The sequence below is a fragment of the Cygnus atratus genome, chromosome 5 (assembly GCF_013377495.2).
Source record: "Cygnus atratus isolate AKBS03 ecotype Queensland, Australia chromosome 5, CAtr_DNAZoo_HiC_assembly, whole genome shotgun sequence".
In the NCBI taxonomy this organism is placed as follows: Eukaryota; Metazoa; Chordata; class Aves; order Anseriformes; family Anatidae; genus Cygnus; species Cygnus atratus.
This window is the reverse complement of record NC_066366.1, coordinates 13,568,602-13,712,780: the sequence shown is the minus strand read 5'-3', so window position 1 is coordinate 13,712,780 and position 144,179 is coordinate 13,568,602. Positions and strand designations below refer to the sequence as shown.

General features: G+C 41.1%; 2 protein-coding genes across 2 annotated transcripts; both read left to right on the top strand.

Moving 5' to 3' along the window:
* Positions 1 to 58,062: 58,062 nt before the first annotated feature.
* API5 (apoptosis inhibitor 5) lies at positions 58,063 to 73,964 on the top strand. The gene is made up of 14 exons (XM_035552150.1): positions 58,063 to 58,278; positions 61,728 to 61,889; positions 62,460 to 62,553; positions 63,537 to 63,602; positions 63,933 to 64,084; positions 65,400 to 65,606; positions 66,145 to 66,249; positions 66,893 to 66,982; positions 67,585 to 67,766; positions 67,974 to 68,067; positions 69,472 to 69,528; positions 70,475 to 70,551; positions 70,945 to 71,081; positions 71,839 to 73,964. The coding sequence occupies exons 1-14, from the start codon at positions 58,210 to 58,212 to the stop codon at positions 71,916 to 71,918; spliced, it is 1,572 nt and encodes a 523-aa protein (XP_035408043.1). The 5' UTR covers positions 58,063 to 58,209; the 3' UTR covers positions 71,919 to 73,964.
* An 866-nt stretch (positions 73,965 to 74,830) lies between these two features.
* TTC17 (tetratricopeptide repeat domain 17) lies at positions 74,831 to 134,058 on the top strand. The gene is made up of 25 exons (XM_035552148.2): positions 74,831 to 75,020; positions 89,751 to 89,840; positions 91,599 to 91,768; positions 92,788 to 92,899; positions 94,026 to 94,157; positions 94,833 to 94,942; positions 95,266 to 95,410; positions 95,731 to 95,870; positions 96,118 to 96,278; positions 96,604 to 96,716; positions 98,235 to 98,375; positions 98,769 to 98,884; positions 100,000 to 100,174; positions 100,714 to 100,791; positions 102,936 to 103,160; positions 105,366 to 105,552; positions 120,389 to 120,556; positions 121,189 to 121,439; positions 122,065 to 122,230; positions 124,677 to 124,797; positions 125,103 to 125,262; positions 125,734 to 125,817; positions 127,616 to 127,735; positions 129,726 to 129,869; positions 132,504 to 134,058. The coding sequence occupies exons 1-25, from the start codon at positions 74,862 to 74,864 to the stop codon at positions 132,633 to 132,635; spliced, it is 3,600 nt and encodes a 1,199-aa protein (XP_035408041.1). The 5' UTR covers positions 74,831 to 74,861; the 3' UTR covers positions 132,636 to 134,058.
* The last annotated feature ends 10,121 nt before the right edge of the window (positions 134,059 to 144,179 follow it).

The following is a 144,179-nucleotide window of genomic DNA, read 5'->3' as shown; positions in this document are numbered from 1 at the left end:
AGCTTCTGCCAATGCTCTTCACTGTTGTATCTTCATTCTAATGGTAGCACTGGCATTGCAGAATAGGTTGCTATGTGCTCCAAGTGACGTACACTGTAGAGCCTTCCCAGCCTTTGTGTGTGAGTTTTCCTGCAAAGAAACAAGAACCCTCAGCATGCTGGGGTGTACCCGTGTCCCTTCTAGGGACCAGATCAGGGCTATGCTGCAGAGGGCATCACAGTAGAGGTAAAATCTTCCTATCACACCAGGTATCGTAGCACCTCCTGGTACCTCTGTATCTCCTGCGGCCCCACTACAGCTCTTACAACGCATCTGTCCACAAGCTTGCTCTCCATTTTTTGCCCCAGTTCTCTCACCACATATTCAGTTCTGTAAATGCACACCTAAGTGAGCTGTGGGGATACGTGTGTTGCTCTGATCATGTTTTCAGCTTCACTTCTGTGAAGATTTGAACAGCTGAATTCCATTTGCTTTGTTAAGAGCCTATATTTTTGCAAATATAGGCAAATTTGCATGAATGAAAATTTGTGAAAAGCTGCAATGTATAAAATTTTATTGTTCTGTATGACCCACAGAAAATAGAAACCATATCATACAACTCAGGCAACCAGACAGGCAGTGAAAACTGTGAACTGTCTGTAGTGATTGCTCTAAGGAATAATTGTTCTGAACAACCTAAGCAGATCACCAACTGAATTATGTCCATTAAGACAAGTACTCCTCAGAAAGAACAGCTGGAAAAAAACAAAAGCCAATCAGTGAAGAAAAAGCATCTGGCTATCTAGAGTTTTTAAAACAAGAAGAGAAGAAAGAATAAAACTAGCATCCCACTTTTCCACTTCTTTCCTAGGCAGGCTGATCTGCCCTGACTTGTACACTTTGGCAGTCAAACCCTATTCAAAATGTAGCTAATGGACTCCATCCCTTGAGTCCTGCTGCCGTGCTTCTTGAGACTTGCTGCTGTGGGCTGCACTTATGCAATACATGCAGATAAACCAGCATTATTATTATTACTATCATCATCATCATTATTATTATCATCATCATTATCATTATCATTCCTGTTAACAGCAATATCATTATTATTCAACAAGCTACTATGTCCTTCTGTTGCCATAGCCTTTAGGAGCTGCAGCCATAGAGCCCCAGTATACTAGCTTTATCCAGTCAAGCAAAGCCCATAGTGATAATCTCTTTAGCTTGTGGCTGTGCCCAGCTCTGCAGGAGTGGGATGTAAGTAGATGTCTGTCTTCCACACTTGGTTCTCTGGAGAAACAATATTTTTGTATTTGACCTAACAGTCAGGGGGACTCTAAATATTGGTGAATGGATCCAAGATCATTTCCACATAAAAATCTCACTATAAATCCTTCACAGTGACGAACAGACCAGTATTTTAAAATGTCCACTCTAGCTGCAACCCTTAATAAATTACAGAACATCTGAACTACCCAGAGCTGTTGCTTCCAACCTGCACACTGGCAGCATAAAGTGTTTTATCGCCAGATAAATGCTTCTGTGGTTGTATTTATGTGAAGAGACCATGGCACTCTCTGAGAAGTAAATCACCCATGTCTATCCCACTCCCTTCTACTTTTACTTTGAGATAAGAAAAGATATCCAGGGCACCAATCACGGTGTCAACCCCTGTCAAACTCAGTGTTTGGGGTTGCCCAGCACCAAAATTAAACAAAGTTGTATTATATGGGAAAACTATGAAAACAAAGCCTTTTTCCAGATGTCCTTCATTACATGCCATCAGTTGTAGTCTAGGCCCAAGCATGAATCTTTCCCAGGGATCTAAGACTTCACTGTGAAACAGGGGAGACAGTTCCCATTAGTCTTCTTAGGGCTGTGTTTCCCATACCTCTTGGTGGGGATATCACCGCTGATGATTATCCATTAAATAGAGACTGGACCTATAGCAGATGAGCCTAGGAATCCATCAATGAAACTGCATATGTTCAATTTCTTTGTGATAACAGTCAAGTTAACTGGATACAAGCATATTGTGCGAGACTACATTGAAAGCCTTGCAAAAGCTCAAGTAAATGACATCCACAGCTCTCCCTTCATCCATAAATCAAGTTATTTCATGATAAAAGGCAATCAGGTTGTTCTGGTATGATTTGCCCTTGGTAAATTGATGCCAACTGATTCCAGGCACCTTCATCTCCTTCATGAGCCCAGAAATGTGTTTCAAGAGACTTATTCCATGATTTTCCCAGGGACTGAAAATCTGAAAATTCAAAATTGGAGATATCCTTTCACTTTCCAGCAATTTTTCCATGAGACTGCATATGCCTAGACTCCCAGGGGTTTTTTTGTTTGTTTCTTTGTTGTTTTTGGTTGGTTGGTTGGTTGGTTGGTTGGTTTTTGCTCTCCTAAGAAATACTTAAACATTCCTTAGTTTGATTATTTTGGAACAAGGATAAATTATGTCTGCAATTAATCTCATAAGCAGTAAATCATTCTGAATGCATGGATACAGCAGAGGAAGCAGCATACTAATTAAGACGTGACTAAATATTTTACATTTGGATTTTTATTCCACATGGACAAAAGTGAAACTGAAGAGCCTACTGTAAAGTAAACTGAGTGCTCAAGAAATTTTCCCATATCATATATTGCTATGCTGTTCTGTTATTAGTACAAGGCTGCATATAGACAACACATGGCAAAGATCTATAGTCAAAGGAGTTCAGAGTATCAGTCAGTAGAGGTAGAAAATTATTCTTCTCATCCTGAATCCTGTCACAAGGTGGTATAGTAACCATAACGGGTATGGGAAGAAACACACTCAGAACATGAGTCTTCTTCAGAACAGGAAAATTAAAGGAATTGGCAACCTCAAGGCCAAGAACTATCACTGCATGGCACCCTGATCTTCCTGAGCCTCTCTTTCCTCCAATGTATCATCAGCCCTACACTTGATTACTTCATGTTTTAAGCCATAATAAATGTTTTGTGTGTTTGTACCCTTAAATAAAAGCAACGTAGAAATGCAGTACTACTAACAGCCAGCAAAGACTGATTTCAGTATGAATTGAAAATACAGCCACAATACCAAGAAAAACCTGAAAGAAAGTAGAGAGGTAAACAGACAGTCATCTACCTAGGCAGCCTGGCCAATCTTCATTTGCAAGTCACATATTTAGCAGGCATGTATTTGACTCCACTTTGTAGGACATGCACTGGCAACAAAATCATTTTCTTTATTAAATGACTGAGAATGTATGTTTCTCTACAAAATGATTCAATGACACAAACCATCAACTTAGAGAATATGTGACCAGGATACCTAACACCTTACTCTTCCATCTTTATAATAATTTTAAAGCTCTCTCCTGCAGCTCTTAATAAAGTAAGAAAAGGGCCATATGGCTTTCCCCTAATTTCTTTAGCATTTCTCAGTGGATGCTTATGAAGATTAGGAATAGACAACTGGGAGGCAACTGGCATATTTGTAACATGCCACATACACTAGGGAGCTTTTCTACTAGAGAGAGAAATAGATGGGGTAAGCAGAAGCAAGGCCTTTATTTCTCATTTTCTGTGTTTAGAGCATTAGGCAAGTAGTCAGGTACCAACCTGATATGTATTACACAAAAACACCTTGGCAGCAGTAAGTATTTAGAAGAGTCAACTAGCAATAAAGTGCAGAGGTGAAATCACCTACTCATTTACTCATTAAAGTCTACCGCTGAGAAAATGTTTTATTTCTTTATTTTCAGTGGTCCTGCTGGATATATTGAAATATCGATGCTTTAGCTTTTATGATGTCTTTCATCCCAAAAGATCTTCAAAGGCATATCCATCTGCACAAATACCTTCCCCTTTTCTTTGTATGAGGTTCTGCAACCATTAAATATGTACCAATAATGTGATTGCTCAAGGCAGAAAGTGGTAGCCTGTGGTAATCACTACCAGAGTTTGATTAGGCAGTTTCATTTTTCTTCAGACGTTGAGACATTTTTTTTCCACAGTCTTCAAAAGTAACTTTTGACTGTTGCATTATAAGCAAAATAATCTCTCAAGCTCCTTCCTCTGACTTTAACAAATTTGAAATAGGTCCTAGATGGATAGTAAACATGAATTTAAGTCTTTTTACTGATGTAGATTTCTTTAACCCTGTCATACACCTGATCAGACAAAAAGACTTCATGTTCAGTATTTATGAACATTGGCTCCTCTTGTAGGAGAACCCAGTTTCTGTCTGGACCTCAGTTCAGGAACCTCAATGACTCTCTCCAGCCTGGTGGATCAGATAGCTCAGAGTGTCCAACTGATAGCTAATGGACATCTCCAGCACCTGTGAGATGAGTCAGCTGGGCGGCTCATAGCATATTATTTATCCATTTGATACCTATGTGACCAAGCTCTATATTACTGTTTGAGATGTAGTGCCTTTTCCTAGTAATCAAGCATTTTACCTATATAATATCTTCTGATTGTATGTATGTAAGTGTTGTATTTGTCTACATACATAGTATCATACTGATAACCTTCCTGTACATCTTTAGTCGTTTAAAGACTTTTAAACATTTGCATACTAATACACAGAGATACCAAAACCAAGTAGGAAGGATTTAACAGTATTCCTAAAATGTATTCCACACTGAATTTGTTAAACCTAAATTCTGATAATCAGAACATTTACTGGCATTATGTAAATAGTATAATGGTTATTCATTGGCATACAAATTAGGACACCATTTGCATTTCAGTTCTACTTTTCTGCACTTCTAACACAGATATGCATCATTTTGCTGATTTTGCAAACTGAAACTGTTAGTTATATTTTATTCTTGGTAATCTTGAAGGAGTAAAACAGTTTGTGAGGAAGCTAGCACATAGATCGTCAATAATATCACTGCACAAAAAAAAGTAGAGTTCTTCTGGTTAGTAGCATGCAGACAAGTACCAGACTATCAGATCTAAGATTTAGTTTTAAAGTAGAGCATTTTTTGCATTTGTCAGATGAGCAGATTTAATTTGGAAATACAGAAAGGCAATAAATACACAACTCCAACGTGACATTTTATGACATTTTTCATGAATGTATGCAGAAAAGGAATATTTTTCAACCACCCGAGTGCATCATAATATTTCAGCTTTTATTGAGTTACAGACAAATGGCAGATATTTTACAGTTTAGAAAGCTATTAAACATCCTAAGCATCCCCAGTGATGTTTTCTTCATCCAATTTAAGCAGAGTTCCTACGTTCAGAATGTTACCCATAGGTTCTAAGTTTCAATTCCCAAATGATAAGCACAGCAGAGCAAGAAATACCAAATGTTACACTCTGAGCCTGCATGTCATCAGTTTTCACCCAAGGCACCCGAAAGCCTATCTTTTCTGTTCAGATCACAAAATTAGTGAGTATGAGGAAAAGAAGAAAGTTTCTAAGAGAAGCCAGAAGTCTTCACAATAGGGTCCCCAAAACATGGGTGATTGTGTTAGGAACATAATCATCCTTTTAAAGGTTATCAAGTAATTACATCTCTAATTTTGTTTGAATGTAGATTAGTTCACTCTGCTGAGATCCAAGAGAAAAGAGAGATCCCTGGAGTTCTGTAAGAACTGTTGGATGAATTTTAATTGCAAAAGATCATGTGGAGATGCTTCTTCCAATAGAATAAATAAAATAAAGAAAAATTACTAGGAATTTGCATGCTCGTTTTGAAGGATATCAAATCTTACTGAAAAGAGAGTCACTTTGCTCGGTATAAATGCAATTATTATTTATTTTTTTTTTTGGCTAAGCAGGTTATGTTGGGTGCATGGAAAGCCAAAAAGATCAGTCTCAATTATCTTAATAAATAAGATGGCATTACTGGAGAGAAAGAAAGAGATTAATTTCATGAGCAGTAAACCCAAATGTGCATGCTTCATAAAGTGATAATCCAGATTAGGCTGTCCCACCTTTAGGATGATTGTAATCCATAATTACCAGCTGCCTCAGTATTTCAATGAATTATATCAAATACTTCATCACAAATATATCTGTCTCTAACAGTGACATAACAATCGACTATGAAAACTAAAAAGAAAATATATATATATGTGTATATATATATATTTCTGTTAGATAGTTATTCTCCAGTGTATTTTTAAGGATGTTTCCAGAACCAATGAAGATTGTAAGGAGAGAAAACTAGTCAACACATATTCATTTTTATTTTCATTTAAATTCTCTTGGTTTTAGCTCTTAGATGAATCTGAGGAATTCCCCAATGGAAAAATTAGAAACTTTGGCTTCTTTAAGACCTTAGCTATTTTATTAATATCTCTGTCATTTGCAGACAGCTGTATTGCAAATAATCAGATCTCCAAGTGTGGTACAGGTTGGGCACCAAAAGAATTTCCAAACCCTTGTACAGAATGTTAGGTATTCTGATTTGTTGGGGAAATTTTGGACAATCTTTGTGTATTGATTTGTTTAGTTAGCTGCTTTTTCCATGTGTTAAAGAGTTAAATATTTGACACTGCAAAATTAACCTATTCAGCCTCCTAGGGCAATGATCACACAAAGCTATTCTTATCCTGGATAGGGAAAGAATGACAGCTAGGTCTCTTCTATGATACAGAAGAAAGTGGTTTCCCTCTGCAGTGGCAAGTACCTTCCTCCACCCCATTTAAAAAAAAAAAAGGGGGGGGGGGGGCAGAGGAGGGGGGCTGGCTAGGATTTCCCGTGCATGAGAATGTGCAAAAAAGGTGTCACTATTTCTAAAACATTTCAAGTAGTTTTTCAGACATTCAAGCAACAAAAAAGATGCTCAATCTGTTAATAATCTCATTCTAATTAGATACTCGATTGCAACACTGGAATTGCACAAAACATGTATAAATGAAACAGCAATTAACCTTTAGTTCTGAGCTTCTTTTCCTTCCAACCAACATGGGTCAGTTACCATAGAGATTATACCTACGTGATCTGCAGATGTGACTCAAACACGGCTGGAGTTTCCATCTCAGCCGCAACTCAGTATGGCACCAGGATAATTAAAAACCTGCTAAAAAAGAAATGAAAGTTCATCTGAAACACTAAGAAAAAAAAGCCAATTAAAAGGAGAATGGTTGTGGGGGGACAAATACTTTGAAACTCCAGGAAAAAAAAGACTCCTTTCATCAAGACAAGATGTCCTGGCCAAACCCGGAGAATCTCCTCTGGAGGCCAATGTGCTGAGAATGTTTGGTGCCTCTTGTGGTTCAGAGCCCAGCCCAAAGCGAGACCTCCTGAACTCAAAGTCATACGGTTCAGCACTTTACAGCTGAACCATATACTAATACCATACACTTGTACCACACAGCAATTGATTCCAGCTGCCTCTGCCTATAGCTCTCTGTGACTGTCCAGAAGTGCACTGAGACACTAGAATAACTGTTCTAATCAATGTCTTATAAAGAACATATTAAAATTAGTTGGCAGGAGAGTCATCCTTTCCTGGTGAGTCTTCTTCAAGAGCTTTTTTCACCAGTTTCCAGAAGAGTCTGAAAAAGAGCTAAAACATTGTGGGAGCGTACTGTAAAGAATCAAAGAGAAAGAAGGCTTCAGAGTTTTGATAAACCGCCTACTTTTAGCGGGGTTACATTTTGGTTGTCCTTCCAGAATTATCTATATACAAGCATTCATATGATACACTTGGCAGAGATCAGCTATGAATTTGTACACCACCTTCTAAATGTAATAGCTGTTTGCACAATTTCTTTTAGGCATCATCTGAGAAGCTTTGTTAAAAGTTCTTTTTACAATACATTCAAAATGAACTTTGGCTGCACAATGTTCACCTTTATGGCATGAATATTTCATTGAGATAAGTAACCCAGGCTTCAGGGAGAGTGAATAGTGCGCAGAGCACTTGGAAAACACATGGCCTTTTCCTTTGTCATCTACCTTGACTTCAGCAAGGCTTTTGATACTGTCTCCCATGACATCCTGCTAGCAAAGCTGAGAAAGTGTGGGATAGAGGAGTGGACAGTAAGGTGGGTTGAGAACTGGATGAATGGCCGAGCTCAGAGGGTGTTGATCGGCAGCGGAGAGTCCAGCTGGAGACCTGTGACTAGCGGTGTTCCCCAGGGGTCGGTGCTGGGTCCGGTCTTGTTCAACATCTTCATCGACGACCTTGACGAGGGAATAGTGTCTGCCCTCAGCAAGTACATCGATAACACAAAGCTGGGAGGAGTGGCTGACATGCCAGAAGGCTGTGCTGCCATTCAGCGAGACCTGGACTGGCTCGAGAGATGGGCAGGAAGAAACCAAATGAGGTTTTATAAGAGCAAGTGTAGAGTCCTGCACCTGGGAAGGAACAATCGGACGTATCAGTACAGGCTGGGGGACGACCTGCTGGAGAGGAGCTCTGAGGAGAAGGACCTGGGGGTCCTGGTGGACAACAGGTTGACCATGAGCCAGCAGTGTGCCCTGGTGGCCAAGAGGGCCAATGGGACCCTGGCATGCATTAAAAGGAACATGGCCAGCAGGTCAAAGGAGGTGATCCTTCCCCTCTACTCTGCCCTGGTCAGGCCTCACCTGGAGTACTGTGTGCAGTTCTGTGCTCCCTGTTACAAAAAGACAGGGATCTCCTGGAAAGACTCCAGCGGAGGGCCACAAAGGTGATACGGGGCCTGGAGCATCTTCCCTATGAGGAAAGGCTGAGAGACCTGGGTGTGTTCAGCATTGAGAAAAGAAGACTGAGAGGGGATCTCATCAACGTGTATAAATACCTGAGGTGTGGGAGACAGAGGGATTTGGCCAACCTCTTTTCAGTGGTTTGTGGGGACAGGACAAGGGGTAATGGCCACAAGATGGAGCACAGGAAGTTCCGCACCAACATGGGGAAGAACTTCTTCCCGGTGAGGGTGACAGAGCACTGGAACAGGCTGCCCAGGGAGGTTGTGGAGTCTCCTTCTCTGGAGATATTCAAGGCCCATCTGGACGCCTACCTGGGCAGCCTGCTCTAAGGAATCTGCTTTGGCAGGGGGGTTGGACCCAATGATCTTTCAAGGTCCCTTCCAACTCCTACAATTCTGTGATTCTGTGATTCTGTGTTTGTAAAATAAAGGCATCTACATACATGAAAGGAAAAGTAGTGTCTGTGTCCCACAGGCCAGTCCACATTGTGCATTGTCACATTTTTAATGAAATGATCATCATAAAATTCATAGAATCATAGAACACTTGTAGCGTCATGTAGCATCACTTATCACAAAAAAGTTTTACAGACTGAAGAACATCCAGAGAATTAAACAAATCATGCCAATAGTAACAGAAACAATTCAACTGAATATTTATAGAGATATATAGAAGAGCCGTACAAGTGGATAATGCTGCTCCGTATGTACAAGGTGCCTTTTAAGTGACAATTGCCCCTTTTTATGGACTGGGAAGCTAAGGCAAGGATGCCTTGTTCCTTTCACTCCAAAGTAACTCAGTCAGCAATACAATCCACAGATACAGCCAGTGCTTCTAAACAATGTATTATGTCACCTTGAAGTTAAAGCAGAAGTAAGGAAAAAAATAGAGCTGAAGAGATAAAAGCATACAAAAAAAGCAGAGGATTTTCAACTGAAATGGGAACAAAGATACAGAATCAGCTAGGCAGAGAGACACAAAGCAGAATCTTGGAGAAAAAGCCTATTGTATTTGGCTTACTTGGGGAGAAGATGAGATAGCCATGTACAAAAAACCCTGAAGTCCAGAAATGTTAATTGGTGTCTTGAGGAATGGGAGTCAGTGGGGCATCTGTGAAACAACCTTTAGCTACTCAGGTAATTTGGTTTGAACCAGTAGTTACAGCCACCTGCAAAGCAACATGGAAAGGACTGATTTCATGGATTCCATACGTCCTTCCTGGATTTTATTTCTGAGATTATGCTGATACAAAATCTTATGACTTAACAGTATGTGGGCAATGTAAATCACTCTTTCGTTGTAAGTCCCATGCATTATTAATGGTATCATCCCTAAGAAACTAAATGTCTTCATTCTCCTGGGCAAAGTATGTAGAAATTAATAAGGAAAATAAGGTAGCATTTCTATAGCAGAAGAACACAGTTCTTCTTCTCTTTGAAATGAGGCCAGGAAGTAATCCCAGATGTAGCTGTAGTACTTAACATGGGAGGCTGAATATCACTTATGCGGTATGTTTGCATGCGAGAGAAACAGAAAGTGCCATTGCCTCCGCTTGTGGATGAAATCCTATTCAGAATATTTCAATGATATGGATAGGGAGGGTAAACCTGCCACCTAGGATTGCTTAATGAACACTGTAATGAGCAGCACCAATTAACTAATTGTTAACCTGCAAGGAGACAGTGCAGAAGCAGCCAGCCTGCCTGCTGTTGTCCCAAATGCTGCTTCAGAGCTGGGGACTCTTATGGCATATGAGGACTCCTTCACTACATGGTTTGAAACTGATGGCTTGGCATTTTTCCTAATATAGCTATCTTTAATGGAGTAGCCATCTACTTCTTTACAGAATCCCCTAGCATCAGAAGAAGCATTGCCTTGAAAAATTTCCAACATAACAATTGGAAAGATAAAAAGAAATAGAGAAAGGAAGAGAGAAAGAAAGGAAAAGAGGAAGAGAGGGGAGAGACGGAGAGAGAGACAGAGACAGAAAATGAATCCCCAAGGGTCGAAGCTTTAGAAGAACAGGAAATTTTAGAAAGGCTGATCCAGGTGGAGGTTCAGAGAAACCCTGTATCCTAAAAGTGATGACGGCTTTTAGGAACAGAATGAAAGCCAGATCCAGACTATGACACCAACTGATATGAAATTAAAATCCTGCCCTAGGTGCACAACCCATGAAATCCATGAAAGAGCCTGCAGTGTCTGACTCTCCTGGTAACAGAAGAACCTCAGGACGGTGCTGAGCACCCACTGCAATGAGCCCAGCCTGCTTCTGCAGGCTGCAGACCTCCTGCAGCCCCCTTCAGTCCTGGGGAGTCTTCCAGGCCTTCTGATTTCGGTTGCTTCTTAGACCCATGTCCAAACATTATAAATGCATTGTAAACGTAAATGCTTGTCAGCATTCTTGTAACAGATGGGTTTACTTTAACTACAGCTAAGCACAAGCAAATTTCACAGAAGCAATTGCCATAATATGTAGTAATCTGGACCTTTGCCATCAAGAAATTAAAGGAAATAGTGTTTTAAGACAAAATCTCCGGGGCTTGCACTTTATTTCCTTCAGATTTTTAGCAAAATGCACATTTATTTCCGAATGAATAAACCATTAAATGCTGGTTGAAATAAGGAAATACAATAATACTTGCTAGAATTGGATACTTTCTCATTTTCCTGCAGTCCGTAAGCATTTCTTTCTTAAATTTTACTCAGGCACACCCAAGCCAATCAATGAACGGAACTGGGCTCCTCCACAGCTTGGCTTTTTAGTCACGAGCCACCCTTACTGCTCTACTAATCTCTTTACAGCAGCTTCTGGTGCCCCGGGCCCCACATCCCTCCCAGAGTGCTGTCAGTTTTAGCAGTCTGGATGGCTGTGTCTGAAAGTGTTATATTTGTTTATATGCCAAAAGTCCTTCAGCACTTCCATGAGGGATCCCAGTGGTTTTGGATTCCCTGCATTTATGTCGCACACAAAAATTCAACTTCTCTCCAAAAACACTTACAAGCAGGAAGGCGTATAACATTGAGAAGCAAAGAGAATTTAAAATGCAATTTAAAATGTTAATTACGTTCTCTCAACCAGCCTATTTAGCTTATTTCTAACTTACTAATGTTACGCAATGGGGTGGACTAACATTAAGTCTGAATTTGGCAGACAGTCAGTGGTACAGAGGACTAAAATCAACACCCCAGAATGTTCAATACATTCTGATAGGCTGAATCTAGTTCTAATGACATGGCAGGGATGTTTGCTGTCTGCAGAATTCAGTGTAGCATAAAGAAACCTGGGCTGGCTTTAAAACCATCTACCTTAGGTACCACAAATAGCCCAGCTATGGCAACACTGGTCTTCATTTAAGCTAGTTTGCACTTTACCTAGGCAATCCTTGCTCCAGTAGGAATTACCTTTCTGATGCAGCAAACTTACAGAGGGGAAAAAAGAAAAAGAAAAAGAAAAAAAAAAGAAAGAAGGAAAAAAAAAAAGAAGAAAAAAATAAAAAAGAACTTTACAGGAAGGAGGATATTGGGCCAGGGAGAGCTAGATAAAAATGTCTGTTGGAGACCCCTCACTAGGCAGGGTTTTGCCTCTAAAGAAACAGAGGAAAAGGCTGCTGGTAGGGAGTGACCTGCAACTGGAGGAGCCACCTCCCAGATCAATAATGGGACATGGCTATTTGCCAGTCCCAGCAATTTGCAGCCTATACTGCTGCCTGTCTTTTGGTTCCTGATCCACCTCCAGCACCTCTTTAAGACCGTTTCGTGTTCCTTGTGCAATGCTACAGCCTGACCAGGGTGTAGTCTGACCCTAGGTCTGACTTGGGCCTCTGGCACATTCAGCAGCAGACATTTCTGTTGTTATTGCCAACGAGCCTTGCTGAACATACATATGCTGTTTGCACTGATTCATTAAAAGAAGCTGACACTAACCAATTCCCTTGCTGGCAGTTACATTGGAGCTTTCTACTTCTGAGTGCCACGCAGCCTGAACAACCGTTCTCCTTTAGCAGATGCTCTTCTAGGCACCCTGGCAGGCTGCTGTACCTATGCCCTGATAAACTGCAAATGTGAGTCTCCATGGATTTCAAAAATATTAGCACCTTTGATTAGCATCAAATTTTGTCAAAGTATTGTGTAGTAGATGCCTTTGTTTGGCTTGTTCTTAGGGGTAAGATGACATCAATGAGTTTTGCAGAGTTTAGAATTCTGTTATCTACCCGTCAGCATCTCTGTGGATCCTATATTAGCAATCTCTATTAGGGAATGCACGTATGATACTATCTGATTTTTAGCCCACAACAACAATAAAACTAAAATCCAGACCACCTAGCTGCATGCCAAGAGCACATCATTACTTATCTTCTCTATTTTTCAGTGTAAGACTGAGATTCTTTCATTGCCTGAAGTATTTTCTGCAGCTTATCTAGCTTCAAATGTGCTTTGAAATACAAACCTATGGTTTCATAATAATAACTCTTTCACATCTTCTGATCACTTTTGGGAAATTAAACCTGAAAAGCATTGATATATTTGAATGACAACTTTGGGTCTTGTGACATGCAACTTAATTCTTAGCTGGGGCTTCAGGAGGTTTGAATGGCACAGGAAAGACAAAGGAGCTGCTCCATGTTGCAAAATGCCCTTGGAAAATAAGATAATAGGAAATGGCATAACACACTTATCCAAGGGTAAATCATCTGATAAGAAAGAGGTTATAGGAAGGAGAAGCAACAAAGTTTAATACAAAAGGTTGTAAAGGGATAGGAAAATTTTAAAGTCCTTATCCTTTTCACTCTGAGCATCTCAGAGCAATAAATCACAAGGTATCTTAGACAATGGAGATTATTATTCCTCATTCATATTCAGGAAAGGCAAGCTGATATATTTTATTTGTCCAGGACTGCACAACCACTGACAAAGGTAGAAGAGGAACCCAGCAAAGAGGAATCTGTGAGGGAGCTAGGTGCAAAATTCCTTGACTCCAAATGGAGTGTCATACACTGGGTCTCTTTCCATTTATGCCAAAATCTCTTCTGTTTCTTGAAAACATTAACTGCTTGTTGATAAGAAACAACAAGTAAACTTGAAATGATTGAAGTGAGATTCAGAGGAATATCTCATGGACTACATATAATTAGTGTGGGAATCTTCTGAAAATATTTACAAATATTCTAAGTTCAAGTTGCCAGAGCTCAGATAATAGATGATGAGTGTTGGTTAAATAAAATGGATATGTAAGCGCTGAAGAAGTTCACATGTCTAGCCATTTAACTTCCATTCAGGGCTTGAATGCAAAAAAAGACTTGCATTTTCAAATGGAAAAATGAACGGCAACTACCCGCCTCATTAAGTTTTCCTCATTCTTCCTTTGGGCTTCCCAGTACACTAGATTACTCAAAGTTAAGCTTACAGTGCAGCATAGTCGAACAGTCTGTATTTTCAGCTTCTTCCCTGGGAACTGTCAAGGTCAATCTACTAAGCAGTTCATTTTTCTCAGATATCCACAAGGGTTGATTACCCCAAGGGCATCACTAATTAATATTCAGGGTTGAAACAGAAAAGAGTTAAGCTTGGTGCTAATTAAAGCTGGAGACTTTCAACCCTAGAAACCCACAATGAAGTCAGTTTTAGTATTAGAATATATATTGCACTGGCAGTTTCTTTTTGGTTTTACCATTTTAGAAATTTCTTCTGGAATCAATTGTGCCAGACTTCTCCTCTGTCCAACTTCATGGTCTGAGATATATTTAGTTAAATTTTAAAATCTCAGCTACTGTTTTCAAAGATCATCAGACACCTTACACATCTTTTAGTTAATGGAAGTTGGAGTGACACTTGTGAACAACCAGCAAACTCCACATTTTAAAGCTTCCTCAAACCCCATATTCTGTTTCCCCTTGGAGCTTCCTCCTTCACAAGAGATCTTAGTGGGTATGAATGAGTTTGGAGGATCAGAGAAATTTTCTTTGGCTTCACCCAAACAAAGCTGCTTATGATATCCATAAATACAAAGTTCTCTGAAGAGCTCTTCTAAACTGTGTAAAATCAGTGGGAAGACTGTCACCTATTTAAATGGACTTCAGATCACACCTTACAAAGGCATGCAAAATGGAAGTTTTATATGTCCCTAATATATATTCATATTTTCATTTATCTTTACCTTGTGGAGTTCCTGTCATTCGTCATTTACCCCCAGATACATAGAATAATTATTCTCGATACACTTCAGGAACTATCAATAGCCTATTAACTTGTCATTTCCAGATCTACACAAAGGGCGCTGCATCACCCTCTGTGTCACTGACATTTGATGTCCTGCTATTTGCTTTTCTTGATGGGGCCAGGGTCTCTGTGGGACAAAGGATCGGAAGTAATGTGCTGCACCCATTAAAATTAATTGCATGCAAACATTAGAAACCAGCCACCCATTTCAGTCATGAAATATGGATAAGGATTTGCTGAAAGCCATTTATATTAAATTACTTTTATGATAATATTTAACTTTTTGGTATTAAATATTTAGTGCCCTTTTACTTCCCCACTGTGATGAACCTTCAAGCTCCTGTATTTTTGGCAGAACTGCAGAAAGTGGCTCACTAGTAACTTCAACTCTTGTCTTTGCACCTACAAGGTGAGTCATAAGAGCAAGGATAGACAGATGAGCCAGAACCAAGAGTGCCTGCATGATGCAGCACTGGCCAACCAGTTCACAGAAGGATAGTGCATCCATTCATTGCATTCACTGCATCCTTCCTCAGAAAATCTCAAAGGACATTGATAACTTTTATTGAGTTATCCCCCACACCCTACATAAAAGGTAGCTAATATCTCTCATTCCTGTCATAATAGGCCTTTGTCACCAAACGACCCTTTTCCTGGCAGTGAGTCAGTGATGCAAAGTCCCAGCATCCAGTTCTGCCCCTTAGATCCACTCTCGGCCCGGAGGCAGGACCACAGTCTCAGACTGCACTTGTGTGTCTGTAGCATTACATCCATACACACTCCCAACCTAGGGGTCTTGTCAAGAGACAATGTGCTCTTGCTCACAGAGACAATGTGCCATCCTTTGGGGCATCAGAGAAATAGGAGGCCAAATGCAAAACATCAAACGTCAAAGACTAGCTCCAGACTCACCTCTGTGTTAAAGCTGAGAAAAAGTCAAGAAAAAGTTGTTACAGCAACAGTACCATTCAGCTCATCTGGAAGCTCTTACTGCAGTACAGTCAGGATCAAGCTCCTGCTTGTATAAAAAAAAACTTTTCCCTCATTGCTTTTTTTCATTATGTTTGACAGTAATTCAAAGGAAAAAATCCATCAAAAGCAATTCTGCACCTCAACTCCACTCCTCTTCCCAATTTAAGCAAACTTGGTGTTGACTTGAACTTCCTGGTTAGTTCACATGGGACCTCTCTGTGTACCAGCTGCCTATGTTAATATGATGATCAAAACCAATAGCTCAGATTATGTTTCACTAACAGCAAAAGAGATGCTTCAGCTGCTCATAAGAGAAAGACTAGTGGGGGATCAGCATTCATGGTGTTGAAATATTGGCCTCTGAACAGCCTGGAGCAATCATATGATACACAGAAAAGCACCCAGCTGCTGGTTGTGAGCAGAATCTCAAGTGAAAGACCATGCAAACAAAACCCAGCTTATCACTGGTGGTATCAAAGATTACAGAAGGAACATTCACTGTGCTACCCAAAGCTGTTCGGTCCTGCGGATGGAGAGGAATTAACCACAGGAATAATAAAGCTGACAGTACTTGCCCTATTGCTAAAGAAGTATATTCGACTGGGTGGCTGGAAAGCTGGCCAGAGCAATTTAAACATGCCTGTGGAAATATATTTCATATCATCCATAGATATCCATGCTTTAGTTCACATTTAATTTTACTTAAATTAGAAATTACTGTACAGTGTTGAAGTACCAAATTAATATTTATAGGTGTTTACTTAGCATTAACAGCAAGCTACTGTGTTGAGTATATGTCTTGTGAATATAACACAGGGCTGCAAAATTAGAGGTGAAATCAGCCTCAGCCTGGGGAAAGCCAGCTCAGATTGGGGTCCATCTATTTTGTGTCTCTGAGTCCTCAAGTAAAGACAGAATAACTCCCATCACATTGCACATTCAGGCAGCAACCTTCTCTTCAGTCTCAAAGAGAAACCACCTCCATTGCTTCAGTCAGAATAATTAGTTCCTCCTCCCTCCACTCGCTAAAATGAACTGTTTCCTTCATCTTCTCCACAAAAATACGAAAAGCTGGGTACAGCACTAAGGAGCACTGCAGTACCTTTTGGGAAGTATCCAGCATGTTTATGCATTTGCTCAAGTGCTTCAGGGAGAGTTTAGACAACACAAAAAGATCCATCACTGTCAGCAATAATCAGAGGAACAGCTCTGATTCTCCTTCCTGAGTCCAACCAAGGTTTATGGATGAAAACAGGTGGTTGAAGTTGAATTCAAGCAAGTTAGGCCAACAGATGGCACTGTGCATGGATTACGCTGTTATGGTGCAGGCACCTTAGGCTACTGATATAAAAGCCCATTTGGTCAAAGCTGTGCATAGAAAAAGAGAACTCCTCAGTCTCAGATGCCAAACTCTCACAGTGCTTCTTAGGAAAATCCAGCTAGTAAAGAAAGCCACAGTACATTACCTCAGCTACAGGGGTTATGGCAAATACACCTACCAGACTTCAGCTGTGTATTCTAGCGTCCCAGAGGACATGGAATTAAGTTCTTGTTCTCAGTCTCTATCCTCAACATGTTCAATGGCTTGAGGCCAAAATAAGCTAGAAGCTAGGCATCCAGAAAATGAGAAATACACATGCTGTGTTTGAAAAAAAAAATCGTTTAAATGATTTGCCAACTTCATAATAGAAATATCCTGTGAAGAATTTTTCACAATAGATGAAGAAATGGAGGAACAAGCATAGATTCTACTTCTATGTCAGTCAGCTGCCAATTCGTAAGAATTTTCTTTTCGTCCTGACACTCCTTGTCTTATTGCCTGCACCTTGGTTAACATCTCCGACATATAACAGAGGCACCTTACATGAAATGATTTTGTGCCCTGTGTAAGCCTGACTCAGCCTGCAAGCAGGGCCCATGCTGTGCTGTGAATGAGATTCCATGAGAAAAGGTTTGCCACTGAGTCATCAAAGAGTATGTCCTAAAACATAAGAGGACAGACAAGATTTCAAGGGCAAGTTTGGTTACATCTACTTTTCTTGCTGGGGCTAAGGCCCATTACCCAAGCCATCCTACTTACGTTGCCAGCTGCTTTAAGGATCAAGAATGAAAAGGTGAATGAACACAATACAACACAGAAATCAGCTTGTTTGGACTTGAGTGTCACCTAGGCACCTGATCTAATATAAAAACATAACCTTTCTCAATATGGCATTTCCTGTTTTTTTTTGGCTAGTTGAACTGACAGGCTGTTCTTCCTGTTTTGTGTAAAGTCTCAAGCTTTCCTCCAAAAATCTGTTACCCAAGAGTGTCAGATGACAAGCAAGTTATTCTGTGGAGGCAAGGCCTTCATGAGAATGACAACCCACCAAGCCTGCCAACCTGCTCCTAAGGACCTTGACCCAATCCATAAAATCATTACATTTTTCTCCTGCTTGAAGAAACATCCTACAGATACTGAAGCATCCCACAGATATCTCTTCAAGCATCACTGTATGCAGGATAGAGAGCAAACAAAACCCTGTTTGAATTGTTTAAATTCATTTTAAATCTTTAACTTTTAATATTTAAAACTCTGCCTGCTGCTGGCGGCTAGAATCAAAGGTTTCTGATCCTCTTGTCCTCCATTATCTGTGTTTTCCTTTGTATCTTCTCTGGGGTCAGTGCATTCATTGAGGAGAGAACAGAAAGTTGCCTAGGGGCTCAGGGGTCTCCAAATTCTTATCACAGAAATAGGAGGTAATAATTATGCCTCAGCACCCACTGGGGCAACTGAGTCCAGAGGATTTTATCCATGGGGGAAAAAGGCAGTATTTTGCCTGGCAGTGTAAAGTGTTTTGTCTCACAGCAACAGCAGGTTAGAAATACTTAGGAGAGAGGCTGTTTGTACAAAATCAGAGTATACTGTTAGCATCATCTTTCCATCCAGTGTCACGAGCCCGGCTGTTGAGCTGCCTTTCAGCCTGCTGCTAGTAAGGTTCAGCAGTCCTTGTGCACGGAGCCTCCCTCAGAACCTTCCACGTTGTGGCCAGCTGCTCTGATCGCACTCTGCCAGATCCTAGCGCCTTCCGACCTCTGCTGCTGCGTATCGCTTCCTCACTGGATGAGTGCAACGGTGCTGTGATTCCCCAGCCCTAGACAACTAACATCCAACGTCAGGCTGAGAACAAATGTTCCAGCGTATGCCTAGCGCTTGCAAAAGCATAACCTTTGCTTGTAAGGCAGCAAATAACTTTGGCTGTATGTGGCATGTCTTGGCAGAGTAAACACCAGTCATTGGAGGCTAGTGACATTTTGCCTGCCACTTCGTACAGATGCTCACTTGTTACAAGTACATGTTGCACTTGTCTCCTGCTTTGTAGTAATCGGTCCTTTGCTTGGATTTCAGTGAAATGGTCTGAAAATGGACAAAGGTTCATGGCGTGGGAGCAGCAGCTTAAGAAATGGGTTTGATGTCTGCCCAAACAGCTATTAGAAGCAAAAGAAATACCAGTCCAGAGCTGGCAGAATGTTTTGAGTGCTCTGAGTGCATATGACCGCATGATGGAAATGACAATCAGATGATGCTGTGATCATCTTTTCTTGTTGGAAAACGTTTAAATGCACAGTCATTCTCTAGGAGAAAAAAACTATTCTGGAACAAAAAGATTTTGTTTGAGGGCTAATGGGGGTACTGAACAAGACAAAATTTATTTAAAAAAAATCATTCATAACCATTGCTTTTATTAGAAATTTCTAGGGGAAAATGCAATATATCTGGAAGGCACTGAGAGCACACACATGAGTTTAAACCTCTATTTGGAGAATAAAACAAGCATTTAAAAAGTTTCATACCTGGTATAACTCCATGTTTCCATGAAGTCCAAGCCCTACATCATTTTGGTTATGGCAGCCTGTAGAACTGGCATAAGTGAGAGGGGAAAAAAAATCTCAGAATAAAATTATATTTTCTGATCAGCCTATGAAAATTTCAGATCATAATGTCCCAAATACTATTACTATTATTTATTTTTCTAGAACAACTCAGTGTTTGACCTGATTACCGAGAAAGATCACTTTCTGAGAGAGTCTGTGGTGGTTTCACACTGCTCAGCAGCTGAACTCCAGCACATCAGTCTCTCACTCCCCCTCCTCAAAGTAGGAGGGGGAGAAAATATGATGGAAAAGGGTGCAAGGGTTGAGGTAAGGACAGGGAGATTGCTCACCAATTGTTATCACGGGCAAAACAGACTCAGTGTAGGGAGATTAATATGATTTATTGCCTATCACTAGCAGACTAGAGAAATGAGAAACTAAAAGCAATCCAAAAACACCTTCCCTCTGCTGTGCTCTGCTCACAGAGGCCATCCTGCAGCACCTCTGCTACCAAACCATTGCCACATAGACCCTACAGAGTTGCATCAAAACAGGGTCTTGCAAAACTATTTTAGTGCTCCTGTTGACTCTGACAAGGAGTTCCTGGAACTGCTGCCATTTCCACTGAGCTCCTCCAGTTGTCACTGTGGAGCCCTCTCCAGCATATAGCAAAGGAACAGATGCCCACTAGTATCCTTCATCTGTCTGAGGGAAGAGCTATGCTGCTATAGACACAGCTGTGGACGGAGTATACAGCAGGGATGGGCATGTTCTGATTTGATTTAATGCTGAATTTTGCTGGGCAGAAAAATATCTCGGTATAAAAATGTCTCTGGCAGAACCTCACCCTGCAGTATCAATCCTCCCTTCCATCCCCCACTTCTCTAACAGCTGTGGTGCTCTCTCCAGTGTTACTGTGATGCCAAAACACTCACTCATGTCACAGAGATTTTAGAGAAGCAAGTGTGCATGTTTGTGTGCACGTGTGTGTAACAATTCTTGGAATATTTCACCCCTTGTCAGTGGAAAGGCACCGGGAAGGGGAGGATGCGGAACATCTTCTAGAACTGATGAATTAGTCACCTTGAAAGAAAAAAAGTACCTGCCAGAAATTCTCTTCTTGAACACTCCACAGCCCTCTCCTTCCCAACCCATGTCAGCAAAATGTGCTTAATGGATTGTACTGAACCTTTACATAATAGCAGCTGCTCATTTTACAGATTTAATAAATTAAAGGCCAGATTCAATGTGCTATGGATCTGCTAACAACAGACACGAATTGCTCTAAAAGCACATACTAGATCTGGGCTATTCCGTGATCTTCTTTTTACCAGGCTACAGGCCAAGAACTTGAGTTAAATGGCTACCCACAGTGGTAATGAAATGCGATGTTGTCAAAATCAATCAGGAATGTCCAACACTTTGGGAGCCAAGCTCAGTCATATAGGTTCTATTGTTCCAAGGGATAGCCAAGTTTAGAAAAAAATGTTTGTTTTTATTCAACAAAGGACTTGCGGTTGTACTACTGCCATTTATATTGGCAATATTGCCATATTATATTATTGCCAGGTTGTATTATTGTCATTTTTTTGGGGGAAAAAAAATAAATTCTGAGAATTGCCCTAGTCTCTCCAGTTATCCACTCTTGAGCTGTGTTCTTAGCCATATAAGTGAAGGTGAGCTATTAGTGGTCTGGGTCCAAGCAAGCACTCAATCACATCCCTAACTTTGGTGCTATAACTAGTCCCATTGGAATCAATTGCACAGCTCGAATGTTTTAAGGTAGACGCACGTATAAGTACTTTCCTGCCTACATCCTCCAAATGAAGAGCTGACATTTATAAAGAGAAGACAAGCTGAATAAAAGCAGAAAACGATCCATGCCAGACAGAAATGGAGACCACCAAATGTAATTGCAAAGTGTTTCCTATTGAGGAAGAAAGTAGAGAGACACCAAAGGGATGCAAGGTGAAGCTCTAGATGTACATATTGGATGTCATACATGAAGTACAGTATTGAGAAACAATGCAACAGAAGGACAGTTTTCCCCAAATGCTTGGCCACAACACTACCACTGAGGATATTAATAGAATTAGACTAATAGGAATATGAAGGTCCCCTTTGAAAACATAACCACTCACATACACACATTTAATTATTTTGTGTTTAGCAGAAAGGAGAGATTTGTGTGTGAAATTAGCAAAGAGAAGAACTACTGCAAAATAAACAAATAGCATGGGAAAGTGCTAACTGCACAGTCAATGCAGCAAAGATCCTGTGTTCTGCCTGTGACTCAAGGAATGAAATAGAAAAGTTAAGAGCTCACACCATGAGCTCCCAGCAGCATGACTGTTTATGTGCAACAAAAGGACTAAGTAAATACAAGGAAATGGGAAGAAAAAAGTTCCATCAGCAATTTTTAACCATATGTTTTCTAAAGAAACGACCTCTCATGGAACTTTAGCTCCACTTACTGGCTGTAAATTAAATTCCTCATATATATACACTCAATGGACACCTCTCAGTTTTTACTGCCTTCAGTCTGCCCTCCCTCACTATCCACCTGAGCTATCCAGACTCTTAAAATGAGCTACAGAGGGTGCATGCCTCATGTCACAGAGCAATGAAGACACTGCTGTGCTTACCTGGCTAGATGCCTCCTCGGCATCACAACTGGATTTTCAGAATGAATTACCTGAATCCTCCTCAGTCTTCCCACGGAGCACCTTTGTAATGTGTCAGCACAGACGTTTAGGAAGAACCAGGAGAGAGAAGAAAAATCCCTTGTGAACTAGGGAGAAAAGCACATGCTGTCAGTGGTCCATGTAAGGGCATTGCATTATCCACATTAAGCCTCAACAACAAATGACAAAAGTGTCTTTACACAGCCACCTTTACAAGCAATATAAGGTAGACTCAGAAAACCTTGTGACAACTGTCTGCCACAAAAACACACCCTCATGATGCCTGTAACATCAGGCCATCCTCAAGAATACTTAGTCAACCTCCTGCATTGTGTTCTGGGCATGCATGTAGCTTTACAGTTGCCAACTTTCATAAACTTTTTCTGAGCTTCAGTAGGGAGAACAAGACCTGGGATTGCCGTGTAGATTCCTAGCCATGCCCCAATTCCCGTGGGAGAAATGTAGTGTGAATTGACCACCCGCTCTTTTTGCTCACACTCACATGCTTCCCCCAAGCACCTGACGCCTGTCGCGATTGGGAGGGCAGTGGCAGTACGAGGAGTGGGTAAAGCAGGAGAAAAAAGCACTGCTATGCAGGTGATAGAAAACAGCACTGCTATGAACAACACTGCATCTGCAGGGAGTCAAGGCTACCTCTTGACCTGCTCAATTTAGGTGAAAAACATCACAGCACAACTACACTAGCAAAGCGGTCATCTTTAGGTCAGAGTTAACCGAACCCAACATAACCTTATTTATGCTCATTTTTTCTAGCCTAGAAAAACCCAATGGCATAATGCAAAGTAATATGTGTTAGGAGGGACTACAAAGGTTACCTCTTCATTTAATCATACATTTCAGTTATTGCTCAATTAACATACCTCATGCATTTTCATCCCTCTATTACAGCTTCTGAATCTTTAGACCTGGAGGTGTCTGGCTCTGTGCCAGGCATTTGCTGTTATCTGCTCAGATAGGTAAATCATTTCTTTAGTGCAGACTGTCAGCATGTATCCTTTCAAAGCACAGGATAATTTCGGTGGTCTTTTACAAGGAAGCATGCCAGATATGTGATACCGTGAGAGTACCCTTGCTTCTCCTCAGCACCCTACCTGCACTAGGGTTGGGAGTATGCCAGGCTGCGTGCAGGTTCAGGACCCAAGATGACAGTGCAAAATCCTCACCTTTTTTAGGAGGAGATTTTAGGTCTCCTGCTCCTCAGGAGCCTTGGTCTCTATATGCTAGGTGGTATCTAACTTCTCTGCCATATCCATGAATAAGGCACTTCAGAAGTTTGGGAAGAATGATCGGGAATTTCACAAACAGACCGTCTGTAATAGATCAAATTATCTCTGAGCACAGGTTGAAAGGTGTTACTCGTTTATACAGTTTCTTGTCATCGTGACTGCATTGCACCACACATTAGAGCACACACATGAAAAGAGCTCCCCAGGTGGGACAGTCCAGCACAGTTCCAGAGAGAATTAGCTACAACTCACCCTGAGCTTCTTGCTAAGCTGGTCATGCTGCTGTCAGGACAAAAGCCAGTATCTCCAGACAGGGCTCTTGCCCTATATATAAGTACCAGCCTGCTCAGTGGTTACACAGAGACCACAGCTCATGCTCCAAGACAGTGTAGATGAGACTTATGTTGCTTATGTTCTCAGTGAAAAGCATTTGTAATCATGTCAAGTGAGTCAGTTTTTGTCCAAAGTGAAGTCTGGCAGCATAGACTGTATTTAGTGCATCTCTTTTGCCTCTCCTGGTGAGGCTCATCAGTCACTTCACATTCAAGCTTTCCTGGGTCATAGACAGTACAGCTACTGCCCTAGCTGCTTGTCACTGGAAGTGGCTGAATCTTAAAAGTGGTGTTACAGAAAGGATGAACTGGGTTCAGAACAGGAATTCTACCATATATCATCTGTCTGTCCATCCTTTGGGACATGACCTTCCAAGTCTATAGGGAAGAAATTGCCTATTAAATAACAGGTGCACACTGATACAAAACTACTCTGCACAAGCAGCTACTGTGTTCAGACTTACAAGGCTGTTTGACTCAGTTGCTAAAGTTGAGATGTTGCTGTTCTGGGGAGTGGAAGATTAAGTTAATTCTCTTATAGCTCCATATGCAAAGCTCAAGGCCTACATCTTACTTCATTTTCTGAGGTGGGGCACAGAGGTTTTATGCTAGCTGTCTCCACATGGAGGAATTCTCCTCAACATAAGCCAGAAAAAAAAAAAGAAAAAGAAAGAAAGAAAGAAAGAAAGAAAGAAAGAAAGAAAGAAAAAAAAATCACAAAAGCCCCTCTAATAGAAATGCATTGGCATAAAGGAAAAGGAGAAAAAAAACTTTGAAGAAAGCTTTGCTTGCCCAGAAATATTTAGCCATTTAATATAAACCCTCAGGAAGGAAATGTGCAATAATCTACAATATTATCACTGAACTGCTGTGTTATCTAAAGTATACATTAAAAAGTCACCCTGCTGCGAGACAAAAAATCATTAACTTCCTGATCTTTAGAGCAGCCAAGTCCTTCAAGGGATACTTAATATCAAAGTATAGCACATCTCACTTCTTTCAGCCAAAATAGCTCTGTAAAAAGTATAAAAGAAAAACAGGCCTTACTTCCATTAAGCATGATAGCTGAAGACTACAACAGACATTTTTGATCTTCCCATACCTCTGAAATGAAATAATTAAAGAGAAAGAGAACGACTTCATTAAGAAATCGTCCACCATTTTTTCCAAGTGTTTGGAATATCAGTTTTCAGTTTTTCTTTCTTTTCCTTTTCTTTTGTTCTGTTTTGTTTTGTTTTGTTTCTTCCTTCTCTGAACTCATCTTCTCCTCACCACCGCCTTTACCAGTTGGTCCCCCACCCCAGCACCATGGGCAGAACCCATGCTTTACCCACCAGACACACACACTTCTCCTGCAAAACAAGGTGCTGCACAGAAATAGAAGGGAGGAAATAGAAGTTACCAAGAATTTGAGGTCACCATTCCATGAAGGTTACTCAGAAATTGCACAATTTACGAAATGATAGTGGTTTTGTACTCATTTTTGTTAGTAATGTGGAAAAGATAGTGGGAAGTGGAAAAAAAGAACCAGAATGGGGAAAGTAGAAGTTTGGGCCTGTAACCTCACTATCCCTTTTTAGAAAGACCTTTTAAAACTCTAGATATGTAGATAATTTGGTTTCTAAGAAATAAAATGCCATTATAGGGTGCTGTTGTTCACTGGCTCGTTTTAAGCACTAGATTATCTGTAAATGTCCTCTTGTGTTTAAAGGAGCTTAACTCGTGCAACATTTAGACACCAGAGAGGTCTATAAATCAAAAGCACTTGACATAATCCCCTAGCAGGCATGTCAGATAGTCCAAATTACAAACTGACTGAAACCTTAGATTAAATTTGCAAAATTACCACTGTTTTCACTGAGTACCCCTCTCCAGCATGATATTAAGAGTAAACCAGCCATGCAGTTTGACTTAAGGGAGCACTGTAAAGGTAGATTAAAAGGAGGGCTCAGGAAGCTCAGAAGCTGGCATAAAGGACGAATCGACCCTCTTTGTATCCCACCTGGCAATGCAGTTTGCAGCAGTCATGTTACAGCCATGCCACAGCACCAGGAGTGGTGCTAGCTAAACGTGAAGGCTCTTATTTTCCTGAATTCCTGGTCATGCTTGTGGCTACTGTGTAGCTCTCACTCCTGCATACTGAAATCTGACAGCCAAAAAAAAAAAAAAAAAAAAAAGACTATAGATGAATTTCACTTTTCTGTCTGCTTAAGTCTCAGCTAATTCTTCAGCCGTGTCACATGGGACTTGAGTGGTACATAAACCTTCCAGTGGCTCTCTGCAAAAGAACAAATTCACTCTTTGGTACTGTACAGTTTACAGTGGCTGATTTTGCCATTCATCTGAGTAATAGAAGACATTTCGAAGTTTCTTTTTTAAATGCAGCTGAAGTGGGTTTGGCTGCCACGTGAAACAGGATTCACACAGGAGAAGAACTATGTACCCCACTAAATGTCACATTATTCTGGCCCACGAGGGAGGTCACAATAACTTAACAAAAAATAACAGGAAAACAGTGGGTTAGGACCAAGACAGAGCATGAAGGGAAAATCAGGGTAGAATGAGTAGAAGAAAAAAGTACAACAGAGCTCTCTGAAGTCCGCTGCCGTTTAACATGACATGCTCAAACCAATCAATTGAACATAATGCTGCAATGCTAATGAAGAGTCAACAGAAGCACGTTGGCCATTCCTCTATCTGCGGCTACGGCAGTAAATCAAGCTTCAACATTATGTATTTCTTTCTTTTTTGTTCTGCCCCAGCCAAAGCCCAGGCAGGGACAAGATGTTCCTGCAAACCTGCAGGGGGCAAAGAAGTAGATGGGGACAGGCCTGTTCCTCTGCAGTCCTGATACACTCGTGCGCCACACCATCTCCCGTGCTTTGCCTTTTGCTGTTAAAATTCCTGCAGGCAAGGGAGAGAGGATTGCTTGTAACACTAGCACAGCATGAGAGTTGTGACTTTTGTTTTTATTTCTAGTCCAGCTCCCTGAATCATAGAATATGTGTTAATTCTCAAAGCAAGAACATATTCCGCAACTGCTTCAAGTCATGCTTTTGAAAACTGAATCTTCTATTTCTTCCATCAGCTCACTTGTTCAGTCTCTCTTTAGATTTTTAAAATATTCTCATTACTGTTCATATCAAGGCAACAGACTCACTGGCAACATAAAATGAAAGATTGACAGAGTGACTTGCACAGAGTGTGCATTTCATATGTTCCACCATGCTTGGGCTGGTCTGACTGCATTCTCCCTGAACTAAGAGCTGGATTTCTTGCTTTTGTCAGCCCTTTTTCAGTGCAAGGTTATACAAAGTTGTACACACCACCCCATTGGAGCAGTTCTCATGAGGAAAGCCCATCCTGAATACCATGGCATGCTTTCTGCAGCAATTACCCAGCTGGTGCTGTTTCCAAATCTCTGCAGATTTTTGATGACACTAACAGCACGGTAAATCAAGCAGAATTACCTTAGTTTCTGATGCATTAGAAATACGGTAGTTTTGCAGCCTAAGCTCACTCTTTTTGTACACTTTGAATCAGCTTCTTCATTTCATTCTGGGATATGGAACAGAAGGGAGAATACCAGATGATTTGCCAAATGGAGAGGAATTAAACTGTGCCAAGTGCTATCTGGAGTTTACTCACAGACACATACGCCCATATCACAAATTGTCTTGCTGCAATATTTTTCCACTAAACCTGAAAGTGGTGCAAGAGGCATTATTGTGCATTTCTTCATGGATTACAATATTCCTATGCACTCAAATGCCTTTGCTTTTGTAATATGTGCCCTGCTGTTTTTGAAATGTGTTTGGTGTGTCAGAATCTGGCTAGTATCTGTCAGTAGTGAAAGTGTTAACGCCTCAGATACAATAAAGCTTCATCAAAAATAGCACCCCCACCAACTGAGGCTTATTCCTTGGGAGGCAGATAACACTTTTCTTATCATTTCAACTAAAATCCTCTGAGTTCTCTTACAGTTCTTACTTATACCACACCCCGGCACCAGCTGTTCACATGCAGTGGTCACCCCTCTGTCCTGCAAATGAAGAGCATTTGCAGGTCCATAAGTATATTAGAGACGGCTGGGCTCTCAAAGCTGGTCTTGTTCAAATACATAGTCCATCTTGTAATTGACTGTCAGCTTGATTTACAATGGCAGTTGTGATGGGTTTGGAGATTTCAATCCAAAAGGCTCTCTGAAATAAATGAAGGGAAAAGTCAATCCAGAGAGGCAACTCAATTTGTTAATATCATCAAAGAACAGGGAACAATTTAGGCAACACATCAGCCCAAAACAAAATGCACTCAGGACAGAAGCAGACCATACAGAGATGGTTTATAAAACAAATCACAACAGCTGTAGAAATTATAGAAGGAAATGGAGGAAAGAAGGTCAGAAAGGGGAAATAAAAAATCAGTCTATCCAGAAGTGAAGCAAGGAATGAGCAACAACATTTAAATTCTGAAAATGTTGATCTTTTTATTATCTTATGTCATTTGCGGAAAAAGCTCCATAGGAAAGAAAATCAATCATATATTATGGGTTTGAAATGGTGGCACTGCAAATCTTCCAGACAACCAGTTTGCCTCAGAAAAAAAAAATGGGCCTTACAATTTAATTTTTGTACTGTGGAGTTCTGTTTAAACATTAGGAAGGAAGGTAAAGGGCAAGTCCAGCAAATGTTGATGGAGACCTCCATGTTCCTTGGTTGGTCTCCAGAACAGCCCCCCACCTTCACTTCCAAGGCTCTCAACATCTTGCATTTTGCAGCCATTGCCTTTCCATTTTTAAAGTGAACAGAGACACACCAAATATTTTCCTCCTATTGAAGAGCTTGTCAGCAGGTGAAAATGTTAACACCTTATTTTCCATTCACAACTTTGCCAAGTCTCACTCCTGTGCTTAAGCTAAGTTTCTTTCAGACTAAAACAGCTGAGATTCTCTCTAAATTAAAACCATTCATTGACATTTTGGGTTTTGTTTTAGTAAACAGAAATAAAGAGTAAAGCAAAGTTGACTTCAAAATCTATCACATTTTATACAGAACCTTAAGGACTAAAATAGGATGTTTTTTAAAGAAAACCCCACAAATTAATGTATGAATTATGCTCTTGATCCTTGGTACAACTTACTCATTTGAATGGGTTATTACTTTGCCAAAGGGATTCTCCCATCTCCTGCTTCAGATTAAATGATCAATAGCATATAGATCTCAGCTTCCTTACTTTCTATATATTTAAATTACTGTTAGAGCAATCACCTTAAGATGTAGTAGGATGTGCATCATTTTTTGCTCTTTAAGAGTAAAACCAGTTGTCAAAACTTGGATTTGGTTAACCCCTTTGGTAACCAAAGCATGCACAGACAGACATTGGTTCCAAATCATGATTTTTTCCAAAGTGACCTACTGAATAACAGTCACCTCTGCCCCCATGCCATCAAAAACAAGGATTTTTGAATGAGTGATTCCAGTCAGCAAGTACATATACATATGCCCAATATCCAGGACAAAGTCCCATTTCTAGTGTCCCAAGTTTTCTCTTCCTTTGTATACCAAAGGCACTCTTCTTCACTCTTTTGGAAGGTTTAATTATTTCTGGACTTAAAATCCTTTATCTCCTTTCTGTCTACTCAAGCAGGTTGGAAAATTATGTCCATATTGTTTGTAGTGGCAACGTTTACATATAAGTTCTTTTTTTCAGCTAAAAGGAGTATATTTTTTAAAGAAAAACATTCTGTTCCAGTTTCTGTTGAAAAATATTTTACCTTACAAAATCAGAGGTAAACATAAACTGAAAATTCTGTGAATATATGTGTTTCAAGTAACTGAAATACGAAAAACAGATGGTGCTTTTCATCAACCTTAATTCTCCTTCTTTACATCAATTTCACTCCTGCTTTTCTCATCTCCAGAGCTTATTACAAGTTCATTCAGTTCATGACCATTCCCTTTTCATGACTTCCAATCTTCTTGGTCTCATCACTGAAAACTCTCTTACTTTTCCTTTCATTTGCACCTCCTACTCTCATTTTGATATCTCTTTTTCCCACTACAGCTAGAGTGCCTTTCAGGCCTGATAAAAAGCAATCTTTTTATCCAGCTTTAAAGTTCTACCACAGTTTCTCCAAATATATCAGCTACAACTGTGCTCCCTGTTATGCAAAACTATATCTATTATCCAGACATTTTCTTATGATGCCCTTAACCTAATTCATTGAATTTTGTCTTTGGATATTATCACTTACCTGGCAAAAACCTATGGGATCTCATTAAAATTCCTTTCTTTTGCCCTTCTTCCCAGAAGAAAATGTAGGACAACCAAATTAATTAAAATATAGATAGATCCCAAAGTCCCAACAACATTCCCCATGAGGAACATGCTCATAAAATTCCATCCATTCACATTCCCGAGGAACTAGGTTATTTTTTCAGCTGCCCGTAGCCCTCCTGGGATTGTTGGCTGGGGACTCTCTCTGGGAGAAGGGAGGAAAGGCTGCAGCTGCATAACACTGCTGAGGTAAATCTGTTAGCACATTTCCATACACGAATGACTTTATTAAAGTCATTTAGACAGAGCTGGAGAGGGTGAGGTACAAAACCTACAAAGAGATTCAAAAAAAAAAGATGATTATGGGATTTGACAACAGTGGTCATGGGGGCAGTATTACAGAAAGGGACAATGAAAAAGGAGATTTAAGAGTTGTAGAGAAACAAAGGAAAAAGTATAAAGGAAAAGAATAGGGGGTTATATGTGACTAAAACAAATGTTTCTAAAAATACTCTAAGTATTTGGAAACAACCTGAAGTGAGCATACATCAAACATGACATCATCTGTGTATTGGGATTAGGGGGTTAACTTTAATTAGGTTTAAACATAAAAAAGTAGATGCCTCCTCCAAAGCAGTTGCCCTCTGGAATCAAAAAAAATTAAAAAAAAAAAAAGAAAAGGAGAGATAAGGAAAAAGAAAAAAAAATGAGAAAGGATAAAACATAGAATACCTGGAGTTCCCTGAAAGACGAGATGCAGTGAGAGAAAGCCTCTCTGGAAATGCTTTTTTTTACAGGTTTCTGAAGAGTCATTGCTTTTTAACACAGAGCTCTGCTCCCCAGGAAACTCCACTCCTCGGGACTGCCAAATGCACAGCCTGGCTAGCAAAGTGCAGCTGCTTAGAGAGTAAACTGCACTCTGATACTGAAAGAAGAAGGGGCAGTTGTTTCTACTTCGTCCACGCTCTGTTCAAAAATGCAAAGATAGTGTCTTAGAAAAGCTCCTGTGAAAGAGTGAAGGATTTCAAAGGACAGCAGAGGAAGTGTAAGGAGGAAGGGATGGCCAAAGCCAGCTTTCCAGAGAGTACTGGAAGCCTTTGAAATAAACTTGGAAAGAACATTCACCAAGTTTGGTAGCATTTGTATGCTGAGATCTGTACAGAGAATATCAGCCTTTGAGTTCTGTACCTCCTTTGGATCCATCTGCTTCCTGATTACTACATCTAAGTTGTTACTTCTAGGCTAGCATTTTACATGCTGAAAGGAAGATGAAAAGAGAGATACAAACTAATATACACGCTCAGTAGAAGGTTCCCATGAATGCAAAGGAGGGAGGATGGAGGACTGGCTCAGTGCTCAGGAAAAGAAAAAAAAAAAAGTTATGCCATTGGCATCTGAATGAGTATGCCAGTTTTTGCTGCTGTAACTGAGTGCAGAACCCAGCTTCATTTAGTTCTGGTCAAAATGTCTTCCATTGTAAATGCATGTGCCAATTCTGGGCACATCCAGCATCTTTGGAGAGAGCCTCCACTGTGATTTCTGTTCTCAGGACAGAAAACAAAAATAATCTGAGGTTTCTGAAGCATCAATGTTCATACGCTGTCCCTCTACATGAGTCGCTGCTCTCCAGCTGAGGTCAGACCTTCTCTTTGACAAAGAAATGAGAGCCAGCAATCTGTTTTCTCATCTTCTGCTCATCCTTCCTTCTGCTCTTCTACGTGAAGTACAGTAGGAAATCCAAAATGAGAGAGCAATGCTAGAAACAGACTAACAGAGGAAAGTCCTCCTGAGGAGACTTTGAAAGAGAGCACCAGGGAACTGGGCAAGTAACGAATGCTACAGGGCAGGGAAAAAATGCCCCAAGGTTCTGCCTGCAGGAAGGGAGGGAACACGGCCGGGTGGCACTGGATGCCGTACGCCAGCGCCTGATCCACTCTTCATTGCCCCAGAGCACTTGCAGTCGCAGCCACAGCGCTCCCCAGCCACACGTCCCAGAGCACACCCCTCGTCCCTGCAGCACATACATGCTGCTCTGCTGCCTCGTTGTCTACCACAAGAGAGTTTTTGTAACATATGGGAGCTCTATACCTGGAACGTCCTCTGGGTAGGAAACTGTTGGAGACAGCAGGGGAAAGGAGCTTGTATCTGCCACTCTGAAGCAATTTACCAGGTGTTTGCTTGATTTCAGAGCTAGCGTAAGCTTTCCTTTTTTTTTTTTCCTTTTTTTTTTAACTTGGCTGCTGAAAACATTTCTATTCCTCTTACAAAAGAGAGTGGAGCTTATTCAGCTCTAGTGGAAATCCATTGACTCATGCTAGAGATAAATTTGCCCCTCAGGACTCAAAAGTAAGCAGTCAAAGCATTCTGGCATGGTGCAAGGAAACAAGCCTGCTCCTAAACTCCTTCCTGTGGCAGAGCACACTCTTCTCACCCATGCAGCCAGCAGGATCTGCCAGCTGGTACAGAGTAGGAAGCAGAAAAATATCTCTGCACCTTCACCCTCTCACCTGGCTTTTTTCCAATCACCATCCCCTCTGGCTGCATGGGAGCTGCCGGCTGAGCGCTGCTCACCCCTTCCCAGACAGGGAAGGCAGGCAGGCAACCCCCTGTCCTTCCCCCCATGCTCTCTCCAGCCCCAGGCACTTGCCTGAACACTGGACCTTGCCTGTAGGCTGTAAAATCTTAGAGGCCCTCCCAGCTGACAGGGGCTGTGGAAACATAACGTGAATCTTAACGGCATCCTATTGGCAGTATCTGGGATCATCTTTGCCTGCCCGCTAGCATTTATAGAGGTCAGTAAAACCACTCTGACATTTATGTGTTGTTTGCAGAAGGAAAGGGGTGGGTAAAAGACCGGCATTGGATGCTTAGTCTCCCTTTTATCAGGAGCTATTTGAAGAGTGCTATTTGAAGAGTCGGACTAGATTTAGCGAGATGATTCAGGAGGGATCAACAGAGCTTTATTTCATATAGTCCCAACTTGAGAAGCGAGATTGCTTTACCTGAAATTGCTCTCAAGCTCATTCTCAACAGAATACATGTGGATTTTATGCAACTTGCTACCGTCTTCTCTCCTTAAAACCCTTTAACTGGTGTCTCAAAGTTTCAGCCTTTGAGGGTATTTTTTTTTTACGAGGCGACCTTTTTGATGCATCAAGGTACACAGAGAAGCCTGATGGTTACAAAGAGGCCCATAGCAACAGTGTTAAGTAAGCATAAAACCCGGGGTTTTCTTTGAGATATAAATAAACACCACATTTCCAGGGAGATGGTCCCATCTTTATTTGTCTCCCAGGGTGTCTAGGCAGTGGCAGTCACCAATACCAGTGATTACACACTGCCCTGTAGAGTACCGTGCAGAATAAGAGCCCTCCAGAGTCTCTGTTTGTCATTTTGAACACTGCAGATGGGCCACACAAAGCCAGCCCATCCTGAATCTCCTTGGTGAGATTCAGCAGCTTTCCTTTAGCCCAAGACAAGGAAAAAGCAGTGGACAAGTCACTGCTGAGAAATCACACTTGCTTCATCCCTCCTCCCCAAGGGCCATAGTGCAGGAGCTGGGATCTAAGACCTAGGTCCTCTGCTCTGGTGCTTACAGGTTCTCTGAAAGCGACAGCTGGGTTTTACCAAGGACCCATAAAAGTCCTTTTAGCTAATGTGAGGCTTAAAAGATTAACTCGATGCTTAAAAGAAACACATGCTAAGAGCAGACTGTGATTCTCCTGATTCAGCAGTACTCCCTCAACGTGCCTGAAAGTGCTTATGAATTTCATCACTCAGAGACAACGTGCATGACAGATGGAGATAGACAGAGTGGTGATGGCAGGGGTGGAGGGTGCAGTATTTCCTTTCCTCTTTTGCTCCTTAGTCAAACAAATGGCATCCAAGTAACACCCTCCAAACTCCCCCTTCTCCACAAGTTAATGGCAGCTACAAGATGTAATATTCATTAGCTCAATGGTTTGCAGTGCAACTCAAGGCTCAGCTGATATTTTTCATGTGGAATGAGGCAAGAAAATATAACAGGAAGGCTTGGTGGCTGCTTGAGCCCAATTTCTCATTTCTCTGATTGTACCTGAGAGCTAAGTGTGAAATTTTGCATACCAAAATATGTTGTAGAAAGGGTGCAATACCCCTGACTGTGGAGCTTTTAAAGAAACAGAAAGCAATGAATCCCCAGTACTCACCTGTAGAAGTATTACAAGTAGTTCTCTTAATCAACTTATATTCTTGACCACTTTATTTCCAGTAAATTAACTTTGTACTGGTGAAAAATAACAGAGCAAGGATCTTGGAACCCTAAGGTCCTCTAACCAGAGAATAAAGAAAGCACATGCAGCAGCAACACAATCTCTCCATCTGTACTGGGTCGGGCTGGGATGGAGTTAACTTCCCCTGCAGCAGCCCATACAGTGCTGTGCTCTGCACTTGTAGCTAAAACAGCAATGGTATCACACCAGTGTTGTGTCTGCTGCTGAGCAGTGCTGGCACCGCATCAGGACTCTCTCTAACCCCCCTAGGGGTGGGCAAAAATGTGAGAAAAGAAACATCACCAGGGCAGCTGACCTAAACCAACCAAAGGGATACTCCATACCATATGATGTCACACTCGGCAATAAAAGGTGGAAAAAGGAGGAAGAGGGGAGGGGTGGGCTCTCGTTGTGAAAACGTCTGTCCTCCTCCCGAACACCGGCTACGTGCGTTGAGGCTCTGCTTCAAGGACGTGGTCAAGCATCGCTCATTTGTGGGAAGTAGAGAGTAATTTCTTTCCTCTGCACTTCCACATAGCCTTTACTTGTTTTGTTCAGTTTTCCCTTTCCCCCTCCCTTTTCCCCTTTCCTTTTTTTTCCCCTTTAGTTAAATTGTTAATTGTTTAGTTAAATTGTTTAGTTAAATTGTTTAATTAATAATAATCTTTCCTTAATAATTATTTTTCTTCCTTTAACTAAATCATCCTTATCTCAACCCGTGAGTTGTTCTTTCCTTTACTTCTTCCCCTCCTCATCTAAGGAGGGGGAGTGAGAGAGCAGTTGTGGTGTTCAGCTGCCTAGCACGGTAAAACCACCACACCGTCTTTCATTATTATTGTTTTCTTCTTTCCTTCAGTGCCAAGAAGCAGTAAAACAACCTGTATCCTTTGTCCTGGGCCACATACATCTTCAGCCAGATCTTTGGGTGTGGAGTGGCCAGGCTTGCTCCTTCTCTTTAAGTTGCCTCTCTTAAATGCAGCGTGTTAACCCATGATCCAGCTCTGCTGGCCTGTTATCTATGCTGTGTTTATTCTCTGTGTCGAAAGCACTTGCTATAGGTGCCCAAAACAGCTCCATAGGCTTTTTATTCCTGCTCTTCTTGCTGTTACATTCTTCCAGCTTCTTCCCCTGTATCTATGCATCTATTATCATTGACCCTGCCATTTTCTACATTCCTACATTTCATTCATACTGTGAGCATATCCATCATGCGCTTATGGCAATTGTGTCTCTTCATATTCAACAGCTGCATCTCATCCGAGCAATGTCTGCATTTTGCAATCTGCATCTACGAAAATACAATAGCAATGGACAATAGTAAAAATTCTGTTGCCGTCCGTAGTGGATCTTGTTTTCTGTCCTTCAATGGGTTTTCTTCTCCTGAAGAAATTATTTTCTTTGCTTACTTGGAAGCTAAAACTTTGCTATTTTTATGGTGGCTTTTTGCTTAGCTCAGTAATGGTCTGTTGTTATTGCCCAGAAGGGAGCCCCAGGTGTGACCTGGGCCTGAGACATCAGCTGTTTAAACAAGTGGAACGGCTGCCATTAATCTTTGCTTCTGGAGCTCATAACAGGAAAATGGAGCAAGCAGGGAATTGGTTCTCAATAAAAGAAGCGTCCTTCAGCCTTGCACAGTTTCATGTCCAGCCACTAATCAATATATATTGTTCCCATAGATCACAGCAGCGGCAGGTGAGAAATTGCTTGGACTAGAGGCTGGTGTAGAGTGGACATGTGAGGATTTCCCATTCACACTACAGACAGATCAATCTTGGAGAATAAGACTCGGAAGAAGTGTCAGGAAAAGGCAAGAGATGATACCAAGGATATTTGGGAACAGACTCTCTGAGGGAAATATGAAGACAGGAGGAAAGCCTGGTTCTTGGCATAAGGATTTTCTTGTACTGCAAAGATCAATAGAAATATGCTAGAAGATATGTCTTTGCAAAATTATTGGTAGCTGAGAGGTAACTGAAAAAATGTCACATGGCTGCACACTAGGACCTCTTTGTATTAATGACTTTCTTGCTAGTATCTCAAACAACTGCATCCTCTGGTCCACACAAGGCGTATCTCAATATTGCTCCTGTGTTCTGACCAACTCACCCCTTGCCCCTTCCTCCTCTCTCTGCTGACTCTCTCTTTGCCACACCAAGGCTATATTCATCAGTAAAACGTGATTCTTCTTTTGCAGGACAGTTCCTCAGTGCTATGAGCTGATCCAGCCTCCCTTCCTCACTCATAAACTAGCAGAGCAGTTGCTACAAATACAATTTACAAGAGCCCATGAGAGTGGCCCTGAGATCCAAGAGGCCCATTCTGCTTAGATATAGGAATGCAATCTTCAGGTTACTGCTCTCCGAGTCCACGGAGCTGGGTTCAGTCTGACTGAGGCACCACACTGACATTTGACAGCAAGCCAGCAGTTCCCATTATGTACATGGCTCTTCTTTAGCAGCAAACAAAACTCTGGCATTTGGGTACTGTGTTTCTTACTAGAGGCTTTGGCTACTAATAAATCATTTTTTCCTTCAGGAACAAGGGAAAACATCTGCAGCACTTAATTGGCTATGTTGATCTAACTCCATGCAGAGGATGCTATTTCATGACTCGTAAGAATCATATCGCTGTCCACTGCTGGACAGCAGCACCAGTTAGAGCTGGCACACACTGGACTGAGCGTCTCTGAAGGAAAGGTTTAATGTGCCTGATGGCTGTCTTTTCTGTAAAGAAAAGAACAAAGGGTATGTTAAAGTGGGCCATGATGAAGAAGAGAGGTTTTAATGGCTAAGAATTTGCCCAGTAGGTAATACAGCCCCTATGTTTTCAGCTGCTGCGCAGGAGAGGTTAAAGCAACAGGCATTTCAATTCCCAGAAGGAAGAAAGCACTTCTGGTTATATTACCAAGACAAATAGTGCAGTGAAATCAGTTCTGAGAGACAAGAATTGGTCCCGAAAGATTGACTGAGTAAATTTTCAATACAATTCAATTCATATGCTCGTTTGGTACTTTCTATTTTTCCTTGTAAGCAGGTGGTAGGCAGCACAGAATGTGGCAAGCTCTTTTTCATGATTGATGATTTAGACTCTTCAATTAAAAGTGTGTTTGCAGGTTTGAGCAAATCTCTGTGATGAGGGAGAAGGAAGAGCTCCGTGTGTGTGAAGAAGAAAGTCTTACTTTTTGTGTGCGCTAACACCTCCGCTCCTGCTTTAGTTCTGTCATTATTTGACCAAGGGGATAGGGCACCACAGCATGCCATTGTGGGCTGGAAGCATGATGCCCAGCTCCTCTGCAGCACAGTGTCTGTACCACCCTGCCAAGGACACGGGGAAGTCAAGCGTGAGCTGGGAGCTTTGCTGTTGCTGCAACAGGAGTGTCACCTGAGGGCTGAACGTGCTGTTGCTCCCGGTGCCTTCTGTCACCCAGCTTATCATTCTCTAAGGACCTCATTAGGGAGGGATAAAGTGTGTTGTGACAGGTGTAAGCCAGCTGTAAAAGTGAGAAAAAAAGAAAAAAAAAGAAAAAGAGTCTGTCTGCTCTAGGAAATGACCATCCAGGTCCCTCTTTCTCCTTGGAAACCCTGGCAATGCCCACTGCCGTTTTACCTCCTGTTCCCAGCTGAGGAACACCTGCTTTGGGTTGGCAGATCCAGGGGCACGATCCACCCCGAGTCCCTGCTGGCCACTGGAGCTGAGGGCACTGGCCCAGCCATCACTGCTGGGCTGCTTTTGCAGACTTCCTAATAAGCACTGAGAGCAGGCGCCCTGGATTGCTGCCTTGCTGAAACAAGCCTTACCCCTGACAGTGGTTTTGGAGAAGGCATTTCACCTGTTTTTGCTGAATGAAAATGCATCCTCGTTGAGGATGACATGCAGTGAATATTCGAGTACCCTGCAATTCTTAAGGTAACTGAACTTGCTTATCCTGTAAATGGTAGGTTGTAACATGTCCTTAGCCTGTGTTTTTTATGAGATTCAGTATCTTTTGTACTTGGATATTTCTTTTGCCCTCTAAGAAATGAAATTTTGATTGATTTGTTTTATAAATGGCCTTTTATTGTGGTCATGATTGCTGAGAGTGATCGTAAGCAAGTTTTGTCTTTTGTTTTCACTAATTTATTTCAAATTGCTCTAAGGAGCATCTCATCAAATGGCTGATATTTTCACTGCCTAAATAGTCCTGGAATGAAAAATGCCTGTTGTCTGCTGGCTGTGAGAAAAGCAGACTTTTGTATCCGCGTTGCTATCAGCTGTATTCTGAGCTGGGAATTCACTGACAGTTATTTGCCAGATACTGAAACAACATTGTAAATTGGCTTGGTTCCAGCTGTGCTTTGGAAGAAGTGCATAAACAGTGTGTATCATTCAAACCCACCACATTTCAGAGAGCTGCTTTTGTTGGAAATGGGGGATACAGAGCCATGTTAATGCATCTGTATTGCTTCCGGACTACAGGTGTTACTTCAGTTAGCTGTCATGTCCTGTTAATTTAAAGGATGTTCCTACAAAACTGCCTTTCACTAGCTAAATCTGCGTTATCCTCTGGAGGTGCCTCTTTCTTTCCCTTGATTATGGATATCTTGGTATATCTCAATCACCAGCGGAGGTACCTGACTTACACACCTCAGGCGAGATGGAATGAAGCCAGTTGTGCATATCCCTCTTCTCCACCAAGAGCTGATACAATCATGTGGTCAAATATATTAAATTAGCAATTTTGTAGTGAGATTGTGAAGGTGGGCAAACAGCCTAGATCCACAGTTTGGGAAGCTGAAAATATTCTCATTGGAATAAACATTATGACTGGGCCAGAAGTGGCTTAACCATCCTGTATTAACTTTAAATGTATTTAGAGAACCAGTCCAGTGAGCAGTCCTTTGTAGGGACTTCCATGGTATTTGGGGCAGGAAGGTGTTATAATCACCCAAGGCTATCATGAAGTATAAGGCACACTGTTGTATCATCTCCACCAACTCCCAGCCCCTTGCAGGTGATGGATTGCTTCTCAGAAAGGTTTCTTGTGGCCACAGGCTGTGTTGTGGGCTGATAAGCCTGGCCTTTCCCTCTTCTGCTGTCTGCACTGGCTTAGATCTGAAGTGTACATGCCCAAACCTTTCTTGAGTTTCCCTTTATGGCAGCAATGATAAAACCTGCGACATGCAGCAAGGATGTAGCATTAAATTATTTTGACAGAGCTAAAATTACTTGCCCAGGATGTCAGTCAGGAGAAAGCAAGAAGACAGCATGAGAAGTACACCAATAAGGCAGCCAAGGCTCAGGTCCAGAGAAGTGACTTTTGAGGTGGAAAAGCAGCAGCCTGGGCACAGAAATTTTTAGAACAGCCAGACCTAGTAACATCTGCAATACTAAGCATTGAATCCTGCAAAAGCCTGAGAGCCCCTGCCCTTTGAACTTTTAGGAATGTTGAAGGTAAGCCAGACGTGCAGTAGTAATTAGCACCTCCTTATCCTTTGTATACTGTCAGTGACTTCCCAGTACCATGGTACAGACACTCTAAAACATTCCTGTTTAACAAAGGCTAAACCAACTCTTATCTGGATTTCTGTATGTTTCTTATAAATATTCATGTATTTGGTCTCACAGCACAGCTATAAGTTACGTAAATATTATTATTCCCACATCATGAATAAGGAGCCTTTCAGTAGACACAATTTTATGCCTGTAGTTTAGTTTCACCTGCAAAATCTATGTCATGCTTTCAGTGCCTCGATGATCAGTAGTTTCTTTGCCCTTCCCTGGATAGACGAAGGGATGGAACTAAGGAGTTATGGATGTTTTCCACCTGTTCTTAAAGTTAGAAAGCCAGTTCATTGCATTGCCTCTAGAACAATTACTTACTAAATTTGTCATTAATTCTAGTTCTTTTTAACGCATTAGCATAGAGTCTGTAAGAACCAAGGGAACAGAAACATTGGAAGACACTTCTCACACATCAGTGAAATAATAAAACGCTATGAACTAAAAGAAGAACATGAGCTTAAAAGAACAAATTCCATCTGGAAATTTTATTTATGTATCAAAACTAATTATTGCAAGTTCCACCTCAGTAGCACTTGAGGATTTCATTACAAGATCTAATTGGACTTATATGTACTGTAAAAGTTTTTTATCTTTTAATTGGTAGCAGACATCAAAGCAAAGAGAATCAGAGACAAACTTGGTATTTGTTCCACAAACTCATCTTCTGGCTTCATTTGCATTTACATGGTTCTTTGGAGCCGCTCGCAGCACAGGCTTGTATTAGCATGCCAAAAAAGAATCTGCTCCTGGTCCTCCAGTTCAATGCTTCAGAAGTTTGTCAGAGTCATCCAGCCAGTCAGATCTTAATTACCAAAGGATTCTGCTTCAAGTCAGCCCTGAGTTTCCTGCCCCTCCTCAAGCCTGTCTGGAACAGGTTTGGAAAAAAGACATGTGGCAGCTGTTCTGCCATTTTCCTGCACTGTCCATGGTGGAGGGACAAGCCTACTTTCCCAGGGGTGAATGAGTCCTTGGAACAGCTCATCTGAAGTAGTTTTGTGTGTCTGGATCATAGCCCTTTTAACCTTCACCCAGCCTGGCAGCCTGAACATTTTTGCTTGAATCTACCTTAAATGTAGCCAAGCTACATTTGGGCTCTTTCGGAGAAACATCTCTTGAGCTGGTATGGGAACACGTCTAGAGCCAGTGACACGGAGGTGGATTCTTCCAGCCCAGTGAATCAATAATAGCTGAATTCATTAAGACCGAGGCAGCAGTAGAAGCAACACAGATTTAAACCTGCCATCTTAGGATGTGCGAAAGTTGGCTAGATGCTTGTGACACCAAAAGACACCGAAATATCTACTCATGAAAGTCAGGCACCATTTGTCATCTGAGCTCAAGCTGAACTGACCAGAGTGCATCCCTTAACATTGCTAATATCTGAAATCAAGCTGTAAGTGGACACAGCAGCAGAAAGGGCAAAAATGACATAAAAGATTCTTTTGAATGTTGAGCATTCATGCTGGCATATTGGGAAGATGAATGAGCTGCCAAAGAGACTGAAGACTTTGAGTTGTATTTATCATTCAAATGTTCTTGATCTGATTTGTTGCATTTTACCAAAGAATAGCTGTGTCCTTTCTTCGTTTAAGCTTCTATTTTATATTCAGATTCAATGTTTACAAGGGAAGTATTGATTGTCGAGGTTTCAACTTGGAGGTTTCAACTTGTCGAGGTTTCAACTTAATCTTCACAGTTTTCTGTGTGTTTGAGCCAGTTTTGCGTTACAACTGTAAGAGGCCTACACTGGTACTGGCCACCCAGGCTGGAAGAAAGGTTGTGTGTTAGAAGTGTAACACCTCCCAACCTTTACATGGAACTGTGAAAGCTGCCAGTCTACTTTTCTGGTCCTCCAGCAAAAACAGGGTAAACTTTTTATAAATCTACAAATACAAATAACTGGCAAACTGCATTTACACCATGGGCAGAAGCAGAGAGGGTACAGGAACATTGTTTTCAGAATCTGTTGACCTCTTTGCTGTCACCTTGCTCTGTCAGTTTGTGGTGCTTCACTTTGCCACACAGAAAAAGACCACAATACTTACACACAGATCCCCAGAGGGCAAGAAGGCTAAACTGACACTGTTCAGTTGCTTTGGGAACCCTCAGAGAAATTGACTCAGACAAAAGATGATGCTGACCCAAATGACACCATCATTTTCTCTCTGTGATGGTCCTGAGATGTGACCTCCACTGAAAAGGCATCCTGCTCCCCATGGTGCTTGCACATAAGATGAGTATGTCCTTCAGGAAGCTGTTTTATTTCTTTTTCTCTGGCTCCTTCTAACTCTCCTTGAAGCAGCCCAGCAGCTTCAATAGTGGATCCTTCCCTTTCTTTTACAGATATTAATTAAAGAGCTCAATCTCCAATTCATTTATTATAATAAAATAACCAAGCAGTATAAAGCAATCTAATTTTCTCTACTCCACAGAGGCCAACAAAATGCTCACTTTGGAGCCTTAATATAATGAAAGAGCTGAAGAGTTACTTAGAGACACGCTGAAGATTCACGTTTGAGTGGGTCATGGGTGCTTTAATATACCCTCATCATAACAACAACAACAAAAAAAACACTTATTATTTGATGAGGAGTTCCACAGTGACTGAAAGCAACCAGCTTTATAACAGCACTTGTAAAAGCAGCCAATATCTCATGGAAAGTATGTGCAGTCCTATCTTTAAATTAATAGTTCCTCCCAGCTGAACAGCTGCAGAACTGACCATGGTGCATGTATATGGGCTACATGGCAGCGCTTTTGCTCCTGAATAGTATGACAGTGCACTGTACCAGGTCATTTCAACGGACAGGTCATAGGAAAGACTACTGCTTCTTTCTCACGGTTAGCCTGCCCAGCAGCAACACTGGAAAGTAAATATCATTCTTAACTGGTATTTTTCTTATCTGAGAAAACAAGGATTTTTGAGATATGATCATCCTCACTCTACATTAGATAGCCTACATTAAGAAAACTGTCTGAAAATCCTCACCTGCAGCTTGTGCCCTACTGAGTATTAGAAAAAACAACAGTACACAAAACCATCAGAAATCAGACTTCATTAGTTCCTTTGCTCTCATAACTATGTGTTTATTTACCATGGTAATTCTCCTGCAAAGAAAGCCTTCACTGCAAGAAAGTTCTCCTGCATTCATAATCCTCTGCTAGGAACACCCTGATCCTCTGTTTGCACAGGGGTGTCTACACTTTGTAGTGTTAAACTGTTGAAAGAGGACACTTCACAGACCAACAGGCTAAAAATGGCTTTGGAGCTTTGGTGTATCAACATATACGCGGGGGGCTGATATCCCCCTGCCTGAGCAATCATTTTACATCTGTGCAAAATGAGCTTCAAGCTTTTCCATTCTGATTCAGTTGAGTTTCAACACCCTTTATGGGTAAGTTTAAATGACAGCATAAGCGGCAAGACAACAGAAAATCAAATGCTGTGATATGGATATGCCAGCTCAAAATGGATAAGGCAATAATAAAACAGATTAGCATTGTGGTTTTCATGCCAGCAATCCTAATATAATTGACATACTCTACAGGAATCACAGGAAAATAGATAGGGACATAGGATTGGCAGGGACTGCCTAGGTCATTGAGTCCAGTCCCCTGCTATCACAGGCAACCATGTCATATAATCCTTCTCATAAATCCTTTGACTTGCCAATGAAATGCAGCAAACACAGGGGAGAACACTGCAGCTGTTCAGTAGAGCATAGAAAAACCCACAGTCTGTTTACAATAAAATATTTAATTGAAGTCATACAGGGTTTTAATAGGGATGAACCAAAAAGGTTGGTTTAGTTTATCTCTGACACCAAACTTTTCTGTCAGGTGCGAAAATGTTGCATGTGAATATCTGATGCAGGACATTCATGTTCCTCTTTCACGTATAAGGAGGGTCTATGAGAAGTGAGAGTTGGTTTGAGCAGCAGTGTGGTCAAAGATTGTCCATGGATCGTGAATAATCAACACTGGTTGAATATTCCACTGTACATATCACTTGAGGCATAATGAACATGACATTTGACTAGTTTGTCTGTTGGCTCCAGGAAAGGCTAACCAAATCCAGAAGGGATAATATGCCAGGTCCTTAATCCCTGTTTTACACAGGGTATCAGAGACATTCATCTATGTAGAGTTCTGAGAAAAACACAGGTCTTCCCCAAGTTTCTATTTAATTTGTGATTCAGACATTTAATTTTGTCTTGCTCTTTTGCAAGCTACATATAAATAACCCGTTACCAGTTGATTTAGCTTCCAGAAGGGCCAAATTCAATGGCAAGAGAAAGGGATTAGTTGGAACGGCTTGCTGGGACCGATAAAACTAATGAGGAAACAGTCTGCGTTGTTCACTTCTGTCAAGTGCACATTAAGCAGTTTAACCTTTTGCTGTTTCCTTGCCAGTGGCCAATGTTTATGTCTACATAAAGGGAAGCATAGGTCTCTCTTTCAGAGCTCTTCATGCTCCAGCATGTATTTTTTAGCTAAACCATGAGCAGTAAATAATCAAGACATTTGAACCCATTCTGCCAGAAGCAGAAGCTCAGATTGTTCCCTGAGCTAAAGAGAGCTGCTGCCTGCTCATTCCCTCCAGGAGGCAGTTCTCAGTGCTGCATCAAACAACCAAGGAAGAGGAAAAGGGCTACACATCTGTGGAGCATCTCCTCATCAAGCTTGTTCAGTCTGAACTGAGAAGTAGCTGTTTTGGTCAGTACCAGGTAAGGGCTGAGAATTCAATGGCATCCTGTTGTAAATTCAGTGCAGAAAGAAAAGTGAGAAGGTAAGGGGAAAAGTTTAGCCAGTCCACAAACTTTGCCAGTGAATGCTCATGCTCAGATACCTTCACTAGTCACTGGTTCACACCTTTTTAAAAGGACAAAGAGGGAACTGAGATTAATCCCCTCCAATTGAGCTCTTCCAAACTGTTGTGAGTTAACATGATAGCTGTAACATTCTGAAGTGAATATTGCACTTTTTCTATGCATTATACTCAGTTTTCTCTTTCATTTGTAAGACTTATTGTGATTGCAGATTTCCATTATGAAAGGATATAACTTAAACTACAAAACCAGTTGCTTGGGATTTTCTAAAGGGCACAGAGAGAAAAGTGGCACTATATCAAGGAGCTGGTGCTTGTTTGGAATATGTTGCAGATGAAATGTTGAGGGAAAGAGAAAAATGTCCGGTTTACAGAGTTGAGGTACCATTCTGCCAGAGATGTTAAAGATAACAAGAGGGTGTACATAATGAGCTTCTCTGGCCTCTGAGCCTTGGAAAATAGATGAGAGAAACAAAGAAAATACGTGAGAAGTAAATTAAGAGTTAAAGCATTGGCAGAAAATGATAAGTGAACCACTTCTAGTCTGGTTTCAGCAGCTTTTATAGGGCATATATGCCAAGGAAAATGATGGAATTGAATAAAAGAAGTAGGGAAAGTTAAGCTTAGTGCTAAATTTATTTGAAGTGTTCCAGTAATGGCTTGGCTTACCAGGAAAGATCTCTTATACCTACCTTACTGTCCTGGTTTCAGTTAGGACAGAGTTAATTTTCCTCCTAGTAGCTGGTAGGGTGCTATGTTTTGGATTGGGATGAGAAGAGCGCTGATAACATGCTGATGTTTTAATTGTTGCAGAGCAGTGCTTACACCAAGCCAAGGACTTTTCAGCTTCTCGCTCTGTCCTGCTAGCGAGCAGGCTGGGGGTGCAGCAGGAGCTGGAAGGAGACAGACCCAGGACAGCTGACCCAAACTGGCCAAAGGGGTATTCCATACCATCTGACGTCATGCTGAACAATATATAGGGGTGGCTAGCCGGGGTGGAGGGCCGGCTGCTCGGGGATAGGCTGGGCATCGGTCAACGGGTGGTGAGCAATTGCATTGTGCATCACTTGTTTCGTACACATTATTATTATTAATACTATTATTATTATTATTATTATTATTATTTTCTGTCTTAATAAACTGTCTTTATCTCAACTCACAGGCTTCACCTTCCCGTTTCTCTCCCCCATCCCAGAGAGGGAGGGGGGAGGGTGAGCGAACGGCTGTGTGGTGTTTGGCTGCCAGCCGGGCTAAACCACAACACTTACTCAAAATATAGAATGTTGGTATTTCTGTGTATGTGTATCACAGTAATTTGTTGATATTTATACTCAGGAGACTAACCTTTCTGCTGCATTCCTGACTACTTGTGAAAGTTATATTTTAGCGTATTTTCTCATAGGGATAAACTGGAAAGAGAGGTAACAATTCCCTTGCCTCTTTCCATGGCTCCCACAAAATAGACCCAAACTGGTAATGCACAGAGAGCATGCTCTTTTAAGGGAGATCAAGAAATTCAGAGGTGAAAAGCACACGGGAAAATATTTCTAAAGAAAAATAGTGTGGTTTTCTCAATCTGACTGCAGAAAGAACACCTGCGTGCAAATGCACATGGCAAATTGGAGAGGCTTCATCAGCCAGGAAGACTTCTAAATAGTCACATTTCTTTAAGAAATACTTAAAGTACAACTTTATGTCCTTCTTCAAAAGTTTTTTAAAGTTTCCAAAAGTTGGAAGTACTTTCTTAAAAACTTTTCATTGTAAGGTTCTTTTGTTCTCGTTTCCATTATTAAAAGTTAAGGCATCCTCTTCACCAAAGTGTATCTGTCAGCACACAGAAGTCCTTTCACTCTCTCACTAACATTTGATGTATCTTCCCCACTTTTCCCTGTCACTTGCTTATGTTCATGTTCTAATTACTTCTTTCCATTTGAAGAAGCAAAGAAACTCAACCAGTACAGTATTCATAACAGTATCACAAAATCTTCACACTTTCACCACAGTGAGTGTAACTAGAAAGTGAGCATCCTGTAGCTTCCATGTTTTCACACAAATACCCAGGCAATAACTGTCCAGATGTTAGTTGGCCTTAGCTTCAGTAAAGGAATTTTCAGATTTTTATTTTAAGAAATCCTGTGATGGGTCTCCTGGTCATTAGAAATGCCATCAATATCTCACTCCCTCATGTCAGAACAGAAACTGAAGACAAGGAAGTGCACGATGCAGACCAGAGGCAGCGCTCCTCATCTCTGTGGCAGGCTGTGGTGAGCTGAGCAGGGACTGAGCAGGCTGGCCAGGTGATGAGCTGAAAGGCACTACTAATCTGATGAGTTCCCGAGGTCCCAGGCATGCACAGACAGATGTGAAGGAGCATCTCCAGCAAAGCGCCTTGAAAGGTGTGAGAGAGGGCATATAAACTACACAGCATGTATGAGTGGGGACAGGACTCCATACACTGGGCAAAGTACAATGCATGGCACAGCCCTGGGAAAAGATGGCAAGGCTGATATATTTTGATGGCTGCTATTTCCTGAGATTAAAGGCAAGGGATGATTTCTAACAGCAACAACAGGAAACAAAGCAAAGTGAGGGGCAAAACAGAAAATGAGGTCTTCTAAAGGAGGTCCAAGACAAAGTAATGTAAACAAGAAAACCAAAGAAGGGAGAAAAGAACCATTCACACATAGTCAGGTACATTCACACATATTCATAAAACTAGGTACATTCGCACATATTCGTAAAACTAGGACAAACATTCAATGCTGCCACAAGCTGGGGAGTAGACAGAATGAAAGAATAAGGGGTAAAAGTAACAGTAGTTAGTTTTGAAGTGATGTACTTCATGCCTCTCCCTCCACTAATTACAGCTGCACCAGCAACTAACTTCTCCTCTTCCTCTGCCAAGAGAGAAGAACACTGACAAAATGCACTCAGGCAGTGAAGGGTCCTCAGTGCTTTTCCTGCTGACTGGCATCATCTGTCCATGGAAAAACTACTCCCTACATCAGTTACACCAGAGTCATGCTGTGCTGTTCTGGATGGAATGAGATGTCACTTTTGTCTCTGGCCCATTCAGTCATCAGCTTCTCTGCTCAGTGTTCTCATAAATGCACTGGTTGATACTAATAGAGTTGGACTGAGGAGAGAAATGACTTGTTTCTTTCCTAGCTTTCATCCTGTGCAGCAACTCTCACCTGTGTATACAACACACATACACAGTCTGCTGATGGGTGTCGCAAGTCTACCTCCTGCTGGGCAGAGTTCCCTTCTGCCTGAAGTACAAGAGCAGAGCATATTGCAACTGTGGAAATGTCACCAAATTACAGCAAGGTGAGCATTTACAAGGGGAAAAAGGCCTGCTAGCCAGCAAGCATTTTCAAAGCATGTTCACAAATCCAGCTTATCTCACATGCCAGTTCTCCCCCGCCCCATTCCCATTCCCACTGAATAGACACTAATTGAAAATTATGTTTTCAATGTGAAGCCTTTTTCTAATTTGGTCTTGTTTAGAAGCATTTAGGGATCCTATGGTTGGTTGTATTTCTGAAGTACTTTGCATGAAGTCCCAAGGGAAGCCAACAAAGGCACTGTCAACATTTTGCTGGCAGACAGCAAGGGTTTTGACTCAGCACAGAATATTCATGTGCTCCAAGGAGCACAGATTCTTGGGGCAGAGGAGACAGCTGCAGAGCTCCAGTGCAAAGCATCTAGCAAAATGCTATAAAGTCTGTTCCTCTCCGGGTTTTTTTGAAGTCCTTGAGCAATCCTAAATTCCCTGGTAAGCAAGAGAGAACTCTACTAAATATATTAAAATATTTCTAATGGAAAAGGTAGAATTACCAATGCAGTATTATTAGATTTGTTCACAAGTATGCTTTACAGTCTTTAAGTCACATACGCATTATATTGCATAGGCTAAAATCTTTTCGTGGAGTTATATACACTTTTGTAGAGTATGACAAATGAGTTTACAAAGAATAAAACACTTTGTATTTACCCAAAAAAATATGAAATAATATTGTTCATAAGGAACAGCTTGCAGCTTACAACATGCATTTGCAGGATCTACTCACCACCAGCCTCCCCAGTAAATTTTAAATTAGTTATACCTACAAATAGGTTGGGCTCAAATGGTTATGGTAAATGGGGTTACATCAGGCTGCCACCCAGTCACTAGTGGGGTTCCCCAGGGTTCCAATTTAGGGCCAGTTCTCTTCAATGTTTTCATAAATGATCTGGATGCAGATCCAGACCTGCTAAGTTAGTTTATGGATAATACTAAGTCTGACTCCCTCAAGGATAGAGAGGTCTTGCAGAGAAATCTTGACAAATTAAAGAGCTCAGCAATCACCAACAATACGAAATTTAACAAGAGCAAGTGCCAGATTCTGCACCTGGGATGGGGCAACCCTAGTTATACGTACAGTCTGGGGAATGAGAGGATGGAGACCAGCCCCTCAGAAAGCGGTCTGGGGGTTTTGGCCGATGGCAAATTGAATATGAGTTAACAGTGTGCCCTGGCAGCCAAAATGGCCAACTATATCCCGGGGTGCATCAGGCACAGCACAGCTAGCTGGTCAAGCGAAGTGACTGTCCTGTGCTGCCTTGCGCTGGCACAGCCTCACCTCAAGTACTCTGTGCAGTTTAGGGCACAACAGCATAAGAGGGACATAAAACTATTAGAGAGTGTCCAAAGGGGGGCTACAAAGATGGTGAAGGGTCTGGAGAGCAAGATGTATGAGGAGCGGCTGAGGTCCCTTGGTTTGCTCAGCCCAGAGCAGAGCAGGCTGAGGGGAGGCCTCATGGCGGCCTGCAGCTCCCTCACGAGGGGAGCAGATGGGCAGGCGCTGAGCTCTGCTCTCTGGGGACAGCAACAGGACCCGAGGGAATGGCGTGGAGCTGGGACAGGGGAAGGTCAGGCTGGGTGTTAGGAAAAGATTCTTCATGGAGAGGGTGGTCGGGCACTGGGACAGCCCCCCCAGGGCAGTGATCACAGCACCGAGACTGCTGGAGTTCAAGAATAAGGGGTGTTTAAGGAAAGGTTGGACGTGGTGCTTAGCAACATGGTTTTGTGGGTAGGGGGACGGTTGGACAAGATGATCTTGGAGGCCTTTTCCAATCTTAATGATTCTATGATGCTAAGAAGTGCTTGGACAACATTCTCAGACCTTTTTGGGTGGCCCTGGGCAGAGCCAGGAGTTGGACTTGATGATCTTTGTGGGTCCTTTCCAGCTTGGGATATTCTACGACTCTATGATTCTAAATGCAATAACAAAACCTGTGTGGTATAGTATTATATCTTTAAAACTGTACACATGCAATACATGCCTGTACATTCATTTACTTAATACAGTATGGTTACAAGGAAAAAAGCATTAAGGAGTACAGTGGAGACTTCAGAAAACAATTTATTAAACAAAGTCCTGTTCCTGGTTGTTGTTGTTTTTCTGAGTTTTCAGATTAGTATAAAACCTGTTCTACATGCAAAACTTTTGCTGGCACAGCTAAGTTAAGAACATAGCAATCTAGCACATTAATTGACATCCCCATGACAATAAAAGTCTTAGAGCTATGCCAGAAAAAAATTCCTTGGCAGTCTAATTTCTCTAGTTCAAGAAATGAGAGAAAGGAAAATAACATTTTCCTTTTTTAAGAGTAATTGGAAATACAAATTACCATCAAACTTTTTCCAATGTAATAAAGGCCCGAATCTATTTAGGATGATTTTTCTCACTAGAGTGGCTCAGAGTGTTAGAGTGATATTATTTAACTCAAATCTAGTCAAGATCCAAACTTTTGTCTGGGAGTGGCTACTCACAGATCCTATTTCAAACTACAAATTAGGGCACAGTAATTGCTGCAGGCAGTGGTTTCTGTAGCCATGTTTATACAGCCTGCTGCAGCCCAAAGTATTTCATCAAGATGGTAGAAACCTTTTACAAAGTATTGAGTGCTATTTTGAACAGATATTCCAAGTATTTCAGGTATTCAATCCCATATGCTTAAATTTTGCTGAAGTACCTGTGGAGAACATTGCCAAAGCTAGCTAAAAATGAACCTCAAATACTCCTGATTCGGCTCTCTCTTCTGTCACCATCCATCTCCTCCTGAGCAGCCTGCACCATTTTCACACACTCACCACCCAGCACAGATGAAAACAGTGCTCCGCGCCATTGCAAATGCCACTGCAAATACACACAAGTTGTGGAGATGTTCTCACAGCTTGCTGCCATGTGGCCTTTGCTCTGCCAACCTGCCACCCCACTGTGGAACAGCTCTCATGGTTTTGGAAGCGGTTACAACAGCTGTCTCACCAGCAGCAGCCTCGGGAGCACTGGAAAGCCCAGGAGGGCAGGCAGCTCAGCAAGGAGGGTGAGTCAGCCTCCATGGCTGAAATGCTGCTTCTGAATTTATCAGACAGGATGCAAGTGGTGGGGAAGGTCCTGGGACAACCATCAGCATCTGCTGGGTTTCTGGGTACGACAGGCCAAATTTTTGGATGTCTGTGGAGGATTTGGCTCAAACTCACTGACGCCTACCTGAGGACTGGAGTTCCTGCAGGTAAGCACGCTGTCCCTGTTTTCCTCGGCTCAGTTTGGTGCAGACAGATTGAACTTCTCTGCTGGAGGTGGGCAGTGAGGAAAGGTAGTGTCAGCAGATGTTACGAGGTTTGCCACTGTTCAGAGTTTATTGAGGGCTTTGTGCACACATAGTTCAGAGTCTGAAATAAGATATGTTGGATGACTGTTCGCTCTTTTTCCCACACAAGGTGTCAGAGCCTGTTAGCAGAAATGGGTACCATTGCATTGGGCTGCCATACCTGGATGAGCACAATGGCAGACTAACTACTGTGAATGCAGATGGTCTAGAAACCTTCGTGATTCAGATATTGCCAGGAACTTGCAAACTCATATTCAACAAAACTGGTGATTTGTTCCTATCACCGTAACAGACAAATGGTGTTTGCATTCTCCCTATAATTCCAAAGTCCTGCTCATCCTTCATGTGTGATCGAATCTTTACTTAATAACATGCTAGAAAAGAGTTGCTTAATCATTTGTAGCTACAGGATAATGTTAGCAAGTATTCAAGTGCCAAAAGGAGAAACATTACTGCCTCTCACTAAATGGAAAGGCTGCAAAGAACTACCTGCTGGTGGCAGAAGCACTGAGTTTTGCCCAACATGTGGTGAGAACAAGGTGGAAATGCTCCTTGAGCACTGGGAGGTAGCAGTGCGTAATTCCTTCTCCAAACTTACAGTTGCTTGGGACACGTACTCAAGGATGCCTTCTTTGAGGACACAAGTTGATTTTACCCTTATGTCTCATTAAACTTGGGGCTGTATTGCTTTCTTTTTGCTTTGCGTAACATTCCATTGATGTTGCAGAATTTAACAAGGCGTCAAGAGAGAATACTTCATGGATGGTAGCACAAATATTTTATGTAGTTTCATGAAATATTTCACAAAATACTAGATGAGTATTTTGTATGGTCTGGTTTGTGTGATTTCAGGGTTATGTCTTATTCAAGTTGCAGAAATACTTCATCAGAATGGCAGGGAATATTTCATGAAATAAAACATGAATAGTCATATGAGATTGCATGAGAAGTTTCATGACTAGTCACACTCCAATGTTTGGAAAACATTTTATGGCACTTTCTGAAATTTTCCTCAAAATATTACTACAACTTTTCAACTATGCTAATGTTTAATCCAGGCTTTAGCCTGCAGCAAATTACCATTTTATAACTTTTCAAAAGGAGGATGGAGGACTCGTTATCGGTCCCATTAATGTGCCCTAAGCAGCATTGTATAAATGTGGATCTTTTCAATGTAGGTAGAATAAACCCACAATAAACCAGTCATCTGCCTCCCTTCCATAGATGCCCTTTGAGCTGAATAATCCATAGCTGCTGTCTCCATTTTTGTCTTGCCACACATTGAATTTCACAGTCACTTTTTTCTGCACTTTGAGATGTTTCCCCTCTATTATTGCTGTATGAATAGTCCACACTAGCAAGAAAATCAAATTGACTCTGGCAAGTCTGGAGTTTTCAATCTTTAAACAACCTTTCCAATGCGGAAAGGCACACATTATGGGCTCCAAATAATAGTGCCAGTTAACTATAGTTAACATGCAAGGCACAAATGCTTTGTCAGGCCTTTGAGTCTTCTGAGTTATAGAAGAGAATGAGGCTTACTGTCTGGCTCACAAATCATTCAAAAGGATACTCTGCAATTGCTACACACCGCAGCGGGGTAAACAGTAGGACCGATACAATCAGACTGCTATCACACGTACAAAGTCAGCAACATGAAAAAAATAGGAAAAAACAACAACAATAAAAACCTTTATTTCTCTTATCTTGTTCTTCTGCTGAGTTTGGCAATGTCACTCGGAACAGCCTATTGTACTGCTTTTTCAGACAGAAACGCAGCCTGATTCTCAATCCTGCACAGCAGTCATTCAATAGAGACTCAGTCCTGCTCTGTTTGGGGACGCAGATGCGGCGTGATGACAGCCTCTCTTCCCAGCCTGCAAAGCCGGGCTTCTGTCGGCGTTTTAGTCCCGACAGGAGCAGAGGCGGGGACGCCCATCTCCATTCGCGGTCGCGGAGTGCCGCCTGCCGGCTGCGGGCCGGCCGCCAGCAGCAAAACGGCCCCGAGTACGCGACAGGGGATCCGGAGAAAGCGAGGTGAGGCTGAAAATGCCTTCATGTGACACAGCCGCACCATGGAGAGCACCTGCAGCTCGGTCAGAGCATAGTGAGAAAGACAAAGTAAATACTAAAGTGATAAAAATATAAAAATATAAATATATATATATAATATATATATATAATATAAAAAATAAAATAAATAAAATAAAATAAATAAAATAAAATAAAATAAAATAAAATAAAATAAAATAAAATAAAATAAAATAAAAATTTTAATGGCTAGATAGAGCCAAGGCTGAAGACAGCAGATCGTGACAACAGAGGCTTATAACCATGCAAGCTGCGTCGAATGTGTGCCAACAAAAGGCATTACGTCTCTAACCAATTTTACACATTCACTGTGTTCCCCTATGATATCCAAAGACCTTTTTCTGATAAACACTATGCAATGTTTAGGATGGAATGGGGATAATTGCTATATCCCTTCATTTGTAAAACTAGGCTTAGTGATTCGAGTCTGATTCTACAGAGTGAGAAACAGAAAATTAGAAGAATTTGGGATTTATTGCTCATCTGGCACAATTTGAATAATGGACTCAATTTCAGACACTTTATTATCCACCAGGTATCTGTCCCACAGAAACCTTTCAGCCCTGGTACCTGAGGATTTACGTGATTAAACCACTGTGCCTGTGAGATGTTTTTGTTAAGCATGTCTTCTCTTTCTGTCCCCATGTGGTCAAAATACAAGCCTATTACTTCCACTGTACACAGCTGCATAGGGTCTATCCTTCACCAATGAGCAAGACAGTTCTGAGACATGAACAGTATTTTTTATTCATCCAAGAAAAGAAGCAAATTTCAATGATTTCACAAGTAAATTTCACAAGTTTCTTCCTCTGGAGAACCTACTGAAAATTGTGTGGAGATCAGCAGTGATGCCAATGTATGGGGATTAGTCGCCAGTACGCAGGGATGGAAGTCAAATGTACAATGGTAGCAGTTCATTAGCAAATGACTCAGTAACTTTCCATAGGGTTATCACCACATGAATTGGCATAAAATTGAGAAGAAAGAGGAGATGAAAATCCTAACCGATGGCCACATTAATCATATTCTGTGAAACCAGGATGCTTGCACCGCACAGTCTGTTGCAAGCTATGTTGCCATTCACAGATATGCATTTGAAGCTTTTGAGTTTCTACAGATGCATTTCCAAAAATATCCCAACTTTAACAGACCGAGATACCTGATTAACTTTTAAAAATAATTTCAAACAACGTGTCCTAGATTTGTAACACTCTTCATTCATATTCCTTCCATATTAATGCTGAAGACTAATGGTAACTAATTTTAAGGTTTCATTATAATAATAATCATAATAAAAAAAAATCATGTATGAGTAAGATGAAAACTAGAGACTGGAAGATGGAAATTTCTGTAAGGAGAGAAAAATTAAGAGAAGAATAATGTGAATCAACAAGAAAGTAGGTGAGAAAAAAAGGTGATGTGTGGAAGAAGAACAAGGACAGAAATAGAATAAACACTGCAGAAAATGTGTTCTTAATGTGGCTCTGAATGTCCCTTTTCCTTTTGCATGTTCTTTTTTAGAGTCACTGATCCCAGCTGAATGGATTGTTGTCAGATAAGGTAATATAATATAATTCCAATGCATATAATACCTATTACAATGCAATATGTATAACTGTGATTAAAATATTGTATGTATGTGTATATAGCACATTATACAATGGTATTATAGTATTTTGAAATTGCTTAACATCCCACCCTACTCATTAATCTCCCTCTAGTGAAGCCGAGGATGAATAGTTCAACCCACCACTCTTTTCCACCCCTCTCCAGCACCTGCTCTGCTGTGCTGCAAGGTGCCTATCTTTCCGAGCATGCACACAGCCCCTCTCTTACCCACAGTCATCTGTGCCTACTTCTCTATTTTTCCCCCACAGCTCTCATACAATAACGTACAAATGCTACATATTGGTCTGATTATTGATGGTTACTGTAGAATGTAATCACCACCTAACAGCATGTGTTGAGGAATCAAGGAAGAAAAAGAGATAATGAGGCACCTCCATCTACATAAATATTTCAGGGGGGTTAAAAAGCAACTAAATGTGAGGTTCATCTTTCCTCCTTTTGGACCAAAGTGTAAAGCTTGCCATGGTAGTGCCAATAAAGTAGACTATAAAGAGTTTTGAACTCTGCATTCAGCAGAGATGCTGACTGCAAGATGTTTGAGGGCAAGAGATGGACATCTCCCAGTATCTGTTCAGCTGCCTGAACAAGCTGTCTTACCACAGAAAATGAAAGGTTCAGGTAAGCTGTGCATGCATGCAGCTCTCTTGATGCTGAAAAATGTCTCTTTCTCCGATATTACATTTTCTTCTGTCTGCTAAGATTAACTAAGATATTAAGAAGACAGCTTTGGATGAACAATATTTTCACAAACACACCAGGGCCAGGCCTGGGTCTGACAGCATCACGGTCTCATGGAGTTCTTGGTCATGTCAAGTGCTGGTGAAACCACCAGGATGCTAATGCACCTTGTGACAAGGGGAAGCTGCTGCTAGAGTGGTTTTACTTTTTGTCACATTTTTAGGTCATTTGAGCTCACCATGTGCATCTTCCCTCCATTGCCTACAGGGACAGTCATTGCAGGTACTTTGGTTTCTGTGTGCTAGGATGAGGTTCAACATGGCTAAGTTCCGTCTCCTAACCTTTGGCCACAACAAGCCCATGCAGCGCTACAGGCCTGGGGCAGAGTGGCTGGAAAGCTGTGCAGAGGAAAGGATCTGGGGGTGCTGACTGATGCTCACCTGAACATGAGCCAGCAGTGCGCCCAGGTGGCCAACAAGGCCAACAGCATCCTGGCTCGTATCAGGAACAGTGTAGCCAGCAGGACCAGGGAGGTGATCGTCCCCCTGTGCTCTGCTCTGGTGAGTAGAGTACTGTGTACCTCGAGTACCGTGTTCAGTTTTGGGCCCCTCAGTACAGGAAGGACACCAAGGCCCTGGAACATGTCCAGATAAGGGCTACAAAGCTGGTGAGGGGCCTGGAACACAAGTCCTATGAGGAGCGGCTGAGGGAACTGGGTTGGTAGAGTCTGAAGAAGAGGAGACTCGGGAGACCTTAATGCTCTCTACAACTACCTCTACAACTCTCTACAACTAACAAGGACGTTCTGCAGAGCTGGGGTTGGCCTCTTCTCACAGATAACTAGTGATAGGCCTAGAGGGAATGGCCTCAAGTTGCACCAGGGGAGGTTTAGGTTGGAAATGAGGAGACATTTCTTCTCAGAAAGAGTTGTCAGGCATTGGAACAGGTTGCCCAGAGAGGTGGTGGAGTCACCGTCCCTGGGGTTGTTTAAGGAAAGGTTGGACATGGTGCTTAGGGACATGGTTGATGCTTAGGGTGCTTAGGGTGATGGTTGGACCAGATGATCTTGGAGGTCTTTTCCAACCTTAATGATTCCGTGATTCTACGATTCTAAGGGTAACTGTGGGAAAAGAGAAATCAGAAAAATGAGGAGTGAGAAGAAAAGTGAAATAATACAGAAAAAAGAAAGGCTGCAAAAGGTAAACAAGATGTTCCTGAGCAAGAATGCACACCCAGAAAAGGAGCAGGGTGCCCCGGCTGCTGACTGAGACCAGGGCCAGGCAGGCCTCACAAAATGGCAGCAAAACACTGAGAGAGGAAAATGGCTGCCCAGCTGGCAGCAGGTGGAGGGATTGACGCCCATGGCCTGGAGGGGCTGGCTGGGGACACAGGGCATCCCTGGGGCTGCAGCTAGGCACCTGAGGGCCGGGGACAGCCTGAAGGGAGCTCCCAGAAAGATAAAACGGGAAACTGAGGGGCAGCTTATCACCGGAGAAAGTGAAAAAATAGTCTGGGAAAGAGGGAAGTGGCTACAAAGGTGGGAACTGATGTGAGAAATCTATTCTTTTTTTCTTTACAAAAAATAAAGGAAACCAAGAAACATCATTATCTGTTGGCTCTCTCAGCAGCAAGACCAAAATTAACAGCACCTACAGGATACCAGTGGTGTTGCCATACACCCTCTTAGGTCTGCATGATACAAAGGGTCTGATTTCTACCCAGAATGGATTTCTCTCTCATGCTTCCCATGCCACAAGTCTCCCAGTTGTTTGCTTTCCTTCCTCCTCAAGCAGGCTGAAGCTTTGCTGGAGCCCCACGAGGCTGCACACCCACAACACCCACCACCTTCGCAGGGTGCTGCAACCTGCTGCCACAGCACCCCGGGCCTGGGGCACCGACTCTCCTTTGTGTCACTCCCAGACCCTTGCCAGTCGCTCTCTCCCTGAGACCAGTTTCTTAATTATGTCCCTTCGGGGTCTAATTAAGCGCTCTTGACGCCCCCTTCTGGAGTCGGTGTGATATGTTGGGCACCGCCGATTTTATCAACATACGCATGTATATTTTATGACTGGATACGAAACATCCTCGTTCAAGCCGAGCTCCCCTCAGCCGGTTTTATTTTATTTTATTTCATTTTATTACGCCGGTCCTGCAGGGGGCGCCGCGCGGCTTCTGCCACCGCGGCCGCTCTGCGCCTCCCTCCTCGCTGGTGCTGACGGCGGCGGCCTGCGCGGAGCGGCGGTGGCGGCCTCGGTGTCAGCGGCGGCCTCGGTGTCAGCGGCGGCTGTGCCCGTTCCCCGTGCCCGCCGCGCCATGCCCACCGTCGAGGAGCTCTACCGCAACTACGGCATCCTGGCCGACGCCACCGAGACGGCGGGGCAGGTGCGGCGGGGATGCGGCCTGCAGGGCCTCGCCGGGCCCCGCCGGGCCCCGCCGGGCCTGGGGCTCGAGTGGCGCCGCGGGCCGGGCCGGGCCGGGGGGCCGGGGGCTGCCCGCCTGCAGGGCCTCGGCACGGCTTGCGGGGGCGGCCCTGCGCGGTGGGGACGGGCAGGTGGCGGCGGGGTGGCCGCAGGGTGCTGCTCGCCGGGGCGGCGAGCTCGGCCCGCCGGGTTCCGGCCTTGCGGGGAAGCGGGGGCCGTGCGGGGCTGGGGCGGCGCGCTGGTGATTCCGCTAAAGGGCTCCTGAAGGAACTAAACTTGGGGGGGGGGGAAGGTGAAGGTGTTACGGGGTGGCAGCTCGTCGCAGCCTTGTTTTTCCTTAAGAATGGTTCTCACCACCGAAGGAGACTAGTAAAATCCTAGCGAGATCTGCCGCTCAGCGCCACCAATATTGAATTCATCAAACACGGGGATGCCTTAGGATATTAGCAATTCCAAAATATTTTCCTTAATTAAAACTTAATTTTTTAATTGCATGAGGCTCTCATGCTATTTAATGGTTATCCAAAAAGGCAGTAGAAGTGGTTTTTTATTATTATGTTTCTGTCAAAACGTACATAGGTAGGGAAGGAGTTTGTGTTTTTTTTTGTTTTTTTTTTTTATCTAGCAGTGGATTGTCGACCACATACTGGTACACAAGGTTATGTGGACAGTTCTTTAAGAAAACAAATAATAGGGCTTTGTTGGTGGTGGTGGTTGGTTGCTTTTTAAGTTAGTTTAGTCTTAACTCAGGTCTGCTCACTTTGCGTGACTGTCCCCCAACATTGCAGGCAGTCCAACAAAAACAGCAGCTTAGAGGCAACCAAAAAATTGAACTAAAATGCTGAGATTTGTGGGGAAAGATGCAGAATAAAATAGGTGCTGTTAGTGTGCCCTTTTACAAATGTGTAGTCCCTCATCATTTTCATGAGTATGGGTAACTCTCATAAGATAGGAATAGGAGTGTGAGATAGATGAGCTCCAGGAGAGCTGAGAATGCTGCTCGTGGCAGGGATCAATGCCAGGTGTCTCCGAACCTCTCAGGGTAAGAGCAGAGCAAGTTTAGAATGATGGTTCCTGGTGTGCTCTCCTGGCTTTTATTTCTTTACAGCTTACGGGCTTCCAGAGTCAGGGAGAGACCCTTTGCGTTCATGCTAGATTGTTCTTCAGCAAACTTCTCTGGCACTTCTTTTATCTGGTTATATTTCTGGCATATGAATGTTCTATGCAAAAACGTTCTGTTATTTCATTAACCTTCGTGAAGAAATTACCTTCTTTGAACTTGTCATTTAGTAATCTTATTTGATGTCTAATTTTTGCATTTTGAGAAGCCATGAGTAATTGTTCCTTATTCGTTGATTTTATCCCACTTACGATTTTATTATCTTTTCATGTCCCCATGAATGTGATTTCTCGCTGTAAAAAATCATAGTCACGTTGCCTCAAAAAGGAAACTTTGAACATGAGAAGGGCAAGGGGACAACCGGAACTATGACATTAAGTGGAATAATTTAAAACACCAGAAATACTCAGCTCCTAAAAGTATTTTGGTTGAGAAAAGAACAAAGGTAGGATGAGTACACCTCATTGGCAGAATGAAGGTGACGTCAAAAAAAAAACAACAAAAAACTACCAGGAAGTGGTTTAGAATAATGAGGAAGACATACTTTATAACACCCTGTTAAACTTGTCATGGGGTGTTATAGAGTATAAATCAGTCAAAGAGCTGATCTAGAGTAATTAATGGATGAGAGGTCAGTTTTTAGTTATTAAAAATAAGGGTCTGGACTCTGGGCTTAGGACATTCATATGTTACAGATTGGGAGGAAACTTGCAAAAATAAAGGCTCACTCATTTTCTGCACTTGCCTACTTTTATTCTTGACCATTCGTTGCTGCTAAGTATGAGGTAAAACAAACTGCCTGAACTGTGTCTTAGGAACAATGAGCGTGCAGTAATACGAATTAATGGAACACAGGCTACCCCAGGCTACTCTATTTCAGTTGCTGTTTGGACACTTTTTAAGTACGTATTAGGTTTAAGTAATTTGTTCCAGAAAAGGTCATTCTTACATGTGCAGCCTCAGAACCAGTAGCCATGATAATATGTATTTCATTGCTAGTTTGTGCTGGCGCATTCCTGCCCATGCTGTTGAGCGTGCCGTGAAGGCACAGCTACAGAGCAAACTGGATGCGGGTGTGGATGAGCTGAAAACCAACCATTTTTATCCTCAATTATTTTTCTTCCAGATCAGTGTCCCAGTCCAGTTCAGAATCTGGCTCCACAGATAGGTGTCAGAATGGTGTAGGGAGTGTTTCAGCAGCACTGGTAGTGAACGTTACAATACAGCTTACTGTAAAGGGAATTAGTGCAGCATACTGCTTTGTAAATCAGTATCTTCACTTGCTGTGAGTGAACTTTTATGTGGAATGGGGGTGTGATACATGTGGCTCTGAGAAATTTGGTGCAAATAAAGGAAAGCATCCTGTGTTGTTGATGCTACTGTTCCAATTGGGACACGTAGTCTAAAACATTTTTTTCACAACGATGAGGAAAATTAATGGTAGAATGTTCTGATTTCTGCCAGCATCCTAACAACACTGACTTCTATTTCTAGTGGGAGGTGTCCCTGCCCATGGCAGGGGGGTAGAACTAGATGATCTTTAAAGTTCCTTCTAATCCAAACCACTCTGTGATTCTATGAAGCACATCTGTAACCACAACAAATATTGAATTTATTCAGAAGTCTCAAGTCCTGCACGCAAAAAATCAGAAATGCTTGTGCATTTCTAGTTGGAGCTGCTAGAGATTTTTCCACTCTTTTGCTGAAGTGTTTATTTCTGCATTTCAACTGGAGATTCGTTTTTTGTTGTTTACTTACTTATTGCATCCAGTTTCTGTTAACAGATGTGTTAAGAACTCCTTTACCTCAATTCAAGTCAACTGCTCAAACATGCCAAAGATGCTTTAGAGCAATATGTGTTAAAAATCACTCATGATTTGTTCCAGTACGCTTGCTGGGAGAGGTAGCCTCTGCTTAAGGAACAGTAAAAGAGCAGACAGAAGGCAAAAACTCCTTGAAAAAATGCCTAAGCTCAGTGAAGAAGGTGATCGTGTAATTCCTTTAGTCTACAGTAATCTAATCACAAGTGGTGTGCAAGAGCTGTTAGCCCTAACAGTTTGAACAGTAAGCACTTGAACAGATGGAGGAACCAAATAACAGTACAGTCAGTCGAGGTGAATTTTACTAGATTGAGAGAAATTGCTCTGAGAGAAATATATTTCTTTGTATAAAGCTTGTATAATATAGTTCACTTAAATAGATGCAGTAAATGGGAGAGAAAAAAATCCTTTCTTTGTCTTGAGATTACCCCAAGATTTTTCTATTTGTGTGTTCTGTTTTTCCTCTTTTAGCATAAGGATGCTTACCAGGCGATCTTGGATGGTGTGAAAGGAGGTGCCAAGGAAAAGAGACTTGCAGCCCAGTTCATTCCTAAGTTCTTCAAGCATTTTCCTGAATTAGCTGACTCAGCTATCAATGCCCAGTTGGACCTGTGTGAGGATGAAGATGTTTCTGTAAGAATAAGGACTGGAACCTTGTAGCAAGTTGATATGTTGATTTATATTTTGCTATTCCTTTTGTTGTTGTTGTTGTTTGCTTTTTTGTTTGTTTTGTTTTGTTTTTCCTTAACCTATGTCTTTGGAGAGGGAGAGGAGGGTTGGTCTTTGGAAGGCTGAAAGACACAAGAATGTTAGTGTATTCCTGCAGTAGAAAAATCTACTGTGTGATGAAGATAAATCCGTTTTCATTTGACTTTGCACCCCCATCATTGATCAGTGGACTATCTCTGCAGGGAAAAAAAAAAGCTGAGATACGGTTTCTTTGAATATCTTACATTTTTCCTTTCAAAGCACTTCATGGTAACGGATTCTAATAAATCTTGCTAGAGACAAGAAAATTTCATTTGCACCTGAAAACCATGGGGTTGTTAAAAAAAAAAAAAAAATGTGGTCTTTCTCTGTTTTTGTTGGTGGTGGTTTGTTTGTTTGTTTGTTTTTGTCAAACTTCATATGGAAGTTGAACTGCCTGATTTTTCTGTAATCATTTTTTAATTTTTCATTTCATGCTACTGACAATTTCAACAGATCCGGCGCCAGGCAATTAAGGAATTGCCTCAGTTTGCCACCGGAGATAATCTTCCCCGGGTAGCAGACATACTGACCCAGCTTCTACAGTCAGGTAGGAGACATTGTTAGTTTCTTGGCTGATCTACTTGTGCACACCTAGAAATGTATGCAGTTTTGTTCTGTAAAACGTTTTTTGTTGATTCATTAGTTTGTTACAAAGCTGCCTGTCCCAGTGGAATTCATGTCCTGCTTCTGTTCTTTCTCTCCTCTTTATGTTTGCTTTCCAATTATGCTGCTAGTTTCGCTAATTATTCGAATCTAAATTGAAAATCTTTTTTTTATGTCTCAGACTTTTATTTTCATTCAAGTTGTCTAAAAGCATTTGTACAAGAAAAAAATACACAGTTCTAGTCTACAGGAAACTGCCTTCCAACTGAGAGCTATTGGATTTCTAATTCAGGAACCTTAAAAAAAAAAAGAAGGCATTTTCTTTGATGCAGTACATTTTTTGTACAAAATACTTAGTTCAGAATTTAATATACAGTATGTATTTTTTATACTTCAGTATGCTTTTGGAGTGCTAAATATTACATGTTCCGAATTATATTAAAAATGCATGCTTAAGTCTCTACAGATCTGCTTCTCAGAAGAAACATAGTTTTTAGGAACATGTACGTTTCTCCATTTAGTTCAAGGAGAATTGTTTCTTCCATCTAGGAATTCTGTAGATTAAAAAGAAGTTAACTGATTTACTTTAATCTAGTAAAAGTGAGCTTGTTTATTCAACTGTTCCTTACAATGACCAAACACATGGAATTAAAACTTTGCTTTAGGTTTTCAGTCCTATCAAGTTTGTAATATTGAAGCTATGGGGGCAAGAGAGGGAAGATGAAATGACAAATAGGTTTTTCTTTGGCTTCCAGCTTTCATAATCGTGGGTTTCTACTTCCTCAGTCTAATAGTAGTTTGAGCACAAATTATGTTGTTAATAATGCTGAAGATGGAATTCTTCTTGTATGATACCAGAAATCTTTCTGGTTTTCTATGTTTGTTTGCCTTTCAAGGATATGTATGTGAGTTTTTTTGTCTCTTCAGATGATTCTGCAGAATTCAATTTGGTCAACAATGCATTGCTCAGTATCTTTAAGATGGATGCTAAAGGTAAAGGACACATTTTTCTTTAAATGTCTTTTATTAATACTTCCCAGTCTCATGGGATGAGAGCAGGACCCAAATTTGTATCTTAGTACAATGCAAAAGTTAGAGACGTACTCATTGGTTTGTTTTGCAAATGATACTGAAATTCTCAACAGTTGTGGATCTGAATTATGCAGACCAATAAAAGACTGCAGTTTCTTATGTCAAAAGACGTGAAAATTATCTTAAAATGTTTCATGGAGTCTTACAGTAGGAAATTGCTTTCTAATGTGTTGAAGGCTCAGCTCCTAACTTCTAAAATAATTTGTGTTACCTGATTTGTTCTCTGTTCAGGGACTTTGGGAGGCTTATTCAGTCAAATTCTTCAGGGGGAGGATATTGTGAGAGAGAGGGCTATCAAGTTCCTCTCTACAAAACTGAAAACCCTGCCTGAGGAGGTGTTGACAAAGGAGGTCGAAGAGTTCATATTATCTGAATCAAAGAAGGTGAGTGTTTTATTTTACTACAAACTTAAGTATTATTAAACCATCTTTTGTCACTGATGATATTTTGGAGGTCTGTTTGTATAAAATCACACATAGGGTTGAGCATTGTACAAATTACAATTGTCTAGTTTTCCTGTTCTGCTACAGGTCAAAGTTTGCAACGTTTTTTGTGGGGACAATAAAATAATACTAGGCTTTTCTCATTTTGTAAAAGCTACTTTTATTAGAATCATAGAATCATGCACACTGGAAAGATCAGTCATTTCTGTGAATCCTGCTTAGTTGAATTCAGATCAGATTTCTCAGTGCTTTGTCCAGTTGGGTGTTGAACACCTCTAAGGATGGAGATTTTCCAACCTTCTTGGGCAATTAGTACTAATGTTCAATTGTCCCTGAAGTGAATTTTTTTTTTTATCCAGTTGGAACCTCCCATTTCAGTTTTGTACCATTGTCTTTTTCTCTCCCCATGCGCCTCAGTAAAGAGCCTGGTTTGTAGTCTTGGTCATGTTCTCTGAAGTATTGGAATATTGCTGTCAGGTACCTCATCTCCCCATCACAACTTTTTCCCTGTAGGCTGAAAAAGCCCAGTTCCCTGAAGTTCTCCTTATAGGTCATGTGCTCCAGACGCTGATATCTTCATGGCTGAAATTCCAAAGCTTATCAACGACTTCCTCATGGCAGAAGACCCACAACTAGGTGTAGTGTTCCAGGTTTGGTCTAATGAGAGCCTAGTGAAGGAGAATCCTGAATCTGCTTGATTCCCTCAATCTATTGGCTATGGCTTTGTCATGGTCCAGGACAGTGTTCATCAGCCTCCAGTCCCCAGGATGCTCAGGGCCTTTGCAGCCGGGCAGTTCCACAGACAGCCCGTTCCCTGCATGTGCAGATGCAGGGAAGTTGGTTCAGCCCACGTGCAGGACTCGGCATTTGTCCTTTTTGGATTTCATGAGATTCCAGTGCATTCCCTAAGCTGAAAAAATACAGAGAGTATTAAGACAGTCAGTCAAGTAGATAACTCATTTAAGGTTTATTCTGCCTGAAACATACAATTTTGTTAGATAAGAAAATTTGTCCTAAGGTGACTGTTGAAGAAAAATGTTATCTATGCACGACATGATGGCAGTTATTTAATTTGGAGATGTGTACAATCATACTGAATGTTTTCCTGGGTTCCTTTAACCTTTTGTTTTTAAATAACTAGGAGATAATTTAAATATTACATAACCGCACACTTTGTCTTTTCAAATCAAGTAGGTTTGACTTGGAGGTTTGCAAATTACCACAATGGAGTTATGTTTTCTGGTGTTTTGCTAAGGTGCTGGAAGATGTGACAGGCGAGGAATTTGTTCTGTTCATGAAAATACTGTCTGGATTAAAAAGCTTACAGACAGTAAGTGGGAGGCAGCAACTAGTGGAGCTGGTAGCCGAACAAGCTGACCTGGAGCAAACATTCAATCCCTCTGACCCAGACTGCGTGGACAGACTTCTACAGTGTACTCGGCAGGCAGTGCCGCTCTTCTCAGTATGTATTTATTTGTTTTGTGTGAGGAATATTGTGGAAAGTTAATAGCTGTAGCTCCTCTCTCTTCAGTGTTCTGAATGTTTATGTTAGAGTGACAGTGTACCAGTACTTCTCCACCTTTACCTTTTAATGTATTAGATTGTTAGAAAGCACCCTTTACGCCTGTGAATACAAAGAGCTTTTGTGTATTCTCTGGTCTTCAACATGTTCTTTCAAATTTAGGACGTCATAGTTAATTATGACAAGATTCTCACACTAGGTTCATGTATGTATGTTTGATTAATACAAGTCCAGTGCCAGGCAATTGCAGCATGTCAAGGTCTATTTTCAGGTTTTAGGCAATCTTTTCAGCCCCTGTTGCAGACTGCCTCTGAGCTTAAGCTACCTGGCAGGGTCTCTGCATTTCAGAGTTAAAGAGAAGTTTAATAAAGCCTTAAGGTATAGCTGTGTGGTGGGCAGTTGGGAGAGTGGTGGGGGAAAAACATTTAACTCACTCAAACTCAGAGCAGCCTGAATAAAGCGTGGTGTTTTTTTGCAGAAGAACGTTCATTCCACAAAATTTGTTACTTACTTCTGTGAGCATGTGCTTCCGAACCTCGGTTCTTTGACTACTCCAGTGGAGGGTGTTGATATCCAGTTAGAGGTAAGCGAAGGTTACAGTCCTTTTCAATCCTAAGAAATACGCGTCTGTACTGGAGGAGAACCAGCTACACTGGAAAAAGATGTTTGCTGTATTGAGGCATGACTGAGCATTGCCTTTTAAAGCATGCGTCGTTTGTCCCAGGCTTTTGAGACATGGCTAGAATAAGTAGAGCAGTGTAATCATCTTTATATTACCGTCAATTTTTTTTAAGCATGTAGCGTTTACTGAAATGATTGTTGCATGGCTTGTGCTAATTTAGTCTCCTAAGGGAGTGGTTTAATATCTGCAATTTTGGTTACATTAATCAGTGCTGCAGCTGCAGTTCGATCTTTGTGAATCTCACTGCGAAGGTGAGCTATGCTGCAGGCATGAGTTGTCGAGGTTTTTGTTCACTTGTTGATTAATGGTGCTTGTTGGGATTAGACAGCGACACCCATGTTTCTGGGGTTTACTCATGTCTGGAGACGTGAACAACAGACTAGGCATGTTCTTCCTTATATTCATTCCTGAGGATTAGGGTTTTTTAATAGCTGACCTCTTCTATGCCAGCCGTAATGATATAATAATCTCTTTTTAGTTTGGAAGTTAAGCCTTCATACATATCTTTTAACACATTAAAAAAAACAGCTATCCTTATGTCTAGGTTTTGAAGCTTCTTGCGGAAATGAGTTCATTTTGTGGAGATATGGAAAAGCTTGAATCAAACTTGAAGAAGTTGTTTGATAAATTACTGGTAAGACTAATTCAATTTTTACTTAGGTAAAAGACTAAACTGAACATCTTTCATCAAAACAAGTTATTTTTATCCATTAATCTATTTACCCTTTTTTGAATGTGGCTGTATCACAAATAGTGTTGTCCATGATTCGAGGAAAAACATAATTTGCAATTCAAAGCCCTTCTAGATATAGAGGAAGGTATGCTGTTAGCTGCATAATGGTTTTTGTTCAGTATACTTGTGGTTTTGTTACGTTTTAAATTCTAAACCGATGAGAGACTCATGCTGGATTGCATCAAACACTGTATCTGTGCTGCTCATCTTAAGCAAAGGCAGCGCTCTTTCAGAAGCACTGGTGCAGTCCTTTGTTGCTTTCTGTGGTAGCAGCACTACCATATGTCCTCCTAGTCAGGGGGTGTGAAGTGGCGTGAGTGTAGGCGAACCACGTGCACCAGGATTTTGTGCAGCACCTGATCCTGTTAGTACAAGGATGGGGAATACTGGGAATACTTCTTGAATTGTCAGCAGAAATAAAGCCACCAGTATGTATACAGCAAGAGAACCGCCAGTCCGTGTAAATGTGCGTCATCTATTTGTTTCTTCTTTCTGTTCATCAGGAGTATATGCCACTTCCTCCAGAGGAGGCAGAGAACGGGGAAAATGCTAGCAATGAAGAGCCCAAGTTGCAGTTCAGTTACGTGGAGTGTCTGCTGTATAGCTTCCATCAGTTAGGTCGTAAACTTCCAGACTTCCTCACAGCCAAGTTGAATGCAGAGAAATTGAAAGACTTTAAAATCAGGTAATTGTCTAGGGGTGGGTGTTTAAGTTCTGGTAGGAAGTATGAATTATTAGTGTCTGGATGCTACAGAAGCACAAATCAGATTGGTAGAAGACTTCTTCTCAGCATTTTTCTTCAAGGGAAGAAAAAAAGATTACAACTTTCTTTGGTTATGCTTTTTTTTAATAGGAATATATGAAGATAACATCTTGTTCTTAAACTTTTTAGGCTACAGTATTTTGCTCGAGGGTTGCAGGTGTATATTCGACAGCTTCGTCTAGCGCTCCAAGGAAAAACAGGAGAGGCCTTGAAAACAGAGGAGGTAAGTATTGTGTAAGAATTCTGATTTTCTGATTGAGCCTACAGAAGTAACTGTTGGTGCAAATTAACAGGCTAACATCTGTTGTAAGCATGCAAACAGATTAAGGGAATAATACTTTAACATCATTACCATTTTCCCTGTAAACATATTTAAGTTGTCGATATTTTGGATGACTGATAAGAACTCAGCTTGTGCACTAGTCTTACTTCAAAGATGTGTTTTTTATTTTTCTGCATGTACGCTTATAGTTAATTATTAAAATTCAGTTAACATTAATACCAAACTCCTGAGCTTTGTGTTTCTGGATGCTGTCAGATCTGAAGTAAGAGATTACGGGTTATCATTCAGAGAAGCTCAAAACTTTGCTAGGTATTGGGGGCTGTGATTAAAAACTTGATACCTCATCCCCTTCAACTTGGGGTGAGTTCTGCAGATTGGTTAGGTTCCAGATCATCAGGAAGGCTTTGAATAATACTGAAGCTCTATTAAGGCTGCGGTTGAGATAATCCAACCAGATACTGAATCATTATTCCTTACACTGAACAGTAAGAGCTTTCCTGAGCATTACTCCTGCTATTTTTTAAAGTGGTTCATAATGATGTAACTGCAGCCTGATAGCAGAAGAATGCACTTGTTATTCCTGATTTCATGTGGCAGTCTTTTAAATTTCTAAGCAGGAAAGTTGCAGTGTTAGTTGTAGATCTCTGAACAAGTGTTGGGCTGGAAGTAACACAGTTAAGTGTTAGTGCCTGTAGGTATTGACACTGTTGTGTTGCTAGACAGTGCCTTGTGTGTTGAAAATACCAAAAAGTGAGTTTGCCTACAGAAAAATGTGTTTGAAGTGCTAGTATTAAACTGTGTTTAAATTGCACTCTTGTTTGTCCATTGTTCTATAGACCTGAGGGGATGTCAGATCAGTGTGTGTTGTGGCCACATCGCTGGTGATGTCATTGTCAATGTGCCACTTCTGGAGGAGGGAGTGAGGAAAACTTTATATGCAGCTTCGTCATAACTGATGCTGAGTTCTGCAAGCTAAAAAGATCTGTTAGTTTTTGGTAATTTTGTTAAGCCGCTCTGCACAACCATATGTATTTCACTTAACTGTGCTCTGTGTTTTGCTTTGAAGGAGGAATTTTTGTATGTTGGGAAAAATTGAGAGTGGGAAATACACTGGAACATTACAAGCCACTAGCTAGTATAGAACTGCTGGAAGCCTAAAAAACAGTTGTCACGTATTCTTGGAAGTGTGCACACCTTTCACTATTGCTACGGTAGTTCACTGAATAGCAGTCAGTTTAATGTTACAACTTCATGAAATGCAGTTGATATAATTTAAAGTAATAGAATAGAAGGTATTCAGTAGTGGTGTTCTTGTATTTTTAATTTTTTTATTTTTTTTTACAGAACAAGATCAAAGTGGTTGCTTTGAAAATAACCAATAACATCAACGTTTTAATCAAGGTAAGTATTAACATGATGGAGTAAATTCACACAGTAGAGAAATCTACAAAGAAAAAAGGAATAGATTTGAATCAACTTGTATTAATAAATCAGTCTTTGTTATTCAGCTCAGGATACTGTCTGCTTCACTGTACCTGAAGCAGAAATGGATATGCTGTTTAAGCAAACTTCTGAGCCTTTGCTGCTGTTGGTAGAGGGTGTCAAGGCCCTTCTTAGCATCAGCAGTTAGGAGCCGGAGCAGAAAACCTTGCTTTAGGGGTCTCTGGATTCTGGCTGAGTTGTCTTTCCCTTTTATTTCCCTTTTCTGCCATGGTAGGGAGACGCAAGCTCAAAGAGGTACAAGTAGATGGAAGGAGGAGGCAAAGCAAGCCTCCTATACACAGCTCTTTTCTCCAAAGAGTTTAGGAGAGATGGGCTGTAGAAAGCCATTTCTATGCATAGCCCCTGAAACCTTCTGATTTCTTCTAACCACCCTTTAAGAACTCCACTGATTTCCCTAGTTGACCTGTATTGCTTCATTTCTCATCTCCTGTCTTCAGTACGTGACCATAAACTAAATATTGCCTATGCTTTCGAGAAGCCTTTTTTATTTTTAACCACGTTAGCTAGGATATCAGATGTATAGCCATTGTAGTTCATTAAAAGATGTTTTACATGCAGAGGTAGAGAAAGACAGTGTGTAATTGCAGTATAAGTAATTGCAATTACTATTCTGGTAACATAAATTTCATTTGAATTTCCTACTAAAGTATATGGAACTAAGACAGCGAGGTAAGACAGTTAGCTACTGTCACCTTCTTACTGTGCCATAGGACTTAAAAGGTTTTGGTTTTAAAATTGTTGGAAGGTAAGTGCTATTCTGGAGCCTCTACAGATACCTAAAATTTTGGAGTACCGTTGACATGGGTTTAACTGTAAAATAAACTGTCCAATTTTGTCTCCACAGGATCTCTTCCACATTCCTCCTTCTTACAAAAGTACAGTCACACTGTCCTGGAAACCAGTACAGAAGGCAGATGCAAGGTAAGAGGTTTTTCATGAAAAATACAATATTTATGTATATAAATATATACATAAAATGAAAAAAAGTGTGTTAACTTTTGCTGTTCGCAAGATAAATATCTCAAACTGCGTATGGATAACGTATACGGTGCATGAGCTAAAAGTTTCACAACCAAAAATAACACCCATCCTGAAAGGAATTAAGGCTGTGGTATGATATCTTACTCTTGCTTTAGGGATGCAATAGACTGAATCAACTGGAGATTAGCTTACTTCCTCTTCTGAAGTATTATTCAGGGAATCTTCATTAGCTGTTGCTCGTTTACAACTGTTGGTCTTTGAGGCTGAACAGCTACTGTTGCTGTACTTGTTGCCACAGGGGTGAAATGATCTGTTTTTGTTTTCTTCCATCAGTCAAAAAAGAACAAGTGAAGATACAACCTCAAGTTCACCTCCAAAGAAAGCTTCGGCAGGACCAAAAAGGGATGCCAGGCAGATATATAATCCTCCCAGTGGAAAATACAGTAGTAACCTGGGTAGTTTTTCTTACGGTAAGTTAAGCAGCTTGGAAAAACTTTTTCTAGTCAGAGTTGTGCCCATGGTTCTATTTGTAGATTAATATGAGCTGTATTTTAAGGCTGTACGTGAAGAAAAATCATGGACGGGGAATGAGAGAGTTTGATAATACTTTCAAACAAATCCCAAGAAACTTTAACAAAATGTTTTGTGCTTTTTTCACTCTGATCAAATTTGTTTTTGACAAAGAGAAACAAAAATTTTCCACAGTATACAAATAGTTCGTGTGGTATCCAGCTATGCTTAAGATCCTCCATTTGTATATAGTGAGATACCAACCCAACGAAGAAACTTAAGTATGCTGATGTAACTTAAGGATAGGAAACGACAGACTGACGAAGTTGCGGTTTGCCATCATTTTTATAAAGTCACTAGGAGTGAGTCAGGCAAACGTGAAGATCAACGTGGTGTTATTGGACAGAAGGATGAGCTACTGAAGTTATTTACAGCTCAATTTTCAATTCTATGAAAACGGATTTGTTCAAAAGTGGTTCTAAAATAATAGGACAGCCCTGTATCCTAGTATACAGGAAGACTGCATTTAGCTTAGAGAGGCTAGCTCTGTTGACATTGTTTTACGTTTAGTAGGGTCTGTTGCCCATCAGGGTGCAACTCTGAGATCTTGTAATAAGCAAGATTAACCTCAGAGAGTTAAGTCAGCCTGCAGTTATTACTGTTTAATTTTGATCAGTATGCATGAACATGTATGAAAAGTTTTAATTTCTGTTTCAGAGCAAAGAGGTGGTTTCCGGGGTGGACGAGGAAGAGGCTGGGGAGGACGTGGCAACCGTAGTCGAGGAAGAATCTACTGAGTAGACCGTTGTATCTTCCCCGGCCCCAATGGGCTAACGTAAAAGTACTACTCAGCAAAAGATTGCTTGGAATATTGTTTCCTTCAAGGACTGCCTTCCACTAGGACTGACTTAAATGTTCTTTATACCTTTGTATGTATGATCTACTTTTCTAACGGACTACAACTTGTCCATAGTGAAACTACAGCTGTATTTTTGGATGCTTACAGTCAGCAGTTTTGGGTTCTTATTTTCGAAGCGTCTTCAGGATTTATTCAAAATTGGAAAAGAGCATAGATGTCTTATCAAAAGCTACATCTTAATTGTTTGTATATTAACCTAAAAATCAGCTACTGCATAACAAACTATGTAATTGAGTTCATGTATTAAGTAATGGACAGGAAAGGCATGATTACAGAGATATACATGTCAGATAAGCTTAGCAGCTGAAGTAATCCTTTCCTCATCTGTAACCATATTTTGCAATATGTGGAGAAGAGTACCATTGTTAAATTTGATTTTCTTTACTTATTATAATGGACTTGACTGAGAGACATGCTGGTTTTCTGAAGTTTGCAGCATGATTGGAAATCTGTTTTGCTTGTAGCATGAAGCAGTCCTTTTCCTTAGAGATGTGGAGAATGTGGTGTTTTTTTTTGTTTTGCACATCTTACTCTTCTCCGTGCATTGTAATGCAAAAGTGGTGTTTTGCAAAGGAATTCTTAATGTTGAATATGAATATGTGCATATACTTATGCCATGAAATTACAGTAAATGAACAGGAAAAAAAATAATAAATGAGTAGAATTATTTCAGGAATGGATAAAGATTGATGCAGTGATTAAGCTTCATAGACTGGAGCTGGACTGTAGCAGTACCTGGCTCTTTTCTGTGTTTTGCCGATTTCTGGGTTAGTTGGCACTCAAGGATTGTTTTTCAGTTTTGTTTTGTCTTTTTACCGATACAGTTGCATTTAAAAATATATAAATAAAATTGTATTTTGGGTAACATTGAAAAATTCCAGCATGTAGTTAAATTCAAGTGGAAAAATTAACAATTCCATGCTATTTTTTTTCATAGCAACTTGGGATTCTTATTTACTGGTATACACCCAGAAAATACAATGTAAGAGCACAATGCTTTTTTTTTATTCTCACCACTTAAAATTTTTACTTCTCAGGTCACTCAACATCGTAAAGGGGTTAGCTGGTAGTAAAAAGAAGTTGGGGCAGAGGAAGACAATTTTTAAAAAGTGTTCCAGGGCGTGTTGATGTAAAATAGCTTAGGCTTTAGAAGGATGAAGAATTTTCTTATTCTCCTTTTTTTTCCTGCAGCCATTTGATATCCACACACAAATGCCTGAAAGTGATGTTTTGCCACCTAATTCCATTTGTATTTGCTTGTAAATCTGATTCAGGTGTCTTCATTAACATTGACATTTATCACTGCAGTCAAAAGGACAGAATACCAAAACTATGTCAAAGTTAGAGAAGTTGTTGGCTAAATTTGAAGTCTATTTTGGCTCGACTCTGGAGCAGTAGGCAGCAAACTTTGGACATTCCAGGACATATGAGCTTACTTTGTTTCTGATTACATGCCAGCTGCTGAACTCAGGTTTGTCACTAAAACCAACAAACTTGGCAAAGAGTTTTCAAGTACAAATTCAAGAGATCAAAGTGTCACTCTGAAAACAGGCAATGGATAGGTAATAGGCTTCCATTGAAAAAGAAGAAAAAAAAAGACATTTTGCACTTGTTGCTATAATTTGTGTTTTGAGGGGATTTAAGAATGTTATCGCAAAGCCTAAGCGTAGCTTGTATTTAGACTAATAACCAGGTACTAGCAGCTTGTTTTCTCACTGAGTTTTGAGTGAGTTTCCTTTACAGGATTCCTGTTTTTCAGAGGTGATGTGCAAAGTTCTTATAGTCTCAGAAGTAGTTAGAAATTTCTTCCCTAGTTTCATATTTAATTTTAATGCAGTGAGTTCTTGTGGAGACACCTGTTTACCATCTTGTTGAATTGTAAATGTTCCCTTATGCTTTTGGAATAAATTCATTTTGTAATTTTGTTTGGCTCATTGTTTCACAGTTACTCTACAACGTGTTGTGGTAGCTTAGTAAAAGGGTACTGTGGTACCTTTTGTTTTAGTGACTTACTTCTTAGATTGCTATAGATGTATTGAGCTGTTTGCCACCAAGAAATACTTACCAACACTGTGTTAGCTGTTTCAATTTCTGAATAATTCAACTTAAATGCAAAAATATGGACAGTAATTTAAATATTCAGAAGTTGCATGTCTAATAGACTTTTATTTGGGAATGTATCATGTGAAAAGGAGACATTGTCTTATTCTATCTCCTAGATGTTGACGGTGCAATAAAATTCATTAGTATCTTATGATAGAGCAATAGTGGCTTGGAGTAACAACCTCTTTTATTCGGTGAAATGAGCAATGTGCTATGGTGAAAAGTTTGGCAGCAGTAAGTAACTTGTATTTGTGGGAACCTATTCTGTATCCTTAATGAAACACAAGCCCTTGCATTAGCTAATCACTGTGACTGCATGTGTAGAGTTTCATCTCAATTGTATGCGGTGGGCTTGTGTTACAGACGAGTTCTACTGTTTAACAGGCTCTGGGAAGTCTGGTCTCTTTAAGAAACAGAACCATTAGCAGCTCAATTGCGAACTTAACAGTAAAGCAGAATAAGCAAAACTGAATTAGGAAGATCCTAGTTGGGCCTGGGACAAGGTGTGGCTGCTGCAGAGCGGGTACTTCTCACGGTGATGTGGACGCAGTCGCCTGGGGTAAGACAGGAGCAGCTCGGGCTTTCTCAGCCCCGCCTGAGGAGAGCCGGGAGAGCCTCAGGGGGAGGCGCGCCCCGCCCCGCCCCGCTCCCCCCTCCCAAAATGGCGGCGCGGGCGGATCCGGTTCCGGGTGGCGCGGGCAGGCCGGGATTGGGGAAGATGGCGGCGGCTGCGGCGTCCGGGCGGGGCGGGCTGGGGCGGGCGTGGGTCTTCTCCGGCTGGGCGCTCGGCCTCTGCTCGCTGCTGGCCTCGGGGCCGCGGCCCGCCGCCGCCACCACGCACTGGGTGGTCACCGAGGACGGGAAAATCCAGCAGCAGGTGAGGGGACCCCTCCGGCACGGCCTCCCCGCGGCGGGGGGTGAGCGGCGGGGCCGGAGCTCGGCGGGGCCGGGAGCGGCGAGGGGCGGCTGGGGGGTTGGGTCTGGGCAGGTGCTTACCTGCGGCTTCTCCGCAGTCTTTAGGCGCCCTGGCCGCCGCCTGGGTTCTGCCGTGCTGCCAAAGCCAGTAGGGCCTGGACCATCGGCCGTGTCCTGCCGGTGAAGGCAGAGATTCTCCTGCTGTAGGCACTCGCTGCGCTGCCCTTCTCCTCACGGCTGGTGTCCACCCCCAGAGACCCCCGCTAGTCCTGGAAGCAGGCTGCGACGGGACCGGCATGGGCTGGCTTATGAATGAGTTTGCGATTTTTCCCATCCCCACCACGCCCACCCAGCTGCTTCCCATTTCTTCTGGAAGAAGGAGAAAGGATCTTATGTCAGCGTGGTGCAGGACTGTGTGCTTGCCTCGTTCGGCAGTAATTTTGTGGCTGTAGTCAAAAGCATCTGGTTTTGGTACCGGGCTGTACTCCACATGCACTAAGCGGCTGAAAGACTTAACGTGTATTTGTGTTTGGGTCCTCTCTACCTGGCTTCGATCCCTCTCTGTTGCAAGGGGAACAGCACCAGAAATCTGTTATCATGGCAGATCTGATATGAGCATAAACATTGCTACCACGTCTGTTTGTAGCTGGAGTGGAATAAGCAGCCCCTATAGGAAGCTGCATGGTCTTCCCCCAATAATTTTTATCAAAAATAGAGCAGTACGGAGTGATGAGTGTCTGTAAACATCACTTTCCTTTTGAGGCACTTTTGGTGGGGTCTCTCATCAGAAAGCATTTACAGTCCTGAGACAGGTGGAACCGGCTTCCCGTAAAGGAACCCCCTGCTGTCTTTATCAACCTTAGGCGCCGTCTTACGGGTCTTAAGTTGTCTACGCAGGTCTAAGCACTCTCTCACCCTAGTTAATCACAAATTAATGAATGACAACATTTCCAGTGTTATTTTTCCTCCCTTTTCTACTTTACATAGTGGAGAAGTGATGAGGGTATATGATAATGGTCTGGAAGCATCTGCAAGTGTATATTAATTGTATATTATCAAATTTGGGTGAAGTGTTGATTTTGATTATTGCATGAAAAGCAGCTGTGACTTGGAAAAATCTAATTAGCTAACATGACTTGAAAAATCTAATTAGCTAAATGCAGCACTGATTTTAGGAAGTGGCTTTTTATGCTGTCAGTTAACTGATGGGACGTGTAGAAGCTTCCACTGTACGATTGCTGTGCAGTAAGCTGTTCAATCACAATTAGCTGCACCCTCTAAGGAGAGCCCCTGCCCGTGCCACCCACCGCTCAGTGCAGCCCCAGCCTGCCCTGGGCCTCCCTGCAGCGGGGGGCGAGCTGGGGGGAAGGGGCCTGGGTGGGTGTGGAGCTCTGCTGGCCCCAGAGCCGTGGGGGAGCAGCCAGAACGTTCCCATGTTCCTCATGTCAAGTACTCAACTGCTAGAGCTGATGTGATAGAATAGCGTCTGCAGAACAAGGTAACTTCTGTTTTTTTAGTGCGCACAGTCAAAATGAGTCTACCCAATAACAGCAAGGAAACTCAGATTCTACATACGGTGGTACTTGGAACATGAGGAGCTGCATTCATCTTCAGTAGCTGGGGGACAGTGCTTCTTCACGAAGTGCTGCTAATTGTCCAGTGAGCTTTTTTGGAATAAGGTGTGTTTCAGCATCCTTTACTGTTTTCCTTCTGGTGTTTGAGAAAAAGAAACAAATTTGCGGGTGTTGCCATTGCCAGCCCTGCAGAGCACCTCTGAATTTCACTTTTTCCCACTTGTATTTTGGGGAATGAGAAGCCTGGGTATTTTCTAGAGTGAACTTGAATGTTGTTTTAAATGCCAAAATATAACTATTATTTTTTGCTGCTAACTGTTGAACCATAACAGAGTATTTCAGTTGTCCAGCAAGGAGGAATTGTCTTCCGTGCATTGGTAATAGGATGATTTGTAATTGATTTATTACCAATTCATTGATAGAACCATTGAATTCCAAAATATTAGAGCTGTTTTCTTAATACCAAGACCTAAATACTTATTAACAAAGCATAAGCCTAAAATTTCCCCTCAGAGCATCCTTTTGTGTTAGTTTTTCAGGGTGTTATTCTTCATTAAATTGATATTTATTATGAGAAGTTGTCTTTTTACCAGTACTGTTTAGCCAGAAAGAATGACTGATTTATTTATTTATTTATTTAATTTTGTGTGTTTTCAGTGGGGCTTTCCACTTTCCTTTACATTCATCTTGCAAGCCATTGGGCTGTGCAGCTTTCTGTGTTTCTCTGCAGTGTCTGGAGTTTCAGCTTCTCAATGTATGTGGTGTGCTACCTGTCACCTTACCTTTCTGTTAGTCTTTCTAGTTAATCTACTGCTGTTTTGTCAAAAGATATTGTCACACCAGGTTTCTCTGTAGTACTCTAGACTTCTCCTTAGAACTTCAAAGCAACGATCCATTCGTGCTGTTTCCGTGGCAGCCCATGTTTGAGTTTTGGAGAACCTTATCTTCCAGAAGACAGCTGTGTAAGTGAAGGCTCATGTTTGGAACAAGCTTCAGCTGCTGCTGGTTTGAGCACAGTAACCTGAAGAGGATCGTAGAGTAATACTGCCTACCCTGCAGCTCAAAGCAGGGCCAGCTCGGGCAGGTCGCTGAGGGCCCTGCCCACCTGAATTTAGCATCTGAGGATGGAGATCCAACAGCTTTGTTGGGCCGTTGGACACCTGGTCCAGTGGCTGACTGTTTTCAGAGTGAAATTATTTTTCATCTTTTCTAATTAGAATTTCACTTGTAGCAGCTGGTGTCTGATGCCTCTCACTGTGGCACCTCAGAGGAGTCTGGCTGTGTCTTCTCTGTACTCTCCCATTAGGAAGCTGAAAACAGCTGCAATGCCCCCCTGTCCTCCTCGAGGCTGAGTCAGCCCGGTTCTCTCAGCCCCTCTGTGTGCTATGTCCTCCAGGCCCCTGGCTGCCTTGAACGGGCTTTGCTGGCCGTGCTCAGGTACGTCGGTGTCTGTCTCGTGCCAGGGACTGAAAGCTGAAGCTGATTTATTCTCCCAAGTGCTTTTGCTTTCCTCACCCTGCTGGTTCCGGTCTTGCCACTGCAGCCCAGCGTGCAGTTGACCTTCATTGCTGCAGAAGTGAATGCTGCTGACAAATCATCATTATTTTTTTCCCCTACCAGAACCCAGATGTCCTTTTCTGTAAAGCTGTTTTGTGTTTGGCCGGCCCCAGCGTTTCCCGGTGCAGGAGGCTCTTCCAAAGGCGCTGGCTTTGTGCTTGCCTTTGCTGAATGGCCCGATGGTTTCTGCAGCTGTCCCTCTTACAGCAGCCCTGCCCTCTGCCCTGCTGCCCCTGCGCCGCATTTGCAGAGGACACCAGGCTTGCTGAGGTCCTTTTTTTTCCACAGTGTTCATGAAGACACTAAACAGTGTTGGCCCCGCTATTGATCCCTGCGAATGCCGCTCGTGACCAGCCACTGCTGGACTTTGCACTGCTGATCGCAACCCTTCCCACACAGCAGCCTCCAACTGGAAGTGGCTAGTGCTGTCTGGTGGCTAAGAGTTGTGGTAGCTTTTGTATTATTTAATTTTAGAAGTATTAGCTTTCTCAAACTCTGAAATGCATTTTAAAATTGTCACCTTTTTGGAGCAGGAAGGGCTTAATCTTCACTTGGACTACTTAGGTTTATCTGAAGGAAGCCCATGTAATTGGTAAAGATATGGGCAAAAAGCTAAAGTGATAGTAAAAGGCAGCCATTCGCCCTGTTAAATGATTCACTAGCTGTAGATGTTCAGATAAGCACCAGTGACAAGTGACTTCCCTGCAGCTCGTAGTTTGCTGCAGTGAATTTTGTTTTCCTTGTTACCAAAGTGCACTGTGGATGAGGAGCTGAAAGCAGAAGTTACAGATCCTGACCTCTATACAAAATCCAACAGCCTGGATCTGTTTGAGGGAAGGGTTTTTATGTTATGGCCCTAAGATCTCCACTAGCCATTTTCTCCTCGTAGTGCAGGAAGAGTGTAAGCCTCTAATATGAGACTGCATTGGAGTGAGATTGACTTGTCTGTGGCATAAGACAGCTTGCTGACTGAGATTTTGTATGGAGTTCCTGGTGGTAGAGCAGCCTGACAAGTGGCAAAACTAAGGCAAAGCTAACAACTTGCAGTGTATCACCAAGATCTCATCTAGTAAATGGGAATGCTTGCTAAGTAGGCCCTGCTGTTCCAGTTTCTGGCGAGTATTTCTGAATGATGAAGCAAGTTAATTCCCAGCACTGCATGTAACATTTCGTAGTCTCAGTATACCATCACGAGAAAAGTTATCAAGTTGTATCTGTTGCTCTAGTAGCTGTTTTCAGGTCACATACATCTTTCTCTGAGTCGGTTCCTATTCTTTTTTTGGTGTGAGTCCTCCTTCAGTTGTGTGTTCCTGCAAAGTCAGGAACCAAGTCATTGTATCTCATTGATGAAATTATATCTGCGTAGTGCATGTGTTTATAAACCTTTTTGTTTCACAACTCCCAGTATAAAGTTCAGACTAATATATAACCAATTTTAGACTGTGCTTTTATGATTGTAGGGAAACTGGCTACTCTACAGAAGCACTAGTGTACTTCAAGAAACCAGAGAAATTCAGCATTGGGAGGACAGATTAAATATGGTGCAGCCAACAGTTTTCATACTCATTCTTGGCTTTGCTGGTGGACACTAGCTGCTGTCGTGCACCAGAGACCTGACATACCACAGCTGAGGTAGGGTCTTCACAGAGGTCATGTTTGGGCTTGGTGGAGACAATTACAGCCAAGCACGTTGTGCTGGACTCCAAAAACTGCCTTTATGTGGACTGCTATAAACACTGAAAAAGTCAGTCCAGAGTAACTAAACTAAAAGTAGCGAAGAGCTCCCAGACAGATGGTTCAAAGTAGGGCTGAGGAAGCGTTGCCAGGAGCAGAGAGCCTCAGGCAAGGAATCTGAGCTGGCAGAAAGTTGTTTTGTTTTAATGTGGTGAAGTTCGTTAAGAGATGACCAGGAGAACAGTGTGAAGGAGCAAACCTTTTAGCCTGTCCTGCGCTGAGAAGACTAGCCCCTCAGTAAGCGACATCTGAATTTCATGGAGAGAGACATCGTGTTTGATTCCTGCTTAGTACAAAAAGAGAGGCGTTACCTAATAGGTCTTCATTTGGTGATGGATTTGAATGTGAGTGTGTCCCAAGTGGCAGCAAGGCACGATGATTCACGGATGGCTTTAAAGTTAGTGAGTGCACTACTGCCGTCAGTCTGACTGCCGCCTGACTGCATGGTACACCAGCAGGTTGAGATGAAAACAACAGTCTATGCGTACACTCAGACTAGAGAAAAAGCAGCCAACCAAAGCCAAGGAAAACTGAAAATCTAGTGCAGGCAAGCAAAAACCTATTTTCTGTTTGCAGAGCATCTTCTGTGATATGTTAAGCAGTTGCTCAGTCTCATCTTGAAAATGACAGGTGGATGTTTGCTTTGCTATTTCTCTAAAGGTTGGTTTTCTTGGCCATCTGACCTTTTTCTTGACTGAATTTCTTATTCTGCTAAGTCTGTTGTGTGCTAAACAAAACAAATTGCTCTTTATTGCTGGTGTGTGTAATAGAGCACCTTCCTCAAAGCAGTCTCCAGCACGCGTGCCTCTGGATGAGCATGTACAGAGAGACCTCGGCTGGAGATCGGTGTGAATCTGCCCAAGTTCGGGAGTTGTCATCCAACCTCAGGATGACGACCTGAAGCGTGATGTTATTGAAGTGTAGGTCAGCTTATCCTTGCTGAAAAGGGACGCTTGCTTTGTTTTAAAACTTCTTGCTTAAACACCAAAGCACTGTAGGATTTTCGCCTTTCTTTAGTGGGGAAAAAAATAAATAATAAAAAAAAAAACCTCCTTCACTTTATTTTTTTGCCTTCTCATGAGAATCTGTGAAAACCTGGGACCTGTGTGCTGGATGTCTGAGAAGTTCGCTTCATTGTTCCAGATCAGGTGCTCCTGACCTAGAACTGCGCTTTGCCAGCGCTGTGTGCCTGCTGAGGAGCGAAGCACGGGTTTTTATGTCTCACCGCGAAGGTCGTGGCTGATCAGAACTCAATAAAAGTAGTCCTCGTGTTAGCCTGCACGTGCAGTGCAGTCAGAAATGTGGATTTTTTATTCTGTGGGGCAGTGGTGGAGGATAAGTAGGTGTAACTGCTGTCAGCTGGGCTGCGAGAGGTTTGCAGCGGAGGCGTAGGCTGGGCAGGCCACTGGGGTAGGGCCTGTAGCGGCCCCGCGCCTCATGCGTCGGCCAACACCAACTGTTAGGCCAGAGCTTGGCTGCTGACAGCAGAGCTCTGACACAGGCGTGGCTGGATGCGGCCAAACGTAGCAGTAGGCACTGAGGTGGTTCAGCCTGCAAGCCCCATCAGTTCTTCCTGGTTGCCAGCGCAGGCCCCGTCCCTGTCCGATTTTAGTGTTTCCATGTGGCTTTTGTCCCCTAAGCTGCGTCTGGTTCCTTGATCTCCGTTCTCCTAGTATCCTCATAATTTGGCATCCTGGCCTTCTTACCCTGTTTTGTGTCAGCTTTAAGAGTAAGGCGGACTGACAAGGTGATGCCAATCAACTGTTCGAACCTGATTGTTGTGTGGTGGAGGCTCTGCGTGATGCCTGACAAGCTTTCCCCCATAGCAGGAGCTTCATAGCAAAAGGGCAGCCTGGAAGCTGCCCAAGCACATATGTGCAGGAAGGCCCAGGGAAAGCCAAAAGAGCAATGTCAGCAAGACTGTACAATCCACTGGCTTTTCATGTAGCTGAATTTACTTTTTTTTTTTTGCATGTAAAGCTGAATCCCTACCTGTTTTTAACAAGCCAGTTGAGAAATGAAAACCATGCTATAAAGTTCCTGCCCTAAAAATATAGAATAGGATAAAGTTGTTCATTAACCAGAAATACCTAATGGGTTGTGTGTGGGTTGTCACTATCTGCTGAAGAAATTACTACTCAATACTAACGTTTTTAGGTATCTTGTGAGAGTATTTATCTTTTTCTGTAGTTTGAATAATAGAACAGTGTTTTTAGGATTTGGCAGCAACTGCCTTTCTGAAAACAAATTCTTGTTTATTGCAGATTTGTATGGGTGATCTCCATCTCTTGTTTTGATTTGGCTGAGTGTACAGCTGATATCTATTTGGCTACTGTTGAAAATAAACCTCAGCTAGAATATACACATTGGAAATTTGTTTTGTACCAGTAAACGTGACCACCAATATGCTGCAGACAATTGGTGTTACAAATCAAGTGCTGTTTTCCTTTGTGTTTAGATCTGTTGTCTACGATACTCACAGCCACTGTGCTCTGTTGAAGTGATCTCAGTTGGGCAGACCTATTGGATAATACAGAAACTTTGTCAGGTTTTATGTTTGAAGTGCTACAGGCATTTAAAATTTCTTTTCCCTGTAGCTCATCTCTTTTTAACAATATCAAAATGGTTAATGCTGCTTTTTAACAGACCCTGCAGCTGTAAGCTTTCAAGTAGCTGAATATTTAATATAGAAACTCAATTCAGCATCATTTTTCTAGGTGAACCTTTGTGACATCCGTTGGAACAAGTATCTGCTGACACTCTCTGCTCATCATTTGGATAAGCCCGAGAGTTTATTTTCCACTTCAGTAGCTTGTCTTACACTGAAGCCTATACAGAAATTTCTGCAGCTTTTTCAGAAATGCCATGTTAGTATCACATTAGCGTAGAGTATCTTGAGATGGCAAGAATATACCGAAAGGCAAGCAGCAGTTTTTAGATTCTTCTCTCCCACTTGAGACTGCAAAGGATTCTAGTCTAGTGGGAATCGCCTTAATTTCTAAGTAAAGTGGCAAAAATTCAGTATTTACAGTCTATAAAACAAGTACAAGGAGCCCATTTTGTTGCACACCATACATTAATGTAGTATCTTTTCCAGCGTCTTCCTGTCATAATCTGCCTTCTGCATGTCATAGCTTTTAGGACATGCACAGGCACTAACAGCTGTTCTGAAACTGGTAGTCCTATACCTCAATTAGTAGTGAGATTTCCATGTTACTTTTAAAAAAAAAAAAAAGGAAAAAGGAAAAGTGTAACCTAAAAATAGTTGATTGAGGTGTTCATTTGCCCTCTTTTTTTTAATAATAATAATAATTCGTGGTGTATGTAATTGAACTGTGAGGGAAAAATACACTGGAAGATTTGGCAAAGGTCTAAGTATTCAGAGGCTTTGATACCTGCAGGTAACACAGGAGACTCTCTAGAACTTCAGGGTTTGATTCAGCTCTTGTCTTTTTTTGTCGCATAAATTCAGCGTCTTGCTGAATCAGGTTCTTGCTGTACTTCGTGACGATGAATAAGCTTGAACTGTGCTTTATAAAGAAACTTTCACCTTTGGGCAAAGTTGAACGGAGAACAAAATTTAAAAGTGGTTTCCTGGCAGACTTTCTGCAGTCTAGCTGTAGGAGCCATTAGAGTTTCAAGGCAGGCTTTTCAGCACCATTTTTTTCCTGTTTACTATGCTTGAATCAAAGTCAGTTTCTTGCATTTCAAGCAGTTCATCTTGGATGGCACAGTTTCAGCACTTTAGAGAAGGAGTAAATGAACATGGTGCTTTGCCATCAGCCAAGCACTTTGAGTTAAAAGTAAATAATTGGATCAAGCATCTGTTCTGGTGCAAGAGTCCCTTCTAACCGTGAGGCTGTTGTATGTGTTCTGCAGGTTGACTTCCATTTTGTTTCCACCTGAAAGAGCATTCTGGGGAGTTCCTTACATTTTGTAAAAGATAAGCTAAATCTAAATATCCATTTTTTTTATTTTTTATTTTTTTATTTTTTTCCTCTTCTGAGTGCCCTGTTGAGATGATAAGGCACATCAGATGTAGACTTTGAAGGGGTAAAGGATCTGTAGTGTTGGCAGGCCATGGTCCCATATTGCATGAAAGTGAAGCTACCATTTCCAGTGCTGTTTGAATTTATGGTAACAACCTCAGCTCTTGTCTAAAACAAGGCAACAAGCATCAGATGTTATGATTTTTAACTCTTGGCTGGTGGGTGGACGTATCTGCAACTTTCTGTTTGACAAGGGAAAGTGTGACACTCTAAGTGAAACCAAGTCTTGGCACAGTAAAAGGTTCAATCCTAAGATAAAAAGAAGCAGCCTAGCACACGGGTATTGGATTGTACCTGCTGCAGTGTTGAAATACATGACTTCTTCTGATATAATACCTGCTCTCTAATAAAGTTCTAATGGTTGAAGTCAGTTCTAGACTAGTTTCCAGAGTAAAGTTTTTTGTTTTGCTTTCCCTACTAGTTAAATGTATAAAAATTGTCATTAAATGCAAACTCTGTGCCACACACATCTTTAACGGTGCTTTGAAGAAATACAAACTTGTGCTCATTCCAGCCATTCTAGGGCTGTGCCATCAGCAAGTCTGGTGAAGCTCAGTAAGACAGGGGTCACCTACGCCTTTTATTTCGCAACAGGAGGCTTTCAGTGCAGTTATTTGCAAATACCTATACTGTCAAGAAGGAAGCTATGGCTGTAAGTTAGTGGATACGTGCCCTGTGCACTGTGAGATCATACGCAATTGTAGAATCTACACCTATATGGATGTGATGTGCTCTTTCTTCAAACTGTTCCAGTACCACTGCTGTTTTCTGTCTAAAGAAATATTTTCTCTAGTGGATGCCATGAAGATTTAGTTCAACTGTGCAAAGACAAGAGACATGATGAAAAGAAAAATAAGGTGGTGTTTTATGCGAAGCTTCCTGGTGGAGCCAGTCTCCCTCTTATTTTTTTCCTTTAGATATTTTCTTGAAATTGGAGGCATTTCCACAGTGAGATCGGCCTGCTAGGTGACTACTAAGTAGAGGAATCAAGTGTCTGTAAAAGCACAAACAGGACATGAGCCTGAATGAAACCAGTATCTTCTAAAATCTACCTAAAGTCTTTTAGAGTGTCTTTCTAGTGGGGAGAAAGAGATGTAACCCAGAACAGTCCTCCAGGTACCCATTAAATACATATTTAGACTGTAGCTTTTCAGACTAAAGAATTCTTTGACAGATGAGTGAAACTGTGAGGGCTTTTCTGAATCTCCTGTTTGTGTTGCCATTTCTTCAATTTTTATTTTTTCAGCCCACAGAAAAGCTCTATCCTGTCTTATGTTTGTGTTCAGTGTACTGTTGTCCAATTTCGGGGGTATGACTGCACAGAAAAGTGAAAAGGTGATGGGTGAGCCTGGCACAGGCAGCACCAGCAGCAAGGATGCAGTAAAGCTGGAGAGCCCGGGTCACAGGCCCTGCGGGAGTCAGAGCTGCGTGCTTGTTTTTAGCAGGTGCTAAAAGCCCACCTAGCTTTACCACTGTTGATACTGTTACCTCTGCTGTGTAGATTATGCTGACATTAAAGCTTTGTTTGCTACCTACTCACTGTGGTAAATTCATCACGAGGTGGAATTGACACCCTTGGTGTCAGAGGTAGCACAGGTGTTCTTTACAGCCGAGTAGGTCAGCTCTGTTTTTTTCCAGCCTTTTACAGGTGGCACTGTAAAAATAAAATGTGTTCGATCCAGGAAGAGGATGGTGTAGAATGGTGGATAACAAACCCCAGGTCCTGATGGTATTCTTGGCTGGATCTGAGAGGAGAAGGTTGCCTGTCTGGTGGCAGTTGCAGAGGCCTGTGGTTGTCAGGGGTTAGCCCCGAGATAAGAGCTGCTTACCTGAGGCCAGTTCGGGCTGGTGTGCTGGTCTGGCTCAGTACTAATGGTACAATCTTTTTGAGTTATTTCTTAGCCAGATTGAATGAGCTGTTTCTCAGTGGAGCTGTAAGAATACAGATAGTAAGAAAAGGGAAGATGTCCCCACTTGGCAGCAGGGTGATATTTTGGATCAACCCAAGCAGCTCAGAAAACTGCACTTCAGATTCTGTGGCATCATCCTCCAGGCTGATGCCTGCTGAGGGCCAGGTTGACATTATTTTTCTCATTTGTAGGCATCATATCATAAGATCTCCTGTAGATTTCAGTTAAGAGTCTGTTTTCCTGTGTGTCATATGGCATTACTCTGTAGGTCTGAATGCTTTTTATTTCCTTGGTTAAAATCATACAATGCCTTTGTACTGTAGATGTGCAAGCTGAAGAGAACAAGAAGCAGTACGCTGCATTCAGCTCACTTTTATGAGCTACCAAAAACGCTTTGAATACTTTGGTTGTGTTGGATCAAGTTTCCTTTCCAAATCTTGTATTTTTGACCAGTGTTACTACTTATTTTTTTCCCGTTCAAATTGTTGTTCAGAAGTTATTGGATCTAAGTGGATTTTTATATCTGGGACCTAATAGTGAAGTCTTTGATAATTTCTTACAATGGAAGTCTTGAGGTTTCATTGTCAGAAATGATGAAATCTAAATGCAACGTTGGATTGACAGTAATAAGTTTTTTATTTTAGAGCTTTTTGTTCAGGCTTTGCATTGGTCTTGGAGACAATAACTGCTAAGATTATTAAATAATAACTTTCTACTAAGTTGAAGGGTTTTGCTATCATTAGAAAGTCTTCATTTTGTGACAGACTGAGGTCAGATCTGGAGTTGAAAACCTGAAGACTAAATAAGATCATGCACGCTGCTGAAGCTGCTAAACATGATATAATTTTCTGGTGGATTGATGTAACTTTATGAGTGAATTCAAGGGTGTTGCTGTTTGGCTGCTTTTGTCACTTGTGATTTCTGCTGCCAGGTGATAGTTGATAGGAATTTGGAGCCACTCAGTTAAACAGAAGCTGTCACTTAGTATGACTCTGCTTCTGAATGAATGGTCACCTGAAATCATTCAACTTTCAGAATAAGGTTTTTAGAAAAGATCATCTCATTACAACCTACCTGCCAAGGGCAGGGACGCTTCCCACCAGGCCAGGTTGCTCAAAGCCCCATCCAGCCTGGCCTTGAGCACTTCCTGGGATGGGGCATCCACACCTTCTCTGGGCAGCCTGTGCCGGTGCCTCACCACCCTCTGAGTAAAGAATTTCTTCCTTATATCTTATCTAAATCTAATATTTTTTTTTAGTTTAAAGTCATTACTCCTTGTCCTGTCACTACACTCCCTGACAAAGAGTTCATCTCCTGCTTTCTTGTAAGCCCCCTTTAGGTACTGGAAGGCTGCAATGAGGTCTTCTCGGAGCCTTCTCTTCTCCAGGCTGAACAACCCCAGCTCCCTCAGCCTGTCTTAACAGTGATGCCTGCATAATATTCTGCAAAAAAAAATCACTCCCCAGATGCAGTTAGTCACTGAAAGTGGAGCTCATAGTTGACTTTGCTCTTAGTGACAGTGTGATATTGTGCAAACAACCTTTAGTAGTCAGAGGAACAGTGCTGTTTTGGAATGCATGATTAAGGGCTTTAAATAGTAAAATTTACCTTTGTTTTCCTTGGAAATTCATACCTCATTCACTTGCACGTACCATGATAATTTCTCCAGCAAAAGAGGTATGAACAAGTTCTACATTCACTACATAACTCTGTTTTATGAGTAACATGGTCAAAGTGAGGTGGGGCCCACAGGAGGAAATATGGCATATAACTGTAAGTAAAATGGTGTGGACTTTAATACTTCAGCTAACAGCATTGTTTGTGGGTATTTTTGCTACTTCATTTTCTGTGCTTCTCTGGATCACTGTGGATACTCTATTGCCCTTTGCTGGCAACTGTTAAATCCATAATCTCCAAATTCATAGGGTAACTGGTATCAGTTAATTATTACTTTCTCTTCATCTGGTGATATAATAATTAATTCACCGGGGAAGAAGATGAGTGTGCAGATAGCCACCCTCCAAAAAGTCTGCATGCTGAGAGAAGTAGTTCAGCTTGTGATTTGAAAAGGAAAATTTAGCCAAATTTAGCGAAGAGCAACCTTGTAGGTTGTTTGGGGTTTTTTTCTTTGGTTGGTTTTGAGGTGGAGGGAACACAGGAACAGACAAATACTTGGTTTGCTTAGGAGATTGAGTCCTTGCTTAGTAGGGAGGTTTGTAAGGAAGGTGGGCCTAATGGTCAGTAGTCCAGAAAATGTAGATTTGAGCTTCTTCTTTGACTTAGAGCCAGGAGAACCTGGCTCGAGGCTTGATCTGTTGAGAGGTCACATTAAAAATGAGCAGCATTTGCTCATCTCCTGCTGGAGCTGCAATTCCCTGCAATAAGAGGTCCAGAAATATGCCCAAGTTGTTTGGAAAGTTGGAAAAAAATAAAAGCAGGAGCTCAGAGGCTCTGCTGCTATATGTGGTAGGCTTTTCCATTAAATTATAATGTCACCACATTTGTATAGACTAAATAAAGGCAGCAAAGCAATCACACCTGGCATAGAATGCTCCCATTACTTCAGTAAATTTAAAAAAATAGAAACAGATGAAGGCAGAAAGCGGCGGGCAGCCCTTGTAGGGGAGGTATCAGTGCTAACACACAGGTAGTGTTTATGTCTTTATGCAGTAGTTGGTTCCATTTTCTGTAAATTTGAATGTAAAACTGAGCAGATCCAGGGATATCTTGCCGTAGATCATCTGCCATAACAGCCTGAGGTACAATTCCATGAAATGGGTGAACTCATCAACATTAAAAATTAATGATAGAAAGGGGAGATCTTGCTGTTCTTCTCACCCTCCTTCCTCATCCTGTCATCACATCCCCCTGGCCATTTCTTTGCTTCTGTTCTCATTCTCATTGGATCTTCAATGAGCTAATTTTAATTTACTAGTTCAGGTAGAGCAACAAATAGCAGCAGGTGACATCCTGTTGAACTATGGAGTTTTACTTAGCTCAGGAGAGCCACGTAGTCACCAGAGATGACATGAGGTATTAACTTACTGCAGTGACAAAACGGGGAAACAGGACTGGAAGCCTGGGGGTGGGACCCACAGAGCACCTTCAACACTGGAGTCACTTTCCCCCACCCAGTCAGGCACCAGAGTTGGCTTGGCGTGAGGACAAGGCTGGAATATTTCAGCTGTGGAAGGAAGTGCCGTAGCTTACTGAAACCGTTTAGGAACCAGTAAAAGTCAGCATGTAACCACTCTTGTCTGTGACTTGCCCATAATGTTGGAATTTATCGAGCTACCAGTTCTTGTGCATAGCTATGGAAGCTGTGGCAGAGTCTCTATAATAAAGTTCTCAATCTTTGTCTGCTTACCTCTTGATTTCGTTCATTTACTTCTTCATCCTGAAGGCAATAGATCTTTGAAAGGCTTAATACTGGGCTGTGTGTTAAATTGGTTGTGTGGAAGAGTTCACTTGAAGCTGAAGTACTTTATACCTCTTGAGGAACTGGATGGAGGAATTTTAAAGCTGTAAGAGAGAACAGATTTTTGCAGTAGCACTTTCAGTTTATCTAGTACTTTAGTACTTCAGCAATAAGTACTCCTAGCAATGTTTTGGTATTTTACTTGCCTCTTATGCTTAGAATTTGTGCACCTGAATAAACCAAAGTAGGTTTGAAATTAAAGCATGGGTTGGACTCTCCAATTACAATGTTGTTGGAAATACAGATTAAAAATATAGGAGTATTATGAATGGTGAGTGGACATAAAATCTCCGAAATGACAAACTGTAGTTGAATGAGCATAACTTCCTATCCTTTAAAATCACTCTAATTTAGAAAATGTCTTACCTGGACTGTTGAATTGTCTTGCAGGTTGATTCACCGATGAACTTGAGGAACCCACATGATTTGGTAATACTAATGAGACAAGAAACAACAGTTAACTACCTCAAAGAACTGGAGGTAAAACAAAACTTTAAGTACTTACAAATTGCTGAAGGTACAACTTTTATTTCATAGGGGTTTTAGTGATATAGCTAGACAGGGAACAAGAGTTATTGCTGGCATAGTTCTAGTTAACCGAAAGGATGAAGAATTATTCAGATTTCAGGATTTTTGTGCCTCAAGTTTGCTCAACTGGTTATCATTTTTCCCAGATGCATCTCTTTACCAGTTGTTATCCATAAAGCCTAATGCTTTTAAGTAAAGACAAATCATTTATGTACTTGATTTTGTTGCTGACTGCTGTTTTCCAGAACTATTTATAGAGGTGTTGTCTTAGATTTGTTGTAGCTGCTATTGAGAGTACATCCTGTAGACCGTGATTTTTCCCTGTACTCCTCTCTGTTTTTTTCAGGCCATTCTTCTTTTCATTGCTCTGTCTAGGACAAATCAGAGAGGAGGTCACCACTGGTTTATTTCAAGCCCCTTTATTACAGAATCACAGAATGGCTGAGGCTGGCAGGGACCTCTGGGTCCATCTGATCCAACCCCTGCTCAAGCAGGGCCACCTAGAGCAAGTTGTCCAGGACCGTGTCCAGGTGGCTTTTGAAGATCTTCAAGGAGGGAGACTCCATGACCCCTCTGGACAACCTATACCAGTACAAGTTTAAATGTGATAAGGATGGGCACACAAATAGCTCTCAGCGTTTCTTTTGGCCACACATTCACTCCTCTTTCTCTTGTGCCAGATTTCATTTTGTCAGGTTATTGTAACTAGCTAACTGAGAAGTTAAATGAACACCAGAGATAACTTCAGGAAAATAAGAGAGGAGTACTGGAAGAAAAAAGCAGGACTGCCCCATATGTGATTATATTCAGCTGATCTTTTTCACTGAGGTGTACTTATTTTTGTGGTACTGGGCATTTTAGCTATTGTGGAAAAAATGATTTTAAGCTCCTCAGGACGTGGTTTGTGGTTTGTAAATCACTAATGTAAAATTTGTGGCATACAAATGACTTTCAGCAGAAATAATTTATTTTAAGATCTTGCACAAGATGCTATTACTGCATATATCTCAAGTATTGCATAATAGTGTTATCAAATACATGTGGCTTTCAAAATGCAAATTTTCTTCTCTTTTCACACATACAAATCCTTCTGATATTTAATGGGTTTTCAGTTTGCAGATCTAGGTGAGAATTAAATATAGTATAATGTCCTAGGATAGATGATTAGTCCATTGACTATTCATAATAACATTCTTTCTGGGGTGAAGGGTAGCCCCAAAGGCATGTCATAAGCCGACATAACAAAAATTGTTCTGTCTCGATTCTTGTTGGCCTGCTGCCTCAGTTATACTTTGCATGCTGAATGGTTAACAGTTCATTTTGTTTGCAGTCTCTGATACTAATTTTGTGATGTCCTAAAGTGGAGAAAAAGGGTCTAAATATGAAAAGTTGGTTTATTGTTAACTACTATTTCTTCTTTTTCTGAATGGCCACCAATGAAATTGAAATGCTATAAGCCTTCTTTTTAGCTACAGCAGGAGAAATAAAGGCCTGTTCATGTTGTATTATCTCTGCTGAAAGTATTCATCTTCTATCTAAACCAAAAAATGTTACAAAATATCATGAAAGATTCCCAGAATATTAAGAGAAAATTTCGCATGTTCTTCAAATTGACTTTGTTTTAAGGAAATAACTGGATTGTTCAACTGCTACTTACTATACACTTTGCTTTCATCAGTATACTTTTTTTTTTCCCCTCTATTCCTACAGAAACAGTTAGTTGCTCAAAAGATTCATATAGAGGAAAATGAGGACAGAGACACAGGGCTGGAACAACGGCACAATAAAGAGGACCCAGACTGCATTAAAGCAAAGGTGCCTTTGGGGGACCTAGATCTATATGATGGCACATACATCACCTTAGAGAGCAAAGATATCCGGTAATAAGATGCTTTATATTTTAAGATCTTTACTGAATGGAAAAAAAAATCTCTTTCTGCAATTAAAAAGGTGTGACTGTTCTTTTAGATGAGTCATTTTATTTTATGTTAACATGAACTAACATTGAAACGACACCTGTCCCTAATTACAAAAGGGTACAATTCAGAACTACTGTCTCCTCCCAAAACTCAGCCATGTTACTTGTTGAGACTACCCTAAGACTTCTTATTTCTTCTCCCAGACTCCCTGTCAGTTCTACCAATGTAATCCTAATGATAGGAGCACACATGAATTAAACTGAAATGTTTCATGCAGAAGGGGGTCAAATTTGCTTGAGTGCTTTGGGTTTTTTTGAGCTAGATATACTTCTTGCAGTGGGAATTCTCTTGAGTTAATTTTGAATGAAATTCTGTTTATGACCAAGATGTTACACCTCCTGGTGAAATTTTATCCCATGCATTTAGCAAATAAAGGATGTGTAGAAGTCTGACATTCAGCTTCATTGATAATTCATCTTCAGGGAAGACTGTTTTGTTTTTGTGTTTTTATTTTTTGAACATAATCAGATGAGTATGGGAGGTGGAAAAAGGTTAATTTTATCCTCAGATACCATCATTTGGGCTTTTAACTACTTTGTTGTTGTGTGGTTGTGGGGATGTTTTGTTTTGTTTTGTTCTGGGGGTGTCCAGTTGAGCCTTCTAGTCTGCATGCATTGTTATTTGATGAGCATATAAATCATTAATCATACTAGTGATACAGTAGGTTGATGGTGATGCATTTTGGAGGCTATCCAAATGTTGATATCTTTTTAAAAGCAGATAGCAATTTATTTACTTTATAGTGATGACATCTTTAGACAACTGAAATCAGGGGAGACATCAGAAATGGTGTTATGAACTCAAACACAGAGGCTTTGTAACAGTCAAATCAGAATATTGTCTGTCAACTACAATATTTTATTTTATTGACTTTAACAGTATTTTAATCTGGAGTCCAATATGTTATGTTATGTCCTCAGCCCTGAAGACTATATAGACACAAAGTCACCAGTGCCTCCAGACCTGCAGCAGCCAGACTGTACAAAAGTTCTAGATCTTCCATACAGCATTCATGCTTTTCAGCACTTACGGGTAAGCGAGCAAATGGAAGTATGTTATTTTATTTTTGTCCCCATCAGGAAGAGGATCAGAAAACTCCTACTGGCAGTTCTCAAGTCAAGGTTGAAAGGTAATATAATTTTTTGAGACTGTCTTAGACTTCTTTGAACCACAGTTTTACCCTGCTTTTGGAGAACCTGCTTGTAGGAGGATGCTTCTGTCAGATACAATTGTCTTTTGTTATTTCTTGTCTTATTTTAGAGAGCATTTTCAGGCTTTTGTTTTCATAACATGTTTCGTCAGTAAAATGACAGTTTTCATTGGAAATGCTTATATCTTGTAAATTGTTTCAGTTGAAAATTGGGGAGCGCTGAGCAGCCTCATTAAGATGTGCAAAGATTCATGGTCAGAAAATTGTTTGCATGTTTGTCAATAGTTCATAACGTACCTGCCTGTCACTTTGATATCTGAATGCCAAACTCTAACCCAGAGGATGAGATGATTGTTCTTTAGTAGTTCATCTCTTTAGAATGGTTACAGAAGTGTGGTGCAAAAATTGCTGTTGTTAACAATATTATATGAACACATTTTCTAATGCGGACCCAGCTTTCTTGATATTTCTTTTATTACAAGTCTTGAGAACAGTTTTTCATCTACAGGTAAGGATTTTCTTATGAAGAAAACAGAAACAGAAGTTTTCTAGTTCTATTCCTGGGTTTGTATGTAATTTGGAAACAAGTACCTTTTTTGTTCAGAAAAGAAGAAAGGAAAGAAAAGCGAGTAATTCCATAGTGCGTAACATGACAAGTGTGAGTTAAGTGCCTCAGTGGTCATTAGTGAAATCAGTAGTTATCAAATGTGCAAAGCTACCAGGAGTTGGTACTTACCCTGTAGCATTCCTCAAGCAGAGGGTGCTTTTACAAGAAATGATATTAATGACCGCTCAAGTGTTTGCCAATCCATAGTAATATATATTATTCATATGTCAAAGATGTAATATCCTGTCAAGTTTTGAAGTTCGTGATACGAAAGGATGGTAAGAATGCAAAATAATCAAACTGTAAATTTTCCTGGAAGGAAAATATACACGTTCTTGTGTATATTTCTCTAGTTTTTAGTTAAAGTGTCAGCAAACACCTATCTTCAATTTTTATTTTAGGGAGTCCAAGAACGAGTCAATCTTTCTGCGCCCTTGTTACCTAAAGAAGATCCAATCTTCACATACTTGTCGCGGAGGCTGGGAAGAAGTATAGAAGAAATAGGACATCGTATTTATGATGGACTAATGAAGGTATGAAACTGTAAACTTATTGTACACTCAAAAAGAGTGCTAAAAAGGTCTCAGAATATCAGATATGCCTACTACATGCAGTCAGATCCAGTAGTAGTTTTGCACATATATTTTGGTTTTACATTTCAGTTACAAAAGGCAGAGTAAAAACATTTTCTGCTAGGTAAGCAGAGGCAGGTGAAAGCTTCAGCAAAGCCAGTAAGTAGATACTTACTGTCATCTTTAATGACTCATCTATTTTTGTGGTCTATCAAGCCACGTACGTTGCCCTGTCAAAGTAATAAGAGCTTTTAAACAAAAATGCGGGTACTTAGAGAACAAACGGTAGTACTGCAATGTCTTAAATGTAGTACCGAAATGTCTGAAATTTTTAAATGTCTTCCTGCAAAATACAGGAACTCTTTCAACTCAAGCTGTCTGTCCCTTCATATTTCATCTCACTTTGAATTTTTACCTGTATGAAAGGCAGAAGTTCTGTTTCTTTCATACGCTTACATGCTGATTCATTCCTCCTGAAGATTCACAACTATGGCCAAATGACAGGTTTCCAGAGGAAAAGGATAACTTAGAGTTATCAGTGCTCAGTTTTCTATCCCATAGTAATTAAAGCCCTGAATGACCTTTTAGTTCATGTCTTAGTTGATTGTATAGTTCGTGCATTTCTCTTTACTGCAGAACTCTTCTTCCTGGGTACTTTATAATATGGCTTCTTTTTACTGGCGAATAAAAAACGAACCATACCAAGTAGTTGAATGTGCCATGCGTGCCCTTCATTTTTCTTCAAGGTGAGAATTGCTGACAAAGATTTTTTTCAGATTGTTTTTCTAGTCATCCTAATTACTAAACAAGTTTTAATTTTTAAGACTGTATCCTAGGAAATAAACAAGTAACAAGAATTTAACTTGTTCTTAGTTTTTATGTGCTAAATGAGGCATATATGTAATTCAGACACTTGGTTCTTCTTTCAAATTACATATTTAATATGTGACTGAAGAATGAGCGTGTTCTTCTGCATGATTCTTATACAGCCTAGTCTTCTTTTAATCTTTTTTTCTTTTTCTTCTTTCCTTTTTTTGGTTTTGCTTTTTGTTTGTTCCTTTGTTTTTAGGCAAAATAAAGATATTGCATTGGTAAATTTGGCAAATATTCTGCACCGAGCTCACTTCTCTGCAGATGCAGCTATTGTGGTCCACGCAGCTCTGGATTACAGTGACTTCTTTACCAGCTACTACACTTTGGGAAATATATACGCAGTAAATATTATCTTTATTTTTCAAGACTCATAGGAAATCAAATATTTAATCTTTCTGGCTTGACTTGTAATGCTTTAGTCTTCTACAGTGTATCTTGTGTTCCGCATGCATTACACACTTAATGTTTAAGTGTGTAGGATGAAAATATTTTCATCCTACAGCCTCCCTTTAACAAATATGGTGGCTTGAGTTTCTGAAAAGACAGGCTGCTTGTTACCACAGGTTAAAATCTGAGTTAATGACTTCTTTAAAAATGATTTTTAAAAAGATAAAATATTACAGAACAATGGCTAATCCGTTGTCTCTTCATCATTCTTTAGATGCTTGGGGAGTACAACCACTCAGTCCTGTGTTATGATCATGCTCTACAGGCCAAGCCAGGTTTTGAGCAAGCTGTGAAAAGGAAGCATGCTGTCCTATGTCAGCAGAAACTTGAGCAAAAACTGGAAGCTCAACATAGGTAACAAAAGAAGCACCCTAGTGGAAGTTCATGCAATCTCAATTTATTGTCCTGCTGCAGCATTTCTTTACATTTCAAATAGAATAACAGTGTTTTTAATTTCTACATTTCTTTGTCTATTTGCTGAAGTTATTCATAAGAATACTTAAAGCAATCCAGAACAAAGCTGAAAATGTACAGTATTATAGGAAAAATTATATTTTAAAAAGCACTAAAAGTAAATTTTTTCTACTGTTAAATTTTCAAGATCACTTCAGCGAACCTTGAATGAATTGAAGGAATATCAGAAGCAGCATGACCATTACCTTAGGCAACAAGATGTTTTAGACAAGTACAAGCTCATCCAGGAGGAACAAATCCTGAGGAACATTATTCATGAGACACAGATGGCTAAAGAAGCTCAATTAGGTACAACTTTTTAGAGTTAATCTTTATTATAGGAATGAAGAATTGCATGCATTCAGACTGATGTCAGGGCATAACTTATTTGTATATTTTGATGGCCTTTAGTGGCTGTTCTATTTCACCTGTTAAACCAGTGATTATGACCTGTTCTTGAGTAGGTGTTTTTTGAGTCTTTTAAAAGATGAAATTTTTGAGCTGGTTTAAAAAAATGGTAGAGGTTGAAGGTGGGTTTTTCTGTTTTGTTTTGTTTTGTTTTTTTTGACTGTATACTCTTCTCTTCTTGAAAACCTCATTTACATTGTAGAGCAACATGTTTTGTGCTTTGCAGGGAACCATCAGATTTGTAGACTTGGCAACCAGAAGCATAGCTTGCACTGCCAGTGGGACCAGCCTGTTCGCTATCACCGTGGAGACATTTTTGAAAATGTGGAATATGTTCAGGTTTGTGTGTGAATTGATACCACTGTTCTAACCTGCAGTTCTTATTTTGTTCTATTTTTTTTTCTTTGAGAGGTTTACCAAAGGGAGGTACCTTTGGGGTGTCATAATTATAGTGAGAAATAGCTTAATCCCCTTTCGAGAGTTTAAAGTATTAAATGTTAGTTTCTTTTGCTAGTAATACAAGCTGAGATCATCAGTGGATTGTAGAAATGTAGTGTTTTTATTAAATAAGGCTTTGTTTTACTTAGAAAAGAGAACTATTAGAGTTATTTAAATTTAAATGCATTATTTTTTTCCCAAGTCTTAGTTTTGTGTGAGGTACTAGCCACTTCTATAGTCTCCTTTGCTTTTTCAGCCTGCATAGAACAGACAGCCATTTATTTCTAGGAAATACAGAAATTCCTAACTTGAGGAATTACAGCTTTCTGTCACTTAAATATACTACATTTCAGGAATGCTAGTAGGAGCATAACAAGTTGAATTTTCCAATTCATTATCCGTCAAAGAGGACAAGAAAAGTATTAGTTAATGAAGAGGCAAAGATTTCCAAGTTTTCTTTTCAAGTGTACAAGTGGTATATGGAACGAGAATTACTCTATATTGGAATATACTTTCCATTAAAATAGTTCAAAAATGTGTTTAATATTGTATTAATCAATTGTCTCTACAGCCTCAGTGAATTGAAATTTCTTTTGTTTATTGTGCTATCAGTATGACTCAAACTATGTAACCTTTGCATGTTCCGTCAAATTTATTGTTTTTTTTCCTGCCAGAAGGAGCGCAAAACTGCAATACCCAATTAACAGATAGAAGAGTAGAGCTCATTTGTGGTGAATCTAGTGTGTGCTTTTTGCACTAAAATAGTGTGTTAGCAGCCGTAAAATAATGTGTTAGCCTGGTTTCATGAGCATTTGCTAATTGTGTATCTTGAACTAGACAGTGCACCAAGGAAATTTGATACAGGAATAATGAGAAGTGCTGGAAGCAGAGCATATGCTAACACTGAAAACCCAAGCAGCCGTGCTGATGTGTTAGAACTACAGATAAAGATTATCCTTTAATGTATTTTGTAACGTGGAATGTGTTCTGGAGCTTCTTAACTAATTTAAGAAAACAGGAATAATTATTTTTAACTGTGCAATGTTTTCTTCTTGGATGTTCTTCCTATTCAGGTTATTAAGGTTGTTTTGCAAGCCATGAATTCTGACCTGAACTAGAGATACGTGGTCTATATATGTACATATAGCTTGTGGTCTGTTAGAAATGTTGGCTTGATACCTTTTAGCATTATTTGGTGATTTGTAGTTGTATTTTCATTACTGACTTATAACATGGATGTTGCTTTTTCCGTGGTGTGTGTGGATCAAGAAACTTGAATTTCCATTTTTTTCTGCTGCTCAATTTCAGATCATCCCTAAGATTAATTACATAAGGTAGTGGGGAAAAAACACATAGAAATTCAGCCAATAATATAACATCTCTTCTTATGAAATACTGTTTTTTTTTTTCTGTTTCTAGTTTGGTGAGGACTCTTCAACTTCTAGTATGACATCTCTGAATTTCGATCTTGATACAAACCAGACTGATCACGGCCAGTCCTTGCAGTCTTCCCCTGTTGCTCGTTCCATCGTTTCAGTGTGGAGTGTAGAATCCAATAGAGTAAGTGAACAGGATAAGTTTTGCTGCTTCAAAGAGGAGTTTTGAAAGTGTGCATCTCATCTTGTCCTTGTTTGTGTGAAAATTTGTAGCATTTCTTTATTATGCTATGCCTATATGGTTTCTGCATACCAGTTTCCAGTAATTTAAAACTGTACAACAGTGCAGAGGGGGGTGGTTGTTATTCACTACCTTTGCAAAAATCTAGTGCAAGTAAAGCAGTACAGCTGAGTAAAAATAGAAACTGAGATGCTGTTCCAGAAAAGATAAAAAATCATAGTACTGAAGATCTCTACTCTTTTCTTCCTCCAGATTATTCCTTATTTCTTATTAGATTGTTAATTGGAATGTTAAAAATGTTGATCAAATAATCAAAATAATGCCTTTTCCCCTTAGGACAAACAGCATATTCTTTGGCCTCAGCGATCAGAGTGCTTGAAATCTTTCCCCAAAATTCCTGATCCAGAAGAGCTGCCATCTTATTTCCTGCCGCCAGAAAACAGGGGATTCAGGCAAGTGTTGATTTTAAAAACTCACGTTTATAAATTTTGACACAAAGTTTTAATGGCCATTTTCTCTCTGGAGAGGACGGATACAATTAGTAATCAACGGTACAGATGTATTCAGATCTCTTCCTTTGGCTGTCCAAGTGAATGAGTGATTTTCCTTCACTGTTTTTTTGCTGTAACTGTAACAGACCAAATTCCATCCTTGATTTTTTTTTTTTTTTAGTGTAAGGTGAATACATGAAATATCTACAGTGTTACTAAAAGAATGAAGGTTTAAGTGCAGGTATGAACATATTCTAGAGTATATTTTAAGAGAGAGAGAGAAAAAAGTCTGTTCTCTCTATCTAATAAGCATAATTAACTGTTGTAGGTTGTGGACGTCCTCTTAGCTTTAGTTATGTTAATGGCAAGCTGTGTAGACCAGAAAATTAGGAGTGGAAAGCTTTGGATTATTCCTTTGGGACAGAGGTAGAAAACCAGCTTAGTTATGGAATAGCCAACAGTATTTATTATTAAATAGGGTAAAACAAATGTGTCTACGCTGCTTATTTTATGTGGGTCAAGGTAATTTCATAATATTCTATTCACTTAACGTTACAGTTGTTGGTACTTGGGATGCTTTTTTTCTCCTAGTCAGTATGATTCTGGTATTGAGTGTTTGTTAAAGCAGAGGTTCCCATCCACAAATGCCCTGAAGCTTCCTTTGGAAAAACCGTGTTACCTTAAATAGAATGTTCTTTTGAAATAATCTGGCTACTTCTTGATGATGTTTTCAAAATAAAACTTTAGTTTAAAATAATTTTGCATTTTCTTGTCACTTACCTATTTAATCCTGAACTTCATATAGCCCTTGTTAGCATAATATTAGGACCTTCTGTGTCTTAGTCTCTACTGAATAGTTCATTGTTTACAGGTATTATGAGCTTAAAAGTTGGAAATAAAAACCTTATCCATTAATGCTTGTCAAGGGAGGATGGTGCTTGAACTCTTATCATTTCTAGCTCATTTCCAGTCCACAGTGTGAGACTTGTCAGTTGATACATAGCTGATTCTTACATTTATTTATCAGTGACATGCAGCATGTGCTATTGATTTGTCTTGGATCTCTTTACTCCTAGAGTCCAGTCAATCCTAAATACCGCAAGAGAATCTGTTGGGCATGGAGAAACCCAGGCACCAGACTGTTCTTCCATTACCGATGCTCGTAACAATGAATCTCTGTTCCTGCTGGTCAAAGAACTAGACAGTAATCTAGATTTGAAATTTAAGATGCCAGATGATCAAGCAAGACAAGTAAGAGATGCGTTCTCATTGGTTCTCTTCTGTTTTAAATTTCATCTCTTTTTTGCCTTAAAATTCTTATTCAGGACATCAAAGGTTCTGATATTTAAAAGATGACTTGATACCACATGTCGAAAAAAGGAAAGCAAGTGCTTTCTAGTACTTCTGGAGAAAGGGAGAGTTTGTCACTCAGCATAAGGCTATTGTCTGACCTCTTTTAAATGCTTAAATACTGCACATAGAATAAGAAAAATAATTTACTATTTTATTTTAAAACTTCTAAGTCACTTGAAATGATTCTTCATCTTGAGATTTCCAATAACTGCTGTATTCTACCAAGTTGGTAACTTTAGGCTGAGATTAGTCCTTCATATTGCTTTATGTAGATTGGCTGCTTAAATGATGTAAATAATGTGAAAGTGTAATGATTAATTTAGACGTTTTGTCTTTTTTTTAACTAAATTTCAAATCCTTTGAAATTTTACAATATATAGCTACATAGGTCATTCAAGTCTTTTCTCTTTTAAAAATAAAAAAATCTTTTTGTCTAGATCTTGCATTCTCGTATCAACAATCAAACTATTACACAGGAAAATATGGGAGCATTGCTTGATCATGCCATGAAAAAGGTATGTCAAAAACTATAGCATGAGATAAATGAAGAATTCTTGCTTGAGGCTTGTTTCTATACTTTTAATGAAGTCAGTCAGAGATGTTCAAGAAGTAAGGTTATTTGCTGTGCCTGTGAGTGAGATGAAACTAACTTGAAAATCCAGGCTTGTAAGAGAAGCACGGACATAAAGAGAGAAGCCATTTCGTTTAGCTGGGTGTAGTTATTTGTTCTTGTTGTGACTGCAGGACACTGAGCAGCAACACATTAGCTAATCCTGGCAGACATCAATTTAAATGAACAAAGTAACTTGGTAGTGTTTGATCTTTCACCCCTTCTTGCATGTCTGCCTCTTGCTCTTTCTCCTCCTCCCCACTAGCCTGCCCCCGCCCTCCCCACCCCCAAAAAGACAACCAACCCACTGTCAGTCTTCTGTCAGGATAATTAGCACTCTGGGGCAAAGCGTGTACATCTGTATAACACCCTGTAGAATGCCACCTCCATCTTGCGTGGGGCCTTTGAGAGTCATCATAAGTCAAATGACAGGAAGCATTGAGATAGAGGTTGGCTCTTTTTGACATCTCAAGCTGATTATTTCTCTAACTCTCTCGTGTGAGTTGTGTCAAGGCAGTGTATGTATGTACTGGTTTTAGTCTAAAATCAGTACAATTTACTATGTGCATCTGTCTTACACAGAAGTAGAAAAATTAACAGTAGGAGTAGATTCCTGTTGTTATGCTGTTCGGAACAAACCCATATATGTCTAATATCTTACTGTTGCAGTGCATGCATATTTCGTTTTTTACTGTTCTATTCTGTTGCCTTCATGCTAGAAGTCTGAACTTCTTCAGTGTTATGTCACGCCTATTCTGCTAATGATCAGCTTTCTAGAGCACGAATGCCACAGCTGGTATCTTTGTATTGGGAAAGACAAAGTGTTAGTAACTTGCTCAGGGCTTAGTTAAAGGACATTAAGACCTGTGTATGGAGAGTGGTTCAGTGAGGAGTTCAACGCTAATAACATGCAAGTAATGTGTGTGCATTGCAAAATAAGGGTGATAAATAATCTCACAATTATAGGTTATTATGTTGTTATATCCTGTTCATATCTTCCTGTACATCTTGAACCATGGGAAAAGCCCTTCTGTGTGAGGTTGTCTTTAAAATTTTGAAGAAAATCTTTGTATCAGTTAACTTTTTCAACACATTATTTCTGTAATGCCAGCTGTATTGTTAATACAACACTACTGTAAACATCCCTATCTGTTTTGCTTCTTTAATCCTAGCTGCATGTTTCCTATTCACGTGTGGATTTGAGCTTCAGACATGTGGGTTGGAACAAACATTAATTTTAGTTGATGCTTTTATACTTTAAGCTCTTCATATAATTGGGTAGCACTGAAAATATTAAAAAACTAGAACATAAATGTTTCTAAAGCATTTCCATCTGCTCCATCTGAAAGAGGATGTTTTACTTAGCTCTGCCCACTTGACAGGATTTTAAAATGTTGCTATTTTTCCTCTAGGATGAGTGTTTGTTTTTTCTGTTCTAGGTGAAAGAGGAGGAAGGAATATTTAAGGTGTATTTGACGCTTCCTCCATTATTCCACATGCCCTCACTTGTTGCTTGCTGTTTTATAATCTTTAAACGGCATCTCATGCATCATCTTGTCACCTTGTCATCTGTTCACAAAACATAAATAGATAACTAAGAAAAAGCGATTCTGAAACCTTAAATTGACAGTCTTGATGTTGGGTATAGGACGAGGAAGGACATCTAACTAGTGGTTGGAAACTGCCTGACCTTCAAGTTGGTAACATTTTTACATAGAAATGTGTTTGTGTAATTTTAAGGCTCTGAAGTGAGCTAACCATTATCAGTTGCATATTTTAAGGGATTTTGTTGTCATGTCATAAGGCAGACATATGAGTAAAGTTTGTGAGCGACAGCTCCTACTAAATTACAGTGCAGATCAGTTTGTTCAATCTGCTGTGCACTGATAAAACTCAATGTGTGAGTAGAGTGAAGTGTGATGTGTATCTATCTAGTAAGATAGTATGCAAGGGTGAGTTTTGTTTGGTTTTCACCAAACTGAGCACTTCTGTCTCCCTGAGACACCTTTTTTGTGGGTATTTTCAACCTATTCCCTGACTCTCCTATAGCCTGAAGATTCTCTATGGCTTGTGCTTAATGAAGCTGGATTGTACTGGCGTGCAGTTGGAAATAGCACCTTTGCTATCACCTGTTTGCAAAAAGCATTTAATTTGGCTCCACATGAATATCAGGATATCCCTCTGGTCAATCTTGCTAACCTCTTGATTCATTATGGTCTTCATTTGGATGCCAGCAGGCTCTTGCTGCAGGCTTTGGCCATCAATGCCTCTGAGGTAAGATGTTTTTTTGTGTTGGTTCAGTAGTGGCTGTCCTTTCCTATACTCGATTAGGAATGTTATGTATTTGCGTTTACTTACCTGAAGCATGCAGCTCAGCTTCCAACTTGTGGTTTGGATTGGATGTTAGTTTTCATTTGCATTCTTGATCTAGCTTGGTGATGCTGGTTGCTGAGAATGTGGGCACCTGGAACAGAAATGCTTCTGGAATAGATGACAGACTTTTGCTTCCCAAAGCCTGTGTCACCAGTGGCTTCAAGGAATCCAGTCCCGATATTTCGGCAACATTGTCATCTAACAGAGAGATCGTAATGCTGTTGTCATTCTATCTTGATTTTTAAACCCTTTAAATAGCAGACATGTCAGTAAGGTCTTCAACTGTGTGAACATCTTTCTGTGCCACTTGTTTGTTTGTTTTTGCTTTTTCTATATACTGTTTTATTTGTCCCTAGATTTAATGTACATACCTGGATGTGAACCTGTGTTCTAGTTTTTTTGACTTCACCTCCAACCATAGATTTAAAACAGTTTTTGCATTTCTGAATGGTAACATTATAAATGTTTTGTAGATTGTCACCTATCTAAGGGGAAAAGTCACTATATAAGCTGTTTAAACTAGCCAGAGCAGTTGTGAAAAGGAAAGGAGGGGGGAAAAAGAGGTAAAATGAGATGGGACCTGAAGTTAGATTGTTAAATTTGCAGTGCTTCAGTATTAGAAGTTAAATTTGCAATGCTTCAGTAAGAAGCTGAAATAACTTTTTCCTGTGCTTGCACCTCTGTAGTTAGATAAGACAGAGGGCTTACACCTGCCAGGCTACCAGTCACCTAGCACTTAAAGCAAGAAGCAGAATAAGCTTTTTTAATAGAACATTCAGCAACAATTTTGCACTTGTTGGAAAAGAATCTGGCCAATGTGAGTCACAGGTAAAAGTGCAAAAAAAAAATTATGCAAAGAACTACACTTAAGTGACATGCCTTAAGAAGAACAATTGAAAACACAGCCATGAAGGTTAACCTAGGACCACACTGCATGGATTAGGACAACAGTATTGGTGACTTCAACGGTATTGGTGAGTCCTGCCTCATTACAACAGTGCCTGCTCCTATTTTTTCAGGCACTTACAGTCCTGTCGTGATTATTGTTTCAAAAAAAAATTTGGCAGGAAAAATTGTGCTTACATGAAACTTTCTGGAGTACAATGGAAAGTAAATATAAATCAAAATGAATTACAGCTACAGGGAGTTAAGCATGTGCTATGAGAGCAAAAGCTTAAACTTTTGAATCCAGTTGCTCAACTTTTTCTGAATGATGCTTAATAATGCAAGGAGAGTTTGAAAAATCTGATGCTATTGGTCAATCTCCAAATTTTCAGATAATAAACGTAAAATTACCTCAAAAGGGGCGAAAATGACTGCCATGTCACAATGTTATAGTAATTATCTAGTATTTGCCTGCATAAACAGCTTGAGTTAAAGATTTAGGCAAGTATGACACCTCAGTTCTTCTGACAGGTGCTATGTCTAATACTGTAGTGAATTTCTTTGTGTAAGTACAGGATTGTTTTCAGTCAAAGAAAAAGTAATACTTTAGTATGTGCCTGTATTTGCTGATTCAGTTCTAACCAATAAAAAAAGTGTTTATGGTTTGTGCTTTAAAAATACATATTATGTATTATGTGGAGACTGGCCAAAAGCAATGGACAAAAACACTAGGTTTTAAAAAGAACTGAAAATAAATGTACATCCCTAAGCTAGTATGAAATGGGTGTTTTCAGTAACCTCTGTCTGCTCGAGTAAATGCTGAACGTTGTTAACAAATCAAATTTATCTGTACTACTAGAATGGTAGTAATATTTTTATGTTTGTGCTGACTTTTAATCGTTCTAAAATATCCTCAGATGTTTCAGTTTAGTTCTTTATTACTCTGTGCAGTGAGTATTGTTCATGATGGTTCATCTCAGTGTGTATTTAACAGCAGTTTTTGTGTAAAATTGGAATCCTGAATACAACCTTATGTCAGAACAGCTTTGTTTAGCACCAGTGCATCAAGCTGTTAGCTCTCCATTCGAGGAATAGGCAATCCCTATTGAAAAAGTTTACCAAGTTTGGGAGGGTGTGGATTGACAGGGGTTTTTCCTAGTCGGCTTCTATTTTAAATGGTGAACATACTTATGCTGAGGTATATTGCTTTTCTCTTTGTAGCCTCTGACTTTTTTGAGCCTAGGAAATGCTTATCTGGCTCTGAACAACATCAGTGGAGCCCTGCAGGCCTTCAGACATGCACTGGATTTGACTACCAAGTGTCTGGAGTGTGAAAGCAGCCTGAAGATGATCCGTTGTTTGCAGTTTTATCCTTTTCTGTACAACATCACCTCTTCTGTATGCAGCGGTAAGCAACTGCTGAAAGATGAACCACAAATGAAATAGTGTCCTTTTGCCTTGAGTGTTGCACCTGAAATTCCTGATTAGTGTGCTGTTTCTCCAAGGATCCTACCCTTTGCTTTGTAGTGTATTTCCTGTAAGGACCAGGGTTGAGGCACTACTTTTAATGGAAAAGTTATGGTCCATTAAGAAGTGCTTGAGGATGACTTCTTAAATATCTAGAGGGCTACCACTGAGTGCAAATTACTTCCTGGGTATGTCGGTAATACCTTAACAGCCTGATTGATATCTCGTACTGGTAAATGGGGAATGCTGGACGGAATATTTATGGAAGTGCACAGCTGCTACTGCTAGGCTACTCGAGGGCCCCTTTGTACATCCCTTCAAATTTTACAGTTGGATGGATTTGTTTTCTTAAAGCTGAAGAAATTGGTAAAGAGCAGCTCTACCATTTCAGTGTGTTCAGTACTTTGTATGTCATTTTCTAGTATTCAGTCTTTATGGAATAGGCTGTATAATGTCAATGTTATTTTGTTTATATGGGGTCTGTGGTCACTGCTCTTCACTCCCCAAAAATCTGCCAGGAATGTTAACGTAGAACCATAGAACCTAATCTCTCCCAGCTAAAATATTTGAAAATATTTGAGATGCAGTGCTTTGTTGTTAGTGGCTACTTGAATAAGCCCCTTACAAGCACTTACCATGTTTGGTATCCCAAATTTCTCCTAAATTGTCACTAAGGTGTCTTTTCATCTAATCTTTCTTTTGTTTTTAAATGAAAACCTCACTTGACAATAACGCTTTTGATTTTTAGTATTGCAAGGACTTTCTCTGATTTTTTTTTAATGATTTTATTTTATTTATAATTCCACCTCTAGTGGAAAAGCATGGAAAAAACTGCTCTGATTTAACATCTAGAATTACGCTGTCTAAGCACAGACCAGAGGCTATCCATACCTCTCGATATGATATGGATGATTCCAGTGTAGTTGATATTCCAGGACTATGTGGTCAGAATAATACTATCTTTTACGGTCTTCTGCATTTTTGCTGATTGGCAGCACACCAGTTGTACAGATAACTGAATGCTGTTTGGCTAAATGTAGTGTAGGAAGTGGTATTAAGGGCCATCTGGTGGGTCTTTTACTGACTTCCGTAACATCAGCTTGTACACTGCTACCTTTCATCCCTTAACACTGCACTGTCCTTCTCTTAAATATCCCAATACCCCAGGAAGTAGTAGAACTTGAACTTCTCATCACAAGAGTCTCTTTTGCTATTGTGGAAGAAAAAATCAGTGTCTGTTTACTTTTTATTAAGATCTTTTATTAAGATCTTTAAAAAAAAAAAAAAAGTCTGTAACTCACAAAGTTAAAGTTGTTCTAGTCAAACCTCAATGAAAGCAACTCTATTTTGAAATTTAGCCAAAAGAGTAATTTAAAGATACGTTCTGATACAGAACTGAGAAGCTAACAAACAATGGCTGGTTTTGAACCACAAAGTAATCTTTTACAGTTTTCTCTTCTTTTGTGTGCTTTTTTTCCTTAGATCTTATTGTAATACCTAAAAATGTACTCCTGTAGTTTGGCAGAATTTTAGCTTCTGTTTGCGTTAATTCACGATCCAGGATCATTTTGAAGATGACTATCTTCAATGATAATGATGTTCATTTTGAAGATGAGTATCAGTGCATATGCAGTTTAAGAAGTTTGTGTTTCTCAAATGTGAGGAGGAACCCATATGAAAAGAAGTGTTACCCTTCTTTTTTTTGCTAGCATGGCCACAGATTAACAAAGTGACCGTGAATATATTTGTCTGGTAGGTTGTGTTTCTTTATTGTTTATTAAGGAATCTGTAAAGCTGGTAATTCAAAAAAAAAAAAAAAAAAAAAGAGCTGAATATGCCTTAGCATATTCATTTGATCATTGTATGTCAGAATTTTAGTATTTAAGTATTTTACTCTGTATTTTTGCTTTTTCCTGGGACTCTTCCTGTCTTAATATTTCTCTCTCTTCCATTTCTGTCTGTAATACCCTTTAGGTCGTCTTCTATCTGAGTGCAAGAAACCTGAAAGCATGAACCTGACAGTGTAAATGTTCTTTGTTCATTCTTCTGCAGAACATAAAATAAACATGCTGGTTAATTCAACCTTGATAATGATTTGTGGTTTAAATCAAAAATCAGAGTTAGGCAAATCTACCTTTCCATTTTTTATCTTATTTCCATAAGGTTTGGGGAAATGTTTTTCTCCTGCTGTAAACTTCATCAGACTTGGGAGGAAACTTGACAGGCTGTGTGAAAGTGAAGTTGTCTCCAAAACCAGAATTATTTCAAGAATGCATACACAGAACTCACACTTCAATCTTACAAGCATCCTGAAATTTTGGAGTTTTCGGTTCATCCTTCAGACCAAAGAAAACAACTGAAAAGAGATAACTTTGAATTTCTACCTTAAATACTTAATACAAACCTTTGCTAAGATTATTATTAGTACATGCAATTATTCAACCACTTAGTATTCAAAAAAATGCAAACTATATTTAGATGCTAATATTAAATGTTCCCTGTTGCACTTAGAGCATTCCTTAGTATGTTCATATCACATAGACTTGAAAGATTCATAGAGCAACTTGATCTGTTCTTGTTTGGTTCCATGACAGACTGGAATTCACATTTTGACAAGAAGATGCAATCTGAACAATACTTCCACACACCTTTCTGAATGGGACTTTAGATACAGATCTAATGCAGCTCATATGTCAATACTAGGATCAAACGTGTGCTTGACAATCCGAGGATCACCAGTGTGTTAATTTGGGAGATTTTCATGGCCCATAGATCGTGTGTTGCTGCCTGGGGGAACTTGACACTTAGTCCTCTTGTTATGCGCTTGATAGCACGTTGTTAACTGTTTACATCCATCTTCTTTGAGATGTGTCAGAGCTACAGAATAGCCATCCTGCGGTACCTGGTACACTGAAAATTTCACCTAAAAATTGGAATGTCACATGTTGCCTCTTATTAAACTTACTTTGACAAGCATTTCCGTGTGCATGGTACAGTGAATGGAATATAGGATCAGAATTTTGCACTTACAGCCTGGTATTAGATTACAGGGTGTCGTGTATTTCGTATGGGTGAGATTGGAATTTTTTTGAGCATGTTGGGACACTTGCTATTAGTACAGGACTTTGAAAGTGCACTACACTAGTGCTGATTTTTTTATATGCTTACTTTTATGTTCCTGTCTATACTGCTGCCTCATACTGTTTTTTCTAACTGCCTGTTTTAGGCAGAATTTTTTTATTTCAAACCCAAGTCACTTCATGCATATAAGAAGAGCTCGTGCCCTTCGTGTTCTTCTAGACAGGATCTAAATTCAAAATCTTAAACTTATTAATAATTGGTATTCAAAATGTGAAGCATGACATGTTTTAAGCTTCAAGTATCTTTAGTCTTATTACTTGGCAGGGTAGTGCTTTTACAGAAAGCTTCCTGCTGCTCCTCTGGAGGTATAGGCAGTGTGAGTACATTATACATATCTCTGTAATATCAAGATCTCCAAATGCTTCTAAGTAGCAAGTATGTATGTATGTGAAAGCAGCACAGACTTCCTCATATTCTGATTTGGTCCTGTGATGTATTCCACAGTAGCTTAATGATCCACTTTAAGTATGGTTCCAGTGCCCTCTTGTGGTACAAATACCCTATACCACATGAAATCAAAAGTCTTTGTTTACTTCATCTGTTTCCTCTTAAAATAAAACATGGGGAAAAGGTATTTACACTCATAAGTGTATGCATTTCCCTTTCTCCCCCAGCACATAAACTCTTACAAAGCTAATAAGCTTAGACCTTTAAGTAAGTTGACCTGAAAAAGAAAGGTTGACCTGAAAGGTCAGTTTCTCTGCTTGAAATTCTGATAGTATTTTTACAGACAGATTAAATGACTTACTTAAATCAACATCACAATTGAAGCCCCTGACTTTTAACTTAATAGCTACAATCATTTCAAGTTCCCTATAGCAATTTCAGCTACTCAAACACTAAGCAAAAGCACTCCATACAACAAAACAAGCATACATTTCCTTTACAGTAGTGTGTGTTAAAACACAGATGTGAAATACTTGCTCTTTACATTCTTAAACATACCTTTCACTTACTCACTGATCCCCAGCCAGCAATGACTGGTTCCAAGTAAGGGGCTGCTAAATTTTGTTTCTGTTTGCTACAGCATGAGGTCCTTTTAGACATTTTTATCACAGGCATTTTAGCTTTCTTCTTCTCAAACTGCCTTATCTTGCTGCCTCAAGGAATGCTTATCACTCACAGTGTTAGTCCAGAACCTACACTAATTGCATGGGATTCTGACCTGAACACTACCTCATGTTTAAACTTTTTCTTTCTTTGTCTTGTTTATCGCGTAAAGGCAGAATTGTTGAGTGCTCCTGAAACAGACTGCCATGAAATGTTAGTACTCTTATTTATTTGAGTATATTAATGGAAAGGGTTGGGTCTGTGACGATTCATTTCTGTGTTGCTTTTACTGTCTCTCCACTACCTTACAGGAAAGTTCATTGGTGCAAAAGGAATAGTCCCCAAAGTGGGTCTTTTAAACGAGCAGAATTCCGTCAAGCACACAAACTGGTTGTCAGAGCTCTTGGAAACACATCAGGGCAAATGTTTGTGTTATTTAATAACCAGGTAGCACCACAGAGAAAGTGAGTTCTGCCTTAAACAGTAGCAATGCTAAAATAACTGTTGTCATTTGAAATGAAATGTTGAGTTGCTTATTCCCACGCTCTTTCTCTTCCACGTGAGGTCGTTGTCCACCCTGCGAGTTTCACCAGGGAGCTGAATATTGAGCTGGATTCTTTCCCAAATCCCTGGCAACGGAAATCATGCAGCGTCAGGTCGTCTGAAAGATCTGTTGTTGCTGCACAGGTGGAATCTAGGTCACCTTCCCTGGGCTCTGCAATGCTAAAGGAGTAAGAGGAGGTTAAATTGTACTTGCATAGAATGAAAACATCTTGCCTAATGCAGGCAGATGGGAGATACAGCAGAGGAGGACTGCTTTTTGTCCTATTGGAGGCAGACATTTCTAGGTGGTGGAGGTGTCTGAAACTGTCAAACACACCTTGGACTGGGAGATCTTCAAGAAATACTACAAGAGAACGTGCTCTACAGGAATAATGGGACCCAATTTTTCTTTCAATTTTGTGTGAGAGTTTCAGCTCTGCTAGCCCAGTCAGGGAAGAAGCAGTTCCTACCATCCACCTTTGCTGCAATAATCACAGCATTGGTACGGTTTCAGCGCTGGAAGATAGTTAACTAGATATGTTGTTGCCAGAGGATGACACGCTTTTCTAACTTTATAAACTGTTGCATGAAGAAGCACGTTTTCTCTTTGTAGGCTTTCTGATGCTTTTTACTATTTGATTTGGTGCCTGCTGTGTAAATCAGACCTTTCCCTGAAAAGTCTTTGTTTAGCTTCTTGAGTTACTGAAGAAAGTTGAAAGTGAATGATCTTGCCCTGGTAAGAAAGTGAAAAGCCTTGCAAAGTTCACCTGGAAACAAGTCTTTCTTTCCTTTCCACGCTCCATGTATTTTTGTTTTCAAAACTATGCAAAGATATATAGAATCAAAGAATGTAGTGCTACATTAAACATTGCATTTTTAGCTACAACAATATTCCAAAGTCTGCATAGCCCACTGCTCATGCATGCTGTTTCCAAGCTACGCTTGTTGGAAAGCCATTGTGCATCTTAAAAGTTTCTGAGCATGCTCTTTTAAGAATAACCATGCTCCTTAAATGTCATTCTCTTTTGCATTTGTCAAACATGCTAGTGGTGTGGGTGAATTTGGTCTGCAGCCTTCTTTTGTGCTAACATTAGATAGTTTCTGTACATCCTACAAGGTCTGTCTTGCTAGCTTATGTACTTACTCTGCTTATTTACAGCATGCCAGTGCACCTAAAACTGCTCCCAAAAGTCATCAGTCTCACTTTGTACCGTATTTGATTAAGAGCTGTGTACCCGCAATATTTAGTGTTCTGTATTCATTCTGTCTTTTCCCAGGATCAGAAGGCCACAGGCTAGCAGAGGGAGGAGAAGGAAGGCATTGCCTCAGCTGCAGGAGAGCTAAGGAGACAGAGATAGCATGATGGAGAGAGAGTTCAGCAAGAGTTTACTGATGCAAAACTATTAATGTATAAAGGAAAAGTAGTACAGGATTAGACTAAATATAGTGTGACAATTCCCATTTTTATCTGCCTTTATAGTGCAAATGATTCTTCATGATACATATCTGGATCTTTCAATTACTTCAGCAAACATATGTAATAGGAGGATCATCAGGGTTTAGAATGGAAGTGAGAAGGTTCTCCTTCTGTCTTAACGTTTCTCTGCAATGCTCCTGGTGCATTTTTGTAGAGTACATTGGTACATTGTTTGAATGTAGAGAAAATGACACACTTGCTATTTTCTGTCTTCATCTTCTTTTAGGAGGCTGCTTTTGCCAGTGGTGATTTTTTGCATATAGCTGCTAAAATTTCGTACTAATCCTGCATGGTGTGCTCTCCTCAGAGCTGGACCTTTTTAAAAAGGTCCAACAACTGCATATGTTTGATGGGCTTGTATTTGTACAAACAACTTTGTAGTTAATCTGTGCAGACTGAATTAGTGATTTGGTTAAAGCATGTTTGGAAGAGAAAGAACGTGTGGCCCCCACGTATGGGCGAGCTGACAGTACGTTGTTTGGTCTCAGTAACAACTTGCCAAGACCTTGAAAGCTGTGCTCACTTCGCTTGAATCTGAGAACTTGTAAAGTGGTGATGTGTAGCCTCAGCCTGTAATGAGTCATGTTGAGATTGTCTCAAAGCAGCATGCAATGCCATGTGCTCAGATTAAAATGAGCACTGCATGCTGAGCCATGGAGTGCCAGGCACTTAACTACCCCTGATCTGTCTACTTTATTGATTTGTTTTTCCTTTTAAGGCTGGTTGCCTGGTTCATGTGAGAATCTGCTGTGCTCTGACTGTCCTCAAAGCTTGAAATATATCATCCATTCTGGCTACTAGTGACTGAAACTAGGACAATTCGAAGTTTCCCTAGAGGAAGGGATAGATGCTTCTTGAACGCAGCAGTTTTGGAGAGATAGGAAGTTCTTCCAAAAATCCATGTGTTTTTGCAGGGGCTGTTGTATAGCTTTGTACAACACTGGCAGCAGGAGGAGAGTATTTTCCTCTTGAATCCTAAACTAGGGTGATTGGCAGTATTCTTGCCTGACCTAACCTTCAGCAGGGGTTCCCTACCTGGGCTGTAGAAAAGGCTAATCCAGATTTTGATTGTTTTTCATTGCTCCCTCAAAACTAGGATTGATTTTTGTCTTATTTTATCTACAGGAACAACTCCGCTCTTTAATGGTATTGTGTAAAATGTAGCCCATCAGACAAACAACTAAGCACTTAAAAGCTATCTTAGATGAGTAAGGGGCATACCTACCTGGCTAGTTAACACATTCTTTTGCTGTTTGTGACAGTGTCTCTTTGTTTTGGTATTCAATTAGGAGGAATATTGCTCAAATATTTGTCCCAAACAAATCTAACAATTGTTGTGGATCAATTTTGACTGTTAATCTGCTCTGGCTCAGCAGTATAATATACTGAAGAGATACACAGATGAACGTAAAACAAAGCCTATCAAAAATATTTTCTTTAAAAATATACAAAATCAGATCGCTGCAGAATACCGTTTAAATTCACCCATATAGCACAAACCTTACAGACAACTGTGGTGAAAAGCTACACAGATAAGGTCATTACTTGGCTTCCTAGCGTCTCTGTGTATGTTGAGAGAAATGGAAAGTTAGCTAACTCCATTGTGTTAGCTGTTGTAGGGTTTGTTTTTCATGAATGGGCTACTTTTGTATTTAGCCCCTTTTAAACTTGAGTCCTGCAGAATATTTAATGTTTAGCATAGGAGGAGGTATGGGGCTTATGATGGAGGGAAGATAATAAAAAAAAAAAAAAAAAAGGCAAAACAAACATGGGACACTGTTGCCTTTACTTTCATAGTGGTACTTAGAGCAAGAATTCCCATGGCTTAATCAGAAACATATTTCTGAAGTGTATTGTGTGAAGTCAAGGAACCAAATACTAGCCATTCAATCTTCACAGCATATATTATACTGTAATCCAGTGTAGGCGGGTATTTAATGTTAAGAAATTACTAAGTAGGTATTTTATCAGATGTTAAGGGGGGAAAAAAAATCAAGCATGCTGGAGGAGTCATTGAGGACAAGCCTTTGTCTTTGAAATTTATGTGTGCTTGTTTATCTTGCTTTCTTTCTGTCTTTCTCCAGAACAAAAACTTTAAAAAAAAAAAAAAAAATCTTTGAGGCACAAACTGAAATTCAGGCTGGAGTGCTGCTTACCTTGCTGCGCTATATGTAGTCCCAGAGTACCCTGAAAGAGACATTTCTAGTCTATCTTATCTGCTGGCAGGATTTGAGAATTTAAATTCAGATGTTTCTATGTTTTGGGCACTGTTCCTAGGCATCACAAAGCAAGTTATTGCTTCTAGACACGTGTCGTAATAAAACAACCTCCTATTGTAGCAGGTGGCGACGAAGGAGGACAGTGAAGGCTTCAGATAGTCAACCTCCTTGATTTTCCCCTCCCTGTTTTTAATTATGGAACAGATGTTTTGGGGGTTGTTTGTTCTGTTGTGGTTTTTTTTGCTTTGTTTTGTTTTAAGATTTCTATGCTGCTATACAGTATTGCTGAATTCAGAAAGTTTTGCGTGCATGTCCCTTATTAACCTGCACTGTGTTCACATTTAAATAGGTTTATCTGCCTCTTTTTTTCATGTTTTATTTATCGCTTCCTAATATTTCATAAGGAGAAATTTTTTTGTCAGTCTGCATCAGGGACTAGTCTGTTACACAATGCTGAGGCATTTCTGTCTGTTAATATGAACAAGAAATCTGGCTATAAATGGTTGGCATCTGTGTTTTAAAAGGTTTAATCACAACTGCTGTAATGAGACATAGATAATCTTTAAATCTATAGCTAAGCCAATTTAGAGGCATCTTTTTGGCTACAAATCACATTAAAAACTATTTCCCTACAAGTGAGAACAGTTGTTTTACAATATAATCCTCTTAACTGAAAACCTGTTGTTGGAATAAATAATGAAAGAATGAACTCTTGTATGCTTCATTTTGTGTGCTTAAGTCTAAATTTTGACCATGCAAATCATACTGTTGTTTGCTATGCACCAAACCAAAGCTTGTTATGTAGTGAACTCGTATGCCTACTTGCTTTCGAGTGTGCCCCTCATCATCTTTGAAGAAGTTGCCACTGGCTGCTCATCTAAGGGAGGAATTTAAGATGAGGTAGGAATGTATGAAAACTTTTAAAATGCTTGATATTACTTTTCATTATTCATGGTCTTTAATTCTTTGGTTAGAAAAATGTCGTGCCGTATGCCCCTGAAAATGTTTGTTGTTGTTGTTTTGTTTGTGGTTTTTGTTGTTTCATTTGTTTTTGTCTTGTAACCTTTAGTTTTGCAAAGGAGGGTTTATATTAAAGGAAAAATGCTGAAAATGAGCAGTGCTTTCATGTGGGGAGAAAACATACCAAAATCTTGGTCTAAATTTTAGGGCACTACAGTCATCATTCTCTTCCAGTAAAAATACTTGAAGCTTGAGAGGGAACTTAATACACTCTGTCCTTTGTTATTCAAAAAGAATAGCTATGATGGTGTGAGGGCAGCAGATGTGATTTTTAGTGATTACCCAGTGCATTACAACTGTAAAAGATATTGGAGGTACATTTGTATTATTATTACAAAGCCTAGTCGTGCTTTGAAACTACTGGTCAAGTTACTGGCTTCAGGGAGAGCAAGACTCACCTCTGGGTGGGCTGGCTTGCTTTTAGAGTCTGCAGCAAGGCTTCTGTGTTCTGCTTCTGCAGATGTAGCCTGTCCTTTTGCTTTGTATCTTTTCCAAGCCCTGGAGTACACAGCGAACATCTCAAAAGACTTCTGTATTTCTCCTCAGTTAAGTATAGACCTATCAAACGTTCACATGTCAGTAGTGCGTAGCGAGGTAATTGTAATTAAGAACTTCTACTTTTCTTCTGTCTTTAATTCCCTGCTCCAATTGTCACTATTAATCATTTTCACTAAAAAGAAACTGAGAACTCCTTTGTTATGTTTCGTTATTTTTACACTCCTGTGTGTGGTAAGCACAAAATTTGCTTTGATACTGCTTCTGGAGTGTAGTTCAGTCCTGCAGTTCGAGCAGCTCTGGCAGGTTCCTGATGACAGTCTTGTTCCGTCAGAAGTGGTTTGCAGTTTCCACTTTCAAAGCTCAATTACGTGATTTTATTTTTTGAAGTGTAAATATGTATTTTTCTGTAATTAGAAAGAAAGCAAAACAGTACGAAAAGGAAGGCATGAACTTCAGAGCAAAAAAAATCTTAATAAAAGCACAATAAGTTATAATTAAAGTGAGCAGAGCAGCAAGATCTGCTAAAGATAGGTCTCTTTTTTAGTTTCTGCTCATGCTATTGCTTTTAAAAGTAATCTTAAAATAACTGGCATGTTTTTTCCCCCTAGCAAATGTGTAATTCTAAAGAATGTTAATTTCTTTTGCAACCAAATATCCACTCATATGTGATCAGAATAACACGGTGGTTGTTAATAGCTTACAAGATCTTTACAAAATGATCTGTTCACCTTGAAACGTCAAGGTAATTGGGATGTGTGGTGTGTAATCACCAGAGTTAACATTGCTGTGAAAGTCAAAGCCCACGTTTTAGATGTTGTCTGAAGGATGGTCCCTCAAACAGCATTTCCCCATAACACTGCCCTGGCTTTCTGGAGGTGATATTGCAGCGAAGTCACCAGTGAAGTGGTGCAGGACGTTAAGACAGTTCCTCACATGCTAGTTTGGCACACGTTTTGGTGACAGATCCCAGTAGTTTTAGATACATGAAGGCTTCTGGTAGGTGAGTTTATTAATTCCAGATTATTTTTGTAAGTTTTGGTGAATTGTATTGCCTGGGACTCGAAGCACTGAACAGGACTTGTCCTGTAAAAGTGATAGGTGACAGTTTCTTCAGTTCAATTTCTCTAATGGATATATTTTAGTCTAATTATAAATAGGTAGTATCACCCAAGCAGCAAGCACCCCCAAAATTTTCACGTGATTTAATAAGTGTATTAATTATTATTCATGTTCATAGCTAAAGTGATAATATACTACCCTCTTTAATTGTTTGACTCGTCTTTTTGCATCTGCATAAGCAGTGACTAGCAAAAGTAAAAAGAAAACTACTTATTGGTGCGCTGCACTGGAAATGTCTATAGATGAGGCTATTCACCTGCATTCAGGGAATCAAACCTCTCTCCATTGAGCTCAGTGATACTTCATTCCTGCTACTGGAAAAAAAAAAAAAAAAAAAAGCTTTACTAAACTTCATTTGGAGGAATAACAGGTTTGAGTGTGCTCCAGAAAACAAGTGTGAATTCAAACTTCTTGCTTTGTTTTTTTGTTTTGTTTTTTTTTTAGCTTTACTAGCTGTAGTAGGTACTAAAGCTTTGGTGGAAATTCAAGAGGGGTCCTGAAAACCAAGCAGATGGTTAATATTAGATGGAAAGGCAGATCTAGCAGAGCTTTTCTGGATTTAGAGTGTAAGGCGCGCACACACACCCTTCCCCCCCATGACAGGGGGGTTGGAGCTAAATGATATTTAAGGTCCCTTCCAACCCAAACCGTTCAACGATTCTATGCTGTGGTAGCTGTCCAAGTGCTTTCACATTGGCCCAAAAAATTACAGGCTAAAATGACGTGAGAGGTAGAGACCTTTTAATATATAATAGAGTTTTCTGCTTTTCATCTTTAGAAACACCGGGCTTCCGTCTAGAGTCTGTATTTGTTTTTTCTAACCAGTGGATATGCTGTATAGCTTAGGAACTTTTCTCACTTTTTCCTTCCAGTTTTTACATTAAACGGACACAAACTATTTGTCTCATTTCCTTCAGTTGAATAAAGGTGCAGAAAGCCACATATGTGTTGTGTCCTGTCTCTAGCATCGTTGTTCCATTGACTGGACCAGAGTAACTAGGTCTTGTAATACCTCAAGGTAGAACAGAGGTTGATCCTCTGTTTTTATCTGAACTTTCTTAGCTCTTTCCAATGAACAGGAAAGAGTTATAGCAGCTGCTCCCAGAAAACAAACGAGCAGGAAAGTGATCCTTCTTTAGCAAGTTTTCAGGATGGAGTAAGCTGAATTGATCAGCTACTGTGAAGTAGTTGTAGACTTTAAATTTTGTACCTGTAATCACTATGTCAGGACTTTACAGCCAAAATTCATGTGCGCATTTGGATAACCAGAATATATGTGAATAAATCCTATTTAGCTGAGCATTTCTAGGGTTGCAGTTGCTGTTGTCCTTCACACAGCTAGTGTGCACTAAGTATTGAAATGACGCAAGCAATGCTTTGCCGCCGGGGAATGTTTCTGGAGTGTAGGGATGCATTGTTCCCTTGGTCTGACACTCGTACCTGGTGTTCTTCCCAGTTGTTCTCCAGGCACGCAGCTGATACAAGCTGTAAAATTCTGATTTGCAATGTTTTGGTACCACCAGATTCATGGTAAGCTCATCAAAGATATTAAACTTCCATTGTCTTTTCTACCGGCTTTTTTTTTTTCTCCTGTGACATCAGGCAACTGGAAGCAGTAATTTGGAAAAATTAGGCCACTCAGGTTTCTACATATAGCAGCTCTCAGATCCCAAGAAAGCCAGCGCTCCCATCATCTGTTTTTAGCTGTCAGTGTTTGTAAATTAATAATAACAAGGTTAGTCTTAAGTAGAATTTTAAGTGTCTGCATCTTTTTTTCCTCCTGCTTGCTATTTCCAGCTTTTTTCTCATTTTGGTGTTTTTTATCTCGATTAAAAATAGTTGACTGTATTTCAGCCCCTTTGCTACCCCCCACGCGCACACACGCGTACACACACCTCAGTGATGAGCTGACCTTCAGCAAAGGGAATGGTGGTCATCGCATTGCTGGGAAGCACCTGACTTGCATCAAAATCAGGCTGGTTTTGATGTCAGGCAGAAGGACTAGTTTCATCTTCAGGGTTCTGTGCACACCATTCTTCATGAATTAACCATGAGGATCTCCATATATTGAAGAGATTTTTTTTTAATGAAACCAATTAATTTTTTATTGACAGCATGGGGGGGAGGTAAGGAGAGGATTAAAGAAAGAGACAGTGACTAATAGAATAAGTAGGAAAGGCAGAGTATAATTGTATGGCAGATGTTAGGACAGTTTCTGAAGTTAACAGCTTCTGTTTTGAATGTTTACTCATCTAATAGCCTTGTTTGACTTTTTTACATACAGCAGAAAAGGTAAGGCAAGAAATAGTTTTCACGGAGGATTTACGAGTACAGTTGTATATATTTGGTTTTGGTAATAACCCTATGAATATCCCGGTCTGTTTCTCCTCCCGAAGTGTCACCCGAGTGTTGGCAGCTGCAAAAGTGCAGAACATGCAGTAAAAAGCTGCGGCTCGGTTCCGCTGGGAAGCGGTGGACCTGTGACATCTACCTGAGAGTTACAGCCATCCTCTCTTCCTCCCGGCCTGATAAAGAGCGAGACCTAAAAACGTTCTTCTAGAAGATGGGGTCACTGGGTGGAGGAAAAAGGAGTCACTGGTCTGCTTCATTCATATTCTTCATAGTTCACACTGCCAGCTGGAAAAATAATGCTTTCCATATGAATTGAGCAATACAGTTAGCGTTCGTGAGGATAGACCGGGGAACACACTTGATAATCTTTCATTTAGTTTAATCTCTATTTGATTCACTATGTGCTTCTTAATTCACTTGTGTATGGAAGCTATTTTCACTCACAGGTAATGGAAAGGAGGAAGGAGGGATTTTAGAGCAGCAACAGCTCAGTGCTCAGAATATCTGTTCTCCTCCTTGGTGACAGACTGAGGCTGCAGATACGGCCCCTGCTCTGTGTGTCAGCTCTGTAGTTGTGCCACAAAGTGAGGGGCAACTCCCTGCCCCTCGCCCCATGTGGGGAATGCATGTTTCTGTACCTGTGGAGCTCCAGGGGAGTCGGGGGGGAACAGCTCTTTAAAAACCCCACCTGGAAGACTGACAAGTAATTACTGTTGGAAATTCTGAGATCTGGAGTTAAAAATGGCTTTGAGATCAAAAATCTTGTTAAAAAGTTGCAGGTGACTTAGGTGCTGAGTTAAATGTTCAGCTGATTTTTGATACAGATTAGTACCGATGGCTTTTGTCTGCTTATGAGCTAGTCTTACCTAGTTACTGACGGCTGCTGGCCCAGGAGATCAGAGCCAGGCAATCCCACATCAATCTGCAGTGGCCCTTTTTCTCTTGAACGTAAGCACTGTGAGCATTATAGTGTCTAGCAAGGTTCATACGGCAGGCAACCCCCGTGTATGGTCCAGTGTCACTGAAAATATGCTTTGGGAACACTCACTGGAATTGCTACCAACACACGATGATTTCCTAGGTATTGTGCCACCTCCTGTCAAAAGATACCTGAGTTTTCTTTCATTGGTAATTCACGGTATATATCTAAATACATTATCAGTAACTGTTTTAGCTGATCTGCCTTGTGAAGAGGCAGAACAGGTTTTCTGGTTTTGTTTTTTCTCAGCAATGTCTTTGCTACCTTGTGGAATTGTACTGTTAATCTGTATGTAGAAAATTAGAAGACTGTAGTTTCTGCACCTTGTGTCTAAGAGGAGCAGTTTTATGTGGTATATCAATAAATTCCTCTCTTTCAGGTCACTGTCATGAGAAAAATCTAGATGGCAGTCATGACAAGGAGAAATACTTTGAGCACCATGAGTCAGTCACAGCAGTGGCAGAAGGACACTCTGAGGGAGGTACAGAAGATCCAGAAGTCCTTACTCAGGGTTCAGCAAGGGATCCCTCCATCTTGAGACTGGAAAGTAAGTCAGCATAACAAAATTGGTACTGACAGGTGAATCAGTTTCTAGATTTTTCAAAGAGCTGCCTTCCAAGAAAGCTACAGTTTTTCTCAAGTGAAAAGTAACCCTTAAAACTTCATTCTGTTCACTGTTCTTATTCAAGCCTGGCATGAAAATGCATGAGATAAAAGGTTAAGATGCTTTCCATGGTAAAGGATATAGTTTCCTGCAAGACTCTACAAGGACGTGTTGGTTGTACCTTAGTAAATTCTGTATCATCTGTGCCAGACAGTAGTGAGGGAACGCAATCTCTGTGGTTAAGGTACAGAGAGCATTATTCGGTGTTTAATGCATATATGTCGAGAAAATCATCTCCTGTCTGCTCCCTTGAATGGGCAGAACTTTGGTCTGGAAAGGAAACTGATGGAAGTGCTCTAGAGGTGTTAATTTCTGAAGCAACGGTTGGTGCTTTTTTGCATCGGGCAAGTCTTCATTCTCCAGTCCCATTCTCTTTTTGCGGCATGCAGTGAGTATTCAGTTGATGCAAGTGGAAGAGAGAGGTCACAGGAAAAAAAAAAAAAGAAACGTTTTTGTACAATTCATGGATGCAGTAAGTAAAGAATTTTTGACATTTCTGTGGTTTTCCATTTTAGACACAGTTACTCCAGAAAGCAACGATTCAGAAGGAATGGAGGGTTTAGATGATGATCACATGTCTGAAGAGATGCTGGCTTTGGTGGATGAGTTTGAAAACTCATGGCCTCAAGAAGCTTTCGAAGGGGCACTGGAAGTAAAAGGTCGTCGGATGGACTTGCAGGGAATCCGTGTCCTAAAAAAGGGAGCTCAGGATGGACTGGCTAGCTCCTGTTTTGGGGACTGTGGTGACGATGACGAAGCTGAATGGGTAAGTTTGGATCAGTTTGTAAAAGTCTTGCACCAACTTACTGTTGTGGAGAGAAAGACTAGGACAGTTTGTGGGTTTTAACACTGGTTTAGATGGAATCTTCATGATCTTCATCTGTAGGTCTGAGAGAGCTGGTTTGTGTGAAATGAACAAGTAGTTTCAATCTCTCTTAAAGGAAAGGCTTCCACATCACTAAAACTGATGTAATTGGTGTTAATTACCAACAGCAAGAGCTTAGGTGTTGAATGATGCTGGGTGCCTTCAAACTTCTTACTTATAGTTGCAAAAGCAACAGGTTTTTAACCAAAAGTTCTGGTTAGCATGAAGATGACACAATACCTGTTGTCATCACGTTACAAACGAAGTATATAATGAAAAATGCGTTTCACTTCTCCAGCAGTTAAATTGGTTTCTGTTATGTTAGAGGTAGTAGTTGTGTACTGTGTTTGTGTGGTATGATGCGGTGAGAATAATGAGCAGGCTTAGAGAATGGGTTGAGATGGGAAGGGAAAGAAATCTGTAATATCTTCAGAATTGAATCTTTGGGCTAAAATAGGTAGTGTGTTGTAGCTGATAATGTTCATGCTTCTTAATGTTAAACTTGGCAATATCATCCTTTTGGTAGATCACTTTTCAGGTCAAACGTTTAAAGAAACCAAAAGCTGATAGTTTGGATCTCCAGGAGCCAGTTGGGAGAAACGGAGAAGAAGGGACTAACAGAGAAAATGAAAACTTCTACCAAACTGCCCTGGAGATCAGTGGACCAAAGATACCTTCTCCTGGACCAATAGGTAACCTGCTGCAACTAGAGAAAGCTGTCCTTTGCAGCTTTCGGAATACTGTGGTTTATTTCTCTGCGGCTTTTATATTACACTGGTTTATTATCATAAATATGCGTCACAAATACTATATAGCGAAATACACCTTCTAGATGGGAATGTGGATTTTTAAGAAATCTCTTCCATCAGCACCTTCTTCATGAAGCACAGCATAACTTTATTGGCTGAATGAAAAATGCTAATTGCCAGAACTTCTGGGGATGAAGTGATAAAAGTAGAGAACGAAAGACGTGGATAATGTCAGTAGAAGTAGTAAGGGGGGGGGTGGTGGAAGTAATGACTTTTTCCTTTAAAACTGAATGGGCAGAGAAGTTACTTTATTTACCAGATGAGAGAGACCTTCAGGGACAGATACAGGGTGATATCTTGAATTGATTAAATATAACAAAATACAAATATAACAAAAGCAAATCAAAACAAACGGCAGAGAACTTGGTCTAGTAGAAATAATATGAAGCTTTACATCCTGCTGTGATTCATTTGGTGATATTAGAAGAGAAAATTTAGATGCTGTCTTCCAGAAGACTGGAGCTACAGAAGAGCACAGTTTTGCACCAACGTATGTGAGGAGGTTTGCAGAGAGAGGTGGAGTTTTTGCAACTTAAGTAGCCAGTACCAGAGAGGAGAGCTATTAAGATAGTGCATGCTAGTTCCATTGGTCTGTTGAGGTGGGTAGAAGTCATCAGCACATGGTTACTTAGAATAAAATTTGGAACTTCTGGAACCTGGTGATGCCGACTAGGAGAGCCAAAATAATGGTTCCCCCATACTTCTCATTTTACCTTGATTTCAAAGGATGTAAAATCTTAATGCTGTAGGGTTGATGTGTAAGCGAAAATGTGTTCTCTAATACATTTTAGTCATTGACATTTTGTTGGCTAGAATGTGAGTTCACGTTTTGAAGGCTTTTACATTAAATCTTTAACACATTCCTTTTTAAGCAACTGACAAAGGTAAGTTGTTGAATTAAATATTTAAATAGGGAAGATTACATGAAAACAAACTATCATTTGTGAACACACACCTTCCCTCTCCTCAGTGTATTTTTTCTCCCTGAGCTACTTTTATGCATTTATTATATAGCATCCCTCAGTTGTAAAGTCATTAACTTCCTAGCACTCCTGAGAGGCAAGGTCTGCTGACATCCTCTTCATGAGAGCTAAATCACTGAAAGTTTAAGTAACACATTGGAGGTTGCCTGGGGAGTTCCTAGGAGAACAGGGAAATGAAGCTATCTGTCCTGTATCTGACTAGTGCTTTGATTACTTATCTGTCCCTGTGTAGCATTTCCATACCTCTCACTATCTTTTGCCATTCATGCACATAGTTAAGTCGTAATCAGATAGTGCAAGGTGCTGATGACAAGAAATGATCTGTTCCTTCTGAGGTTTCCCAGTGTTTCACAAAGTTAAAGTTAGTTTTCCTTTAGTCAGAATATTTTACAAAAGATATGGCATTGTAGGCTTTGTCATTGTTTTGCAAAATTATGGTGAAACAGAAACACTTCCTTTGAAGTAAATAGGATTTGCATCTAAATGGTCAAAAATTTAGGTAACCGCAAATAGGTACTGAAATACTGCTTGTGTACCTGGTGAGACAGCTGCACGTTGTTGAACTTGGCCTCCCACTCTGCAAATTTATGGCTACATGAATCTTACCTTCAAAAAAGTTCAGATGTTTCTGATGCAAGAGAAGAATGTTTCCTAGCATTTAACATGTAGGATCCAGGTTTGTAGGATCTGGTACCATATCCACCACGCGTGAGGAAAAGATTTCAGTAGGGTTTGGATCAAATCTGAAAATCAGATTCCTAGCATAAAGTAAATTATTTAACCTTTACCTGCCTTGGTTAACTCTTGCAAAACGGGAGAGTTGGCGTGTAATTGCTTAGTAGTTTTCAGAAATGTTGCTGTCTTGAGTGTAAGAATGCAATAAAAGCTAGTGTCTGTCCTAATATTCAGTGATAAGAAATGGCAGTATATTTCACTTGGAATTGTCAGAAGATGGAGTTATCAACTTCTGTTAGTTCTTACTGTAGGTGTAGAACATAAATGATGACTCACTTATGAACTTCCTTTAAGGACATTTAAGTAGAGACATTGTGTAAACAAGAACGGTGATTGTTCTTAATCTGTAGCTATTGAAAAATTATAATAAAACATTTTTTTGAGACTTCACCTACAAATGTGTCTTCCATAGCATCCAATTCTGTGGAATTAAGTGTATTTAGTTTTGGGATTGTTCTTAAAGAAATCTGGCTGCAGGACCGTGACTTTTATAATGTAGGGAATGTATCTGCTGCTATGAAGTCTTTTGTAAATCATTGTACTAAAGCAGAATGTCTTTTTGCTTCAAGAGAATTTCTCTTAATTTTTGTATTTTTTTCCCCTTTCTCTAGGAAAAAAGCGTGACTATCGTAGCCTTGGCTGGCCAAGTCCTGATGAATGCCTGAAACTCCGTAGGGTAGAGCTTACCACTGTGGCCAGCACATGGCTTGCTGTTTCTGCTAAAAACATTGAGTAAGTATCTGATATGTGGACCGCAAGTCACTCACACAAAGCAAGACAGTTGTATGGCCTCATGTATATATTAACTGAAAGTTCTTTAAGAGGTATCAAAATTTCAAAGAAGTTTGAAAACGTGGTATTTCATTATTCCACTTGTAAAGAAAAGTGCAACTGCAGACTGAAGATCCAGTGTCTCTTGCTTCTTCAGCTACTCAAAGGAGATTCTGCCAGATTCTAGGCAGTTTACACTCACTAGGGAACTTTGTGATGACTCTTCCCTTTTTTCTCCTGACTGATTCAGTTTATTACCTTTGTAGCATTACAGAACACATCGATTTTGCAACGCAGCTGCAAGAACCAGCCATGGAGCCCCTTTGCAACCCTAATCTACCAGCCAGTATGCATACTTTGGACCACCTGCAAGGTGTCTCTAGTCGGGCAAGCTTGCATTACACTGGAGAAAGTCAACTTAAAGAGGTATGCCACAGGTGAAGGTTCTCACACAAAAATGGCCATACCATGGCAGATTCAAGGTACATTTAGTTCAGTGCCCTGTCTCTGAAAGTATCTTCAGTGAGTGAACACCTGGATAAAAGTGTAAGAACAACGCAACTAATATTTTACCAGACTGTTTTCCTAGCCTTCTGTGATTTGGGCTGAGGGAAATTCTAAAACACCATTAGTGCCTCTGTATTGATGAATTAATAGTAGAAAAAATCAATTAAGCATGCAATAAACTTCTAGCATTCCTGGTATTCAGTGGCACGGAGTTAAAACACTATGTGATGATACAGATAGTACTAACTCAAGATACACAGTGACGTTTGGGATGGAACAAGTTAGGGCATTTGTAAAAGGCTGGGTAAAAAAGCAGCAAACAAGCAGACAAGTGAAGGGCATCTCTTATCAGGCTCCATCCTCTCAGCACGTGTTTTTCCTCTTTCACAGGTGTTACAGAATCTTGGCAAAGACCAGTACTCACCACAGTCATTAGAACAAGTTGGTACTCGAATAGCCAAAGCTTTGGAAAAGGTACGTGTAAATGAGAAAAAGAATAATGTCTGGGTGCACTTTATGCAGTCTCAAACTATATGACTGACATTCCAGTCAAGGAATGCAGTAGTATTCGGACCGGAGATTTGTGTCTATTCAGCTTCTGTAAGGCCCTCACAAGTACTTTCTTGAGCTATATCCTCTGCTTACAGATGGGAGTCCCGCTGCCAGGTCTCTTGCCTCCTTTTCTACTAAAACATAAGCACATCATATTTCCCAGTGTATTACCAGCCCTGCTTTGAGCCGTATTGCTAGCTGCTGATATTTATTAAACTATTTTAACATTTCTTAATCCTCCTCTTTCTGTTGATGCAACATTGGCTTGGAGCTTATAGAAAGTCAGAGTTAAGCCATGGCTCAACTCTTCCAGTTGCACTTCTGGCAGGCAGGCAGCTGACAGGCAGGGACTTACTCTCTTTCTTACTGATTTCCTTTTACCTTATGCAGTGTTGAACTGAAGTGTCAGACACCTTCAGGCAGAGGTATAGCACCATGTGTGAGGCTGCAGTTCTGTTCTTGCTGGAGAGATGATAAGGAACATATTTTTCTTAGGATATACAAGGTGGATAGGGATGTAGGGATTGTTGGTGTGTATTTACAAGGAGGATTGCAAGGAGGATGTTCCAAACTATCATACAAAAGAGAGTTCAACCGAAACAGCTTGGTGCCCCTAGCCTATTCTAGAAAGCCATCAAAAGAACTTAATATGCTTTGAAACTAAAGCCAGTATACCTTTGTTGTTCCCAGAAAGTGAAGATGTTACTCTTAAGCTTGCATTATAAATCTTAGTTCCTTTTGACTTCAGATATACCAACTTTTCTTTTACAAGCTACACTTCCCCCTGCAGACAGCAAGCTTTATCCAAATTAGCTGAAAATTTAGTACTAACAGACCAGAAACGAAGTTCTCACTAAGGCTAGCTGTGCTGCAAATAAAATACAGTTTTTCTGTGTACCAGTCTCATTCATTATTCACAAGAGCTAATCAAATCAAGATGGCTACTTATCTAATTGCATATGTGAACATAAACATTCATTTAAAGTGTCTGAGTCCACAGAATTCAAACGCATGGTATTTTCCCTTCTGACACGTGACATGGGAGTCAGCCAGCTAGAGGCAACAAACTCGGTCAACTAGACTTTTCAGGCGTCTGCCCTGGGCTGCATCCCAGAGCACCCTTTCTCTTTCCAGTGGCTAGCGAGAGCCTAAGGAGTCCAGTCAGCTAACTTAGCTAAGAGTGTTGATTTATAGAGGGTAATGCGTGTACACATCTGAATGCTCAGCACCTGGCAGCTGGTTAGAAGCTGTTGTGACTGCTGAAACTGCTGTTGCTGTATAAAGCTATTAAGATGCTATTCCCTTAAGAAAATTATGTTGCATTTGGAATTTGTGCTTCATATGGCAGTCTCATTGACCTGGCTGCTGCGTATGTGTTAGATAAACTCATTCTGACACTTTGGAATAGAAACATGGAATCATAGAATATCCCGAGTTGGAAGGGACCCACAAGGATCATCGAGTCCAACTCCTGGTACCACACAGGTCTACCCAAAAATTCAGACCATGTGACTAAGAGCGCAGTCCAAACGCTTCTTAAACTCCAACAGGCTTGGTGCCGTTAACTACGTTCCTGGGGAGCCTGTTCCAGTAAATAGTTTATTGTTAAGTGTAACACCCTCCACCCTCAATATATCAAGTAAATTCAAAGAGTGAAAGACAAGGAGTCTGTTCACTACAGGTGTTTGCATGACTGGGTTTTGTGTTCTTCTTTTGCCAGAATCAGACTTCATGGGTCCTCTCTAGCATGGCTGCTCTTTACTGGAGGGTGAAAGGCCAAGGAAAGAAGGCAATTGACTGCTTACGGCAAGCGCTGCACTATGCACCCCATCACATGAAGGTGTGTACACATCACATCTGCCTGCTACATGGATGAAATCATGTTTTGCTTGTGTAACAGCCATATGGAGTTTTCACAAACTACTAAGGCCAGAATTGTGTGTATCAAGTGTCTGTAATGTGTTGGACATCAGCTAGTTGTGGTGAAACCTCAAGACCCTCACCATGTGTTGAGTGTGGGCAACTGCAAAAGAGGAATTTCCTGCAATTCAGCGGGTTTGACACCTCCCTGGGCAATACAGGCTTGAACTCCCCTCTGTTATGTAGGACTGAATCGTCAGCCTCTGCCTGTACAAGTCTTCTAACCTAAAATATGGGAAGTATGTCTTGTCATTGTGCTTTTAAAGGGGGGAAGTGGTGAGTTCTAGAGGAATAATATAAATGCTTAAAGCGTGTTTTGGCTGACTAGTGCCTGACTTTGTGCAGCAGTTTTGTGGTTTAGTCCAAAAAGGCAGTATTTGGGACGGTCTCCTGTTCAGTGTTAACAGTTGACTGAAGTGCTTCATATACCCTTGGCCCTGCCCCATGAGATGCTGAGCAGGGATGTCTGTTCTTAGACACCAGGCTTCCCCTTGCAAACTGGTAAATGCAGTACAGGCCCCTAACTCAACATTGGAGATTTCACTCTGGGACCTGAACAACAAACTGTGCAACACTGCAAAGTGCAAACCACTTTTTGAATCTTGGTCTTAAATCCTTCTCTGAAAATCAGAAGACAGTGTTTTACACTCTATTATTAGGAGGATTTAGCCATTAACAGCAGAAATACCTCAGCTAAGAAATGTTAATCTATTCCTACTCCACATCCTGAGTGTCTTTTGTCTCCTGTAATTCTGTCTTTTTGCTGTTGTCTTCTTAGAACAAGGTTGGAGCCAAGGTCTAACACAACATGCTCTTGTTTATTTTATTTACTTATCTTTCTTTTATGGTGTAGGTACGGCTGACTGTTTTCTAGTGGTGTGATACAGTGTTGCTTGGGATGGGCTCACACCAAATTTGTGCTTTGTTTTTGTCCTTTTGAAGTTGCCCCCATGCCTCCAGAGAAAACTGGGGGTCTTGTTTGTAAAGATTGAGCTGCAACTTGAACTCAGTGAGAATTAACACTGAATGAATTGCTATTTACTATTTTGTTTAATCTTCCTCCTTGGCTTTATGTGCTCTCCCTACTTTATCTCACCTTTTCTCATCTAAATAAAAGGTAATTAATTTTCCTGTGGGGTTCTTTTGTGATTCTCACTTCCATAGTATCTGCATAGTATCAGAACTGTGGCAGGGATCAAATACGTCCAAAATTTTGTATTCTTCTGTTGAGGGCATCTAAGACTTGCTTCTGAGTAGTATTTTGTCCTTTGTAGATGTGAAGCTCTCAGAGAGTTTATGGCTGTCAGGGCTCCACAATTTTGTCAGTCAGACACGGTCACAGTCTGGAAATTCAGAAAATAAAAACATCAGTGACTACCTGAGAAAACTTTACTTATAGCTGTTACTCAGCATCTTACAGGAATTCTGTACCAGAAGCAGGATAGAAAACAGTGTGTCAGCTGCACTAATGGTTAGACCCTTTTTTTCGCTTCCCTGCTTTCCCTTTTTATTCCTATTCCTTCCCCTTTTATGCAACAGCTGAAGGAGGGGGGTTAGACTAACAGCTTCTCTTAGACTGCATCTCGTCTTTTGGGTGAAAACTAATGCAGTAGCATCTAAAAACTAAATGTATGTACTAGGACGTTTAATGTGAGTTAGTTTTCGAATCGCTTGTATATGCAACAGTCATGTTTGTCACTTTTGCAAGCAGACGTGTTTATTAGAGGGTTTTTTGTTTGTTTGTTTATAACTCTGGTTGAAATGCCCTTTTTATAGTAAAATAAGTCTAATTCATCACCTTCAAAAAGTGATCAGGTAGTGGAGTGGCCAGGTGGTGGAGCCTTCTGTCTTCCTGATCCTGAAACTATTTCAGTGGAAAGAACCTCACTGTTTATCGCTTTCTCTTCCAGGATGTACCACTAATAAGCCTAGCAAACATCTTCCACAATGCCAGACTTTGGAATGATGCCATCATTGTAGCTACCATGGCAGTGGAAATAGCACCGCACTTTGTGGTTAATCATTTCACGCTGGCAAATGTCTACGTAGCAATGGTGAGTGTGCTGCCCCTGTCTATGTCTTGTCTTCGATAAAGTATATATCCAAATCGTGTTTCCACAAGTTGGAATTCTGATGGAGCAACATTCACAAAATAAGGGAGGGATCAGTAAGAGAATATAATTTTTTTAATGTACTTTTTAAGACCGTCAAAGCTCTCTATTACTCGTTTAATTCTTGAAGGCCAGTGTTCTTACAAGCTGGCTTCAGGATGCTGTCTGCAAAGCTTTGTTAAGACAATAGCAAACAGTTGATAATTTTGGTTGTCTTCCCATCTAAACACAGGATATCTTTGTAATACTGAAAAATTAACGATAAGCTGAGTTTTTATCCTGAAGAGCTTAGTTTAACATAATTAGTAAAACACAGTTTGCTGCTGCAGTGAACAAACACAAGGGATGTTTAACTTCAGTATCTAAACTATCAACACCCAGAATAGTTTACAGATTTAATTCAATTTTCTTCATACTGCCTATACATTCTAATCTACAAGTCAGCTTTCAGTATTTCCTGTGAATGCAACATGTTCATTCGTTTTACGTTACAAAGGCTGGATTGGTTCTTGCACGTTTTATTCTCATCTTTAACAGGGCCAGTATATTTGAAAGGTAAGAGAGACACCATTAAACTGAAACATAGCTAATATCTACATCTGTTTCAGAAGTATGTTCAATTACGTGTGTTCCTATGTATCCCTGCCAGGTTTTAGCACTTGTAGAGCAGGACAGGACCTGTTGAGCAGGTAGTCATGTATTGTGGCTATCAGGGTTGAAAAGAGCAGAATGCACAGTGCTGTCAAACATACAGTGCAAACAAACTGAAGAAAGGAACGACTTTGTTCTATTAAGGTATTACTTCTGACAGTAGAAAGAAATGAAGTAGAAGTTTGATGCTTGAGTTTCGAATGTCTTTTTCAAGTTAGAACAGGGCCTAAGAATAACTTTATTCTCCTGGATATGAGAGATTTCTCAATGAAGCCACATAGTCATAATATAAAATGACTAACAACAGGACAAACTTATCTTCTGGATCAACTTACACTGATATAAAGAAAAGTTAGTTTATTTTCTTCATATTTAGCCAGCTGTATGTGAGAGCTGACCCTGGCAACCAGGTTGTAAAAGATACCATGTTAATTAATAGTATAGCATTATAGAGGCCAACATTCCTTTATGTGCAAGACTTTTCAGCAAATTGCCTTAAAAAGCTGGAACTGTTGGCCATTATAAGGACTGAGAACTTTGGATGGATGCTATAGAAACTAATGCTGTGGGAAATAAATCTAAAGGAACTTCAAAGTAATATCAGATCACAGCAAGGAAATGATTACATCTAAAAACGGAAAGATCTGATTTCTTGTTTTAATTTGTTTGTCAGTGCTCCCATAAACTAATATGGGATATTCGATGTAATTCCTGTTGAAACTGTATTAAAATACACTTTTTTAAAATCACAACTTTACAACTCATTGATCTAGGTAGACACTATAAAGTGGCTAGAGATGAATGTTACCTGGACTGTACAAATAGTTACTGAGAAACAGAACTTGACTGAAGTTGAGGTAATGCTTAGAGTGAGATCCTGGGAGTTGTAAGTATGAACCAGCAGTCTGCCCAAACTTCTGTCTTCTTTTACTTAGAAAGAAAATAAATTCAAAGTCTAGAAGCACTGTGCAGTGTGCTGTCTGCTTTCACAAGGCAATGTTAGTTTAGCTCTCTACCAGTAGTTCATCAATAGTCTTGCTCTAGGAAATACTGAATATGCTGTTTAAGAGAAAAGCCACCCAAGTCCAGCATCTGTTTTAAAGCTCTTTTAGTGGTTCCCTTTAGTAGATTTGGAAAATAAATTCTCATTCACAGTCCCAAAAATATGTCATAGGAGTATCTCAGTTCCTATAAGGAGAAAAGAGGATGAAAAAATGTAGAAATAGACTGAAAAAAACACAATGCCTGTTTTTTTTCCTCTTGTGTTTTTCTTCGAAGACATTATTGGAAGTTGGCATGTTTTCCTGGTTAATAAATAAAAAAAAGTGGGGTGGTGTAGATAATTAGATTTCAGTACTATAAAAATAAATGTTACTACACCACGAATGCTTCTTACTATCATTCTGGAGTCCAGGTTATCAATTGAAATTGTCTAGCTACTGTATGATTTTAAATTATTAGGTTGTTTTGTTAATTTCCTTAATTTGAGTAATCTTTTAGTACTAATTTCAAGTTTGTTCTTAAAAATGTTACCTTTTCAGCAAAGTTGATATTTTTGCAGTGTACAAGAGTGTGTAAAGCTTTGATCTATGTAAATTCTGGATGAAATCTGCTTTTTAAAAATTATCTCACAGTAAGAATGCATATATCTACTATTAAAAGGAAAAAGGTAAGAGAATTGGTCAGTAATGCTTAACAGCGATTTGACTCCCTTCCATGGGTTATGCAAAATTGGGTCGTATAAGCCCAAGAAAATATCAGTTATTTGGAGGAAAAAAAATAAAAACCACTAAACCACCAGGATGGTTCGGTTATTTCTGTGTATACCATGGTACTTAACTACTTAGAACAGGGAGGAAATAGAAAATGGTAGTGTCCGCTGTTTTTAGAATCTGACTTAATGCGATCTTTGTTCTTCCTTTATAGGAAGAGTTTGAAAAGGCGATGAAATGGTATGAGTCAACATTAAAACTTCAGCCGGAGTTTGCCCCAGCAAAGAATCGAATCCGCACCATTCAGTGTCATTTACTTATGAAAAAAGAGCGACGGTCTCCGTAGAGATCAGCATGTTTCTCTTTTTTTTAAAGTCATTATTCACTATTCTGCTTTTAAGTGTGCTAAGATAAATTGATGAATCAACATTTTTAACAAGACTTTTAAAAAGAGATGGGATTTGGATCAAGGGTTCTTTTATTTTTTCTGAGATAAAGGAGCATCTTCAAAAAATGTTTCACAGACCATAATTTTAAAACATCCTTGTAAATATTAAACCAAGGAACTTCCATAAGTCCATGACCACCTATGCCGGGACCCAGGCATCATTAGTTTTTCCTTAATGCTCAGATTGGCATCAGCATCCAAAATAACTTGCTTCATGTCTTATTATCTACATCAGTAGAAATGCAAAGCAAACACCCATACCAAATAGTAAGAAGAGATAATCAGCAGTTCATCCATGTGAAACTCATGCTTTGTCCAGTCCTGTTTACTCCATCCCACATTGCCTGCTTTTTTCGAAGGAGGGGGACAGAATTTCAAATGGTTTGTTTGTTCTTTTTTTTTTTTTTTTAAAGGGGGGGGGCTGTTAGGAACATCTAGCATTTTTGGAATTGTTTATTTTTGTTGGGGGATGAGGAGGAAATGAGGAGGGGAAAACAGCAGGACACTAAAGTTAAAGTGGTTTTTAAACTTACTTGCAGAAAAAAAAATCAGTAAAAATCCCAATAAGATGTTTTCTATTTGTCTGTGTATTCATAGCCCTCTGCCTCCCTGAATGGTTGTTTTTACTGGTTCTTTGTTCATTGTATTTCTAGTCATTTCAGAGTAAGGTGCAAGTTTATGCTCACTCTGAGCCATACTTTCAGCTGCTGAGGAGCAGGGAGGCAGTGTCAAGGTATCATCAGCAAATGAGTCAGGTGAAAGATTTCCAAATCAGTTCTCTTTTTGTTTGGTGGAGGACATGATTCTCCAGACATCATTGTTGAATCAACAAGGGCACATATTTGAAATAAAATAAATTGTTTATGAACAAAACACAGTGTCTCCTCTAATCTGTGTGTCATGTGCCATTTGAAGGAGATTAGGCTTGGGGAACTACAGCCTTTCTTTGGGAGCAAACAGAGCTGGGAGTCAGGAGGGCCTTTAACACCCTTGATTTAGATAATGATTTTCTACATATCCATGGAAAATTCTCAGTACCTCTATGCCTGGCTCCTTTTTAATGTTTCTTCATTCAGTGACGCAAATTAAGAGCAAGTATGGCAGTGGTGGAAATTATGGCATCAACATATTTTTTTATCTACTTTATTACTTCATAAAAGGATCCTGAATATTTTTATATATAATTGAAGATGAACAGTTTTATGGCAAATGTTTACCTCTGTTTTACTGCAAGTAATTTCTATTAATCTAGAAAGCCTCAAAGAGGTATAAGCAAGTGCTACTGTTGGGTAGATTTTTATTAAAAATGGGTCAATGTGTTGAATTTCTGATGGTCAACAGAGACAAAAGCATATCAAATTTCATTCTCTTCCCAAGGCTACTCAAAAGCCTGATAATGTTGACTGGAGATCCATCTATATAAACTCTAGTGTGAGGAGGCAGAGCACTTTCTGGAAAGTCTGATACAGCACCACAAGGATCATGGACTGGGTTAATGAATTGCAGAGACTTCTCACAGATGTTTGGGAGGAGAACCTAGTAAGGTAGGTGCAAGTAAATGGAAACAAGTTCCATCCGAGGTAGAAAAATATTAAAGCAAAAGGCTTTTCCTTGAACTAAAGAAATGCAAAGAGAGGCAGCATTTTATTCTTTTTTTTGTTTTGTTTTTTACTGATCTGCTTTACGTTCATAGTGGTTGATAAAACCCTGGGAGTATTTGGCAAACTTTGTTTCATGTGCTAGTTTTAAAATGTAATATGCACAAACTTCTCTTACCTGGGATAGAGGATCCAGCTTACAGCTTAGTTTCCTAATGTATCGTGGTCAAACCAAGTGATTGCTACATGCTGAGCTTTCTACTGCATCTGTCTCACTGATGATGAGCAATGTTAGGATTTAAGTAAAGAGTAAGGCAGGTCCATAAGAACCTAAAGCATCCATATGAGGGGCACAGGTGGTCAGCACTGACTGTGTCAATAGATGGAATTAAAATAGACCTCTTCTGGATCAACGAGTATTATGCTCATAGACAGCTCTGGTGCACACTTAAAATTAGCCATTAATACTCTTGTCAGTTTACATCTTGCTTACTGCACTTGGGTTTTTTTGTTTGTTTTAGAATTGCAGTGAGGTGCACTGTATATAGACATCATACAAAAGGCAGGAACACTGCTGTGTGCATGACCATACTGTAAACTGGTGTTACCACCAAGGAGTAGCAGGCTATTTATCTTCTTGATCTGTGTGCGTTTTCAGAGAACTCGCACCTTATAAATGGTTCTTCAAAACTGCAGTAGTCTGGCTCCATGTATTTTTTCTGAATCTTAGTTAAGTGTTTTAAGGGAACGTGTACTGCCTTACTCCAATTAAAGTTGTTTGTACAGCTGTTCACTTGTTAATCGGCTACTCTATGCTGTATCTGCCGTGCAACTAATTTTGAAATAGCTCGTGCTTCCCTCTTAACTGTCTTTTCATAAATTTTAGGTAATTCTTTTAAGCGTTATAATGATTTCCATCAGCTGCTTGCAGTGTATAAGCAGTGCATAAAATTGATGCAGAGAAGCAAAGAGATCTACTTGAGCATAAACTTGGGCTAATGCCAGCAGTACAGCATGTGTCCTAAAAATTTTACCTGCTGATGAATCTACTGGGGAACACTGGCTCCCACCTTGGAGAAGGCAGATGGATTGCTCTTTTTTCACATTTCTGTGTCTGAAACCCTCCTGCATAAACGCAAAGAATGGGGGGTTTTGAGTGGTTTGGCTCTGTTCAAGTGTCAGTCAAAGAAAAACTAATTATGCTTAGCTTAGAAGCAGGAGACAAGTTGGGCAGCGTGTTGAAAGGGAAGCCAGTGCATTTTATGGAGCAAAGGTGTGGCTCTCAGCAGGATGAACTAGCTATTTAAGGATGAAATCCATCTTCATTTAGTCCATTTTAAAATAAGCTAGCTAAGCTAGTTGTCTGGGCTCCATCTTCAGTAGATGGAGAAGATGATTATCTCCAGAGGGTGATTCACCCTCCCTGTGACAAATTGCCTGTTCAAACTGCCTAGTCCTTTCCATTGAGTACCTTTGACCAACTAAATTTAAACATGATTTCTAATGAGACTTAGTGACTTATTTCATAATGACTAGCTCTGCTAAGTGTATCTCCCAAGTAGTCTAATTTAGAGATGACAAAATGATAGGTAAACAGGAAAATCCTCTTTTCTAAAATATATACTTTTTCCCTCCATTGTTTCCAGAGTGTTCACAGAAATTGAAGTACAGATGGGAAAAAGTCTCCATTTGTTTGCAGATGGCATCATGCGCCTGATATCAAAGGGCTTTTCAGAGCACAACTTGCAGGAAAAGAATCAGATGCTTCTGTATATGGAGTGGTGGCTTTGATTCACCATTGATGGCATAGGTGTACTGATCAGGGCTGCACTGATCCTCTACAAAGAAGAAAAACGCAAAGTGCTGTGGCACCCAGTGTGACCATAGCATTGCATTGAAATAATAGGTTTTACAATGCAGTAGAGGCTGGGATCTTAATTTCCATCACCTGTGGTTTCCTTGCATCACCTGTGATGACCAACTTTTGTAATAGACCGAAAATACAAATCTGAAAAGTTTTCTGATGGAGCTTACAACCTTCTTTTTTTCCCCATTCTCTAACCCTCCTACCTTCTCTCTTAACTACGAGGAAGGAGAATAAAAACAAACAAAGCCCCATAACCTCTCCATAGCAATTGTACGGTAGCCAAAGATGCTGTACTAGCTCTACTACAGAACTGGGATGCGACTCGTGGCATTTTGCTTATGGGCGGCTTTCAGTAGCTGCCATGAACTTGTCTGGTTAGCAAATTAGAGCCCCCTGTGTTTAGACCTGCTTCACGAGCAGTAATGTTCCCAGCCGTGTCGCTGCCCTTCTGCATGGCTTTAGGCAAGGCATTTCCCCTCCTCGCTGTACCTCTCTGCCTCCCACGCGTTGTCTGATGTCTTTTTAGAACATATGGGGTTTTTGGAGCTGGAATCACTGCTGTTTATGTCTTTGTATGAGAAACAGTTGTAGTGCCAGGGAATACAAATAGTAACAGCACAAATTAAAAACAACTGTGTGGAGACCTATGAAGTGAGGAATGGGAAGACTTTAATAGTCTCTGTATCAGCATTGAAAGAGTGAAAATGCTGTAGAAGAACTTCTTTTGGCATTCAGAAAAATGCAAGCTCCTTTTCATCTCCAGAACTACTGGATGTTGTGTGGAAGGTTCAAGATGGTCCTCCCATCTCAAGCATCACTAGAGGTGTCCTTCTGGAGTGTTGCAGGTTGCCTTGATTTCTTAAGAGGACCAGCTGGCCACGTTCTGGCCAATGAGACTCATTTCAAAGAAATGTCCCCAAAGAGTAAGGTTTGTTGCTTGGGGGGTTGCTCTTGTTGATTTTCTCTTTTAATTTGCCAAATGTACTCAAGCATGCCAGTATTGATTCAAACAAAACAAATGGGTCTGTGAATGCTGAGGCTTATGAAGCTTTGCTATCAATTTGTGGTTTTCTGGTTGCCATCTGATGGCTGGTCGTCTGTGAGAGCCAACAGAAGGCTGTCCTGCAAATGATGAACAGGAAAGGCCAGGCAGTGAGCTTAAATGCATTTTATCATTGTTGTTATTAGGAAATCTAGACAAGATTGATACAACATATATTCTGCACATACAATGTTAAGTGTGGAGTCTTGCCGAATTAAACGAGAGCGTTCTCGTACTTAAAGCTTTTCTCAGATTTAAGTATTGAAAAGAGCAGGATTGATTTGGAACAGCGTTTTGGTAAGGCTGAGCCCTTGAAACAGCAACCCTCACAACTTCTGTTAACTGTTGATTTTTAACCTTTTATCCTAATTATCTGTGTTTGGGTCTTAGAGCAAAAATAATAGTAACCAAGTTCAATAGTACCACAGGAGGAACAATAACCATGCCACAGAAGGAACAGTTTCAAATTTAGGTGTTCGTGAGTTAGCCTTGTGGCATTTTCAAGAGGATTGTCTGAAGACAGGTGTTCTGGTTTTTATTTTTGTATTTAGTTTCAGATTGTTCCTTCCATTTTTGGTCCTTCAGAATCGGGTTATTTCTAGCCTAATAGAGTTTTGCTATTTGTATCTATTTGTGCTCATAGCAGGCCAGGTGTTTCAGACAAGACAATCTCAGTTCTGAAGAGAGCACTGTCACAGACGTTGGCCCACGGTAAACTTTCAATGGTTACAGCCTTTGCCGGTGGAGTTCACTCCGTGGTCAAGGATTAGATGGCTGTTCAATCATATCTGCTGGTTCTAGTCCTGTCACGGTGACATCGCTGCTGTTTTCAAACTTTGAGCAATCCATGTTTCTCTGTGCAGAACACAGCAGTCTGCCAAGCCAAGCAGTCGTCGTTCTAATACAGTAATAGAAAACTTTCAACCTAAATTTTTGACTGTTTTTCTGATCTAAATCCAATCTTGTCCTCTCTCTATAATTATCTAATTCTACTGTAGTTTAAAAAAATAAATAAATCTCAGAGCTGCTGCAGTTGCAAATTACAGTATGATAACATGAGTTACCACTACGTCTTATGACTGCCTTTTGCTGTAGCCTGTCTTGTGCTCCATGTGCTGCTGAGGGGCAAAGAAGTAATATTTAAAAGTCATTAAGAGACACTGACTCATGGGCAGGTGCAATCTTAACAAAATAAATGGATGGTGGAAGCCCAGAGGATGCCAGTTTTATCCAACTGCCACGCCAGGAGCTAAGGTAGGACAGTGTTCTGTGGGAACAGGGAAAAGAAACCAGGTTTTAGTGGTGAGACTCTAAGAGCAGGGGGATCTCTCAGAACCCCAGGCAGGAGTGCGGAGGCCGAGGGGCCAGCCTTTGTAGCATAGAAGACTGCTGGCTGCAGGACCGGACAAAGAGGTACCCTGAATGGAGTGGTTGGTTTCTTCTGGTTGTCTGGAGAAGTCTGAGAAGGACATATGAGAAGCCATTAGCGGGTGCTGTGTAGCCTTCTGTGTGTTCAGATGTGCCATCAGTCCCCATGCCATTGGGAGGGCAAGAGGGGCTCGGCTCCCCCAGCCAGCTCGGGGGCAGGTGCTGGGGGAAGAGCACAAGCATGGCGAGCCCTGGAGCCTGGCGCAGCGCCCCGGTGCCAAGGGCAGTGCTGCGGGGTGTCTGACGTGCCCACCGCACCGCACCAACAGGCTGGGGTGCCTGCGCCCTGCGTTCAAACGCAGCTGTGTGACACTGCCGGGTCTCCTCCTGTGACGATGTATGCCCGTTTTCTAACTTGCAGGTATTTCAGCGTCCATAAGCAGCCACAGCAGGGAGTTCCAGAGTTCAGGTTCCTTTTTGAAGAAGTAGCGGTGAAGAATCATCTGTTTGTTTTGAACCTGCCAGTTGCGAGTGATGTTTCCTATTTCTTGTGCCGGAAGAGACCATGCACAGTTGTTCTCCCTCACCTTTCCAATTGGAGGCTTGTCTAAAGCATGCCTTGCTGACTAAGCTGAGGCCCGACTAGGCTCGTTTTGGCTTTCAGCCTAGTGACTCTTGTTTGGAAATATAGAACACTTGCTAAAAAGTGAATTTTTTATCATCAGCATGTACAGCATCTGCAATCTGCTTTCTCTCCTGCTTCTCCACCTGGATTGCAAATGCTGCTGGGAGAGAAAGGTCAGGACGTGACTCAGGTAAGCAAGGTGTTAACACCAGGGTGGCTGATCTACAGCCCACACGCCAGATGCATCTCCTGGCCCACTTGCTCTCACCCTCTGCAGATGCAGCGAGGTCTGTGCCTTGTCTTGTGGCACAGGGATGTAGCTGCGTGTTGGGTCAGCTGAGGAAGAGTTTTCTGGGCAAGCAGGTGGCATAACGGCACCTGTAGAGGTCCCTAATTGTGGAGGGATGCACACACTCGTGTAGCAAAAAGCGCCATGTGTACCTCGCTCATCAGGTTAGAGAAGTAGGGCCCCTGTTTGCCGTTTGGCCACACAGGCTCGGTGGGGTCACAGCAAATGCTGACTGTCGCCTGCCCTGCCACACCAAGCTCTTTGCACGCGCTGGTGTGCTACTATGAGAATCATCCCCGTGGTTAATTGTAACCGTGGGGTATAACGTTAAATTGCTGGTTTGTTCACTGAGCTGGTGCTGTTAACTGTTATGCTGCCCTAATGAAAATTGGAACGGCAGCCTTTGCAATCTGCGCGTTACCTGTGGGTTACTGCGGTGCCTTACGGTCTGTTTCAATGAACTGACAGAGGCGAACTGAATGACCTTACAAGCGGTAATTCCTTAATTGCCCGTGGTCATCGCAGGGCAATTTTAATGATTTGGAGCAGCTTGGTCAGCACTGGGTTGCAAGAGCCCTGCAAGGGTTTTTATCGTAGCGTGCCGCAGGTTTACGTGGGCCCTCCTTTCAGCCTTCATAGCGGCCCCGCTCCCACACCTACAGCAGTGCAAGCACCTCGGGGAGCACGTAACAGGGCGGCCGCAGCCCGACTGAACCCCTCTCCAGCTGAGGGGGAAGGACTGTGCTTCCTCAGGAGCAGAGCAGCGTAGCACCGACACTGCTATCCTGACAAAGATCCCCGTGTCCTCTTTGATAAATAGGATATTCTGTGCTCGTAGAAACCCAGAGTGTTTCTTATGAACCACTTTCCCCTAAAATGCTTCAAAGACATTTTGACCAGCGCAACAAACAATGGGACATATTTTAGTGTTGACAAGGCTTCTTTTCTTCAGCTGGAGGACCTGCAAGAGGAAGAAAAGAGGAAAAACTCCCAGTTTTTTTTTCTCTTTCCTTAGAAACTCTTCCGATGAGAAGCCAGGACAAACCCCTTCTGTGCTTTCAGCCTTCTTGGGTGCTAGGCAGAGGAGCAGGGCCTGCCTATTAGCTCGGTGAATCCAGGCAGAGGGCTTTTCTTTTCTTTGTCTTCTTGTTTATTGGCTTAGCCCTGAGCTCCATTCTTCTTTTTAATGTGTTTTGGGGTAACTGAGTGACAGCTGCAGTTCTTCCAGTCCAGATAGTGTGTCCTAGCATATCAGGTTACTGTGATTTGTCTGTTCCACGGGCAACCCATCAAGTCTTTGACTTTAAAACTTTCTGTTAGTGAACAAGAGCAGCAAGACTTTCTAATTCTGTCAGAGTGTGCAAGCAAGTTTTGAGAGGGGAATTAGACATGTGGATGAATTCATAATATTAGTTTAAAAAAAAAGGGGGGGGGGATATTTAATAGAATGAACTACATAGGCACAGTGGATAAGATGGAAATGAATCCATCCTTGTAACTCTCTCATTTCCCAGTGCCACCAGCAGTCCTTGATTACAGTCTCGTACACTTGCTTGTGCACTGCTCCTGATGTCTCCAGCAAAATTGGGCCTGGCTGGCATGTCTGGCTTTGGGGGCACCAGCAGAGTTTTACTTCTTTTTCCTTAATCCTCGAAGGCTTCCTCCCAGAGCCCAGCTGTAGCTCCCAGGCACCCGCATTTCCCTGTGTCCCGCTTCCTCCATGTGGCACAGTCTGGCCACCCCTGTGAGCCCTGCGGCCGGCTCTGAGCAAACGGAGGAGACTGCAAAGGTGGAGGGAAGATGGGGCTCTGCAGAGAAACCAGGCAGTGGCAGCTGTCAGCCTCCGAGTGCTTCCCCTGTTCCTTACCGTCTCCTACAGCCTCTTAGAGCTGCTGTGTGGGAGGAAAGAGCAGCACCAGCAGCTGGAGGAAGGTGGGAGGAGTGGGAGGAAGAAGAGGGAAGAGCACCTGGGGGCTGCTAGCCGCCCTCGCTGTCTGCCCCCTCCAGCCAGGCTCTCCTCGCCCAGCTCGAAGCTGCAGGGGCTGAGGAGCAGGCGGCAGGGCGGGCAGCGGGGCGATCCCTCGCCCCTGCGGTGTTTGTGCCTTGCTCCAGGCTAGGGAAGGAGACGTTACCGGTGCTGAACCTCTCCAGCACCATCGCCGGAACGCTCCTGGTTTCTCAGAGGAACGCCAGCTGAGCGGGCAGCTGGAGCGCAGCTGGGAAGGGGCCAAGGGCAGCGCCCTGACTGCCTCGCTCTGGCCGTACCCGTGCTGGTGTGAGCGGCCTGCCCCGCGGGGAGCAGGTAGGAGCTGTCCCACCCCACAGCGCGCCCCAGCCGTGCCCCACGGCACCCGTTTGAGGTGAGAGCCTCGCAGCTCTGCCCACGAGGCGCTGGCACCCAGCCGGCCCCAGTGCCCCCCTCAGCCTCACCCCCCCGTCCCCTGCCACCCCGCCTCGCTCCCACAGCCGCCTCCATCTCAGGGCTCCCCCTGAGCCTTCACCCCGCCCAGCACGCCCCGTCCACCCCTCGCCGCCGGGGCCGGGCCCCTCCCGGCAGCTCCGGCCCTCGCCCTGGGGCCGGCCCTGCCCCGGCGGGGCCCCGGGTGCCCGTGCCTGCCGCCGTCCGCCTTCCCCGCGGCCCGCCGCTGCCGGCTGCGGCCTGCAGGTGGCAGCCGGAGCCCAGCGAGCGGCGCCGGGCCGGGCCGGGCTCCCAGCCCCGTGCTCCCCTCGGGCTGCGGGGCCGTCGGGGCCGGGGCTGTCGCTCCGCCGCCTCACCCCCCGGCCGGGGCAGAGCCGGGGCGCCGCAGCCGGGCGGCCCCAAAGCCCCGGCCCGGGGCGGCTCCCGCCCGAGGCCCCTCGCCTGCAGCCCCAGACGGGGCGAGCCTCCGCCGCCTGCCCTTCGGGGCTGCCCCGGCTGGGCGCAGCCGGCAGCCGCCTGCGGGCGGGGAGCCCCCTGCTCGCCCTCCCCGGCCCCCGGCGGGGCACGGGCGTTCCCCTGCCCTGCGGCTGCCCCGAAACGCCTCGGCTCGCCCCGGGATCCACCTCGGGGTCCCTCAGCCCCTGACCCCCCCGGGCTGGGTTCAGAGCCGGCGAGCCAGGACGCGGCTCCCCGCCGAGCTGAGCGAAATTCGGCCAAAAACCGAAGGGACGAGCCGCGAGCGGGGCCGTCGGGGTTTGGTCACCGGTCCCGCAGAGACGGGGGCCGGGGGCCGAGCGGGGCAGGGACTGGGCAGGGGGCGAGCAGCGCCCCCCCCCGAGCCCCCCAGCACCTTGCGGCCCCCCGGGAGGGGACGGGAGCGGAGCCGGGGCTCGGCCCTGCCGCAGCCGGGGCTGCCCCTGCAGGGTGTGGCAGCGGCCGCGGTGCGGACACGTCCTGCCCCTGTCTGCCTGGGGTGCTCTGCCAGGGGCTTGGGACACACAGGAGGGGGCTGCAGGGCACACGGCTCTCGCTCTGCCCCCCATTTGCCAGCTTGAAATGCTCTTTAAAATGTATTAAAAAAAAAATCCAAACACTATTAAATGCAAAGAAATCATGAAAAACAACAAGGAACAAAAGCTCTCAATCCTAGCTGAGCACTGCACAGACAGGAACCTGCTCTGACGTACATGAGCACCCCATAGGGATTAACTCTCTCCTGCCCAGCAAAGCCAGCCTTCTAGTTTCTACTTTGCAGCACATTTTGTGTGCTATAAATGTATTTAATCTAGCCAGATAGAGAGATTAAAAGGTACAGGTTTGGTTCCTATCTGCAACTGCCTCCACCCTAAAATAAAATAAAAAAAACTGGTCTGGGATTTTTCTGCCTCTATGACAGATCCAAAGAAATTTCCCTGGTGAAGCAGACACAAGAAATAGGCAGCAGAAGTCTACAGCAAAATGAAAAGGAGAAGCTCTTGGAGTCATTTTCCCCTTTGCCTCCCTGTAGCAGATATGCAGAAGGGAGGGTGTTGCACGTCTACTACCAGCCAGTTCGTGGTTTGCTTCCTCGCCCCTCAGCGGGGGTTCCTAAAGCCCCTTGCAGCTTCGGCTTCGTTCAGCACCCCCAGCTAGACGACAGCAGGCGTCATTAACCCTGCCGCGCAAAGAGGGGCAGTGAGGCACCAGGGGGACTCGTGCCAAGCCACCTTACAGGTAATACCTGGAACAGAAATTAGGAAGTGGCAGTCTCAGTTTTGACTTTAACCTTCACATCAGGTTTCCTCCTTTTCCTTAGGCTGCAGTGCCAGACCACTGCAGTACCAAGTACACAACAGCATCCTCCATCTTCTAACCATCTTTGGTACCATGACAGGGTGGAGGGACGTGTAGCCTGCAAGCCTCCAGACCCTCACATGCCTTTCTAGGAGCCTGCAGCTTAGAAAGCTGGACTGGGAGATTCACACTTCTGGCTATCTGCATTGTCCTTAATTTCTGTAGAAGTGGAGCATCATTGCTGAGGAGGGAGTTAGTCAGAAATGACTTGCTTCACGTACTGTGTCACTGCATCTGTCCCATGTTTAAGCTCAGTGAGAAGGTCTGATGCCTTTCCTGACGTACTGTGTGCTCCTATTCCCTTTCTTACCCCGCATCTGTTGACAGTTCAAAGTCTCTCCATGGGACCACCTGCTCAGGGATACACCCTTTAATAGGTCTCAGCTGCGGCTACAGCAAGA

Excerpts from the sequence above, each read along its gene's own strand:
- API5 (XM_035552150.1), top strand. The coding sequence starts at position 58,210 with ATGCCCACCGTCGAGGAGCTCTACCGCAACTACGGCATCCTGGCCGAC. Across the intron at positions 68,068-69,471 it reads AGGCCTTGAAAACAGAGGAG|AACAAGATCAAAGTGGTTGC; the intron begins GTAAGTATTGTG and ends TTTTTTTTACAG. Across the intron at positions 69,529-70,474 it reads ACATCAACGTTTTAATCAAG|GATCTCTTCCACATTCCTCC; the intron begins GTAAGTATTAAC and ends TTGTCTCCACAG.
- TTC17 (XM_035552148.2), top strand. The coding sequence starts at position 74,862 with ATGGCGGCGGCTGCGGCGTCCGGGCGGGGCGGGCTGGGGCGGGCGTGG. Across the intron at positions 100,175-100,713 it reads CAGATGATCAAGCAAGACAA|ATCTTGCATTCTCGTATCAA; the intron begins GTAAGAGATGCG and ends CTTTTTGTCTAG. Across the intron at positions 125,263-125,733 it reads GAGAAAGTCAACTTAAAGAG|GTGTTACAGAATCTTGGCAA; the intron begins GTATGCCACAGG and ends CCTCTTTCACAG.